Source organism: Phyllobates terribilis, unplaced genomic scaffold (assembly GCF_046119375.1).
Source record: "Phyllobates terribilis strain yellow unplaced genomic scaffold, ASM4611937v1 Scaffold_1__5_contigs__length_1240528914, whole genome shotgun sequence".
NCBI lineage: Eukaryota > Metazoa > Chordata > Amphibia > Anura > Dendrobatidae > Phyllobates > Phyllobates terribilis.
The window spans coordinates 1,146,749,949-1,146,888,790 of NW_027362761.1; the positions used below are offsets into that span (position 1 = coordinate 1,146,749,949).

The 138,842-nt window shown below is 44.9% G+C and overlaps 1 protein-coding gene across 1 annotated transcript; it reads right to left on the bottom strand.

Moving 5' to 3' along the window:
• Positions 1-17,370: 17,370 nt before the first annotated feature.
• On the bottom strand, positions 17,371-64,079 carry LOC141162212 (uncharacterized). Its single transcript, XM_073648069.1, has 5 exons — positions 63,917-64,079; positions 43,494-43,865; positions 22,508-22,603; positions 19,988-20,100; positions 17,371-18,571 (listed from the first exon to the last, which is right to left on the bottom strand). The coding sequence occupies exons 1-5, from the start codon at positions 63,960-63,962 to the stop codon at positions 18,440-18,442; spliced, it is 759 nt and encodes a 252-aa protein (XP_073504170.1). The 5' UTR covers positions 63,963-64,079; the 3' UTR covers positions 17,371-18,439.
• Between the last annotated feature and the right edge of the window lie 74,763 nt (positions 64,080-138,842).

Below are 138,842 nucleotides of genomic sequence, written 5' to 3' on the forward strand. Positions count from 1 at the left end.
ATTCAGCTTGAACTATCCCTTCACTTGAGCCCCCGGGATACTCCGTCCGGCTCTACAGTATTAATAAGACCCGTCCCATTTCCCTCACACGTTTCCCCATTCGGCTTCTGCTTTCGGAAAGAAAATAAGGCATGCTTCCCAGTGCATAGTTCGGTCATAGGCCCCAGACATTACAGGAATGTCTGCTGAAGTTCGCTGCTGACGTCCTCATACTGCCAGAACAGTGCGTACTTCCCATGCCCTCCAGCCCTCTGGCCTTGAACTCTGCTAACAAATTAGATATCTCTCAATGTAATCTCTCTACCCATCTAACCAGGAAGTACCCCCCTTTTTATATGACCTTGACCCCTCCCATGCTTGGCTGGTCCCAAACATTTTAACTGTACACTAACCTGTAAAATCACTTCCTATATCTAATATGCCCGCCACTGCATATTTCCCTTTTCTAATCCAATCTATAAGCCCTATATTACACCTTATCTACTAAAGCTGTCTCTATTCTTTCCCTATAAAACTCAGTGCAATGGACTTTCACATATCACAGCAGTCACAAATATGAAATAAAATCACATATAAGAACACACCCCTTTACCAATGCCGTTTTATGGGGGAGAGACATATGGCAGTACCTGTCACACCTTTACAATGGCTAAGTTTGGAAATTCAATCTGCTTCTTGGTTTGCTCCTCCCCAGGTGTTTTACATTTTCCTCTTTTGGTCTGCCCTACCACATTCTGGGTTGGGTTTTATATGTTCACCATTCACTTCACTTCCTTGATGGCTATACCTCTAGGCGGACTAGGGTTTAGGAGTTCAAACCCTTCAGCTAAAGCTTTTCCTTCCCAGTTCCTGTTTCTTTCACCTCTTTAGGTTTCTGGGAGGTTATTCTTGTTCCATTTATTTTTGGCCTTCCTTAGCTTTTCCTCTCTACCTTTATAAGAGCATGTTTTAATTTTCTCACTCTGGGTTTTCGTATCTACCTGTGTAAAGGACATATTGATATTCATGCTATAGCAACTCCATTTTGTCTGCTTGTTTCAAAATCATGTTATTATCACTCCTTGCATAACATACTTCTTTCCTTCTTTTCTCATGCTTTACATGGAACTTTCTCACACTAACTTTTTCTCACAAGAATATTTTGTTAGATACCCTGCTCCTGTTATCTAACTAGTCTAGGCCAGGATTGACCTTGTAAATTTCCATCGTGCTTCGAACTAACGATGATAAATATGACCATATATGTGTTTCCGTAATAATTGCTCTAACATTTTCTCAAGCCTGTAGTACTGTAGTGTGGCTGTAGGTGATTGGCTATTGATATACTCAAAACAATATACGTAAAATGCTAAGCAAAATAAACGGGATTCGTTGAATCCTCCCATACAGAGCACTGTTTCCGTTTGGTTTTCTGTGGATTGCAATCAACATAATAATTTGACACTCACTTGGTCAACCGTGAAGGGTTATTGCCCTCCCTCAACAGCTTGGTGCCGTGACTCGGATCCCTAACCAGGGACGCCCCACCACCTCTGGACGTCCACAAAGAAAGACTTGCTTTCAGCCTCCCCCACTGGAATTGGGACTGATCATCCCCCACAAAAAGCCACGGTAAGTGCACGAGTTCTTTACTAGTGATACTGACCGTTTGGCATAGTCTCCACGTGGTGTGTGGTAGTTTGCAGTGTCTCCGGACGTCTTGGTTGGATATAGTCAAAGGTGAGACTATAAGGGGTGTAGTCCCATTAGGGGTCTGATATTGATAACTTTCAAAGCACTATCACCTCGGATTGACAAGTGAATATTGTGTGAATCTTCCCTTCTTTAACTTCTGACAAAGATTCTTAGAAGACTGAACTTTGTTAGTTTCAGTCGCGGCAGGTGATCGAAGATTGGGTAGGACACGCACGTAGATATACATATATCGAGTGTCCGGAGGGCTGCAAAAGTCCTCCTCCTTTCATCAGAGCCATGTACGACTCCCCAGACGGGAGAGAGAATTAAAGTCAGTGGAACAGCTGGGAGGTCCGGCCGGACTCGTGCTGTGCACAAAATCAAGAATATTTTGTCAGTTGTCTGTTGGAAGGCAGTAGTGATTAATCAATGTTTCCGTGGAGCAGAAAGAATTTGTCTCCCCCGCAGGAGGGTGAGGACGTGATGACTATCATGATCAGTCGAGAGGGGAAAAGATCATTTAAGAATGCACCAAAAGTGTTTAAGGTGTTAAACTTTCCCGTGCAGGGCAGACTTAAGCCTGCATTGTGGGACGAAGGAATTTGTCAGAATAGGGGAAGATTAGTTGATTGTGGATTGTTGGAAGATGCTGAAAACTTTAGGAAAGTGGCACATGAGATTTGTGATGAAGGATATGTTGAAATAGAGGAGGAGATGAAGCCTGGTTATTTTAATTAATTTTATGTCAAGAAAGGCAAATTATCTAGCACTGTGACAAAAACTGGTTGTTTTGTGCTACAAAATGAAGCTAATGGGGAAAAAGTACAGGAGGAAGTAGGTCCCCCTTCCCAACTTATGTGTCCACAACCCGAATCTAAAGCCCCTAAAGAAGCATCCCCTACTCCCACAAAAATTTAGCAGTACCCCAGCCCCTGAATCTGGAAACTGAGCAATTTTTACCTAAGGAGATTAAATACCCTGCACTTCCCACTGATAGCCAGCCACCAACATATAACCCAGATGGTTGGCTCTGTAATGTGTGTTGGGACACTAATCCAGGATGGCGCAAGACGTACTATAATTGTGGAGCACGCAAACCCGGTGTTGTAGCACCAACCTGCTCATTACTTAACGCTGATGGTGGGTATTATAAACCACTGCCCCCACCATAGTCCATACTCCATTCAGAGAGACCCAGGGTCCTCTGAACTCTACCCTATTCAACCTCTCCCAAACTGGGGAAATAGAACATGGACACGAGTATCAGGAGGTGGCATCTGTTTTACTGAATGGTCCTTCAGAATTCTCCACTATACTGAGAGTAGGCATGTGGAGTATACCACAACAGCAAGTTGGGATCATTGTAAACGCAGCAAATGCAAAGCTGCAGCATGGGTGGGGGCTAGATGCAGAAATATGTCATATTGGGGGACCTACAATACAAACTGCATCCAATGATTACATCCGTGACCACGGTCCGTTAAGAGAAGGAGAGGTGATGGCTACAAGAGCCAGACAGCTATCATATCAGTTTGTTATACATGCGGTGGGACCAAAATATGATCCCCTGGATGTACCCAGGTCACAACACCTGCTTACAGAAACAATTCAAAACACCATAGCATACGCATCACAGCTTCATGCGGCCCCAACCCTAGCCCTGCCATTCATTTCCACTGGTATCTTTGGATACACATGTAAAGCGCCATGGAATAAATGGCGCTATAATAATAAATAATAATAATAATACCCAAAAGAGGATGCGGCCAAAATAATAGTCAGGGCTATAAAGCAGTATATTGCCACGCATCCAACTAAATTGAGAGAGATAAGACTCTTGGCCATCGACAGGGATCTTGTTGATTATGCCGCTCAATTAATCAAACCCACAATCAAACCCGATATCTGGTCTCCCCCAGTGTTCTCCTACCTCCAAGATCTCCCCACAATCAGTACTCATGCTGATTTCCCTCCACCTCCACCTCCACCCCCTCTGGAGGAAGCGGCTCAGAATACAAATACCAGACCACCCAAATATACCCCGTTTACCCCAACACAGACAGATACTCTGTGTAACCGTCTCCCGGATCCCAAACATTCCCCCATGGCTTTTTACAGAGCCATGGCCGCAAATAGAGATATATATTCAACAACAAGGCAAGATCTTTTACACCTGCTCTGTGTAAAAGCCGGTGAAGGATATTATCCGATGATAGAGACTGCTATCCCATATAACAGAGTATTAGACTCCAATACGTATGAGAGTGGGGTTGACTTTTGTAAAGCCCTTAAAATATGAGCTCAGGATAAGTTGACTGATCAATCCACTACCCTCACAGATGTCACTCAAGAGAAGGGAGAGTCGGCTGAGAAGTTTTATGGACGCCTTATGCAGGTCTATAAGGACCTTGGGTTTTCCTTGCATACTAAAACTCATTGCCAGCTGTTAGTATCCGCCTTTATCCAGGGGTTACAGGCTGAAATCAAGGACGTGATATTGACTGTACAACCAGATGTTGAGTCAGCCACCCCAGGAGATGCCCTAAAGGTAGCAAAAAGCTTCCAGAAAAGTGTCGCCCGGAACGCTTCTGCGGTTAAGCCTAAATCCAAACCTGCTGCAATGGCAGTTGCTGCACCCGCAGTACCCATAGCACAGTATCCCCCCTTGCCCCCCCAGTATCCTCCTCCTCCCTTACAGCCCCACTATTACCCCATGGCGGTACCTGATCAGCGAGTAATGTATCCCGAGAGAAGACCAGTAGTGAATTCCCATCTTCAGTGTTGGAGGTGTGGCCAAGCAGGACACTTCCAAAGGGACTGTCACACCCCTGCTGGTCAGTGCACCACACAAGCCCCCGTATCCAGAAATAGGACGCCCGGCCCATGGGACTTGTAACGAGAAAATGTCCCCCAGGACCGCCCATTCTGAAATGAAGGCCAACCAGAGTCTACCATCGTGATGCCCGTAATCACCCCCGGGCTCTGTTCATCTGTAGTTCTCCCAGTAGGAGGGAATCCGGTGAAGTTCATGGTAGACACTGGGACAGCCAACTCCATTTTAAAATCCACTGAACTGACCCAGGGTCTCCCAGTCCAATTTTCTAATGACAATCTGATATTGATCGGTGTAGATGGCAGACCTAACAAACACACTCTCACCAAACCTATTCCGATTGGCCCATTTCCAGAAGTAATGGCACAATTTGTCATATCCCCAACCAGCCCGGTAAATCTTTTATGAGCAGACCTCTTGTCTAAATTCTGATCCCGAATTCAATTCCAAGACAATGGTCAGATGATCCTTACTTTAAAGATCCAAACTCTGATGCACACATAGAGGAGGTCTGCATCTTACGGGCGCTACCCACGGTTATGATTAACATATCAGATACCAATGGAAATCTCCCAAAAGATCCCAGGTTAGCTCCATACACAGAGGAAATCCCTTCTCATCTGTGGTCACAAGGCCCAGACGACATTGGGAGATTGCCGGTAGAACCAATACAGGTGTACCTCAAGCCTGAAGCTCCCTTTCCCAAGGTTCGCCAGTACCCGCTCACACATGCACAAGAACAAGGTCTACACCAGCAAATTCAGACCTTGTTAGAGAAAGGGGCACTAATCCCCTGCGTCTCCCCGTGCAATACGCCGTTGTTCCCCGTAAAGAAAAAATCCCAACCGGGGCAGCCGCCCGCTTATCGATTGGTGCAGGATTTGAGGGCACTAAATGCAGCGACAGTCTTGGAAACTCCTGTGGTGCCTAACCCACATACACTTCTCTCACAGATATCATCTACTGTTGCCTGGTTTACAGTAATTGATTTAGCAAATGCCTTTTTCAGTATTCCACTACACAAAGACTGTCAGTTTCTGTTTGCACTTACATATCAAGGCAGGCAATTGACCTGGACGGTGATGCCGCAGGGAGCGCAGAATAGCCCTAATCAGTTTGCAAAGAACATGTCTAGCTGTCTGCTGCCATGGCAGCTGGACAACTCTGAGGTAGTACTGTTACAATATGTGGATGATCTTCTTTTGTGTGCCCCCACGGAGCAAGTGTCCATCAGGGCCAGTGTTAGCCTCCTCAAGCATCTAGCAAAACTGAATTGTCGAGTCTCAGCCTCGAAACTTCAGTTTTGCCTCAGTCAAGTGGTCTTCTTAGGCCACTGCGTTACTCAGGGTGCCAGACATCTCACAGAAGAAAGGAAGATGGCCATCTACGCACTATCATTCCCAAAAGATCCCATAGAGCTGCAACGGTTCCTCGGACTATGTACATATTGCAGACAATGGATTCCAGACGCCTCACGTCTGATGCAACCCCTATATGATGCATTAAAAGAAGACACACTGGCTGATGTAAACCACAAGGACCACCAAGAACTGCTGCAGCAAGCCTTTGAGCAACTAAAGTCAAGGATAATGACAGCCCCTGCCCATGGAAACCCGGACTATGCTCAACCTTTCCATTTGTATGTCTCTGAGACAGGAGGGCATGCAGCCGGAGTACTCACGCAGAAACACTGTACAAAGCAGTGCCCAGTCGGGTATTACTCAGCGCATCTGGACCTGGTAGCCAGGGCCTCCCCCAGCTGTCTACGAGCGGTTCACGCCACACAACAGTTACTTGAAAAAACGGCGGACATCATCCTTGGACATGAGACTCACATTTATGCTCCGCACAATATTGCGGCTGTTCTGGCTTTACAGCAACCTAAACATCTGTCCACACAGAGACACCTGCGGCTGCAGTCTTCATTGATGTTGCCAGAAAATGTGTAATTACACCGTTGCACCACCATCAACCTGGCCACCCTGCTACCAGCACCTGAAGGAGAGGGGAAAGAGGCTCCACCACATGACTGTCTGGAACAGATCACTGCGGAGTCAACTCCACTTGTTTTAGTGGGGGAAGTACCCTTGGATGAACCAGAACTTACGTTATATACGGATGGATCAAGATATGCTGACACCTCTGGGAGGTTTCATACTGGATATGCTGTCACAACTGAAGATACATTGGTAGAGGCTGCAGCCTTACCCACAGTATGTCAGCACAAGAAGCCGAGCTCAAAGCTCTGATTGCTGCTTGTCAACAGGCTGAAGGAAAACGTGTGAATATATTTACTGACTTGAGATACGCCTTCGGGATTGCACATGACTTTGGGGAAATCTGGGCAAGGAGAGGCTTTGTCACAACTGCAGGTTCTCCAGTGAAAAATGCTGAAAGCGTCAGACAATTGATGGAAGCGGTGCAACTACCGAGACAGTTGGCTGTCGTAAAGGTAAAAGCTCATACCCGACCAGATGCCCCTGAAGCAAGAGGTAATGCACTTGCTGATCTCCATGCTAAGCAAGCAGCTCTTCTTCCGACATCCATGTCCATGGCTGTTACGCGGCAACAGGCCAAACAGCTAAATTCCGTGCCAACTCAGGATCAACCTGCAGAAGAGCATCAACCGGTCCCTCCAATCACAAAGCTACGGTCCACACAGCAAAAAGTCTCTAAAGAAGAATGCCAGTCGTGGAAGGAGGCGGGTGCTAAATTGATAGATGGGCTATGGAAGAAGGAACAACTGTATTGTTTGCCTCGACTCCTATATCCAGCCGCTGCAGTCTGGGCCCATGAACTGGTACATTGAGGGAAGAATCAAGCTTTGCTACTGGTGCAGAAACTCTATTGGGCTCAAGGAATTTCCACCGTGTTGAGTGCACAGAACAAAGGTTGCACAATATGCCAAACCTGCAACCCAGGTAGATTACAGAATGTACCGACAAAACACCTTGCCAAACCAGAGTATCCGTTCCAACGATTGCAAGTTGATCACATCACTCTCCCTAAAGCAGGATGATATGAATACTGCTTAGTGGTAGTGGATATGTTTTCCAGTTGGCCAGAAGCATTCGCTGTTCCAAACATGACTGCCAAGACTACCGCCAAGAAGCTGGTCTCTGAAATTGTTTGCCGGTATGGAGTCCCAGAAGTTATCGAAAGTGATCAAGGACCAGCCTTTTCCTCATGCGTGTATCAAGAAATACTTACCATGATCGGATCAACAGTGGCGCTGCATACTTCTTATCATCCACAGTCAAGCGGCAAGGTGGAGACATTGAATGGCACACTGAAAAGGCAGTTGACCAAAATGATGCAGGAGACTACGGCCCAGTGGCCTGAGCTCCTTCCCATTGCACTATATCACATACGCACCACCACCATAGGGAAACACAAACTGTCACCCTATGAGATACTATTTGGGTCACAACCAGCTATAGCTCGATTTACCCCACAACAATTATCAGAAGAAACAGATCATGTTGTGCAATATGTGATTCAGCTTGCCAAAGCACTAACTAACACCCATGCGTTAGTATCATCTTCTGTTCCAGATCCAGCTGATGCAGAAGGTTGTCATACCCTCATGCCTGGAGATTATGTGTATGTGAAGAAACATGTTCGGAAACACGGACTAGAACCATTGTATGACGGACCATACCAAGTGCTCCTGACAATACCAACAGCAGTAAAACTTGAAGGGAAGTCAACATGGATCCATGCTTCACACTGCAAACGTCAACCATCCAGAGATGTTTTATGATAATATGTATGGTTGGACTAGGCAATACCTGGAATAGCCTACAACAGAGTACTGACCCTTTTAATAACAAGTTCATTACTCACCACCAGATTTTGGTACAAGAATTGAGACAATTAGAGAACAACCAGATCAGTGACTGTTGGATATGTACTCACTCACCAGTTTCAGCCGCTAGTATGCCCTTTCTGGCGGTCCCAGTCACTCTGGAAAAAATACTAAACTGGCCCAATTGTAGCGACGCCCTTGCTAATAACGCTACTTAGTTTAGTAGATTATGGAACACCACTGTAGGTATACCAGTAGTTGGGTGGGTGGATCTCCCCTGGTGGCAAGGAAATCTTACTGCCACCAGTAAATACCTACAATTCCTTGCCCTTAATGGAAACAAATGGGTGCCCAGAAACAAGTCTTCCTTGACTAATTTAGGCTTCATAACAACTGAAGGTCTACAAATCAGTTTTAATGCTACCTCTAGTACGGCAGATGCTTTTAAACCGTTATTGTTGGAAAGATACATTCATACTCACTCATGAGTACATGCAAATCTGTTTATAAAAGGTACCAATGAAATATGTTTTAACCCCTTTACAGCCCATGACGTATTAATACGCGTCTGTGCCCTGGGACTTAAGAGCCTGACCCGTATTAGTATGTCATCGCGATCGCGCGCGCACACAGGCTGTGCGGGCGCGATCGCCGCCGGGTGTCAGCTGATTGTCACAGCTGACATCCGGTACTATGTGCAGGGAGCGGTCCCGCACCGCTCCCGGAACATTAACCCCCGCAATTCTGCGATCGAAGTCGATCGCAGCATTGCGGTGGCAAGGGGAGGTGATCGCAATACTCACCTCCTCTTCCGGCCTCCAGCGCTGTCTGCCGCGGCTTCCCGGGTGTTTCCATGACGACCCGATGTCGTCATGACAACATCCGGGTGACCAGGCAGCAAGATCATTGTTTGGTCATGCGCAGTGCACGACCAAACAATATTCTCACTGTGCAGCGCTGACTGCCTGCATGGCACAGGAATGGTGCTCCATCCCTATGCTATGCAGGCGATCAGAATAAAAAAGTGAAAGTCCCAGAGTGGGACAAAGTAAAAAAGTGTAAAAACTGTCAGAAAGTGAAAAAAAAAAAAAATTGTAAAAATATTTAAAAAAAAATAAAAAAAATAATCCACTTAAAATAAAAATATAATGTACCCATCAATAAATATTATTATGAAAAAAAAGCAAACAAACAATAAAAGTACACATATTTGGTATAGCCGCATCCGGAACTACCTGACCTATAAAACTGTCCCACTAGTTAACCCCTTCAGTGAACACGGTAAAAAATAAAAAAAAAAAGCAAAAAACAATGCTTTATCATCATACTGCCAAACAAAAAATGGAATAACACGCAATCAAAAAGACGAATATAAATAAAAATGGTACCGCTGAAAACGTCATCTTGTCCTGAAAAAAACAAGCCACCATACAGCTCCATCAGCCGAAAAATAAAAAAGTTATAGCTCTCAGAATAAAGCGATGCAAAAAAATAATTTTTTCGATAAAATATCTTTTATTGTGTAAAAGCGCCAAAACATAGAAAAACGATATAAATGTGGTACCACTGTAAATGTACTGACCCAAAGAATAAAGCTGCCTTATCAATTTTACCACACGCGGAACAGAATAAAAAAAAAAAAAAAACAATTCCTGAATTGGTGGTTTTTTTTATTCTGCCTCCCAAAAATCAGAATAGAAAGCGATCAAAAAATGTCACATGCCTGAAAATGGCACCAATAAAAACGTCAACTCATCCCGTAAAAAACAAGCCATCACATGACTCTGTCTGGCAAAGTATGGAAAATTTATAGCTCTCAAAATATGGCGATGCAAAAACTAGATTTTACAAAAAATGCGTCTTTTAGTGTGTGACAGCTGTCAATCATAAAAACCCCATATGATTCTGGTATTGCTGTAATCGCACCGACCTGAAGAATAAAGTCGTCTAATCACTTATACCGCACGAGGAACGGCGTAAAAAATAAACTCTCGGGTTTGGGTTGTGCTAGGGTTAGGGTTGTGCTAGGGTTAGGGTTGGGGTTGGGGTTAGGGTTGGGCTAGGGTTAGGGCTGGGGTTGGGGTTAGGGTTGGGATTAGGGTTGTGATGGGGTTGGGATTTTTTTCAAAAGTAAGAAAAAAAGATGACGATATGGCGACTAGTGTTGAGCGCAAGTGCTCGCTACTTGAGTTTGCATCGAGTGCTCTGGTATGCATTGAGTATCGTGGGTATTTGAGTGACATGCTCGAGTCTCCGCCCCATATGCTTCGCGGCCAAAAAAACTTTGCTGGGATTGCCTGCCATGCACGAACGATCCCCGCATGTTTTTTTTGGGGGTGTCTAATAACCGTGAAACATGCGGGGCAGGGACTCGAGCGTGTCACTCGAGCACGCGCAGTACATGGTGCATACCTGAGTACCCGATGCAAACTCAAGTAGCGAGCACTTGCGCTCAAGACTAATGACAACTTATTCAATATGATGACCTAATGTTATCAAATTCTGTGTCGTACTTCTGGGTTCAAAATGTTCACTATACCCCTTGATAAAATCCTTGCGCGGTCTAGTTTTCAAAATGGGGTCACTTGTGGGGGGTTTCCACTGTTTAGGCACACAGGGGCTCTCCAAACGCGACATGGTGTCCGCTAACAAATTGAATGGAAAATCGGCTCAAATTGTTAGCGGACACCATGTTGCGTTTGGAGAGCCCCTGTGTGCCTAAACATTGGAGCTCCCCCCAAGTGACCCCATTTTGGAAACTAGACCCCCCAAGGCACCTATCTAGATGCATAGTGAGCACTTGGAACCCCCAGGTGCTTCACAAATTGATTCGTAAAAATGAAAAAGTGGAAAAAAAAATACTTTTTCATTTTTAAGAATCAATTTGTGAAGCACCTGGGGGTTCCAAGTGCTCACTATGCATCTAGATAGGTGCCTTGGGGGGTCTAGTTTCCAAAATGGGGTCACTTGTGGGGGAGCTCCAATGTTTAGACACACAGGGCCTCTCCAAACGCGACATGGTTCCAATTTGTTAGCGGACACCATGTCGCGTTTGGAGAGCCCCTGTGTGCCTAAACATTGGAGCTCCCCCACAAGTGACCCCATTTTGGAAACTAGACCCCCCATGGCACCTATCTAGATGCATAGTGAGCGCTTGAAACCCCCAGGTGCTTCACAAATTGATTTGTAAAAATTAAAAAGTGGAAAAGAAAACACTTTTTTATTTTTACGGATTAATTTGTGAAGCACCTGGGGGTTCCAAGTGCTCACTATGCATCTAGATAGGTGCCTTGGGGGGGCTAGTTTTCAAAATGGGGTCATTTGTGGGGAAGCTCCAATGTTTAGGCACACAGGGGCTCTCCAAACGCAACATGGTGTCCGCTAACAATTTGAGCCGATTTTCCATTCAATTTGTTAGCGAACACCATGTCGCGTTTGGAGAGCCCCTGTGTGCCTAAACATTGCAGCTCCCCCACAAGTGACCCTATTTTGGAAACTAGACCCCCCAAGGCACCTATCTAGATGCATAGTGAGCACTTGGAACCCCCAGGTGCTTCACAAATTGATTCGTAAAAATGAAAAAGTAGAAAAAAAATACTTTTTCATTTTTACGGATTAATTTGTGAAGCACCTAGGGGTTCAAAATGCTCACCACCCATCTAGATAAGTTCCCAGGGGGGTCTAGTTTCCAAAATGGTGTCATTTGTGGGGGGTTTCCACTGCTTAGGCATATCAGGGGCTCTCCAAACGCAACATGGCGTCCGCTAATTATTCAAGCAAATTTTACAATCGAAAATTCAAATGGCGCTCCTTCCCTTCCGAGCCCTGCCGTGCTCCCAAATAGTGGTTTTTCCCCACATATGGGGTGTCTGCGTGCCCAGGGGAAATTGCACAACAAATTTTGGGGTCCATTTTTTCCTGTTACCCCTGCAAAAATAAAAAAAATTGGGTCTAAAGTAACATTTATGTGAAAAAAATTAAATGTTCATTTTTTTCTTCCACATTCCAAAAATTCCTGTGAAGCACCTGAAGGGTTAATAAAGTTCTTGAATGTGGTTTTGAGCACCTTGAGGGGTGCAGTTTTTAGAATGGTGTCATTTTTGGGCATTTTCTGTCATAAAGACCCCTCAAAGTGACTTCAAATGTGATGTGGTCCCTAGAAAAATGGTTTTGTAAATTTTGTTGGAAAAATGAGAAATCGCTGGTCAACTTTTAACCCTTATAGCTCCATAACAAAAAAAAAATTTTGTTACAAAATTGTGCTGATGTAAAGTAAACATGTGGGAAATGTTATTTGTTAACTATTTTGTGTGACATATCTCTCTGATTTAAGGGCATAAAAATTCAAATTTTGAAAATTGCTAAATTTTCTAAATTTTTGCCAAATTTCCATTTTTTTCACAAATAAACGCAAGTGATATTGAAGAAATTTCACCATAATCATGAAGTACAATATGTCATGAAAAAACAATCTCAGAATCAGGGGGATCCGTTGAAGCGTTCCAGAGTAATTACCTCATAAAGTGACAGTGGTCAGAATTGTAAAAATTGATCTGGTCATTAACGTGCAAACCACCTTGGGTTGTAAAGGGGTTAAAATATCTGGTAATATCCCTTGTAATGAATCTTCTGAATATAAGCCTAGTGATCCAACATGTGGCTATACGAATGTTGGATATTGTAGCCCCCTGGGACAAATGCCTTCATGGTGTATGTTATCAAATAACACCGTTTTTATCAATTTGGTACATAAGTTAGTATTACAGCACTCTGCTTTATGGGATCTACAATCAGCCACATATTGGGTCTGTGGGAATAATGCATATAAATGGCTCCCAGTCGGAGTAGGGGGGGCTTGTATGTTGGCCCGGCTAACTCCAGCCACTTATCTTATTCCCCATAGTAAAGTAGATATGAGAGCCATCCCTCTTCATACCATCTATAAACGTGCCAAGGACAACACCCCACGCCCATCAGGAAGACCTCCTTTAGTACTGTCTTCCTCTACCCTATGGTAACACAAATGTGGGACAAATTAGTGGAAGTCTGACTACTTAGATGACCAGATTTGGAATATTTTGGAAGTAATTAATACTACTGTTGCAGTGCAGAATCAACTTATTATAGTGGCCAATCAACATACTTTAGTGCTGGACTATTTGACAGCAGCTCAAGGAGGGATGTGTCAGGTTATAGGTCCAGCCTGTTGTCACTATATTGATCCCGACTCTACCATATGGTTAAAGACTAAAATGGAAGACATTAGGAAACTCAGGGAAGAGTATAACAAACATAACAAATTGACCAAAGACAGTTGGTGGTCTGATACATTCTCCTTTTTGAATCCTGCTAATTGGTTTAAAGGGATTGGTGGATGGATTGCTGGAATATTACAAGGAGTGTTGCATATTGCTGTTTGCATCTTGTTAATATATGTCTTACTAAAACTAGTCTTTTATTGTATCCCATTTTGCATGAGAAAAGCCTGCCAGTCATCAGAGAGCAAGGAGGACGCTGTTAACCAACATCCAGTGCTACTGTACACGGACCTCCCAGATGTAACCAGCATTGAGGACCTGGATGACAAGGGAATGATGACCTTTACCCGCATGCCCCAACCAACCTCACGTCTGAAGATCAGAGCTTTATGATTATATCAACGAACAAGGGGGAGTGGACATGCCGCGACAGCCTCGTAACAAGGGCACTAATTGAGTGAAGACCAATGTCCCTCGGGCACAAAGCATGACCCTGGGATAGCACCTCTATTGTTGATAATAACATAATTTTTAGGGGGGAAATGTAAAGGACATATTGATATTCATGCTATAGCAACTCCATTTTGTCTGCTTGTTTCAAAATCATGTTATTATCACTCCTTGCATAACATACTTCTTTCCTTCTTTTCTCATGCTTTACAAGGAACTTTCTCACACTAACTTTTTCTCACAAGAACATTTTGTCAGACACCCTGCTCCTGTTATCTAACTAGTCTAGGCCAGGATTGACCGTGCTTCGAACTAACGATGATAAATATGACCGTAATAATTGCATTAACATTGGCTCAAGCCTGTAGTACTGTAGTATGGCTGTAGGTGATTGGCGATTGATATACTCAAAACAATATAAAACGCTAATATAAAATGCTAAGCAAAATAAACGGGATCAGAGATTCGTTGAATCCTCCCATACAGAGCACTGTTTCCGTTTGGTTTTCTGTGGATTGTAATCAACATAATAATTTGACACTCACTTGGTCAACCGTGAAGGGTTATTGCCCTCCCTCAACACCTGCACATTTTCCTCTCCTCTTGTTGGTTTTGTGTTGTGGCCTTCCCTCTGGTTCCTCAGGAGGTACGAGAAACCCCTTGATTGCCTTTTTTGAGTTGTGCGGTTAGGGTCTTCTAGTCTGTACAGATACCAGTTGAGTGTGGGTGAATCGTCTCCCTGTAGTTTATCTTCCCTTTTTCCATTACCCATGAGTAAGTGTGTGTTACGTTCATAACACTTATATGATTATGTAGGCCGAAAATAAAAAAGTTATGGCTCTCGGAAGAAGGGGAGCAAAAAACAAAAGTGCAAATATGAAAAATGCCCAGTTGGGAAGGGGTTAAAGAGAAGCTGTTTCATATCACGATCTACAGTATAATAAAAAGAAAAGTAAATTAGGAATCTTACAATTTTCACACTTGCCACTGTGGCTATTTTAGACTCATTCTTCCTATTCTTTCTGCATCTATACAGATAGGATCAGAGTCCGTTATTTTTGGATCATGTTCATGTGTTTTTTGCTGAAACCGGACATTAGAGTTTAAAAAATCTTTAGTGGCCAGTGTAAAAAAAAAATATTTTTAAACACAGATTGTGATATGGAAAAAATGTTGCCAAAAATTAAAAAAATGAATGCTTTAAAACAAAAACCTTATTTAAACAGTAGATCATTTTCTGATGTCTGATTCCTTTTAACATCCCTATATATTTAAATACTATAGTACTGTAGCATTGTAATATAAACTACAAGTGATCAAAAGATCATAGGTTCAAATCTCTAGGGTAACTAAAAAATACAGCAATAAATATTAGACCATGTATTTAAAAAAAAACATGTAAGCTTGAATCACTTCCTTCTCCATATTCAAAAATAAATAAAAAAATAAGCATATTTAGTATTGCGGACTCCATGATACTCCGATCTGTAAGAATGTACAATTAATTAACCAATATCTGAACCAGTTCAAAGCCAGGCACACTTTAGTTTTTTTTCATAAATGCGATTTAAAGAACTGTAAAAATTTATTTCATTTGGATATTCAAATAATTTATGTATCTTTTTGTGACACGTGACCTAATTTTTTGTTATTTTTATACTATTTTTATTTTTTCTTACCAATATCATTGGCAACTGATGAGGGATGCATGTCGCCTACTGAAGCCCTTTGAAGAGGCAACAAATTTTGTCAGTATGGACACTTGTGGAATCAATGTTCCCCCTTCATATTTATCCTGGAAAAAACACTCACTAGAATGCAAGAGGTGATGGGGGAAGAACATAAATTTGCCCCTGTTTAATGTTGCTTGGAGTCTGCTAACAAAGGGTCCAGTCCAAAACCAAAAACTGGTTTGTGTTTGGAAAACTTAAAATAGAGGTATCTTCTTACTCATTGCTGCTGTATCACTCCTCCGCAACTCTGTGTATGCTGGGTACCCTCAAGGTCCATCTTACATGCTGCAGGACTTGAAAGAGGAGGTGGAGAAGGAGGAGGAGCAGCAGGTGGAAATGGACTGGGAAATAGACTTGGCACCAGCAGGGGGGTGAGGTTGACAGTCAGAGTTAAATTGATGATGATAACAATCCTGGCCTAGACAACCAACCATGCAATAGGGTGATGAAAATTAAACAAGGGGGCCCTCGGTCATGCTGACAATCTTTGCAAATTGTATGCTGGAATGCTATTGAGATGGCAGACACATTGTTAACTCCAATCAAAGGGCTGACTAAGCAAAATGTTTTTACTAACTTACTAACACAGTAAACTGTGTTACCTTGCCTGCGAAGTTTTTGCTTATTGGAAGCCTGTCGTCTGCCTTTCTGACCATTAGACTATTCAGCAATCTTCACAAATCCATCTTCTTTTAGCAAAGAACAAACAGAAAATGTTTGCACTTCCCGTGTGAAAAAGCCACAGCTTCTTCCATTTTCACAGCCTGTATATAGATACCAGCAAGGCAGGCATCTGCCTCCAATAGCTTAACAGGTCTGAAACTGCAGTGTGTGGTTAAATAGGCTGCTTGTTACTACCACTTGTCATCTGTCTACAGCTTGCCAGTTAGGTTGAGGTCAATTGAATAGTATAAAAGCTGTGTTTGCACTAAAGAACTCGAAATGGGTTGAATACACACTTAGGAAACCTCAGAGTGAAAAATACATGTGTTTTCAAGGCAATTGGAAGCTTTTCAGTGTTGCAATTCACAGTGAATTTATTCACCACAAATCAGTTTTTGGAGAAATTTTGTCAAACACAGCAAATTACAATTTTAAATTACCCATCCAAATCTAGTGATAACTTGTTTCACCGGACAGCCCCTTCAGCATAGGCTTCAAAGTTCAAATATTGACTCCAACAATATTTTGTAATGGTGTAGATCTGTAAAGAATTTACAACTCTTTATCAGGAAAATGGACCTCCGATTACTATAGAGATATATTAAGAAATTAGCAGCATAAAATGTAGGATCAAAAATGGTTAAATGGTAGACATTATTGTTCAATTGTTTCCTGCCATACAAAAACTGGGAAGTAAAGTATGGCAAAAATAATTTGAAATAATTTTCTGTCCTGAAAATACAACACTCCTAAGTAGCTGCCATCTAAATCACTTGATTTCAAAACACTCTCTGCACTTTTCATCAGGCAAATGTAAAATATATTACAGCTACTGTATATACATGTATACATGAATGTTCTTAATTAAATGGTGATGAGCTGTAATAACAAGTAGAACATTCAAAAATTGCTTTTTTTTCTAATCACATACAAACAAAGCATATTCATAGGTGCTGTAATCTATTTTTTCATTTATTTATTTCCTTTAAATAAAAATAATATAACTATATAATATAAAAAATATAAAAAATGGATTGAAAATTTATAGAAAATAAACACCAAACATCATACCGCCATCTGATCCCTCAAATACTCCCCGTCTTTTTCTTCTCCTTCTTTTATTGCTTTTAGAAGTTGATTTTCTTTTTTAACATTTTATCCTCTTTAAATAGTCTTAAATTGGTAATTCACTTTAGGCAGAAGAACAAGAAGTCATATGAGGTAGATCACAGTAGTCCGTCTATGTATTGATGGAAGTCCAACAGACGAAGACTGATTTGTTAGGCTATTATACGATGTATATACTTTTATGTGACATTTTGATGTACCATAGTGATGGTTCAATGTAATTGGGATTGCTTCTGGGATTGGGATAGCTTAATATACTGTTCAGTAAAAGGGCCTTGCAAGCATCACTATAAATCTCCAAGGATCATTGTGGCTCCTGAATCATTGTCTGCTGGTGAAATTTTTCATAACTATATAGAATTCTGAATTTTCCGGAATGGTAAGAATTATATTCACATTCTTAATACATTAAAGTAATTTGGTTTTAATACATGCCTTCAAAAATTGTCCATAAGGATATTGTCCATGTGAATTAATTTTGGTAGTAACCATATGAAGGTCATTTGATACACTCCAGGGGCGGGCATATTGTACGTGCCACCTGTGCAGGTGCATCGGGGAACAGTAGGTAAGGAGCCATTGTCACTGACAGCTTTGGATTACACGTAAGGTGCTCGGCTAGTGCTTTGTGCTGAGCTACCCAACAGCATCAGACCCATATACTGTTCTTGTAAAGGGGTTCCGGTACGTCCCTGATCCACTCCAGTCTATTAAACCTGAAATGTAAAGGATATCCCACGGAGGATGAATTGTTACGCTTATGGTGGTCTTAATCACACCACTAATCTGGAACCTTTACAGCCCCATGCTACCAATTGACCCACTTCTTTATAATGCACTGACGTTACTAATGATCTCTTCACCACAATGAGTGTCCAAATGGAGTAAAGTATCACACAGCATTGAGAGAAAACTCCTCTAATGGCTTTGGCTTGGCTAAATTGGCTGTGGAAGAAGCGGCAGCTTTATCATCCGGATTCCTTATAGCAAAATAATCAAAAGACTCATAGAGCGATGACTCGGCCTAAAATATAAAAGAAAACACTCAGTAGACTTCGTAATAACAGTATTACCTAAATATTATAATACAGTCAGATGATGAGTTACAGTCAGGTGATGAGTTTCCTGTGGACTGACCTCCATGATCAGTTTTGCTTTTTGGTCATCTTTCCTTTTTCCACAGACTATAACGTTATGAGCTGTAGGTTAGGGATGGATTGGCCCACGACAGTACCATAGGATCTGGTGGAACTTAGCTATGACAGAAGAATGAATGATCCAGCAGAAGACAACCCCATTTGGGGTAATCTTGGAGCAATCACTTGTCACTAGGGTTTATTTCTTAATAATCTATTATACAGATGTATAGATGGAAGTAGATGGAAGTATCTAGCTATAAAATTGACCACCATTGCATTCACTTCTATGGGATTGGTAGAGCTCCTATAGGTAATAAATGGAGCAGTGGTCACACATTCACACTTTTGCTCCACTTGCAGCAGTTGGAGCCCCATAATTATACATTTACCACTTATCTAGTCAAGTAGCTTTGCCTATAAGGCTGCTACTGCTTTCACATTGCGCTTTTCTCCAAATTGGTGGCTCCCATCGGGTCTTGTGTCCGAATTCCCCTGCAAAACAGGATTGGGATATAGGCGCAGACAGGGCACTCCCGTCTACTCCCGTCTGAGGGCCGCCTGCAGTAAGCGTGTAAACGTGGAGAACAGCGTAATGTGAAAGCACCCCAAGTATAGAAGGTTTTCTTTCTCACTGGAAACTCTAGCTTCTACAGATATTATGTACTATGGAAAGATTAATGTTTCCAGATTTCTTCTATGACCCCTCAAGTCATATTAAGCAAAACAAATGAATATTCAAAAATTTGTGAAGATAAAGTTACATTAAAAACAGAAAACAGAGCAAGTACCAATTACCTTCCATAATCACCCAAAAATATACAAATTTTACTTATTTATGTACTTTAACATTTTACTTAAAATAAATAATAAATAACCCATATATCACAGGAAAGTGCCAAAAAAGTTTTGATCACTTTTGAGATTAAAAGTGAACCCATCAGGATCCTTTTGCTATTGAAGCTAGAGGAATGGTGGTATAATTCATGGTATAACAATAAATATGACCCTTATCTTGTAATCCGATGTGGCAGTGCTGAGTTTTCGAGCTTTGAACCCACATGCAAATTAGCCTAGAAGTGCATTGGGGGGGTGTCAGTGTCCAGGCTAATTTGCGTGTGGCTTCAAAGCTCAATTTCTCAGCTATGGCACATCATATTACTTCAAGACAGGTATCATTTTTATTGTTGTACTAGGACCTGTTCAGCCGTACCATTAGTTTTAGTAGTAAAATTGTTCTGACAGGTTCCCTTTAATGGCTGTAAACAAACTGACAAAAAAACATTGTAAGGTATAATAATTACCCATTGGACAGAGTTTGCAGAACTGTCTTCTTCTTCTTCACTTTCAGCTGCATCTTGGTGTATTTGGTTAAGCTCCACGTGCTCTTGCCTTCTTTTCTGGGGGATTTTTTCAGCTTCAAATATAAATAATTAGAAATATTGAGTAATTATGTGCACTCCTGAGATCCTCATTGTCTAATGAAGAGATACAATGAAGCAAAGTACTGCCATTGCTGCTGGACTGTGAAGGTGGCCATAACCAAGGACAATGGCTGCAAACCAATAAAGGCAACTCTGGAGGCAGAGGAAGTAAAACTGATAAACAATGCAGTTAATAAAAAAAATATTTTTTTAGCAAAAAATATATTTTCAGCTATCAAATTAGATTGGGTTGCCAAAATAGGAATACACCTTTAGGAGAGCATTTCAATTTCAAAATAAAAAATGTATTAACATTGTATAATAAAAAAAACTTTGGGTAAAAAAAATCTGTACTAGAAATATAGTAGATAGATCATTAGTAGAGATGAGTAATTTTATTTGTGCTACCCTGGTCTGGCATCCAGTCCTGTCCTCCATGGCAGCCAAGCTTCACTGCACCCAGCAGTAGGCTCCGACTGTGCCATAGGGAATCAGTTGAATCCCCAATTGGCCCCTAGGCCAGAGTGGGCTCTGCACCTCCTAAATATGAGTATTAGTTGGCACAATACACTTGGTTCTGTATACGCTCTGGTAAAGCGACTTGCTCGGCTCTCACAGAGGCAGACAAAGGACACACGTCTCGGGTTAACTCCCTGCTAGTTTATTATATGGCATAAACTCCAGCAGCGTTTCCACAAAAATAAACAAGTCCTCTCTGGGATAATGGGAAAGCAAAAGATAAAGTATAAAGATAAAAGTCCATAAGCGAGCGAGGCTTCGCCCGCTCCTGGTAGCACAGTGAAGTCCCACCAAACACCAGTCCTTCGGTGTTGCTATCTGGCTTCACCACACACAGCCTAGAGACTTCACTCTCCAGACCAGACTACAGCAAAAAAAATAGTGACTGAGCATTTAACCTTGCTCAGCCACACCATGAGGGGTGGTAGGGTGGATGACTTCCCACCCGATCTCCATGCCATTCACACAAAACCACTCCCTTCAAAATGGTGATTACAGTCCCAACACAAAACATGCTGGGGAAAACTTGTAGGTTCAGTTCACACAGGCTAGCAGCCATAGTGACACATACCTCCCCTCACGTAAAACACCAGTGACTCTGTCACAATACAGACAATGGTAGCATCTAATAATTTTTTTACTCAGTTTACTATAATATAGAAGCAGAAGTACATTTATGAATGGGGGTAATGTAATATTTGATGTCGCTGACTAGTGGATATCAGGAGTCAATATTAGAGGTCGGCCCTTCACACCCCAGGTCGATACTGCCTAGCACCTCTGACACTTACTAGGCTTGTAAAGTCATGATGGCGCGACACAAGTTAATACATCGTGTTAACCCTAGTAAGTGCCAAAAGTGCCCCAGGATTCCGGGTGAGGATACCAGGCGCAAAGATGAAGACACACCGCCATGGAGGATGGAACTGGATGCCAGAACAGGGAAGCACAAATTGAATTGCTCATTATTGTTACAGTACAGTTGTGCCATGGTCACAAATTTCTGTCAGGATTTAGGCACAGCTTCTAATGAGATTTGACAGTTTATACAAGTAAAAAAACAGTACAGAATATTCAACACTTTGGGGGTGATTCTCTTGCTGGACTTGATTAGGGGACATTTTGGAGCTAATACTCCTAATTTATTAAGAGTTGCGCCCCTCTTAATGAATCAGGCGAGGTGTGTAGTGGCCGCCGTCCTACTCCAGCTCCACCCACTTTGTCAGAACTGGTACGGCTATGGCGTAAACACATCAAAAGTCGCATTTTTTTTGTGCAAATGAGAGGTTGCGAAAAAAAAAATTGATTTTCCAAAGCCCTTTGGGTTTTATGAGGTTGGTTTCTTCTGTCACATGTTCACTCAGGTCCGTCTCCTTACATTATTAATTTTTTCAATATGTTCAAAAGCAGGAAGTGCTGAAATGATACAGTGAACAGGACTGGAGGAGGAATTAGCTAGCTTCTTCTATGTAATGAAAAAATAGCTAGGAAATAGCTTGCTTCTTTCAGGATAGAATAGGAAATAGCTAGCTTCTTCTCCTATGTAATAAAAAAATAACTAGGATATAGCTAGTATCTTCTATGATAGAACAGAAAATAGCTAATTTCATTTCCTATGTAATGAAAAAATAACTAGGAAATAGATAGCTTCTTCTAGGGTAGACCAGGAAATAGCTTCTAGGATAGATTAGGAAATAGCTTCTTCTATGTAATGAAAAAATAACTAGGAAATAGCTAGTTTCTTCTACGATAGACCAGGAAATAGATAGCTTCTTCTAGGATAGACCAGGTAGCTTCTTCTCCCTTGCAACAGAAATCAATACATTGCACATGTATGTTTTTTATGACTTTTTTGAGAATTACACCTTAATATATACATACATTTTTGTTTCTTTCTTCTGCACACACAGTACACTGCAATTGCCAAAAAAGGAAATATGGCAATGACACCAATGGCAGGATTATGATTTTGAAAACCTAAAAGTTTGGAAAAAAATACATTGTTAAAATAGGAGAAATGTTCACTTAAAATATGAAATTCTACTAAGTTTACTTGAATTCACATTAGTGTACACCACTTAAAGTAATAATAGATTAAAGAGAAAAGGGAAGAAGGGAATAGAATGTCAATTCAATTATACTTTAATACTATTCAATGTTAAAACCATAATGTATGTGTATACATTTAAAATAAGTCTCTTTTTTGCACTATGTCCCTGCAGTTTATGCACAGGGCATAATATTAGTTGAACCACTATCTTGCATTATAGCAATTATAATCATGAAGACAGCTATAATTCCACACTAAGTCCTGACATGATGTGGCAGGTAAAATAATTTTGCTGCCACTAGGTATAGTGGCCAATGTCCCCTCTTAGATATTGTAATTTGCTACCAATATAAATTAAATGTAATAAGAGAAGGGGGAGAACATAGGTTTTATTCCCTATTTAAGTCTGCTTTGGTCAAATAAATTAGAATAGAAAACAACAACATTAAAGGAGTTATCGGTCTTCTGGTAGAAGTCTGAAATCACTCGGTGTGACTGGAGATTTTTGAATCCTTTCAGCGTGCGCAAAGCACACTGTTAGGATTCCCCGGTGTTGTGGCTGAGAGCAGGTGGGCAAGTCACCAGAAGTATGCAATTTGCATACTTCTGTCAACATTCCAACTAGACGTTCTCAATACAAATGAATTGAGTGAAGCTGAGAATGTCTAGTTGGCATGTGACTGCATGTATACAAATCGCGGTGAACACTCTGTAAGGATTCAGAAGTCTGTAGTCATATAGAATGTGACAAGCAGACCAAACAACCCCTTTAAGCCACTCAGAGTTTTAATGTGAGGTATGCAAATGAAAAATTATAAAGTGTACTATGAGCATACTTTCACATTTTTTTCATTCATTGTTGAATGCTTGGATATTGTTGCTATATTATTCAGTTATAATTAAATACCTAAAGCCACAATCCTTATGAAAGGCTCTTATGCACTATTAATAATAACCCCCCCAAAAAAAATGCAAGGCGTAAAATAATAAAAAAGGTAATTTTTATTCAATTATGAAACAGAAAAAAAAATGCCCACAAAATGGAATTGAGACGTCACATTCAAGGTACAGTACAAAAACAAGTACATCTGGTATATACAGTGCTGGCCAAAAGTATTGGCACCCCTGCAATTCTGTCAGATAATACTCAGTTTCTTCCTGAAAATGATTGCAATCACAAATTCTTTGGTATTATTCTCTTCATTTAATTTGCTTGCAAGGAAAAAACTCAAAAAAGAATGAAGCAAAAATCAAATCATTAATCATTTCACACAAAACTCCAAAAAAGGGCCAGACAAAAGTATTGGCACCCTCAGCCTAATACTTGGTTGCACAACCTTTAGCCAAAATAACTGCGAACAACCGCTTCCGGTAACCATCAATGAGTTTCTTACAATGCTCTGCTGGAATTGTAGACCATTCTTCTTTGGCAAACTGCTCCAAGTCCCTGATATTTGAAGGGTGCCTTCTCCAAACTGCCATTTTGAGATCTCTCCACAGGTGTTCTATGGGATTTAGGTCTGGACTCATTGCTGGCCACCTTAGAAGTCTCCAGTGCTTTCTCTCAAACCATTTTATAGTGCTTTTGGAAGTGGGTTTGGGTCATTGTCCTGCTGGAAGACCCATGACCTCTGAGGGAGACCCAGCTTTCTCACACTGGGCCCTACATTATGCTGCAAAATTTGTTGGTAGTCTTCAGACTTCATAATGCCATGCACACGGTCAAGCAGTCCAGTGCCAGAGGCAGCAAAGCAACCCCAAAACATCAGGGAACTTACGCCATGTTTGACTGTAGGGACCGTGTTCTTTTCTTTGAATGCCTCTTTTTTTTCCTGTACACTCTATGTTGATGCTTTTTCCCAAAAAGCTCTACTTTTGTCTCATCTGACCAGAGAACATTCTTCCAAAACGTTTTAGGCTTTCTCAGGTAAGTTTTGGCAAACTCCAGCCTGGCTTTTTTATGTCTCGGGGTAAGAAGTGGGGTCTTCCTGGGTATCCTACCATACAGTCCCTTTTCATTCAGACGCCGACGGATAGTACGGGTTGACACTGTTGTACCCTCAGACTGCAGGGCAGCTTGAACTTGTTTGGATGTTAGTCGAGTTTCTTTATCCACCATCCGCACAATCTTGCGTTGAAATCTCTTGTCAATTTTTCTTTTCTGTCCATGACGCGCCCCCTGGGCCATGTTGCGTAGCGTTGCGCGCGTGCGCGCGCGGGGAATACCCGGAGCCGGATCCGATGGGGGTAGTAGTCCTCGTGGCGGTGACCCGGTCCGTGCCCAGGGTGGTCAAACTAAGTGGCAGTTATTGATATGATGGTATTAGTGTCCGACTACGCCACCCGTTGAATGCGGCTATGAAGCCGCCGCTGCAGGGTAGACCGCTGAGGCCGATGGTGTGGTTGTGCAGCGTGGATGGTATAACCCCCGACGGGAGAGGTATAGCCTCAGGGAAGCTGGTGAAGCAGGGAATGATGATAGTGGTAGTAGTGTGACAAGGAAGCTCAGAGACGTGCATTGCAGTTTTCACAGCTTTACTCACAGTTGGTGTTCAGATCACTTCGGCCAAGAGTGACCACCCGAGCCGTGCTGCATCCACCAGGTGCGGGACTCGGCCAACTCCCAGGCAGTTCCAGAGCGTGGTCCTGAGCTCCCCTCTCTTCCTTCCTACTGGCCGTCCCCACCAGGGATCCACCTTTGTCCAGCTCCCTCGGGCCTTCTGGTGGTGAAACCTTTCCCGGCTTCCCTGACCCTATACGTGGTATGCCTTCCTGGTGGATATGGCGAGGGGTCGCGCCAAAACTTATCCACGACCTCCGGTTCCTGGCTGAGGATAATTGGCCTCCACCAGTTTGGGATCCGGTACCCTGTTCTGCCAACCCTTCACCCATTAACTCGTGGGATCTCAGGGTTCCCTCTTCTCTTGCGTCTCTGGGCCTCTCTTGGTGTTTCTGTTCCTCCTTCTTCTCCTTTCTCTCTCTCTCTGATTCAGGCCTCCTCTCCAGGCCTGGCTCTGGAGCTGGGCCCAGACTGAGCCACAGCTCCCTGTCAGCCCTCTCTGGCTGAGCTCCTCTCTGCACAGAGCAGACCAAAAAGACCCTGTCCTAAGATGGTGCCCACCTTATATACTCCCTCTGACACCCGAGCCCAGGTGACAAGCACCCAATGGGCTCCTACCTATGCCCAGAGTCCCTCCCCTGTCTGTTCCTACACCACTGGGATGTTCCTCCCCCCCTCCCCACTCCAGCCAGGGACAGAAGCTGTCGTACCTGCACATCTATCTGGTGGGAGTACCGTTGATCTGTTCCCCGGAAATGGGGTGAGTGTAGTGCATGCAGCTATCTGAGCTCTGTCCCACACTCCATCCTTACCCGGGAGTGGAATACCACACCTCTGGTCTGAGGTGCAATACCCCTGTAGCAGCCGAGTCCTCGGGGTGCTACATTCCCCCCCGGTAAACCACAGCACGTCCTCGGGCTGGAATAGAGCAAAAGCAAATTACAACATACAAAATTTTAAAGTGCACTCATATATAAGTTATTAACTTATGAACTCATCCCTTTATGGGAGGTACTTTTCTCTTCTAACTTTACAGGTATAAAACATTACGAAAACATTATCAGAAAATGCCATTAACTCTTTTAGCATCATAAAAACTTTTTCATATAAAACATTCTTGATCAACACGTTCTTGATCTCTGGTCACCGTGCAACTTGTGACCAGGTAAAGTGCAACAGTCACTAATTCTGTAGTAGGAAAACAGTTCTTCTATAAAACCAGTAGGGGGCGCCTTAGGAAGCGCAACTATTTACAGGGTATGGCCGCTCTCAGTCCTCGGCCAGTGGGAATAGGGGAATGGCTGCTCACAGTCCTCAGCCTGGTAATGGATAGGGGCACACAGGAAACAGTTCTTTAACAGTCCCACACTAGTCCCAACGGGGACCACACTTCACTCAGCAACAGTTTCAGCAACAGTTCTCATACCCTGACGGGTAACTATATACAGTACTTTGTTTATGCTACTTCCTTCAGTAGCTGTATCCTCTCCTTGTCTCCTCCTGAGGGTAGTCTTCAGACCCGTCCGGGTCCTCTTGGCTTTCCTCATATTGTATCTCCTCCTCAGTCAGCCGGTGTACGTGAAGGGCGTACGGTCCTTTAGCACACTGATGCCGGGTGAAGGTGACCTCATCACCCGGGTAGAGGTCACGTCCGCGATGTCCCTCCGGCAGGTGGCTCTCGACATCCCTGCGGGTGACAAAGACGTCACCGGGGGTTCGGTGATCCCGGATAAAGCCCCAGCAATGCTCCAGCTGGAACTTTATTACGGTCCCGGTGGCGCGGGGACAGTGGGCCGCACGGGGGTTTCGTCGGGCTCGGCGTTTCTGCTCCGCGCTCCGGACCTGCAGCTGTTCTTCGCGGATCCGCCTCTCTCGTCGTTCTCTCCCGAAGACCTCTAGCTGCTGACGGCAGCACTCCTCACGCCGGGCTGCGTCCGCCCGGGTCTCCTGGGTAAACCCCATTAGGTTCTCACCGGTGGGGTCCCATGCAAACTGGGCTTCCTCCAACGGGAGCGGGACAATTTTGGCGGGCGCCGGAGCCGGGATTAGAGGCTCACACAGGGGCCGTTCCCTCCGGAGTCGGGGATTGATGTACTCCGGTGGCCAAACGAAGGGCAGCCCGTCCGGGCTAGTATGCTGTGCAAACAGATCTTCACCCAGGGGTGGCACGGTGGAGGTAGAGGGCGCTGTAGGGGCAGCGGCGCCCGGGGGTGCTCGACCTTGTGTCCAGGCCGTAGGCATCCTGTCTGGATTCAAGTATGGCGCCTTCCGGGAGGAGGGCGCTGTTGAGACCGCGGCGCCCGGGGGTACTCGGCCTTGCGACCAGGCAGGGGGCACTTCCTCTTTTGCCGCGCTCAGGGTCAAGGGGCGTGGCGCGGAAGGGGGCGTGACCGCGGCTCCGGCCGCTTGAGGCCTAGTTGGGAGCAGTGGCGGTGCGGCAACGGGCGCGGTGAGTGGGACTTCGGGCTCTGCGACGGGGAGCTGGGGCAGGCTTTCGGCTACTGGGCTCGGGGTGGTGACGTCCCCATTACCTGCTTCCATCCCTGCGGCTCCCTCCGCGGCGTCGTCTCCGGCCTTCGTCCCTCCTGCACCATCCTCAGGGGCAGACATGCCCCACGTTGCGGGTGGCGTCCTCTGCTGGCGGGTTCCAGCCTGCTGGGCCATCTCCCTCCTCCATTCGGCCAGTGCTTCTTGTTGTACTCGGGCCATCTTCCGGGCCAAGGCCTCCAGCGCAGTCTGTGCACGCTCCCGATCTCTGGGGAGCTGTGCCAGGATCTCCACCAGGCCTTCTGGGGTGGAGGCCTGCAGCAGGCCCCGGACCACGGGGTCGGTACCGCTTGTCTCTTCCTCCATCCCCGGGTGCGATCTGTCCAGACTCCTCCAGGCTGCACCCATCTTCTCCATTTTGTTCTCTATCCACCCCCCTTGGGAGTGGTCCCGGGGCAACTTGGTGACAGTCAGTTTCAGGGGCAGACCCCCCACTTTGATGGACATTTCCATGGTGGTAGTCTCGGCTGGTGGGGGCGGTCTCCGCTTTTGGCGCCCTTCTGGGGCCGCGCCCACGATGGGAGGTGGTCTCTTGCCACCCTCTGGCACGCCCATAATGGCGTCCGCTCTGCCAGGGCGGGAAACCGTCTCAGATGGCGGGAATCGTCTCCTGATGGCGGGAAACTTCGCTGATGGCGGGCAAAGGCTGCAGATGGCGGGCAAACGGCGGGAAACGACCCCGGACGGCGTCCGATGGCGGGCACCCTCTGGAATTGGCGGGAGACTCCTTTTTGAGGTAAATGTGAACTTTTCTTCAGGCACGCAGTACCCGGTGGTTGCGGGCACGTAATCCTGCCGACTACGCCAAAGTTGACGCGCCCCCTGGGCCATGTTGCGTAGCGTTGCGCGCGTGCGCGCGCGGGGAATATCCGGAGCCGGATCCGATGGGGGTAGTAGTCCTCGTGGCGGTGACCCGGTCCGTGCCCAGGGTGGTCAAACTAAGTGGCAGTTATTGATATGATGGTATTAGTGTCCGACTACGCCACCCGTTGAATGCGGCTATGAAGCCGCCGCTGCAGGGCAGACCGCTGAGGCCGATGGTGTGGTTGTGCAGCGTGGATGGCATAACCCCCAACGGGAGAGGTATAGCCTCAGGGCAGCTGGTGAAGCAGGGAATGATGATAGTGGTAGTAGTGTGACAAGGAAGCTCAGAGACGTGCATTGCAGTTTTCACAGCTTTACTCACAGTTGGTGTTCAGATCACTTCGGCCAAGAGTGACCACCCGAGCCGTGCTGCGTCCACCAGGTGCGGGACTCGGCCAACTCCCAGGCAGTTCCAGAGCGTGGTCCTGAGCTCCCCTCTCTTCCTTCTTACTGGCCGTCCCCACCAGGGATCCACCTTTGTCCAGCTCCCTCGGGCCTTCTGGTGGTGAAACCTTTCCCGGCTTCCCTGACCCTATACGTGGTATGCCTTCCTGGTGGATATGGCGAGGGGTCACGCCAAAACTTATCCACGGCCTCCGGTTCCTGGCTGAGGATAATTGGCCTCCACCAGTTTGGGATCCGGTACCCTGTTCTGCCAACCCTTCACCCGTTAACTCGTGGGATCTCAGGGTTCCCTCTTCTCTTGCGTCTCTGGGCCTCTCCTGGTGTTTCTGTTCCTCCTTCTTCTCCTTTCTCTCTCTCTCTGCTTCAGGCCTCCTCTCCAGGCCTGGCTCTGGAGCTGGGCCCAGACTGAGCCACAGCTCCCTGTCAGCCCTCTCTGGCTGAGCTCCTCTCTGCACAGAGCAGACCAAAAAGACCCTGTCCTAAGATGGTGCCCACCTTATATACTCCCTCTGACACCCGAGCCTAGGTGACAAGCACCCAATGGGCTCCTACCTATGCCCAGAGTCCCTCCCCTGTCTGCTCCTACACCACTGGGATGTTCCTCCCCCCCTCCCCACTCCAGCCAGGGACAGAAGCTGTCGTACCTGCACATCTATCTGGTGGGAGTACCGTTGATCTGTCCCCCGGAAATGGGGTGAGTGTAGTGCATGCAGCTAACTGAGGCCAGTTCCACACTCCATCCTTACCCGGGAGTGGAATACCACACCTCTGGTCTGAGGTGCAATACCCCTGTAGCAGCCGAGTCCTCGGGGTGCTACATCCACATCTAGTGAGGTTAGCCACAGTGCCATGGGCTTTAAACTTCTTGATGACACTGCGCACGGAAGACACAGGAACATTCAGGTCTTTGGAGATGGACTTGTAGCCTTGAGATTGCTCATGCTTCCTCACAATTTGGTTTCTCAAGTCCTCAGACAGTTCTTTGGTCTTCTTTCTTTTCTCCATGCTCAATGTGATACTCACAAGGACACAGGACAGAGGTTGAGTCAACTTTAATCCATGTTAACTGGCTGCAAGTGTGATTTAGTTATTGCCAACACGTGTTAGGTGCCACAGGTAATTTACAGGTGCTGTTAATTACACGAATTAGAGAAGCATCACATGATTTTTCAAATGGTGCCAATACTTTTGTCCACCCCCTTTTTTAGGTTTGGTGTGGAATTATATCCAATTTGGCTTTAGGACAATTCTTTCTGTGTTTTTTTCATTGAAGACAAATTAAATGAAGAGAATAATACCAAAGAATTTGTGATTGCAATCATTTTCAGGAAGAAACTGAGTATTATCTGACAGAATTGCAGGGGTGCCAATACTTTTGGCCAGCACTGTACACTGCTCAAAAAAATAAAGGGAACACTCAAATAACACATCCTAGATCTGAATGAATGAAATATTCTCATTGAATACTTTGTTCTGTACAAAGTTGAATGTGCTGACAACAAAATCACACAAAAATCATCAATGGAAATCAAATTTATTAACCAATGGAGGCCTGGATTTGGAGTCACCCCAAAAATTAAAGTGGAAAAACACACTACAGGCTGATCCAACTTTGATGTAATGTCCTTAAAACAAGTCAAAATGAGGCTCAGTATTGTGAGTGGCCTCCACGTGCCTGTATGACCTCCCTACAACGCCTGGGCATGCTCCTGATGAGGTTGCGGATGGTCTCCTGTGGGATCTCCTCCCAGACCTGGACTAAAGCATCCGCCAACTCCTCCTGGACAGTCTGTGGTGCAACGTGACGTTGGTGGATGGAGCTAGACATGATGTCCCAGATGTGCTCAATCGGATTCAGGTCTGGGGAACGGACGGGCCAGTCCATAGCTTCAATGCCTTCATCTTGCAGGAACTGCTGACTCACTCCAGCCACATGAGGTCTGGCATTATCCTGCATTAGGGGGAACCCAGGGCCAACCGCACCAGCATATGGGCTCACAAGGGGTCTGAGGATCTCATCTCGGTACCTAATGGCAGTCAGGCTATCTCTGGCGAGCACATGGAGGGCTGTGCGGCCCTCCAAAGAAATGCCACCCCACACCATTACTGACCCACTGCCAAACGGGTCATGCTGAAGGATGTTGCAGGCAGCAGATCGCTCTCCACGGCGTCTCCAGACTCTGTCACGTCTGTCACATGTGCTCAGTGTGAACCTACTTTCATCTTTGAAGAGCACAGGACTTTGCCAATCCTGGTGTTCTATGGCAAATGCCAAGCGTCCTGCACGGTGTTGGGCTGTGAGCACAACCCCCATGTGTGGACATCGGGCCCTCATACCACCCTCATGGAGTTGGTTTCTAACCGTTTGTGCACACATGCACATTTGTGGTCTGCTGAAGTTTGTTTTGCAGGGCTCTGGCAGTGCTCCTCCTGTTCCTCCTTGCACAAAGGCGGAGGTAGGGGTCCTGCTGCTGGGTTGTTTCCCTCCTACGGCCCCCTCCACGTCTCCTGGTGTACTGGCCTGTCTACTAGTAGCGTCTCCAGCCTCTGGACACTACGCTGACAGACACAGCAAACCTTCTTGCCACAGCTCGCATGGATGTGCCATCCTGGATGAGCTGCACTACCTGAGCAACTTCTGTGGGTTGTAGAGTCCGTCTCATGCTACCACGAGTGTGAAAGCACAACCAGCATTCAAAAGTGACCAAAACATCAGCCAGAAAGCATTGGTACTGAGATGTGGTCTGTGGTCCCCACCTGCAGAACCACTCCTTTATTGAGGGTGTCTTGATAATTGCCAATAATTTCCATCTATTGTCTATTCCATTTGCACAACAGCATGTGAAATTGATTGTCAATCAGTGTTGCTTCCTAAGTGGACAGTTTGATTTCACAGAAGTTTGATTTACTTGGAGTTATATTCTGTTGTTTAAGTGGTCCCTTTATTTTTTTGAGCAGTGTATATAACAATACACAAATTATAACCTATTTCTTCTGTTAGATAAACAGATAACCTGGGTATATTAAAAATGTATAAATTTAAGTATTAAAATAGACATATACCTTGTACATGCACATACTTTATGTGAATATTTTGATCAGGAAATATGGCACAAAATAAATAGTCATGGCTAATACAAGTATGCCACGCAAGAAAAATACCACACATGCATGCCAGTGAAGAATTCACTAGTAAGTACACAGAGAAGAAACCATTCTGGATAGAGAGGCAGTGAATAGGTATATGCAATACCCATCTGCTGGAAAGTGTGAATCAGGAGCAGGGTAAGATATCATGGGTACACCGCACCCGACGCACTTTTCGCATAGAAATGCTTCATCCAATCTTCATTCAGCTATATTCAGCGTTCCATATGTTAGTTATATAGAGATCGTAGTGTGCACTTATATATGAAGGCCTCTGAATACGCAACTGAACTACACAGTATTGGTTGTAGAAGACTGACCCTAAAATTCAGGCAGTAGGTAATTGAATAATCTTTCTGTATATGTCCTTAAATTATGTCAGGCCTTAGCAAGACTAATATTATGTCATGTACATAAACTGCCAGGACATTGTGCAAGAAAAAGAAGAGACTTATTTTTAATGTATGCACAAACACTGAATAAAAATGAAGGAAACTTTTATTCACATTCGATTCCCTTCCTTTCCCCTTTCCTTTTAATATAAAATTAAATGCAAGCATATAGTGATCAGCAAGGATTACACATTGTGCAGAGCAGGAGGCAAAAAATGACAGCAATTTTTAATTTCCCATTATCAGGACAGAAGACATGCATCTAACCTTACTCAATCAACATAGTAATAGTTAGTGAGCGCCATCATCATCTAAGAAAACCACACAGACGTGAATGGAAACACCGTTCCACTCTAAATACGTAAATGACCTAATATTTTGTTTCTATATGACCTGTATACCTCACCTTGTGGACTCCTGTGAGAGTTGGCAAATCTTCCAGGCACTCTCTGTTTTCTGTATGTGGCACTATGATATTGCGATATTAGACCACAGAGGCACATTTAGGGATAGGAATGGGGTATGGAAAGGGGTCTGGACCTGGGGAGGGTGAGTATCTGTAGCACCCCGAGGACTCGGCTGCTACAGGGGTATTGCACCTCAGACCAGAGGTGTGGTATTCCACTCCCGGGTAAGGATGGAATGTGGAACTGGGCTCAGTTAGCTGCATGCACTACACTCACCCCATTTCCGGGGGACAGATCAACGGTACTCCCACCAGATAGATGTGCAGGTGCGACAGCTTCTGTCCCTGGCTGGAGTGGGGAGGGGGGAGGAACATCCCAGTGGTGTAGGAGCAGACAGGGGAGGGACTCTGGGCATAGGTAGGAGCCCATTGGTTGCTTGTCACCTGGGCTCGGGTGTCAGAGGGAGTATATAAGGTGGGCACCATCTTAGGACAAGGTCTTTTTGGTCTGCTCTGTGCAGAGAGGAGCTCAGTCAGAGAGGGCTGACAGGGAGCTGTGGCTCCATCTGGGCCCAGCTCCAGAGCCAGGCCTGAAGCAGAGAGAGAGAGAAGGAAAAAGGAGGAAGAAGAGAGACGCAAGGAAAGGCCCAGAGACGAAAGCATAGAGGGAACCCTGAGATCCCACGAGAGAACGGAAACGGGTGAAGGGTTGGCAGAGCAGGGTACCGGATCCCAAACTGGTGGAGGCCAATTATCCTTAGCCAGGAACCGGAGGTCGTGGACAAGTTTTGGCGCGACCCCTCGCCATATCCACCAGGAAGGCATACCACGTATAGGGTCAGGGAAGCCGGGAAAGGTTTCACCACCAGAAGGCCCGAGGGAGCTGGACAAAGGTGGATCCCTGGTGGGGACGGCCAGTAGGAAGGAAGAGAGGGGAGCTCAGGACCACGCTCTGGAACTGCCTGGGAGTTGGCCGAGTCCCTGACCTGGTGGACGCAGCACGACTCGGGTGGTCCTACTGTGCACGGGCGACCTGGTAAAGAACTGTGAGTAAAGCTTTTGAAACTGCACTTCAAGCCTCCGTGTTTCGTCGTCGCACCTGCACCATCAGTACTGGGACACCCGCACCATCACTCCCATTGTCATCTCTAACATAGCTGCCCTGAGGCCATACCCCTCCCGTTGGGGGTTATACCATCCACGCTGCACATCCGTACCACCGGCCTCAGCGGACTGCCCCGCAGCGGCGGCTTCATAGCCGCATTCAACGGGTGGCGCAGTCGGACACTAATACCATCAAATCAATAGCGCCACTTAGTTTGACCACCCTGGGCACGGACCGGGTCACCGCCACGAGGACTACTACCCCTATCTGATCCGGCTCCGGGTATTCCCCGCGTGCGCAACGCTACACAAACATGGCCCAGGGGGCGCGTCAACTTTGGCGTAGTCGGCAGGATTACGTGCCCGCAACCACCGGGTACTGCGTGCCTGAAGAAAAGTGCATATATACCGCAAAAAGGAGTCTCCCGCCAATTCCAGAGGGTTCCCGCCATCGGACGCCGTCCGGAGTCATTTCCCGCCGTTTGCCCGCCATCTGCAGCCTTTGCCCGCCATCCACGAAGTTTCCCGCCATCAGTAGACGATTCCCGCCATCTTGGACAGTTTCCCGCCCTGGCAGAGCGGGCGCCATTGTGGGCATGCCGGAGAGTGGCAAGAGACCACCTCCCATCGTGGGCGTGGTCCCAGAAGGGCGCCAAAAGCGGAGACCGCCCCCACTAGCCGAGACTACCACCATGGAAATGTCCATCAAAGTGGGGGGTCTGCCCCTGAAACTGACTTTCACCAAGTTGCCCCGGGACCACTCCCAAGGGGGGCGGATAGAGAACAAAACGGAGAAGATGGGTGCGGCATGGAGGAGTCTGGACAGATCGCACCCGGGGATGGAGGAAGAGACAAGCGGTACCGACCCCGTGGTCCGGGGCCTGCTGCAGGCCGCCACCCCAGAAGGCCTGGTGGAGATCCTGGCACAGCTCCCCAGAGATCGGGAGCGTGCACAGACTGCGCTGGAGGCCTTGGCCCGGAAGATGGCCCGAGTACAACAAGAAGCACTGGCCGAATGGAGGAGGGAGATGGCCCAGCAGGCTGGAACCCGCCAGCAGAGGACGCCACCCGCAACGTGGAGCATGTCTGCCCCTGAGGATGGTGCAGGAGGGACGAAGGCCGGAGACGACGCCGCGGAGGGAGCCGCAGGGATGGAAGCAGGTAATGGGGACGTCATCACCCCGAGCACAGTAGCCGTAAGCCTGCCCCAGCTCCCCGTCGCAGAGCCCGAAGTCACCCTCATCGCGCCCGTTGCCGCACCGCCACTGCTCCCAACTAGGCCTCAAGCGGCCGGAGCCGCGGTCATGCCCCCTTCTGCGCCACGCCCCTTGACCCTGAGCGCGGCAAAAGAGGAAGTGCCACCGGCCTGGTCGCAAGGCCGAGTACCCTCGGGAGCCGCGGTCTCAACAGCGCCCTCCTCCCGGAAGGCGCCATACTTGAATCCAGACAGGATGCCTACGGCCTGGACGCAAGGCCGAGCACTCCCGGGCGCCGCTGCCCCTACAGCGCCCTCTACCTCCACCGTGCCACCCCTGGGTGAAGATCTGTTTGCACAGCATACTAGCCCGGACGGGCTGCCCTTCGTTTGGCCACCGGAGTACATCAATCCCCGACTCCGGAGGGAACGGCCCCTGTGTGAGCCTCTAATCCCGGCTCCGGCGCCCACCAAAATTGTCCCGCTCCCGTTGGAGGAAGCCCAGTTTGCATGGGACCCCACCGGTGAGAACCTAATGGGGTTTACCCAGGAGACCCGGGCGGACGCAGCCCGGCGTGAGGAGTGCTGCCGTCAGCAGCTAGAGGTCTTCGGGAGAGAACGACGAGAGAGGCGGATCCGCGAAGAACAGCTGCAGGTCCGGAGCGCGGAGCAGAAACGCCGAGCCCGACGAAACCCCCGTGCTGCCCACGGTCCCCGCGCCACCGGGACCGTAATAAAGTTCCAGCTGGAGCATGGCTGGGGCTTTATCCGGGATCACCGAACCCCCGGCGACGTCTTTGTCACCCGCAGGGATGTCGAGAGCCACCTGCCGGAGGGACATCGCGGACGTGACCTCTACCCGGGTGATGAGGTCACCTTCACCCGGCATCAGTGTGCTAAAGGACCGTACGCCCTTCACGTACACCGGCTGACTGAGGAGGAGATACAATATGAGGAAAGCCAAGAGGACCCGGACGGGTCTGAAGACTACCCTCAGGAGGAGACAAGGAGAGGATACCGCTACTGAAGGAAGTAGCATAAACAAAGTACTGTATATAGTTACCCGTCAGGGTATGAGAACTGTTGCTGAAACTGTTGCTGAGTGAAGTGTGGTCCCCGTTGGGACTAGTGTGGAACAGTTAAAGAACTGTTTCCTGTGTGCCCCTATCCATTACCAGGCTGAGGACTGTGAGCAGCCATTCCCCTATTCTCACTGGCCGAGGACTGAGAGAGGTCAACACCCTGTAAATAGTTGCGCTTCTTAAAGCGCCTCCTACTGGTTTTATAAGGAACTGTTTTTTTTTTTCTACTACGGAATTGGTGACTGTTGCACTTTACCTGGTCACAAGTTGCACCGTGGCCAGAAGATAAAGAATGTGTTTTATATGAAAAGGTTATATATTGAAAGTTTATACTGCTAAAATGATAAAGTAAAAAGTTACTTGTAATATTGTAATATTTTATAACGTATAGTATGCTAAAAGAGAAAAGTACCTCCCATAAAGGGATGAGTTCATAAGTTAATATCTTATATGTGAGTGCACTTTAAAAATTTTTGTATGTTTTAATTTGCCTTTGCTCTTTTACAGCCCGAGGACGTGCTGTGGTTTACCAGGGGGGAATGTAGCACCCCGAGGACTCGGCTGCTACAGGGGTATTGCACCTCAGACCAGAGGTGTGGTATTCCACTCCCGAGTAAGGATGGAGTGTGGAACTGGGCTCAGTTAGCTGCATGCACTACACTCACCCCATTTCCGGGGGACAGATCAACGGTACTCCCACCAGATAGATGTGCAGGTACGACAGCTTCTGTCCCTGGCTGGAGTGGGGAGGGGGGAGGAACATCCCAGTGGTGTAGGAGCAGACAGGGGAGGGACTCTGGGCATAGGTAGGAGCCCATTGGTTGCTTGTCACCTGGGCTCGGGTGTCAGAGGGAGTATATAAGGTGGGCACCATCTTAGGACAAGGTCTTTTTGGTCTGCTCTGTGCAGAGAGGAGCTCAGCCAGAGAGGGCTGACAGGGAGCTGTGGCTCCGTCTGGGCCCAGCTCCAGAGCCAGGCCTGAAGCAGAGAGAGAGAGAAGGAAAAAGGAGGAAGAAGAGAGACGCAAGGAAAGGCCCAGAGACGAAAGCATAGAGGGAACCCTGAGATCCCACGAGAGAACGGAAACGGGTGAAGGGTTGGCAGAGCAGGGTACCGGATCCCAAACTGGTGGAGGCCAATTATCCTTAGCCAGGAACCGGAGGTCGTGGACAAGTTTTGGCGCGACCCCTCACCATATCCACCAGGAAGGCATACCACGTATAGGGTCAGGGAAGCCGGGAAAGGTTTCACCACCAGAAGGCCCGAGGGAGCTGGACAAAGGTGGATCCCTGGTGGGGACGGCCAGTAGGAAGGAAGAGAGGGGAGCTCAGGACCACGCTCTGGAACTGCCTGGGAGTTGGCCGAGTCCCTGACCTGGTGGACGCAGCACGACTCGGGTGGTCCTACTGTGCACGGGCGACCTGGTAAAGAACTGTGAGTAAAGCTTTTGAAACTGCACTTCAAGCCTCCGTGTTTCGTCGTCGCACCTGCACCATCAGTACTGGGACACCCGCACCATCACTCCCATTGTCATCTCTAACATAGCTGCCCTGAGGCCATACCCCTCCCGTTGGGGGTTATACCATCCACGCTGCACATCCGTACCACCGGCCTCAGCGGACTGCCCCGCAGCGGCGGCTTCATAGCCGCATTCAACGGGTGGCGTAGTCGGACACTAATACCATCAAATCAATAGCGCCACTTAGTTTGACCACCCTGGGCACGGACCGGGTCACCGCCACGAGGACTACTACCCCTATCTGATCCGGCTCCGGGTATTCCCCGCGTGCGCAACGCTACACAAACATGGCCCAGGGGGCGCGTCATATCTGCTGTTTGTTCTTTTAAAGTAAACCTGACAGCTGATGCATGCTGCTCGATCGAAGGGCAACATGTATCAGATGTCTATGTTTTCAGCTGCAGAGGAGGCTAGATGGACATGCGTTTTTGCATTTTTTTCTGTTTACGGTGTTTGCCAATTGGGTCAATTAGATTTTGATAGATTGGACTTTTCTGAATTCACTAACATAGTAACATAGTAACGTAGGTTGAATAAAGACCTAGGTCCATCAAGTTCAACCTTCCTCCCCCAACTGAGGTAATAACACATATATGTATTTTTTTTTTAAATAATTATCTTTATTTTTAATGGGGGGAAAAAGGGAGTGATTTGAACTTTTATGGGTTTTTTTCATATTTTTCTTTTAAAAAATGTACTTTTCACTGTTCTTGTTAGTCCCCTAAGGGAGCTTGAACATGCAATCGTCTGATCACTTGTGCTATATACAGAGATGCCGCAGAATTGCTGCATATAGTAAGAATCACAGTCTCCTTTAAAGCCCGGCCACAGGCAGGGTTTCAAGGGAACTATGTAGATATTACGATACTGGTGTAGTACTGCTGGAAACCAGTGGCCGAAGGAGCACTAGCAGGAACAGCAAGCTGTAGTAGAAGTTCTTGTAATAGCAAAAGGAGTTGTAGGAAACAAACTTTAGGTAGGTGAGAACAATCTAGGTAAGAATGTTCAGGAGCTTGTAGACTGGAAACTAGGCTAACAGCTAGACACAATACTCAAACAATGAATGAGAGATCCATGCAGCTTTAAGTAGTCCCAAACAGGAAACAAGATGGATCCCACAGGTTCAGAATCGGCTATCTTAGTAAAGGGCAATTGCAGAACACAATAGCAGCCTCCAGTGGTAAGGAGGGGGATTGCAATAGAATTATTAAGGTAAACAGTAGCAGCCACTAGTGCTCAAACTGTAGAAGGACAGCTGGAATTCTGACCGTAGAGCATCCTGACTTGATTGACATCCCACAGGCTGCCTATGTAATTACAGGCCACTTTCAGCAGCATTAAGCGCATTCACAATGGTGGAAGGTGTACCAACAACGGCTTCATCTATGCTCTGCTCATGAGCAAAGTGCTGCTGAAGGTGGTCTGTGATAACATGCACAGCCTTTGGAATGTTAATCAAACTAAAAGATAGAAGATAAAAGTCTCTGAAAAAAAATTGGTGGTGACTTGGGGGCCTAAATCCTGCTGATAGGTTCCTTTTAACTCAATATTTTAAAAAGCTGAGAGGATATTCCAGCAGTGGTGAATCCTCGACAAGGTTTAGGTGTAATACATGCCCTCCTCTAAACACGGCAGGGTATTAACATTTGGACTACTAGACTTCCCAAGTTTTTCCTAGCAAATATGAAAGACAGTTATCAAACAGGTACCCACCATCACCTAAACCCTCTAATTATCCCATGGGATCTTTACAATTTGACTAACATTAATGAACATGCCCCATTAAGCCCTTCAAGACCGGGCGATTTTTGTTATTTTTATTTTTTTTTCTCTTCTTCCAAGAGCCATAACTTTTTTTATTTTTCCGTCCACATACAGGGTTTTTTGCAGGACAAGTCGTAGTTTTTAATGACCATATCCTGTACTGAAAAATTGGAAAAAATTCCAAGTGGGCTGTAATGGTGAAATGCAATTCTACCAGGTTTTATTTTTAGGGCAGTCATTGTATGATACAAGTGACCTGGAAACATCATTCTCCAGCTTAGTATGATTACGACTACAGCAAATTTGCACAGATTGTTTTTTATTATTCAAGTGGTGAAAAATTTTTTTACATTTGTAAAAGAAAAAAATAGGTTGTTTTCCTTTTACGAGACCCTTAACATTTTTATTATTTTTGTGATTGGAACTGTATAAGGCTGTGTGCCCACGATGCGTTTTTAATGCGTTTCCGCAGCGTTTTTGCAGCTGCGGAAACGCATTAAAAACGCATGGTAGAAGGGCAGCAATGTTCCCCAATGATAATCCGCATGTGCTGTGCACATGCTGCAGAAATTTCCGCTGCGGATTATCATTGCGGAAAAAAACGCAGCACTAACAATTATTTTGCGGAAGTGCTGCGTCTTCGCTGTCATTGACTTGCATTAGACCGCATGGATTACGCATCACTGTATATGTACATGCGTAATTCAAGCGTTCTAATGTGCGGATGGTACCCGGGTGTAGATGAGAGGAGACTCTCCTCCACACCCAGGTACCATTAAAAAATCTGTAAAAAAAAGAATAAAATAAAAAATAAATGTATACTTACCTTCTGTCGGCCCGCGCACCGCTCCTGCTTGGTTCCCGGCACTTTGCAGTGAGTTGAAGGACCTGCGCTGACGTCAGAGTCATGTGACGGGTCACGTGACGCTGACGTCGGCAGGTCTTTCAATTCACTGTTGCCGGCAAGGGAGAACGGAGTGAGCGGGACATCGGGGGCCATCGGAGGGTAAGTATACATTTATTTTTTTATTTTTACCACTCTCTCGGGTCACACTATATAAATCCATGCAGTTTGCATGGATTTATATAGTGTGACCTAGTTGTCACAAGCACTTTCCAAGTGATGCTAATTGCTTGGAAAGCGCTTGTCAATCCACATGCGGAAATGTCAGTGGGTAACCGCTCCATTTCCGCATGTTCCTGGCAGGAAAACGCATGTACAATCCGCATGTACAATCCGCATGCGTTTTTTTCTGCCAGGGAGATGCAGAAACGCTCAGGAAAAAATCCTGAGCATTTCTGCATCGTGGACACATAGCCTAAGGCTTGTTTTTGCATCCCGAGCTGATGGTTTTATTGATATCAATTTGGGGTACAAACAATGTTTTACTTGCTCTTTACTGTATTATTTTAGGGAACTGTGGTCAACTGAAAAACACATATTTTTCTCTTTATGGTGTTTATTATACAGGTTGTTATTATATGTCCAAATTAAGAATGCAATGGTACTGCTGATTTCCCGTATCAATCAATGAATATGCACCTCTGGGACAAGCTGCTAGTAGCATACGTGGTGCGCACTGAAAATATAAGTCCATATTCCAATAGGTAACGAAAGATAAGTAGAAATCAGAGCAATCATCATTCCTAAGTTTTCATTTATTTGTTATTAGTTTTTTCATGTAGGAGCATAAGAACGTGGACAAACAATGGTCTACGGTCGTTTCAGGTGATCACAAACAAAATAAAGTAGCACTGACTCAGTAGTGCTATAGCATGTAAACATGAAATATATGCAGTTTAAACTGCATTACTGCTTTAGAAAATAAGAAAAAATGGACATGCTTAGCACATAATTTGGCCAATTCATGCATGCCTAGCAGCCAACGACAAGGCGATCTCCGGTTGCTCGGGACCTACCTAAGGTGAATCCTCTCTTAGGCTGAAGCCTATATTTTTATGGGTAGGTAGGATCTTGCTGCAATTAAAATCACTACGGGCTGATGGGTGAAGTGCTTGGTCAGAGAGCCAATATACAAATAACAAAAGACTGACTGTTACTTCCAAACTGGTGTGTACAGGTGCAAACTAACAGTAGCCATCTGTATACATAACAAACAAATAATGTTGCACTCTGTGTCAGCCTAAGATAGGATTCAACATTAGGTAGGTTTCCAGCAACCAGAGATCGCCTTGTTGTTGGCAGCTGGGAATGCATGAATTGGCCAAATTATATGCCAAGTATCTCCATTTTTTCTTAGTATCTCCATTTTTTCTTATTATCTAGAGCAGTAATACAATTCAAATTTCATATATTTCATGTTTACATGCTATGGCGTTACAGAGTGCTACTTTATTTGTTTTTTCAAGAAGGACAATATAGCATAAATAATGTTGCATAAGGCGTCCGGACCATTTTTTTACATGAATTGACATGGTTTATTGATCGTAGCTAGTGATGAGCGAGTATGTTCTGTTAACCTTTTCAGCAAGCATGATCGGGTGCTCGCCAAGTATCTTTAGCGTGCTCGGGTGTTATGTTTGAGTCACTCGTGTGCATGATTTGCGACTGTTTAACAGTTTTAATGGAATGCCTAACAAACAGGCATTTCTCACATGTATTAAAGCTGTCAAACAGTCGCTAATCATGCACATGGAGTGACTAAACATAACACTCGAGCATGCTGAAGATACTTGGAAAACACCAGAGCATGCTTGTAAATCTCGAGTAACGAGCATGCTCGCTCATCACTAATTGTAGCCTGAAAAACTATATATTGTATATAAATATATACAGTGGGTACGGAAAGCATTCAGACCCCTTTAAATTTTTCACTCTTTGTTTTCATTGCAGCCATTTGGTAAATTCTAAAAAGTTCATTTATTTTCTCATTAAAGTACACTCTGTACTCCATCTTGACTAAAAAAAACAGAAATGTAGAAATTTTTGTAAATTTATTAAAAAAGAAAAATTGAAATATCACATGGTCATAAGTATTCAGACACTCATATTTAAGTCACGTGCTGTCCATTTCCTTGTGATCCTCCTTGAGATGGTTCTACTCCTTCATGGGAGTCCAGCTGTGTTTAATTAAACTGATAGGACTTGATTTGGAAAGGCACACACCTGTCTATATAAGACCTCACAGCTCACAGTGCATGTCAGACCAAATGAGAATCATGACCTCAAAGGAACTGCCCAAGGAGCTCAGAGACAGAATTGTGGCAAGGCACAGATCTGACAAAGGTTACAAAAGAATGTCTGCATTACTCAAGGTTTCTAAGAGCACAGTGGCCTCCATAATCCTTAAATGGAAGTAGTTTGGGACCACCAGAAGTCATCCTAGCCCTGGCCGTCCAGCCAAACTGAGCAATCGTGGGAGAAGAGCCTTGGTGAGAGAGGTAAAGAAGAACCCCAAGATCACTTTAAGGTTGAAGGAAGACTAAGTCCATCTAGTTCAACACATGTTAGGCTATGGGTTGAACTAGATGGACTTAGTCTTCCTTCAACCTTAAAAACTATGCTACTGTGTTACTGTGGTTGAGCTCCAGAGATGTAATAGGGAGATGGGAGAAAGTTTCACAAAGTCAACTATCACTGCAGCCCTCCACCAGGCAGAGTGGCCCAATGGAAGCCTCTCCTCAGTGCAAGACATATGAAAGCCCACATAGAGTTTGCTCAAAAACACATGAAGGACTCCCAGACTATGAGAAATAAGATTCTCTGGTCTGATGAGACGAATATACCATACCCACTGTAAATATTACAAAAATATAATAATAGCAGTCATAGTTGAAATATATAATTTATAGTACAATTATGTCTACTTACCATCATGGATATATAATCGTGTTCCATTTCCTTCTGCTTTATGCAGTGTCGGTATCTCCCATATAAGTTTACAGACATACCGCCCTTCATCATCCTCTGTGACGCCCTCTATGGTCAGCAGTGTCTTATTATTGGTCACGTTACATGTAATTGTATTATTTTTCGCTGATGAACTGCTGTTTTGTTCGGACTTCCGTGTAGAACATAACACGGTCCCGTTGTCTTCTCCAGTACTTGAGATTTGCTTTTTCCATTCAACTCGGACCTGATGATAGTATGTACTCGCCCAGCTGCAGCTTATTCTGCCAGTCTCCGATTTATACAGTTTTAGGATTTCTGGATGTTGAGTAATTGTTTTCCCTACGACCATCTCTGTATAATGATAAAGTAATAAAGAATAAGTGATAACATAGTGACATTTGGGGTAGTCGCTTATTCGGAATATTCACAAACAGTGTCCGTGGTTCCTATGACCAAGGTCAGAAGCATGAGGATGGTCAATGGAGTTCTCTCAGGTGGACAATTCCTTCTGAAAATGAAGCCCCTCCTGTGACCAACTGACTACCAGAAAAAACTGTACATGACCATAGTTTTTTAATTATAGCCCTATAAGAGCCCTTGTGTGGTAGATCCTATCCCCCAGATCTTGAAACTATCCAATATTTAAGGGTTAGTAGCAAAACTTACAAAGTCAACCAGCTCACCGTCTGATGATATCCAGCATGCACGGACAACGCCCTGGCCAGTGAAAGTAGAATGAATTAGAAAAAGAGTGCAGCTTCTGGTAGAAAAGAATCCATAAAAATTTCCTTTATTCCAAAATGATTAAAAATCCGTATACAAACAGTGGGGAGCAGGGAGACACAAGGCGACGCGTTTCGAGCACAAACAGCGCTCTTTCTCAAAGCTTTGAGAAAGAGCGCTGTTTGCGCTTGAAACGTGTCGTGATTTGTTTCCCTGCTCCCCACTGTTTGTATATGGATTTTTGATCATTTTGGAATAAAGGGAATTTTTATGGATTTTTTTCTATCAGTAGCAAAACTATTACCCACTGTACACCTCCAACCACTGGAAAAATTGAGCAATAGTTTCATCAATGTTGGATGTTCTACTCAATAAGCTCTATTCAGAGATTTAAAGGGTTTGTGCCAAATTTGGGTATTCATTCTCAGACAACTGCACCTGGACTCTGAGCCTTTAGGAGACCCAAAAGGTCTCTGCCTCATATAAGGAGACTGGTACTAGAAATGAAGTGTGCTAGATGTGAGGCCCTGTTACAAATCAGCTGGCTGACAACTTGCATAGATGCTTCTCTTATGATTGTCATAAATGCACCAACCACTATAGTGTGATGTATTAGAAAGTAACTAGAAACTCAGCTGCTAGGGGTGTATTTTTTCACTCAAACCAGTGAAATTGTGAATGCAGCTCTGGATTAATCTTTCCCCATACCTTATGGTCCAGAGGGATGGGGATAGGGTTAACTGGAGGTGCTTTTCCTCTGAGAGAAGGTTTGCAATGAACCAGCTCCTTGTACACTTTTTTTGTGTGCAACACTGCATTTTTTGCACTTCTATAGAGAAATCACAATGACTGCTCCAGAAGAATAGTGAGTGCAGCTCTGGAGTATAGTACAGGATATAACACAGGATCAGTACAGGATAAGTAATGTAATGTATGTGTAAGGTGCCCCAGCGAGGTAGTCGTGGGCGAGCTGTAGCCCCCTCTCGCTTTGGCACCCTACAGACAATACATGTCCTCCCTCTGAAGTGTGGCTGTGTATGTGGTGCTCTTCACTTACTTCAAGCCATCCGATCGCGGCTGTCTCCAGGCATTTCTCTTCTGGGACCAGGGCAGCAATAAATTCAGAGGACACGAGGTTCTTAACCAGAACTTGGACTTTACTTGGGGAAGAGGAATATGTACAATATTTACAGGCAGATATAATGGATAAGGCCCGACAGGTTATCATCTCTCTCACAGGCGCTGATAACTCCTTCAGCCCTGGTTCCCTCTTTAAGTGAAGCATCTCTGTGACTCTAATCTCTGGCCCAAGAGCCTATTGTGAAATACCAACAGTGATCTGGATCCGATATCTCTCCCCCACGTCTTAGCCTGGAGTCCTATTTATCTTCCTCTGCTTCCTGCAGACTAGAAGTGCCCCGGGTCCTCACTACCTTTGATGAGTTTCTCCGGCCAGCTAACAGGACTCTTGCTCTTGCATAGGGAGACTTTCACACTGGTGATCCCACTGTCTGAGGGTATGGAGCTCCCGTCTACCCTAGCAGCCACTATAGTCAGGCTGCCTGAACAATTCACTGTCCAATCTCTTACTGAAGAATCACTTCCTGATTCTGGAAACTAAAACAGAGATTTTCCTAATGTGCCCACCCTCAGTGAGCTGTCATCACACAGCATTAACTCATCACTGTCTGTAACACTGCTAGCAGACTCAACCTAACATCTGCACCCAGGACAGTGGCATCTTGTGGCTGTTTAAAGGTACTGCAGCCCACAAGGAATTATGCCAGGAACAAGCTCTATATCACTCAAGGCTTGATCAGGGCACTAAGTTCCCCCTCTACTCTACTGACTGGACCACTAAAGCTAACCCCTTAGCTTGGTCTACCAACAGTTCAGAGAGGCCTGACTTCAGGATCACTTCCTTTAACTATCTCAGTGCCAAGGGAAGGCTACGCCCTTCCCCACTATTACATTCCCCGACACTTTAATTTTGGTCGTCCCCGACCACACTAAACAATCAACACAGATCAGCAGCTATGACATTATATCACATTACTAAATTTTACTAAAACATTTTAGTAAACGACTGGTCCTGAAAAACGTCTTCTTAAATGGGAGACCGGCCCTTCTCGGTTAAGGGCCCTGGAACAGAGTGTCCATGTCCATATTTTTAAGACAGGCCAAAACCTCAATAGCCCACAATCTCCTTCAAGGGCTGCATTCTGAGGCACACAGTCACAGGTAACACCCTGTGAGTCTCTTTCTTCTTGGCCCTAGCGGGGGTCACCTTTTCTTCCCGCTAGGCCGCAAGTCTCTTAGATTTGGAGGATATCCATCCTCAAGCTGTGTCTCAGCATTTTAAATTCCAGCAGAAAAAGGTGCAACAAGTGCAACAAAAGAAAAATGAAAAGTAAAAACAAAAAGAGCAGCTCTCCTGGGCACACAACTTTGGTGCTGCTTAAGGCCTTCCTGGCCTGGGAGGTAGGGGAACAGTCCTCCATTTTTTTTTTTAAACTTAATTCAACATGGAGCACTCCGCCCCCATTGGGAAACAGTCCCAGGAACAGGACCACATTCCGGTGGGTCCTAGTAGGAGAAGAGGTGAAAGGTCAACGGACCTTTTAGCCTACTCACTTCTTCCGGGCCTCCCGTCGCTCCTTCATGAAGGCAGCCCATGCTGCAGACAAAGGTGGCTTCCTCCATTTCCATGGCTGATCGGGGTATCTGCTAGGCCCAGGGTCCTTGTCCGAGGATGTAGCACTGCCACAGCAGACCTGGGTAGGGCCATAGCTGGTAACAGAAAAATGATGGACCTCCTGACTGGCACTAGCCTGAGTCTCTCTGGCAGTCCCTTTCTTAACTGCCTCAGCCCCTCCTGGGTGTTGTGGTGCCGATTCCTTCTCTGGCACCTCACTAAGGAAATCAGCTTCCTTGTCGCTTGCGACATCCTCCTCCTCGTCGCTCACAATATCTCCCCACTGCCGCCTCCTAGGCTCCTCTGCTGGCAGAGTACTGGCCTTAGGTGGGGACAGAAAGCCTTTAGGGGCTTCCCTAGCCCAGCGCTGCTTAGCCTCTCTCTTAGCTCTTCGCTGGAGGACTTGCTTATCCTTCTCAAGGATATCCTCCCACTTGTATGGACGGGTGAGTGCAGCCACGTACCACCCCCTGGAACATTCACACTTGACGAAGTGGACAATGTCCCCCACACGTAGGTTGTGGAGACGGTCGGGCAAGTAGTCACGCTTGATGACCTCACGGGTGACAAATACCTCGTCCCCGATCCACTCTTCCTCCAGGAACCCGTACCCCTCACAGATGTGGAACTCGAGGACTCGCCACCGAGTCTGGGACGCCTCCACCGACTCTCTCCGTGCCGCGTTGGACCCTTCCAGCCAGCCTCTGAGGAAGGTGTCGGTCCATCGCCACTGCTCTCGTGGCGTCATCGGGGGGTTGCGGGTAGTCCACTTCAGACTCCCGAGCTCGGCGTAACGCTTTGCCGAGGGGGTGTTAATGGCCTCCACTGCCAGCTGCCAAAAACTCACTTGCGGGGCCCTCTTCCTGGGAGGCCTCGCCTCCGCCTCCGCACCACGCCCTGTCGCCGTGGAAGCTGTCGCGGCAGGCGCCGCAGGTGAAACCGGCCGCTGGGGTATAGGCTGCTCACCTCTGTCAGGCTCCGCTGCAGCTGTTGCTCCGGCCCCACCAGAATGTTCTCCACCCTCGGCCGAGGGGGACGGATCTCCCGGCATCCGGCTCCAGCACCACACGCGGAACTCATGGATAAGCAGGCCCAGCTCCAGTTCGGGCCTAGTGGACCACTGGACAGCCACTGGGGGTAAAAACTCACGGGAGGCATCCGCGTGCGAGCGACTCTCACCTGCAGCCCCTGGGGTACTCAGCTCCAGCATCTCTTCCTCAGCGCACACTCCGGACAGGTCGTCCGATCCTCCGGTTGCCATTCTCTCGGAGCGTCCACCGCAGCACCTCCTTCCTCTCATGTGCCGGACAGAAAATGGCGCTGGTCGCTTACCAGTGACGCGCGTCCTGCGCGTCCAACTCCTCCTCTTCCTGGGCCGACTTTCTGACGCGACCGCCGCGTCACTCGTCACTCTCGGCAGCTCCGCCTTCAGCCGCGCCCCTTCTCTGTGCGCGCTGATACTCACGGGGCTGGACTTCACTTTACGCCGCGTCCTCTTCCTCACTCGACGTCCCATCCTGGGACGCATCCTCACTGCAGGACACATCCTTCTTCGGGCCGGAACTCGTAGGGACTAGACATCTTTTCGCGCTCTCCGGCGCCGTCCACTCTCATGATAGGCGGTTCTTTTCCCAGATTTTAAATCCATTGTCACCATCTTGGAATCAATGCTTCGGGCCGCCATCTTGGGCCGCATGCCTTCCAACACTTTCTCCTCAGTGTTCTGCGTCGGCTCTTCCCCGCTTTCTTCATGCGAGGAGCTCGCATCCTGCCAACTACGCCAAATGTAAGGTGCCCCAGCGAGGTAGTCGTGGGCGAGCTGTAGCCCCCTCTCGCTCTGGCACCCTACAGACAATACATGTCCTCCCTCTGAAGTGTGGCTGTGTATGTGGTGCTCTTCACTTACTTCAAGCCATCCGATCGCGGCTGTCTCCAGGCATTTCTCTTCTGGGACCAGGGCAGCAATAAATTCAGAGGACACGAAGTTCTTAACCAGAACTTGGACTTTACTTGGGGAAGAGGAATATGTACAATATTTACAGGCAGATATAATGGATAAGGCCCGACAGGTTATCATCTCTCTCACAGGCGCTGATAACTCCTTCAGCCCTGGTTCCCTCTTTAAGTGAAGCATCTCTGTGACTCTAATCTCTGGCCCAAGAGACTCTTCTGAAATACCAACAGTGATCTGGATCCGATATCTCTCCCCCACGTCTTAGCCTGGAGTCCTATTTATCTTCCTCTGCTTCCTGCAGACTAGAAGTGCCCCGGGTCCTCACTACCTTTGATGAGTTTTTCCGACCGGCTAACAGGACTCTTGCTCTTGCGTAGGGAGACTTTCACACTGGTGATCCCACTGTCTGAGGGTATGGAGCTCCCGTCTACCCTAGCAGCCACTATAGTCAGGCTGCCTGAACAATTCACTGTCCAATCTCTTACGGAAGAATCACTTCCTGATTCTGGAAACTAAAACAGAGATTTTCCTAATGTGCCCACCCTCAGTGAGCTGTCATCACACAGCATTAACTCATCACTGTCTGTAACACTGCTAGCAGACTCAACCTAACATCTGCACCCAGGACAGTGGCATCTTGTGGCTGCTTAAAGGTACTGCAGCCCACAAGGAATTATGCCAGGAACAAGCTCTATATCACTCAAGGCTTGATCAGAGCACTAAGTTCCCCCTCTATTCTACTGACTGGACCACTAAAGCTAATCCCTTAGCTTGGTCTACCAACAGTTCAGAGATGCCTGACTTCAGGAACACTTCCTTTAACTATCTCAGTGCCAAGGGAAGGCAACACCCTTCCCCACTCTTACATATGTACTCAGTAACTGCATCAGCAGAATAGTGAGTGCAGCTCTGGAGTATAATTCATGATGTAATGTAGGATAGGTACAGGATAAGTAATGTAATGTATGTATGTTGCGCCCCTGAAGGGTTCAGTCGCCACAGAGGTACTGCATCTCATAAAGAGGTGTGGTATCTCCTCTCCCAGGTAAGGATGGAGCATCCCACAGAACACCACCTTGGCACCCAATACTACACCACTCTAGTTCTGTAGGGGGCCATATAGCACTAGGGTGCTGCCCCGGGCCGGGATAGTAGAGACGGGGGAACCTAAGGATAGAGGGAACCATGTAGTGGGTGAGAAGGAGGAAGCATTTACAGTAGCTCATTAGCATATTCATATACAACTCCCAGCCATCTTTGGTTCTTGGTTCTTTGATTGTGTAGTCTTCAGCCAGGGCCCAGCAAGTGTCTGTAGCTGTCTGAAGAAACACGGTCCTCGCTCTCAGGCCTTGAGGCGAGGAGCAGGCAGAGGTAACTAGAGCACACTGTCCTGGTCAAGGTCCCTGAACTAAGAAGGCCTTGGAGGGGAGCAGAGGAGAGAGGCTCCACAGGCGAAAGGATCCCAGGGGGATACGGACGGAGCGCCACCTGTATTCTTCATTCTGGCCTAGTCAGAGGGACTCCTGCCCCAAAAGGGGTGACCGGCCCCCGATATCTGACTTTGTACTTCACGCCACTGTTAGAGAAGCCCGGAGGCTTAGTGGATCCCAGGGGGACACGTAAAGAGGGAGAAGGAAGGAAGGAGAGGAACACACTGACGGGACCCTGACGGATGCTCTTGATCTACCTGGGGAGTGCTGAAACCCTTCCTGGTGGCCGCAGTGCGCCGCGTGTAGCAGAGAGAAGCTTTGCGGCTGAAGTGCACCTAAAATGAGTAAAGATCTGGTGGACTTCATCTTCTGCCTCAGTCTGTCTTTATTGTGCGGCACTGCAGCCACCATACCTCCACATCACACATTTGTCTCTGCCCTGAGGCCTAGCTCCACCTGTGGGGAGCTATACCAACACAGCTGCCATAACACCGGCCTCGGAGGACTGCAGCAGCGCTGGTGGCTTTCACCAGACACCACAGGTGGCGTAGTCGAACTTTACCACTCAAATAAGCCCATATTTTTATGTGACAGCCCTGGACACGGACCGGGTCACTGCCACGACGACACATCACCACACTCCAGAAACATTGGCCCGGCTCCGGGTGAATACTGCGATCCTCCACGAGTCAGTCTGAAGCTCAGGGAGGGCGTCACATGTACACAGTAACTGCATCAGCAGAATAGTGAGTGCAGCTCTGGAGTATAATACTGTTAGAACTCTCCTGTTAGGTTTTTTTTAGTTTGCTGGTCACATGACCATTTTTGCCTATTTAATCCAGCTCCGCCCTCCTGGCCTTGCTGGACTTCATTGTATTTACTACTCTTGAGCTAGCTTGGTGCTCTGTTGCCGTTCTCTGTTAGTTTTGCTAGGTCTTCTGACCTCTATGCTTTTTGTTGTGTGTTTGTCTTTGACTGCTACTATTTCTGCTAGGAGGTGTCCAAACTTATCCCAGTCCCTAGTTCTCGTAGGGATCCCTCCCTCACATCTATAGGTCTTCGTACAGACTAGCCGAGGACTTTAGCGGGTCTGATCGCAGGATCAGGTTCCCCGTTACATCGTAGGGATCTAGTTTAGTTCTATTGTAGGGACAGATCTCCTGTCTTTCCTTAGTCCCTGTAGCAGATCATAACAGTAAGTCCAGCCAGAAAAATTTCTCTAAGGAAAGACCTCCAGTTTCCATCATGGTCTCGGTTCAAGATTTGGCTCAACGCTTGCACGGACTCTCTCTGGAGGTGGCCAAGCTCCAACAACACGTGAGTAGCTGTTCTGGAGCACATTTTGTGGAACCAAAGGTACGTCTGCCTGATTTATTTTTTGGCGAACAACAAGATTTTTTTTCTTTTAAAAATGCTTGTTTATTGTATTTTCGTTTGAGACCCGGATCCTCTGGTGATGAATCACAGCACATAGGGTTCATAATGTCACTTTTGCGCAAAGATCCTCAGGGATGGGCCTTCTCTCTCCAACCTAGTGATCCATGCTTTAGATCAGTGGATAGTTTTTTTTCTGCTTTGGGTTTGTTGTACGATGATCCTGATCGTGTCTCATCTGCTGAGTCTGAATTGAGACGTTTGAGGCAGGGATCAGGTAATGTGGAAAAATATTGTTCTCACTTCCGTCGGTGGTCTGCCCAGGTGGGGTGGAACGATTCAGCTTTGAAAAGCTTGTTTCTTGCAGGGCTAGGTGAAAGGGTTAAGGATTTACTGATTGCTTATCCCACACCTGGAAACTTGCAGGAGGCAATGCAATTAGCTATACGGGTGGACAGGAGACTGCGTGCAAGGGTTAATGAGAGCAAATCCTCTGCTATGTCAGCTCCGAGTCCTGAGAAGGTCTGTGCTGACAATGGAGAGCCGATGGAGATTGGAGCGATGGCACCCCGCTCTCAGGAAAAAGACCGCAGGCTTTCTGAAGGCTTGTGCTTCTATTGCAGAAATTCTGGTCATTTTATTAAGAACTGTGTGCTTCGTATGAAGAAAGAAAAAAAAATGGTCAGTCAAGCACGTATTGCCTGTTTAAATTCTAAGGGAGTATTCCTATCTGCTACTACCGCTGCTCAGGATGAATTAATTGAATTTCGGGTATTTGTGGATTGTGGTTCTACTCTGAATGTGATTGATGGGGGATTCTTGGAAAAACTTAGATTAGAACCTAAAACTTTGTCATCCCATATTGCTGTGGTTTCTGTTGATGGCTCTCCCTTGAAGAGTGTTACTCATAAGGTCTGTGAATTTCCCCTCACTATTAATGGTATTCATCAAGAGAATTTGGATTTGGTGGTATTGGATAATTTGCCTTCTCCAGTAATATTTGGGTTACCCTGGTTAAAATTGCACAATCCTGTACTGGATTGGTCTACCAATGAAATTAAGCCCTGGAGCCCTAAGTGTTATGACAAGTGTTGTAATGGACGTATTGCTGCGGTGGAAAAAGGGGAATTACCTGTACCTATTAAGGATTTTTGGAGAGTTTTTTCTGAGGAGGAGTCACAAATTTTGCCTCCCCATAGAGACTATGATTGTACCATTGAATTTGTCCCTGGAGCGACTCTTCCTAAAAGTCGTTTATTTAATCTTACTATTCCTGAGAGAAAGGCTTTGGAGGAATACATACAGACAAGCTTGGCCGCCGGTCACATTAGGCCTTCCAAGTCTCCTGTGGCTGTTGGATTTTTTTTTGTAAAAAAAAAGATGGTGGTTTACGTCCTTGTCTGGACTTTCGTGAGATTAATAAAATTACTGTACGCAATCCTTACCCACTGCCATTGATTCCTGATTTATTTAACCAGTTAGTGGGGGCCAAGTGGTTCTCTAAAATTGATCTCTGGGGGGCATACAATTTGTTGCGCATGAAGGAGGGTGATGAATGGAAGACTGCTTTTAACACTCCTGTGGGTCATTTTGAGAATCTGGTTATGCCTTTTGGTCTTACCAATGCTCCAGCATTTTTTCAGAATCTTATTAATGACATCCTGAGACCTTTAATCGGCAAAAATGTGGTTGTGTATTTGGATGACATTCTGATTTATTCGCCTGATCTGGAGTCTCATTGGCGGAGCGTATGACGCGCCCCCTGGGACATATTCCTTTTTGAGGGGAATACCCGGCACCGGATCAGATGGGGGGTTGTAGTCTCCGAGCGGCTGTGACCCGGCCCGTGCCCAGGGCGTCAAGCTCAGTGTTATGTGGCAGTCCTACAGATGTTATTAAGAGTTCTTTTGTGTCGACTACGCCACCCGTTGTGATGCGGTCACTGTGGCCGCCGCTGCAGCAGGGTCCGCTGAGGCTGATGGTGGGTGCGCAGCTTGGTGAGATAACCCCCAACGGGAGGGGTATAGCCTCAGGGGGGACAGGTGCAGAGGATGGGGGTTGTGGTGGTGCAGTGCAGACGGCAATGAAGACAGAGTCGGGTTGTGCAGTTAAGGGTGTTTACTTACTGCAGATGTTGTACTGGTCACTCCAGCTTCGAGTGACCACCCGAGCCGTGCTGCGTCCACCAGGTTCTGGATCCAGCCAACCCCCAAACAAGTCCGGAGCGTGGCCCTGAGCTCTCCTTCTGTCCCGTTCTCTGGCCGTCCCCACCAGTGATCCACCTAGGTCCAGCTCCCTCGGGCCTTCTGTTGGGACACCCTTGGCCCTGGGTTCCCTGACCCTTCATGTGGTGTGCCTTCGGGGTGGATGTGATGGGTGACCGTGGCAAACGCTGCCCACGGTCTCCGGTCTCTGGCTAGGGTGTGTTTTCTGCCCCCGCCAGTTTGGGATCCGGTACCCTGTGCCGACTCTTCACCCGGGGATTTAAGTTGGGATCTTGGAGTCCTTTTCTGCTGTTTCCCCCCCTCTGGGTCTCTCTTTCTCTTCTCCTCTCTCACTCTGGGTCTCTCTTCTCCTCTGCTTGCTGACTTGTTCTCTGCATCTGACCCTGTTCTTAGTTGGTGCCCACCTTATATACACCCTCTATGTGTGAGCTCAGGTGACCAGCACCCAATGAGCTCCTATCTTTACCCAGGCTGCTCCCCCTATCTGCCCCTACACTACTTGGGATGTACCACCCCCCTCCCACTCCAGCCAGGAACAGACTCGGTCGTACCTGCACATTTCTAAGTGGGAGTACCGTCGGTCTGCTCCTCGGAAATGGGATGTGTGTAGTGCATGCAGCCTACCGAGCTCAGTTCCACACTCCTTCCTTACCCGGGAGTGGAATATCACACCTCTGGGTTGAGGTGCAATACCCCTGTAGCAGCCGAATCCTCAGGGTGCTACACGTACGTGAGGTATTACAGTTATTAATGGACAATTCGCTTTTTGCTAAGCTGGAGAAATGTGAGTTCGCTGTACAGAGAATTAGTTTTTTGGGCTACATTATCTCCACTGAAGGTTTTGAGATGGACCCGGTTAAAGTTCAAGCTGTGCAGGAATGGCCTAGGCCTATTGGTTTGAAATCGATACAGAGGTTTTTGGGTTTCGCCAATTATTACAGAAAATTCATAAAAAAAAATTCTATTATTGTCAAACCGCTGACCGATCTCACCAGGAAAGGTGCTAATTCGGTTCAGTGGACTTCTGAGGCCATTGAAGCTTTTGTGTTTCTAAAGGAGAGGTTCACCTCTGCTCCCATCCTTATGCAGCCTGATGTGACTAAGCCGTTTTTGGTTGAGGTTGATGCTTCTTCGGTGGGGGTCGGTGTGGTGTTGTCTCAGGAAAGCAAGGATGGAGTACATCCCTGTGCTTTTTTTTCAAAAAAAATTTCTGAGACTGAACTTAATTACGATATTGGTAATCGGGAATTGCTGGCGATTAAACTCGCATTTGAACACTGGCGTCATCTCTTGGAAGGTGCTGAATTTCCCATTCAGGTTTTCACTGATCATAAAAATCTGATCTATCTTGATGCTGCCAAGCGCTTGAATGCCCGTCAGGCTAGGTGGGCACTTTTTTTCTCGCGGTTTAATTTTTCCGTTACTTACATCCCGGGTACCAAGAATGTTAAAGCGGATGCTTTGTCTCGCAGCTTTTCTCCCATGGTCGGTGTTGAGGAGGAAGAGGAGAGCATTTTACAAGAAGGTGTTGTGATTGCTGCTTTGGACTCCGTTTTGGAGGATGAGATTCTTAAAGCTCAGGAGAATGCCCCATCTAACACTCCCCATGGGAGGTTGTTTGTGCCTAGGACCTTTAGGAGAGATTTGTTTGTTGAGTGTCATGAGTCTCGGTTGGCAGGTCATCCAGGAATTTCTGAGACCAAGAGACTTGTGGGTCGAAGTTTTTGGTGGCCTGGATGGCAGAAGGAAGTCATTAAGTGGGTGCGCCAATGTACTGTGTGTGCTAGATCCAAGTCTTCGCATGCTCCTGCTGCGGGGTTGCTTTGCCCTCTGGAGGTTCCTAGTGCACCTTGGACACATCTGGCTATGGACTTTATTACTGACCTTCCCCCCTCTGAAGGTTTCACGGTCATCTGGGTGGTCGTGGACCGTTTTAGCAAGATGTGTCACTTGGTTCCCTTCATCAAACTGCCTTGCGCTAAGACACTCGCTAAGGCCTTTGTCAAGGAAATTGTCAGACTACATGGTGTTCCTACTGACATTGTTTCTGATAGGGGACCTCAGTTCGTGGCTCGTTTTTGGCGTGCCTTATGTGACAGGTTGGGAGTTCATTTGTCGTTTTCATCCGGATATCATCCTAAGTCTAATGGCCAGACAGAAAGGAAGAACCAGGATGTTGAGCAGTTCTTGCGTTGTTTTGTGGCAGACAATCAAGAGGGGTGGTCTGAGTTTCTGCCACTTGCTGAATTTGCTCTTAATAACCATACATCCTCTTCTGCTGGGTGTTCGCCTTTTTTTTGTTGTTCTGGGAGACATCCGTCTTTTGGGTCATTCTCCAAATTGGTTTCGGCTGTGCCTGAGGAGGAGAGTTTTTCCGGTGATTTGGAGAGAGTTTGGACGGATGTGCGTGGTAATCTTCAGGAGGCTAACAAAAAATCTAAGAGGTACTTTGATAGGAAACGGCAAGAGGTTTTGTTTGCTGTTGGTGACATGGTTTGGTTGTCCTCTAAGAATCTGCGATTGAGGATTCCTTCTAAAAAATTGGGTCCCAAGTTCGTAGGGCCCTTTAAGGTGCTTCAGATAGTTAACCAATCTGCTGTTAGGTTGGAGGTTCCTACGTCCTGGAAGATTAACCCGGTGTTTCATGTTTCTCTGTTGAAAAAAGCTGATGTGTCGGATGGTGACGCCTCTGCCACTGTTCCTCCGGTGGTGGAGGACGGGGAATATGAAATTTCCCGCATCCTAAATTCTAGACGGTATAGAGGGAGTTTGCAGTATCTCGTCGCTTGGAAGGGTTTCGGACCTGAGGATAACTCATGGGTGAGGGCGGATGATGTTTCTGCTTCCAGACTTGTCAGAGCTTTTCACAGGAGGTTTCCTGGTAAGCCTGGGCCTAGGGGATCCGGAGGATCCTCTTAGAAGAGGGGGTACTGTTAGAACTCTCCTGTTAGGTTTTTTTTAGTTTGCTGGTCACATGACCATTTTTGCCTATTTAATCCGGCTCCGCCCTCCTGGCCTTGCTGGACTTCATTGTATTTACTACTCTTGAGCTAGCTTGGTGCTCTGTTGCCGTTCTCTGTTAGTTTTGCTAGGTCTTCTGACCTCTATGCTTTTTGTTGTGTGTTTGTCTTTGACTGCTACTATTTCTGCTAGGAGGTGTCCAAACTTATCCCAGTCTCTAGTTCTTGTAGGGATCTCTCCCTCACATCTATAGGTCTTCGTACAGACTAGCCGAGGACTTTAGCGGGTCTGATCGCAGGATCAGGTTCCCCGTTACATCGTAGGGATCTAGTTTAGTTCTATTGTAGGGACAGATCTCCTGTCTTTCCTTAGTCCCTGTAGCAGATCATAACAAATACAGGATGTAACACAGAATGGGTACAGGATAAGTAATGTAATGTATGTACACAGTGACTGCACCAGCAGAATAGTGAGTGCAGCTCTGGAGTATAATACAGGATGTAACTCAGGATCACTACAGGATCAGTAATGTAATGTATGTACACAGTGACTGCACCAGCAGAATAGTGAGTGCAGCTCTGGAGTATAATACAGGATGTAACTCAGTATCAGTAATGTAATGTATGTACACAGTGACTGCACCAGCAGAATAGTGAGTGCTGCTCTGGAGGATAATACAGGATGTAACTCAGGATCAGTACAGGATCAGTAATGTAATGTATGTACAGTGTGACTGCATCAGCAGAATAGTGAGTGCAGCTCTGGAGTATAATACAGGATGTAACTCAGGATCAGTAATGTAATGTATGTACACAGTGACTCCTCCAGCTGAATAGTGAGTGCAGCTCTGGAGTATAATACAGGGTGTAACTCAGGATCAGTAATGTAATGTATGTACACAGTGACTGCACCAGCAGAATAGTGAGTGCAGATCTGGAGTATAATACAGGAGGTAACTCAGGATCAGTACAGGATAAGTAATGTAATGTATGTACACAGTAATTGCATCAGCAGAATAGTGAGTGCAGCTCTGGAGTATGATACAGGATATAACTCAGGGTCAGTACAGGATCAGTAATGTAAAAATTCTTATATAGGGACAAAAGGCTGTGACTTGCAAACTGGAGTGGCTTGGACAAATTCTTGACATCTTCAAATTTTACAACTTGTCTGAGTTCCTATAATGCAGTGTCCTGATTCGTTTTTTATAATACATCAGATTACTGCACTCTGATAAAGGCAGCACTTCCAAGAATACAAATTACTCAAAGAAGCTCTTTGCAGAGCCAACAGAGAATGTTGCTACATTTGAAACGTGCAGAATTGTAATTGTAGCTCTGGAGTATAATAGAGGCCGTAATTCAGAAGCAGTACATAATAAGTGATGGAATATAGTTACACAATTGCTCAACTTTTTACATAAAATGATTCTATAGGAAAACTGTAAAATTGTGAACAAATATGGAAGTATTAAAGGAGTTATCCCTTTTTTTTTCTTTTTTTAACTAAAACCAGTTCGCTGATCAGTTGATTACCTAGGTAAGTTTTTGCTGATCATACATCAGATGAGTCCATAGATCTCAACAAAATAAATATATTCTAACACTAAGGACATTTTTATTAAATATACAATAGCATCATTCTGAGAAGGGTATAAACCAGAGAAATAAGTAAAGCACAGATATGAAAATAATACCTAATTATATTTTTTTACATTGGTCCCCAAATATCTATGACAGCTTAGAATTACACAGAGGGAAAAAATAGATTAAAAATAATATAATTAATTCCTTTTGTCCTGCACACAATAATGCGCCAATATTATTTATATAGAACTTCTAAATATTCTGAATTTCAAAACTGAGCAGAGATTACCGGATATGAGACTTCAAAATGACAGCATGCAGCCCAGTAAGGGACACATTGCTGGAATCAGGGTCTCTGTCTCTACATTATTCTACTCTCAGATGGGGTAGCAAAAATCTGGTGGCAGATTCCCTTTAAACATTCTCAACCTTCACATATGCATTGTATATACTTTTGTATGAACAACAAAATAATGATCCAAAATATTTGGTAATCTGAGATTTGTAGATGAAAATATTTCAAATTTTCAGGCCACAATGCCAAAAGATAAATTTCACTAATATTTTTTTTAGGGCTCGCTTATTATTTAACCCTTTCCTGCAGCAACCAATTTTTTCTCATGTATTTTAGTTTTTTCTCCCCTTCTTCCAAAAGCCATAACTTTTTTATTTTTCTGTCAACATAGCTTATTTTTTGTGGGACAAGTTGTATTTTTTACAAGACACTATTTTTAATACCATATAGTTTACTGAAAAATTTAAAAAAAAATTCCAAGTGTGGTGAAATGATGAATAAAAAAAACACAATTACATCATTGTTTTTTGGGGGTTTAATTTTACAATGTTCATTGTGCAATAAAATAAAAATGACCCAGAAACATGATTCTCCGGGTCAGTATCATTACAGCAATATCAACTTGTATAATTTTTTTTTATTAAATAGTGAAAAAAAAATTGGATTTATAAAAAAAAATGCAATTGGTTTGTGTTGTCATATTATTTTTTAATATTTATTTAATATTTTTGTCTGCAGATCTTTGAGACCCCGACTGATTGCTCAATAGACCCCCAGGCAGCTCAGCAGAAAGGAGCATACAGCTCCTGCCTGAGCGCACACACAGAGCAGAGTAAGGATTCAATAGAAAGTATAGGCTAATAAGCAAGAGTTGAATTGAATTCTACTTGAATTTTATATAAATCCGCAGTATTTTCTTTGTAATTTGCTTCCTTATGGATCCAGCAAAGTGATCGCCATTTCTCTGGATCATAAAGGATCTTCAAATGGGTAAAAAAAAATCCCTATACTCATCTCTCTGGCCTCTCCACTCTTCAACATCACCTATCTGGTGCTCTTTGCATTTTCTGATCGCAGCTGCTCGTACCGAAGTCCTTGGGCCTCTAGGACAGAGCCGGGACTTCCGACGCGCACAAGATTATGGCACGTGTCATAATGTTGTGACCTGTCGAGAACTTCCTTAGAACTATCCTGTGTCCTATCAGAACCGGAAGTCCTGGCTCAGTGTGAGAGGCCTGGGGATTTCACTGATCAGAAGATGTGAAGAGGACCAGATCGATGATGATGATGAGGAACGGAGGGGCCAGAGAGTTGAGCGGTGAGGTGAGTATAAGGATTTTTTTTAATTTTTTACTTATTATGTTTAATATGTTCTGGAGTCTGAATCGAAGTTCTGAGGAAAGAATACGTGAATAGGTGAATTCAAATTTTGCCTGATCTTCTCATCTCTACACAAGACGTATCATCAATAAGATCCAATATGTCATTTCTGAGTTTTCCCATAAGAAATAGACCCTTGTGCCAAGTGATTGGCGCCCAAGTCACCTTTGAAATTGGGTTTTCTTTTGGTTGACCTTTGGAGATTATTATGGTTAAGTCTGAACTTACCAAAGAAACTTCTTTTTGGGCAGTCTGACCACACATGAACACATAACTACACATGTACTCTCACATACAGACGATACATACATAGAATTACATTCACACACGTACAAAACAGAGAAAAATAAAAGGAGCCTACAGAGACAGACAAGTAGGAAAGAAAAGAAAGTAAATGTACATCTGACAATAAAAGAAATGAATATGCCAATGATCCTTTTGGCATTTTAGTTATGGGGCCAGAAGATCACATTTAGTAGTAAATTTCATTGCAACTACTACAGTGGTATTTCTGCCAATATATACTGGCATGAGAGGGACGCCAACTCATATCTTTAACCAAAATAAATTGAATAATTTCTTTCAATTCTAATAATTATTGGTTCTGTTAAAAAACAGATTTGATATAACTTTATCCGGTATATTAGCATTAGTGTATGTTAATCAATATTATTATTATTCTTTATTTAGTTTTACTAGCCGTAAGGGCTAATTGTGAGAAAAACTCTACACGCCATCAAATTCTTACATCTTCAATGTAAAGTTAATCCTCCACAAATAATGCCATATCATCTTGCACCAAGAAATATGTAACAAATAAATAGAACAAAAATCTTGTAGCAAAAAAATAACTATAAGTGTGTGTATGTATAAGTACATTACTGTGCAAAAATTGTAGGAAGGTGTGGAAAAAATGCTGAAAAGTAAGAATGATTTTAAAAATAGAAGTGTTAAAAGTTTAAATTTAATCTATAAATGAACAAAGCGCAAAAAGAATGAAAAAAAGAGAAATCTAAATTGTATCAATATTCGCCTTCAAAACAGAATGAATTCTTCTAGGTACACTTTTACACCATTATTGAAGGAACTCTGAAGGAAGCTTGTTCTGAACATCTTGGAGAACTAACCACAGATCTTATGTGGAAGTCGCTTGCGCAAATCCTTCTGTCTCTTCATGTAATCCCACATAGACTCAATGAGCTCAGGGCTCTATGGGGCCATCTCATCACTTCCAGGATTCCTTCTTCCTTTCTTTGATGGTAGTTCTTAATAACATTGACTGTATGTTTGGGTCATTGTACTGCTGAAGCATAAAATTGGAGCCAATCAGACATATCCCTGATGGTATCGAATGATGGATAAGCATCTCCCTGTATTTTTCAGCATTGAGGACTCAATTAATCTTAACCAAATCACCAACTCAATTTTCTTAAATGTAGCTACAAACTTACAAGTGACCTCCACCATGCTTCACTGCTGCCTGCAGACACTCATTGCAGTGCCGCTCTCCGACTCTTCGGCAAACAAAGTGCCTTTTGTTACAAGCAAATATTTCACACTTTGACTCAACAGTTCAGGGCACCTGCTACCGCTTTTTCTGCATCCCATTTTCTATGTTTTTGTGCATAGTTGAGTCGCTTGAACTTATTCCAAGGTTGTTTTGGCTCTAATTCTTTAATGATGACTACTCCTGTCCAGAGTTCTCCAAACAGTAAATGTAGCAGTGGACATATCATTGGTGCATTGTGTGCAGCTGCACAGGGGCCCAAAAGGCAAGGAGGCCACTACCACCCCAAAGCAGCAAGCAGGTTCTCTCATAGATATAATTATTGGACATCTAGGAGACAATATACTTGCACAAGGACCCTTTTCTGTCTGTGTCCGACACTGAATAGATGGGTGTAGCTAGGACTCACTGGCTGCTGCCAGTTCTTATTTTATTCCTTATTATTCATATATTGCAGAATTTTTTTCCAGACCTGCCTAAAAAATTTGTATGGGGGCATTAAGGCCATTCGGCTAATCATCCCAAATCAGCAGCTTTAGGCGACTTTTAACTGAGGGACAACCTAAATATATTTTAATCCTTTTTTGGGATGTCACTACAGGTTTCAGTTGGAATTAATTGGCAGCAAAAACAACATGTATATGTCTTTTTTATTCTCTTCCAATATATATATTCATATAAATATATGTATGTGTGTGTACTTATACATATATAGCTATATAAATATTAACATCTACAGCTTTGGCAAAAATTAAGAGACCACTGAATATTTTTGTATTGGAAAGCATGCCAAGACGCATGAAAGCTGTGATTAAAAATCATGGCTATTCCGCCAAATATTGATTTCTAAACTCTTCCTGAGTTAAAACATGAGTAATTTGAGGTCTGAAAGCACTGTTTCTTTTTTAGTATTTTGACGCTTTATCATTTGCTGCAAATAAATACAACATTTTTAGCTTTGAATTTCAGAGACATGTTGTCAGTAGTTTATAGACTAAGACAACAATGTACATTTTACTCAAAAATATAACTATAAAGAGAAAAATCAGAGAAACTGAAAATTTTGCAGTGGTCTCTTAATTTTTGCCAGAGCTGTATAGGTGTGTGTTTTCGTGTGTGCTAGTATTGAAGAAGTGAACACAAAAAAAGAACAGAAAAGCGGGATATAGATAAGCACCCTAAAAAAGGAAAAAAAAAGAACAAAATGCACCAAAATTTCTGTAGTAAGTGCAATTAAACATATTGACTTGCTAACCAGATTTCCTACCATAGTTTTTCACTCTATAACTGACGCCCTCTGTTATCAATCACTGCATTTTTAAATATTTTACTTACTCTGATTTGGAAATTGAAAAATGTATTTTATATATTTTATAGATACTACAGGTGTAGGATTAGAAAGTGATATTTTAATATTTTTGTCTGCCACCAAAACCTGTGGTTTCCCACAAAAAGGCTAAAAAATTATTTAGGTTGTCCATCAGTTAAGATAAAAGTCGCCTAAAGTTGCTGATTAGCAGAATAGCCTTAATGCCCCCATACAAATTAGATAGCTGTCAGCCAAATGATCTCTCAGCTGACAGCTATCTCTCCCAATTTCCCGAAAAACAGGAACTCTGCACTCGGCCGATCGCTGCTGTGGTTTTTATGAGAGACTTGCAGCCAGACTCCTCTGGTGACGTCATATCTCCATGGAAAACAGAAGGATTGTCTACTGAAGTTTAAGACACTAGATACTTCTCATGTCAGGAGGCCCCCATACATAATAGACGGTGAGTCAATCTCACCAATATTGGCAGGTTTGGATGACTTTTCTCTAATGCCTTTCGACTGCCCATTGACAGTCGCTGTTGTATTTCATCTGCTCCTTTGTTACTGTGTCCGAGCATGCATGCCTATGAGCTAGTAGATCACGTATATGGCTAGCTTTACACATGGCAATATTTCTTAGGCTTTTACTAGAAATTACATATTGTAGTGATGCGCATGTTTTCCTGAATACATTCATGCTCTTTACAGGTATATAGACAGTACTATCACCAGAAATATCACTGAAATCCTCGTAGGAGCACTGCTGAATAATAAAATGCAATTTAATACTGAGAATGCATTTAAAAAGAATATGTAAAGCAACTAGTTCTGGCAGGAATCATTGTGGATAATTTCACACATCGATCTATCTATCTATCTATCTATCTATCTATCTATTTATCTATCTATCTATCTATCTATCTATCTATCTATATTATAGACAAAAAAAGTAATAACTTACCAGACAAATGAAGAAATGCAAGTAAAATAAATGGCATTCTTGACATTATAGTAAGATGATCATGTTCAGTGTCACATACTGTGAATGCAGGAAATACACGGGAGAATATACATTACACTTATCTCTGCGCTAAGACTTCCTCTTCTCATTCGTCACATCTCATCAGTGTCGGTATTCATTGCTTCCCTTACACTAAATCTTCTCTTACAATCTTTTTTTGTACTATATATTGGGATACACAGTTGTAATAAAAAAAAATTCAATCCCCATTACAAATTAGGTTTATTACCAAAATTTACAATCTTTCTGCTGTTTTCAATAAACCAATGAAACAAGACCAATGTAAATAGCGCAAAACAACCAATATAGCAAGTGGTTTCTCAAAATTCATCACAAAATACCACTTTCACTGACTACTGCAGTCTCAGAATTATTCACCCCCTTGATGACTAACGTCTTTAGTACTTAGTAGAGCCCCTTTGGCTGTTAGGATCTGCTGTAAACGTGATGAATAGCCAGACACCAGCTTCTGGCAGCGCTCTTGAGGAATCTTAGTCCAGTTCTCATAGTCAGTGGCTTCCACTTCACGAATATTCTTGGATTGTCAAAAGAGTAATCCAAAAAGTTAGGAGAAGAGATCATTGCTTTGCACAAACAAGGAAAAGTATACAAAAATATACAAACATATTGATTGTTCCTAGTGATACAGATGGAAATATAGTTCACACATTCAAATATATCCAGTTCAGGACAATTTTCCCCCTTCTGATAAGGAAACATTTTAGGGATTTTTGCACATGAGGTTTTAACGGCTCTAAAAATGTTCTTTATCAAATATGCAAATAATTTTTGCCTTTTTCACTATGGATGGTGCTTAATTTTTATGTCATTTTTCTTTTCTTTTTTTTTACGAACAAAGGAAATGCTTGGCTGTTGTTCACATTTTTTATATATTTTTTGTATGCCTACACAAGTCCATGAGAAAATCTTTTAAATTGCACTCCCCTTTCTAAAGAGATTATTTTTGCATATTAGACAGATTTTGTTTTCTGTCTTCAAAGACCTCTGGGGGGTGCATATTAAGGCCATGTTCACACGCTCAGTATTTGGTTAGTTTTCACATCAGTATTTCTAAGTCAAAACCAGGACTGGGTGAAAAATGCAGAAGTGGTGACGTGTTTCTATCATACTTTTCCCTAATTGTTCCACTCCTGATTTTGACTTTTAAACACTGATGTGAAATACTGATCAAATACTGAACGTGTGAACGTGGCCTAATACGTTCTTTTTATTGTTAATTTTACCTGAGGCTGAAATATTAGCCCCAGTTACAGGGGAAATTCAGTCTACTGGCTTGGCTACAGAGCTATCTAGATCTCCTAAGACCCAGCAGCTCCTGCTATCTCCTTATACCCTGAGATCACATGATAGTTAGTGCTTCCTATACTGAATGTAGAGCACATTTTCAGCACTGTATATACAGTGATAAGGCAGAGATGTAAATAAGTCACCTCTGTGTTCTCTGTGGGGAGTCTGGCCATCTCTTATAGTGGTTCCTCCCAGCTCCTGGAGTTGCTTGATTTCATACAAGGAGCAGCAGAGTAAAGTGCGGACCACCCAGATGGTTAAAGTCTATCAGCAATCTGGAAGCAGTTAAAAGAGCACTCACTACACTACATGGATATGGCAAATAGAGGAGTAGTGATGAGAGAGCGTGCTCATTTAACTCTGTCGCCGAGCACGCTTGGGTGCTTTCCGAGTATCTTTGGCGTGCTCGTATATTCTCTGCTTCTGCATGATTTATGACTGTTAGTTAGCCTCAACACATGCAGAAATTGCCTGTTTGTTAGGAAATCCTCACATATGTTGAGGCTGACTAATAGGCTGACTAACAGTCATAAATCATGCAGACGCAGGGACTCAAACTTAATATATGAAGATACTCGGAAAGCACCCGAGCATGCTCGGCGAAAGGATTAAACGCGCACGCTTGCTCATCACTAAGAGGAAGTTGTCATTGGCTGTCACTGGGTTACTGAGAAGGCAGGTGATCAAAAACCCAAGAGTGACTGCAAAAGACCTGCAGAAAGATTTGGAGGCAGCAGGCACTGAGATTTCAGTTCGCAAAATAAACACTTAAGGTCTTTTTTCCTGAACTCTATGATATACTTCCCATCAAAAGCACAAGAAAAGCTGGCTACACCTTGCTCAAAACCATATAAATAAATAGCTGAAGTCTTGGGATTTTGTTCTGTGTAGCAATGAGACAAGATTCAAACTTTTCAGGCCTATGGATGGCTCAGTGATGCCTGCAGTGAGGCATGGCAGTGGCTCTGTGATGCCTACTGGGAAGTATGGCGGGGGTTCGGTGATGCCTATTGTGAAGTTTGGCAGAGGCTTGGTGATGCCTGCAGTGAGGCATGGCAGTGGCTCGGTGATGCCTAATGGGAAGTATGGCGGGGGTTCGGTGATGCCTATTGTGAAGCTTGTCAGAGGCTTGGTGATGCCTACAGTGAAGCATTGCAGGGGCTTGTTGATGATCTAGGACTCCTTTGTATGGAAAACAAGATGAATTCAATCTTCTGTCAAGAAATCTGAGGAGAAAATATCATGCCTTCTGTAAGGAAGCAAAAGCTTAGATCCTAGACCTTCAAAGGACAGTTATTTAAAGCATAAAAGTCCACCAAAGCTTTGTTTTGGAGGAAGTCTTGGAATATTTAGGAGTGGTCGTCACAGTCACCTGACTTGAACCACTTAGAAAATTCTTGTGTGGAATTTAAAGAAGGGCTTGCAAAAAAAATGAATTAAAAAAATCACAAAAAAAAAAAAATCACAAAAAAATAAACAGCCTTACAAACACCAGATCAGATTACCAATGCATTAGCAGGATGCAGTACGGGGTGGTTGCCTAGTATTAAAAATGCACAAAGATGAGGCTTCCATAGAGCACCAGTCACACAGGCATGTGTGATGCACAGTGTCTGTGTGATGCTAGCTAGTCACTTCTCACAAACAAGCCGTGAGACAGGGGAGTCAAGGAGCCTGGGGATAAATACCAGGAGTGTATGTAAAAGACAAAGGGGCAAAACAAACAAATAGTCAAATGGCAAAGTCTGAGGTCAGGCAAGGAAGATCAAAGTAAATCAATGGCAAAGGGGCAATACAAATAGTGAAAAGGCAAATTCCAAGGCCAGGCAACAAAGATCAGAACACAGAGCACAAGGAACACACACCACCGAGCAAAGCTACAACTGACAATGCTTTGACCACTGTCAGCTATCTAAATAGCCAGGCAATCACCTGGATGAAATGTAGCAGACCTTGATTGTGCTGCTGGACAATCTGTAATTTGCATGGAAAATTGTTAGGTTTGTGAGTGGCGGTCTTCATCAGTATTTTGCACGAATGCTGCCCCCGCCTTTATCATGGGGGTCTGCTGCATCCTGATAGTGCATTGGTAATCTGACCTTGAGCTGGTAAGGCAGCATCTTTTTTTGTTATGTTTTTTTTGGAATTTAAAGAAGGAGCACATAAACTAAGAATATTAGTGAACTAGAGGCCATTGTCCATGAGGAATGAGCTAAGATTCCTCAGCAATGCTTCCAGAACCTGCTGTCTGACTATGTGTCACGTTTTCAGCAGCTCAAAACAGTCAAAGAGGCTCTTCTAAGTGCTAAAGATGCTTGTCATGAAGGGGTGAGTAATTATGAGACTGCAGTATTCAGTAAAAGTGGAATTTTATGTAGAATTTGGAGAAACTACTTGTTACAGTAGTTGCGTTGAGCGATTTACATTGCTCTTTTTTGATTTAATTATTGCAAACACCAGGTTAATATGTAATCTCTCTCAAACACGCACACACACAAGACAAAGGAAGAATGCTCGACCTGCATGTTTTCTGCATCTTGTGATCTTCCTTATTGCTATCTACCTCTGCATCTGGGGCACATGCCATGCTGGCCCACCACAATCTATGCTCTTGAGGGGCAACTGAAAGTACACATTCAAATATAAGGAGCTACTTATTCCAATCTATAATTTCCAGTGGACTGACAGACCAGTGAGGGATTCTCCTAAGAATCATGAAAGAAGTGGTCTTTGGCTAGCCATGTCGATGGCATATATAGCGTCTTTATATAGGAGCCCTCTGTTGTTGGTTTCCATCTCTGCACAGATCAGCCTGTAATCAGGAATCTGTGCGGTATCAGTGAGTTATAGTTCATGGTATGATTAAAAGCAGAAAGGATCATAGGCTAAAACTGTACTTAGTCTCGTGTATGAAGGTGACGATCTGCACGTAAGTAGTCATACCCCTAAACTTGGTTCAGCATTTCATTATGTTCTGTGAACGGTCAAGGAGGAAGCCATAGAAACTACACTAAATTAATTGACGTTCAGAACAATTTAGGTTAAAGAAAAAAGTTCACCTTCACACGACAAGATATTTGCGAACATTGTGGGTAGAGGTGAGAAATACAGTGGTGTGAAAAAGTGTTTGCCCCCTTCCTGATTTCTTATTCTTTTGCATGTTTCTCACACTTGTTTCTCACACAATGTTTCAGATCACAAAACAAATTTAAGTAATAGACAAAGATAACACAAGTAAACACAAAATGCAGTTTTTAAATAAAAGTCTATATTAGTAAGGGAAAAAGAAATCCAAACCTACAGGGCCCTGTGTGAAAAAGTGATTGCCCCCTAAACCTAATAACTGGTTGGGCCGTCCTTAGCAGCAACAACTGCAATCAAGCATTTACAATAACTGGCAATGAGTCTTTTACAATGCTCTGGAGGAATTTTGGCGGCCCACTCGTCTTTGTTGTAATTCAGACACAATGGAGTGTTTCCGAGCATGAACTGCCTTTTTAAGGTCATGCCACCGCATCTCAATTGGATTAAGGTCAGGACTTTGACTATTCCACTCCAAAGTCTTACTTTTGTTTTTCTTGAGCAATTCAGAGGTGGACCTGCTGGTGTGTTTTGGATCATTTGCCTGCTGCATAACCCAAGTGTGTTTCAGCTTGAGGGCACAAACAGATGGCCGGACATTCTCCTTCAAGATTTTTTGGCAAACAGAAGAATTCATGGTTCCATTTACCACAGTAAGTCTTACAGGTCCTGAAGCAGCAAAACAGCCCCAGACCATCACACTACCACCACCATATTTTACAGTTGATATGATGTTCCTTTTCAGAAATGCTGTGTTACTTCTATGCCAGATGTAATGGGACATACACCTTCCAAAAAGTTCAAGAAAATGCCAAGAGTGTGCAAAGCAGTCATCAAAGCAAAAGGTGGCTACTTTGAAGAACCTAGAATATAAGACATATTTTCAGTTGTTTCACACTTTTTTGTTAAGTATATAATTCCACATGTGTTACGGTAATTCATAGTTTTGATGCCTTCAGTGTGAATGTAAAATTTTCATAGTCATGAAAATACAGAAAAATCTTTAAATGAGAAGGTGTGTCCAAACTGAGCCTATGGACTGCTGCCTAGGTAGACGGTGTTCCTATTATGCTTATCCAGCCTGCAGCGTGGACTGTCGACCCAGGGAGGTCTGGTGACCTTAATCAGAGCTCCCCTTTCCTACCAGTTGATCCTTTCCAAAACTGTGGGCGTTCGGTGCATCCAAGGCGACTCCAAGGACTATCCCGTGGCCACAGTGACAGTGGGAACAGACTGTGGTGCCCAGTCCCACAAGGTCAGGGTGGTTAAGGAGTAGGACCTGATACATCCCATCATACTGGCCCATGATTTTTCTTTATTTTGGGACTTGTGGGGGAAGGGAACCGGACTAAGTAGCGTGGGGAAAAGCCATGTCCCTGGAGAAGAACCCCCGACGAAGTCTCAAGTGGTTTAGTTCCCACTGTGTGTCCTTGACGGCGATGAGAGCAAGACGGTGACCGAGGAGGGTGACCTCCCTGAGTTAGATGTGTCCGTAGAGAACTTTGGAACTGCTCAAGTTCGGGACATAACCTTAAAGGGGGCATTTGGCCAGGTTACTGTATGTAATGGGGTTGCCCAGGTTCCCCCACTTTGCAGTTCAAGGGGGGTTGCTATATTGGGTGGCTAAACTAAGGAGCGGTGAGACAGTGGAACAGCTGTTAGCGCCGGGGCCATACAGACGGAGGGTACTGGATATGGTCCACTCTCCTATTTTGGGGGGACACCTAGGGGTTGAAAAAACCAAGGAGAAAATAATGAGGAGGTTTTATTGGCCAGGATTTACCGTGAGATCTTAAACTATTATAGGTCTTGTCCCACCTGCCAGATAACAGCGCCCATCTCCCACTTCCGTAGTCCCTTAGTTCCACTACCTGTGATAGAAGTTCCCTTTGAGAGGATTGCCATGGACCTCATGGGCCCTTTAGTTAAATCGGCCCGGGGCCATTAATATATCTTGGTCATCATGGACTATGCGACTCGGTACCCTGAAGCAGTACCCTTAAGGAACTCGTCCAGTAGGAGCATATGCCAGGAATTTGTCCACATCTTTGCCAGGACTGGCCTGCTGAAGGAAATCCTGACAGACCAAGGAACCCCATTCATGAGCAAGGTGATGAAGGAGCTGTGTAAAGTGCTTCAAATTACCCAGCTGCGAACCTCCGTTTACCATCCGCAGACCGATGGCCTGGTGTAGCGCTTTAATAAGACTCTGAAAGCGATGCTCAAAAAGGTCGTTGAGAAGGATGGTCGAGACTGGGACTACCTGCGTCCGTTTCTATTTTTTTCCATCAGGGAAGTTCCCCAAGCTTCTACTGGCTTCTCTTTCTGTTCGAGCTTCTATATGGCCGGCATCCAAGTGGTCTCCTAGACATCGACAAGGAAACCTGGGAGGCCGAGGTAACACCCCACTGGAGCATCATTGAACATTACAGGAGAGAATGGCAAAAGTGATGCCCATCGTGAAGGAACATCTCCTCCGTGTGCAGGAAGCCCAGGCAAGGGTGTACAACCGGTGGGCAAGGCTGAGACAGTGCCAACCTGGGGATCGCGTTCTGGTTCTCATTGCCACTGTTGAAAGTAAGTTCCTGGCCAAGTGGCAAGGCCCGTATGAGGTGGTGGAGAAACTCAGTGAAGTGAACTACCGAGTCCACCAGCCTGGCCGATGAAAGCCGCACCAAGTATACCATGTGAACTTTCTCAAGCCGTGGCAGGACCGGGAACCTGTGGAAACATCTTGCCTGGGAGCTGCTCCCAAAGGCAAGGTGGAAGAGGTCACTATAGCAGAGACTCTATCGCCAGCCCAGAAGCAACAGTGTAAGGAACTATTACAGCAAAATTGGGAGTTGTTCTCAGAGTTGCCGGGGCACACTCAGGTGGTAAAGCATGACGTACTGACAGAGCCACATATAAGAGTGAATCTGAAGCCATACCGGATACCGGAAGCATGCCGGGAGGTGATCTTTGACGAGGTGAAGAGGATGCTAGACCTCGGGGTGATAGAGGAGTCAATGAGTGGGTGGTCGAGCCCAATCGTCCACGTGCCAAAACTCAACAGAGAGTGGAGGTTTTGTAATGACTATCGCCGGCTGAATGAGGTGTCCAAGTGTGACACGTACCCGATGCACCGCGTCGACAAATTAATTTTGAGGCTTGAACCGGCAAGGTACATCACCACTCTTGAACTGACAAAGGGCTACTGGCAGATCCCCATGTCCCAGAAGGCAAAGGAGAAGACGGCTTTCTCGACACCTGATGGGCGCTTTCAATCTACTCGGATGCTGTTCGGACTACAGGGGGCCCCAGCCACCTTCCAGAGGGCTATGGATCGAATCTTAGTGTTACACGCACGCCGCCTAAGTTCAGATAAGGGCAAGACCGGTTACATGAATTCGTTGAAATCCTGGGGGAACCATTACTCAGGGCGACCATAGGCTGCAGCTTCTCTCAGGCACACAATAGATTCAGTTGCTGACCAGACACATCTGACAAGAGTCTTCATAAACGGTAGAACAGTAACATTTAATGAGGCATGGCCAGTGCAATGCAAATGTCTCTTTGTGCAACAGGATCCAGTAATAACAGTACAGTCTCCATTGCAGCACAGCAGTACACAGTCTATTATTCGGTAGCTCAGTACAGCACAGTTTTAATGCCGACACAACCACAGACTTTTTCTTCACAAGGACTCAATAGTACACAGCATTCTTTATCCTGCATTGAGATGGAGGGTGGGAGGGGGTGATGAGGGAGATGAGCTCTATGACAGGCTTCCTTCCAGTCCTTATCTTCTTTGCTGATAATACTCCACACTGTTAGTTCAGGGAGTCTAACTGACCTTTGTTTAGCTTTCCTCCTAACCTGAATTCTGTTCCCTTGCATTCTGTGAGATACAGATCATAAGCCACCTTTCTCTTTGGCTCCAGCCAGACATTAAACAACTTCTCCACAATCCTCCTGGGGCTCTGCTAAAACACTCCCCTTCTCCTGTAACTGTGTTAACCCATCTAGTTGCTGGATGCTTCTGGAGCACAATACTTCCTGTCTCCTGTGCTTGTGTTACTTCTAATAGTTGCTGAATGCTTTTAAAGAAACAGCACTACTTCAGCATGTCACACTCTGCAACAGCACTACTTCTGCATGTCACACTCTTCAATCAATCTGACTAATTCTGAGACAGTGGTGAAAGATGGATAACTATACAGTATATACAAATTGGCATTGTGAAATTGGTATAACATTCATAAACATTGATAACAATCTAATTTTACAACCTTTTTCTTGTAGGATGCCTGTAAGAAATAAACAATTAACACAATTAAAACAATCAGCATCTCTTCAGCTGGAGCTTTTCATACGTCTTCAACCAGCTCTCTCTTTTTATGCTTTAACAGTTCTTTGTTTCTCCAAAGTCTTTTAAGGAAAATCAAAGCATGAAAACAAGTCTTTCCACCAGGCAACATCTTCCATACTGCCTCTCGGTGGTGAATACCACTCAAGTGGGCTTACCTGGTCCGCAGGCAGAGATACCTGTTTCCAGTCGACAGTCCTTGGCGCTTGACTCGGTTCACCAAGTGTCTCATACGTCAGCATCACGGGCCTCCTCACTTCTCAAGTCAACATCCTTCTGGTGGATTGTTCCTCAGATACCACGGGTTCTTCGGTTACAGGAGTTTCTTCTGACGCACTCATTTCTCGTACTTACTCAGATGATCTTGGAACTGCCTCTGTAAGTTCCTGTACTTCTATTGAATCATCCTCTTCCACCTGGTCTGGTAATTCTGCTACTCCTAAGTGTCGATCGGTCTCTTCAGTGACCGGTGTTCGACCATCAGAGCTGAACTGGACTTCATCTGTACTCCTTGGTATAAACTCTGGAGACTTAGTTCACTCTCTTGAGGATGGCACGTCCTTATCCTTGCCTGTCTGAGAAATACAACGGTATGCTCTTCCTCATTGGAACTTTCAAGGTCACTATCCACTTCCAGAGCTTCAGTCTGTGGTGTTTCCTTGATCTCGGTCAATGTCGGTGTTACGTATCCGGGTGGTGGAACCTCTGTGCTGCGGTGCAAGGAGGGACCAGAGGAGCGTAACTAGGTATCAACTCGGACTGACCAAGGTTGCACGGTGGCTCAATCGACTCCGTGAACCAGGGAAGGACCGAGCAGAGGGACCAGGTGCTACTCTGGGCCAGTCCTTGTATGAGAGCAGGTGACTCCCACGGGTCAGAAGGCAGGGACTGACCGGTACAGCAGATGAGCACGGCAGGCAGGCTGACGGGTGATCCGGGTAGACGGACTGGCAGACACCACGGGTAACTGGCAGGAGCCTCCAGGTAGGCTGGCTAGTAGGCACGGCAGGTAATTGGTACGTTCTCCAGGTAGGCAGGCAAGCCTGGCCCATAGACAGACTGGCGGGTTTGGACCGTAGGCAGACCGTCGGGCTGGAGAGTGTACTTGGCTGGCAGAGACCGGTAGTCAGGCTGGCAGACTGGACTGATAGTCAGGCTGGCGGACTGGACTGGTAGTCAGGCTGGCGTACTGGACTGGTAGTCAGACTAGCAGCGGGACCTGAGTGCTGCAGCTTAGAACACAAAGCTACAACCTTGCACGGGCACCTCCATTTTGGAGGAGGTGCATTTTATATGAGAAGTCCTCCAGCCAATGGACGAGGACTCCTTAGGACGGCGTGCGCTGCCCCTTTAAGAGGGAGAGAGCGCGCGCCCTAAGCTCAGTGCCCGGGAAGCTGTGCGCACCGGCCGCAGCAGCAGGAGAGCCGGAAGACGTCGGGCTAGGAGCGCGGCGGTAAGGAGGACGGCGTCTCTGCCTGTCAGGGGGCAGAGACGCCGATGCTACAGTCGGTCTGCTTCTGGGAAGTCTTGTTGTGGTGGGAGATAATCACAGGGTAGTAATAAATTCCGATGGACTATTCTGGTTTTCTTGTCCCCTGTTTCCAATCGGATTTCATACACTGGGCTGTCATGAGCTTTCCCCCTTACGACCACATACACCTTGTCTTCCCAGTACGAACAAAGTTTTCCTGGACCGCCTTTGTCACTTACGTTCTTGACTAGCACCCGGCTTCCCGGGGTCAATTCTGCTCCATAACATTTTCGATCATAGTACTCCTTACTCTTTCTCTGTCCTTGTGTAACCACTTTGGACGCTATGTTGTATGCCTCTGCCATCCGTTCCTTCCATTTCCGAACGTACTCCGTATACGTTCTGTAAGTCTCTGACACCGGAGTATCGAACATGATGACTTTACTAACTCCCATCTACCACTCTCTGACCACAAACTTCTTTCCTTTTTGTCAAGAACGGTCTCCCCACCCAAGACACCCCCACTTACCATGCACAGAAATCTACGTGCCATTAATACCCAGCAGCTTATGAACAATTTACAGTCATCTTTAGCTCCCATCCTCTCCCTCTCCTGTCCAGACTCAGCATTGTCACACTATAATAACACATTGCCCTGGATGAAGCTGCACCTGCTACGCGCAGAATGACCCAGCATAGACGACAGCCCTGGCACACGATGCAAACATGTTTTCTCCAGCGCTGCTCAAGGTGTGCTGAGCATCTGTGGAGAGAATCACTTTTGGCAGAAGACTCATCCACTATAAGTTCAAGCTCAAAACTCTGCTCTCCATCTGCCTAAACAAGCCTACTTTACCACTCTCATCACATCTCTAGCCAACAATCCTAAATGACTCTTTGAAACCTTCCACTACCTCCTGAGTCCTAAAGTACAGACTCACGTCACCAACCTAAGCGCTGACGATCTGGCCGCTTATTTCCTACAAAAAATCAATCATATCCATCAAGACATTTTTGCACAATCCCCTCAGAGTCTGGATCCCCTTCCCTCTCGCACCCCAAGTTCACTTTCCATCTTCGAGACGGTTACAGAAGAAGAAGAAGTGACCAGACTCCTTGCTTCTTGTCACCCTACTACCTGCAAGAGTGACCCTATTCCCTCACATCTCCTTCAGTCCCTTTCCCCTGCTGTCACTACCTACCTAACTAAAATATTTAACCTCTCTCTTTCTTCGGGTATCTTTCCCCATTCATTCAAACATGCAATCATTTATTTATGCACCCCTTAACTTTTACTCATGCACCCCTTTACTTAAAAAGCCATCCCTGGACCAGAACTGCACTGCTAACTACAGAACTACAGACCGGTCTCTAATCTTCCCTTCATCTCTAAACTCCTGGAACGCTTGGTCCACTCCCATCTAATCCGCTATCTCTCAGATAACTCTCTTCTCGACCCTTTACAATGCAGTTTCCACTCCTCATACTCTACTGAAACTGCCCTCACTAAAGCCTCTAATAATCTACTAACAGCTAAATCTAATGATCACTACTCCCTGCTGTTTCTCCTGGATCTCTCTGCAGCTTTTGACACTGTGGATCACCAGCGCCTCCTCACTATGCTCCTCTCTATAGGCCTCAAGGACACCGGTCTCTCCTGGTTTTCCTCCTACCTCTCTGACTGCTCCTTCACAGTATCTTTTGCAGGCTCTTCTTCCTCTAATCTTCCCCTCATTATAGGGGTTCCACAAGGATCAGTCCTTGGTCCCCTCCTCTTCTCTTTGTATACTGCCACTATTGGACAAAGCATCAACAGATTTGGTTTCCAGTAACATCTCTATGCTGATGACACCCAACTATACACCTCTTCACCTAACATCACCTCCACTCTAATACAAAATACCAGTGATTGTCTTTCTGCTGTCTCTAACATCATGTCCTCCCTCTGTCTGAAACTGAATCTCTCCAAAACTGAACTCCTTGTTTTTCTTCCCTCTACTAACCTACCTATATCTGCAAGGAGTTTGTATGTTCTCCCCGTGTCACCTGCACCTTAAAAACATCTCAAGAATCGGACCTTTTCCCACCTTTTGATACTGTAAAAACTGTTACTGTTACTTATTCACTCTCATCTGGACTAGTGCAACTCTCTTCTAATCAGTCTCCCTCTCAACAAACTGTCTCCTCTCCAATCCATTATGAATTCATCAGTCAGGGTCGTATTTCTATCAGACCGCTTCACCGACGCCCCTACCCTGTGCCAGTCATTGCACTGGTTATCCATCCATTACAGAATACAATACAAACTCATTTCTCTCACCCACAAAGCTTTCCACAGTTCGAAAACGCCCTATATCTCATCCCTCATTTCTGTCTATCACCCCTCCCATGCCCTCCTTTCTGCTACTGATCTAAGACTAACATCCTCCTTAATCTGAACCTCACACCTCCGTCTCCAAGACTTCTCTCGTGCCGCACCAGTTTTCTGGAATGCACTGCCCCAAACAGTCCGTCTAATATCTAGCCCCCAAGTCTTCAAACGTGCTTTAAAAACACATCTGTTTAGACAAGCCTAGCACCTCAACTCACCAGCCTAATTCTCCCCTGTTCCCTCCTAAATCTAAATCTTAATCTGCTCCCTCCTATTCATCTGTCTCCACATCATCACTGCACCAAATAGCACACGGTAATTTCTCTTAGACAGATACTGGCTGATGACCATGTTCTACCTATTGTGTCCCATTTCCATATAGATTGTAAGCTTGCGAGCAGGGACCTCACTCCTCCTGTAACTGAAATGTGATACATTGTATTGTTTATATTGTCTGTATGTGTTGGTGGTGGCATGTGTAGGCATCTTGCATGTGGGAATTATTTTCCTCGTTGTCAACAGATGAATGTTTGGCAGTTTGCAGGCTCAGCAGAAGGGAAAAAAAGCCATGGATGTCCAGGCTTGAATAGACTGTCAAGCGACATCACCTGCTCATTTGGCAAAAGCAAGTTAACCAGCAATCTGAGCATGGCCTCTTCTCTTCATGCTCGTCTTTCTGTCAGTCATGCTGCATCGTCATGTAGCATCTGGTCAATGTCATCATCACTATCATCGTCATTTAGCACTAAAGCTTGGCATACTTTAAATACTCCTTCTCGCTCAGCCAGATATCTATCCCTGTTTATGTGTCGAGAAAAACAGGAGTAGATTTCCACCTGGTCAAGTTGTTGTTCATGCAATTACTACCATACCATCTAGTGGACTAGACTACAGGAAATTGTGGGCTGCACCATAGACACCTGGAGCCATAGGTTATGTTCACACTAGGCGTTTCTTCAACGTTTTTTTTCCTGCAGCAAAACCTGATCTCTTGGCAGGAAAGAAGCTGCATCAAAAATGCAGGCTTTGGTGCATTTTTTGCTGCGTATTTGTTGCGTTTTTCAGGATCCCAAAGTTCAGCTTTGCTTCCACCACAGAAGCATGAACACAGGTCACCAATGCAAGACATATGTGAAACCATATTAACCAGAATTACAAATGTAACAGTGGAGGGAGGTGAATTGTTCAGGAATAGTTTTTCTAAGACACTGGCAGTTCATTGAGTTTGTAGGACACTATTTATTTATTTTCACACTATGGTCTGCCATTGAGTTGCTCAGACATTGTTCAATTTCATACCTCCTTTGGCCACAGGTATTGTTCAATTTCACACCCAGCTCAGCCAATGTTTAGATTTTACACATCACTAATTTAATTAAACTGTACTATCCAAACTGCCATCTCAGGTGACAAAGACAAGATGGTAAAATCACAAAAATAAACAAGTTTCACATACTGCTGTACTTGCTTTTTTTTCACTAAAAACGCATCAAAACCTGATAGGTATGTTCACACTAGGCGTTTTTTCAGCATTTTTTCACCAACCTTCACTTTCAATGGGTGAAAAATGCACAAAAAAAACGCTGAAAGAAGTGACATACCATGCAAACCACAAAATACTGATCAAACAAAAACCAATGTGTGTGCGCATGAGATTTCTGAAATCTCATAGACATTGCTGGTACTGTAAAACGCAGCTGAAAATTTGCATTAAAAAAAAAAAAAAAAAAAAAAAAAAATCGCTGAAAAAACGCCTAGTGTTAACATAGCCATACAGTGCTGCTCACCATTATTGGCACACCTTTATTTTTTTCATAGACTGTACAGTATCTTCAGAAATAAATGGAAATGTACCAAAGTGGTATCCTCAGGATTTTTTAATTAGTTGTCCAAAGTACCGTATTTTGCAGATTATAAGACGCACTTTTTTCCCTCCAAATTTGGGTGGAAAAAGGCCGTGTGTCTTATAATGCGAACTTACAGTATTTTACCTGGGAGCGGGACGGCATCGGATCGGGGTCCCAGATACAGGCTGCGGCGGTAGCAGGGTGATGCTGCGCGCCCCGGTGGTGGTGGAGCAATGGTGTGGCACCGGTGGTGGCGGGGCGATGCTGCGGCCCCATCCTCGGAAGGGCGGAGGCAAGGTTCCCTATCCCGTACATAGCGCTGTGCTTCGGCAAAATGGCCGCCTTTGTATGCAGAGATTGAGATCTTGGGAGATGAGGTCTCAATCTGCGCATGCTCCAGTGGCCATTTTACCAAAGCACAGCGCAGGGCTATGTATGGGATAGGGAACCTTGCCTCCGCTAGCCACCGACTTCTGAGGACGGGGCCGCAGCATCTCCCCCCGCCACCACCGGGGCCGCAGCAGCGCCCCGACACCACCAAGGCCGCAGCATCGCCCCGCCACCACTGCCTTGAATAAGCAACACTTCTTATAAGGACGGGGCCTGCAGCATCGCCAATCTCCGGTATGTGTGACCCCCGCTCCACCACCACTGCCCCCTGGTAGAAAGGATTATAATGCGCACCATTTTATTTTAAAAAAAACATTTTTTCCTATTTTGCACCCCAAAATTTGGGGTGCGTTTTATAATCCCATGCGTCTTATAATCAGAAAAATACGGTAATAAAATAATCAAACATTGTTTTTCAACTTCCATGTTGCAATTTCAAAGAAAAAAACTGAATAAACAGCATGTGCAGCACTAAAGGCACTCCTAATTAATACTTGGTTGCACACCTTTTGGCATTGATTACAGCCTCCAAATATTTCTTGTAGCCATCTATAAGCTTCTTGCACTTCTCAGCTGAAATTTTCTCCCACTTTTCCTTTGCAGTTTGTTCAAGCTCTTGAATGTTTGCAGGGTTCTTTTTCCCAATGGCAGATTTCTGCTCACCCCAAAGATTTTTAATGGGATTGAGGTTAGGACTCATTGCTGGCTATTTTAAAACAATCAATTTTTTCTTTTTCAACCATTCCTGTGTACTTTTGGATGTGTGCTTTGGGTCATTGTCTTGCTAGAGGACCCATGATCTTTGACTCAAATCAAGTTTTCTTACACTGGGTAGAACATTTCGCTCTAAAATCTCTTGATAATTCTCTGATTTCATGATTCCTGTGATACGGTCAAGGCCTCCAGTACCAGACGCAGCAAAGCAACCCTGAGATTTAGATGGAGTGCTCAGGGTAGCGCACAGGATAAATGTGATCAAAAATGTTATGTAAAATGTTCCCAATAAAAGTTTTAACTCAATCCACAAAAAAAAGAATGTCCCCACTCAGCTTCATCATCTGTTAACGGAAATATAGGGGTCTTCGACGTTACTGGTAGCACGAAGGCTCAGGAAATGTGAAATGGCTCCTCACCCCCCAAAATAAATACAGCAAATTCTGCTGTCTCAAAGTCAAATGCCCCATCCCTTCTGAGCCACACAGTATGCCTAAATCACATTTAGCGTCCACATGTTTGGCATTTCTGTATCAATGAGAGCCTGCCTAATTTACAGGTGCATGTCTCCAAATGCAAGAGCTGGGCATAATGTACTGGGCATTTCAATGTACTGTGCACTGCAATGGCAGACTTGCAATTTTAACTCAGCAACATCCATTTCTGTTTGCTTTTGGAAAGTCAAATCATCATCATCATGGAGTCAAATCATCACTGCACCTGTAGAAGAATTTGCAAAGGGGTATAATTTCTAACATGGGGTCACTTGAGGGGGGATGGAAATTCTGCTCTTCTAGCATGTAGGAGCTTTGTATATGGAGTCCGCAAACTATTCTAGAAAATCTGCGCTCCAGGAGGCAAATAGCGCTCCGTCCCTCCCGAGTCTCGCCATGTGGCTAAAGAATACTGTACAGTCACATATGGGGTATTTACACATTCAGCAGTAATTGTGTGACAAATTTTGGTGCCATTTTTACCCATTTCCCTGTGTGAAAATGTAAAATATGGGGCTAAAACAACGTTTTTGTGGAAAAATGTAATTATTTTCTTCTTCACCTCACAATAGTATAAAATTCTGTGACACACCCGTTGTGTCAATATGATTACTACATCCCTTAGAATTAATTGAGAGAAGTGTAGTTTGTAAAATGCAGTCACTTATGGGGGATTATGCAGTCTGGCACCTCAGGGGCTCTTCCAATGGGTCTTGGCACCAGCAAACCTTAACAGTAAAATCTGAGCTATAATATAGTGCTACTTCCCTTCTTAGCTTTGCACTGTGCCTGAAATTATTTCCCAAATACATGTAGGGTATTGGACCACTCAAGATAAATTGCACAACAAACTGTGAGGTCCATTTTTTTATTATAAGCCCTTATAAATATTAAAAATTTTGGTCTAAAACAATATTAAAGTGGTAAAAATATAATTATTCTTTCTTCACCGCCCAATAATATAAAATTCTGTGAGGCACATGTGGTGTCAACATGTTCACTGCACCCCTAGATGAATTCATTTGGGGTGTAGTTTCTAAAATGGGGTCACTCTGCCAATGTGACATGGCACCCTCAAACCATTCCAGCAAAATCTGAACTCCAAAACGGCGCTCCTTCCCTTCTGAGCTTTGCACTGTGCCTCAAAAGTAGTTTTTGACCACATATGGGGAAATGGCATACTCAGGAGAAATTGCATAACAAATTGTACCCTTCATTTTCTCCTATTATCCCTTTTGAAAATTAAAAACTTGGGGACCAAGCAACATTTTAGTAGAAAAATGGTAATTTTCCATTTACTCAGCCTAATGTTATACAATTCTGTGAATCACGTGAGAGTTAGAATTGCTTACTACACCCCTAGATGAATTCCTCAAGAAGTGTAGTTTTCAAAATGGGGTCACTTGTGGGGGCTTTCCACAATTTTAGGGGCTCTGCAAATGCAACATGGTGTCCGCTATCCATTCCGAGCCCTGTCGTGTGAGCCAAAGCAGTTTTTTTCCACTACATATAGGATATTGGCGTACTCAGGAGAAATTGCACAAAAATTGTATAGTCTAATTTCTCCTGATACCCTTGAGAAAATGAAAATGTTGGAGTAAAACCAACATTTTTGCAGGAAAAATTTATTTTTTCATTTTCACAGCTCAACATTTAAAATTCAAGTGAAGCACCTATGGATTCAAGGTGTTTACCACACCTCTAGACAAGTTCCTTGTAGGGTGTAGTTTCCAAAATGTGGTCTCTTCTGGGGTGTTTCCACTATTTAGGCACATCAGGGGCTCTACAAAAGCGACATGACGTCCGCTAACTATTCTAGCCATTTTTGCTCTCCAAAAGTCAAATGGCGCTCCTTCCCATTCAAGCCCTACCATGTGCCCAAACAATACTTTTCCACCACATATGGGGCATTGGCATACTCAGGAGAAATTGCACAACAAATTGTATGGTCCATTTTCCTGTTATCCTTGTGAAAATGCAAAATTTGGGGCTAAATTGCCATTTTTTGAGGGAAAAAGTAACATTTTCATTTTTTCCTTCCACATTGCATTAATTCCTGTGAAGCACATGAAGGGTTAATAAACTTTGTGAATATGGTATTGATTATTTTGTGGAGTTCAATTTTTAAAATGGTGTCACTTTTGGCTATTTTCTGTCATATAGGCCCCTCAAAGTCACTTCAAATGTGATGTGGTCCCTACAAAAATTGGTTTTATAAATTTCATTGGAAAATTGAGAAATTGCTGATTAGAAATTAAATTTATTTGAAAAACTTGTCTGAGCAGGCAAATTTGAATTTTATAACATTTGATCATCTCTAGTTTTCACTAGTTTTCCACCTCTGAATGTCATAAAGGATGTTTTCATTTACTGAAATAAAACTAACTTTGAAAATGGAAAGGAATTTAAATGCAAATATACTGAAAAAAAAAAGTTTTTATTCTACATCAAATCAGCATCATATACAGTTATGGCCGAGAGTGTTGGCACCCTTGAAATTGTTCCAAAAAATGAAGTATTTCTCCCAGAAAATTATTGCAATTACACATGTTTTTTATACACATGTTCCAATGCACAAAGGAAATAACAAGAGAAAAAAAACTGAGAAAAAAAAGGCAAATTGGACATCATTTCCCTAAAACCCCCAAAAATGGGCCTTACAAAACTGTAACCATCCACGTAATATTTGGTGGCACACCCTTTGGAATAAATAAGTGCAATCAATCACTTCATATAACCATCTACAAGCTTCTTACACATCTCAACTGGAAGTTTGGACCCCTCTTCTTTTGCAAACTGCTCCAGGTCTCTCATATTTGAAGGCGCCTTCTCTCAGCAGCAATTTTAAGATTTCTCCACAGGTGATCAATGGGATTTAGATCCGGACTCATTGCTGGCAACTTCAGAACTCTCCAGCGCTTCGTTGCCATCTATTTCTGTGGCTTCTTGGAGTATGTTTGGGGATATTGTCCTGCTAGAAGACCCATGACCTAGGACATGAACCCAGCTTTCTGACACTGAGCACTACATTGCAACCCAAAATCCTTTGGTAATCTTCAGATTTATTGATGCCTTGCACACAGTCAAGGCACCAAGTGCTAGAGGCAGCAAAAAAATCCCAAAACATCTTTGAACTGCCACCTTATTTAACTGTAGGTGCTGTGTTCTTTTCTTCGTAAGCCTCATTCCGTTTTCGGTAAACAGTAAAATGCTTTCCCAGAAGGATTTTGGCTTACTCACATACATTTTGTCAAATTGCAGTCTAGATTTTTTATGTCTCTGTGTCAGCAGTGGGGTCCTCCTGGGTCTCCTGCCATAGTGTTTAATTTCATTCAAATGTGTTGACACATAGTTCGCACTGACACTGTTGCACCCTGAGCCTACGGGACAGCTTGAATTTCTTTAGAACTTGATTGGGGCTGCTAATCCACCATCCAGACTTTCCTGCATTGCAACCTTTCATCACTTTTTCTCTGCCATTCACATCCAAGGAGATTAGCTACATTGCCATGGGTTGTAAACTTCTTGATTGTGTTTCACATATTGGACAAATCAACATCAAGATCTCTGGAGATGGACTTGTAACCTAGAGATTGTTGATCATTTTCAACAATTTTGGTTCTCAAGTCCTCAGACAGTTCTCTTTTCCTCTTTCTGTTCTCCATGCTTAATGTGACACATACATATATACAATGCAAAGATTGAGTCAGCTTCTCTTTTTATCTGGTTTCAGGTGTGATTTAAATATTGCCCACACCTGTTACTTGCCACAGGTGAGTTTAAATGAACATCACATGCTTGAAACAAAGTTATTTATCCACATTTTTGCAAAGGTGCCAACAATTTTATCCAGCCCATTTTGGGGGTTTTGTGTGAAATTATGTTCAATTTGCCTTTTTCTCTCTGTTTTTTTTTGTGTTGTTCCAATACACACAAGGGAAAAAACACGTGTTTAACAAAACTATTGTAATTGTCATAATTTTCTGGGAGAAATACTTAATTTTCTGAAACAATTTCAAGGATACTGTCAAGGGTGTATCAAGGTTGACAGACAGTCATTCTTAATCTGGCTGTAGAAGGTCGCTGTGCTTGGCTTTGCAGACACCTTTTTGATCCTTTCATCTCTGTAGTGTAGTGGTATACTTCTCTCCCTAGGACCCAGCAGTGATGTCCATCTTCTGCTGCTAATTGACACACCTTTGCATGATATATAAAAACTCTCAGAGTCTTTAGAGAGTCGCCGGTGATAGAACTATTTTCCCCTGCTCAAGCCTAGAGTACTAGCAGTTGGCTAGTTTATTCTTGGAGCTTCTTGGTGGACTATTGTCATTTTCTTTCTGGTGTCTTCTCAAGCTAAGTGTATCCCCTTGTATGTTTTCCTTATTTGTCTTTAGTTGCAGTGGGGGCTGACTAGTGCTCACCCCTTCCCCTCCCTACCTAGGGCCTTGCTCTAGGGACAGTTAGGGATTAGGTATCCTGCTCAACGATAGGCATGGAACCTATTTAGGGACGTTACGGGAGTCAGGGTGTTGTCAGGTCTGCCTAGGGGTCTCTACTCTCCCTTTCCCTAGTTGTTAGGCTTCCCCCCTTTTCCCATCGTCATACACTTGTTTCTTCGCTTACCTAGCGTGACAGGTGCCAACACTTTCGGCCATGACTGTACATCAAATTTTCAGAAAACTCAACAACCATTTTGGGCACTTGGCCACTTTCAAAATACATAGTACTAGTTTGGCTCCAAGCTCAATAATAGCCATCCATTATTCAATGTCAGTGTTGGTTTTAAAACTAAGTATGATTTGATTTTAAACTAAATATGATCTTTGTGTCTTTCTGAATGAAGTGAAAGCTGTATTTGCTTTGGTAATGTCTATCTGGTAAGACCTATAATTGATTGCTTCCATTGCAATCTGTTAGGAGATATTGAGTTATATACATTTTGTACAGATTCTTAGCAAATATATCATGAAGAATATATCACGGCAAGTAGATTAACTGAAAATTTTAATTTGTTGGGAAAGCAGTATTGAAGCATAATTATTAGAAAATATAGCTACCATATGTCCTTTTTGAGGATATGGCAACTTGCGGTGAATGATAGTTTAAGGTCGAATTTAGACGTCTATGTAACACAGTCTGTGAAGCAAGGACTGGCCACAGATCTCCTGTACTAAACTTTACAACCTCATATATTGCTATGAAACTTTGGATCAGAAGACACAAGTCAAGTCCATGCATCAAAGTCATGACTCCACTTTCCTTGTCTTCTTACTATAGAGGAGACCTTGTGTTGAGCAAGACAGAGTTGAACTGTTTTGCTAAAGTATATGACAATTTCAGGTGGCAGGACGGAGAAGAAATGGCTTATAAGTGGAGAAAAGCAGAATTCTTCAATAAGATACAGTGGGTGCAGAAAGTATTCAGACCCCTTTAATTTTTTCACTCTTTCTTTCATTGCAGCCATTTGGTAAATTTTAAAAACTTCATTTTTTTTTCTCATTATAGTACATTCTGCACCCCATCTTGACTGAAAAAAAAACAGATATGTGGAAACCTTGGCAAATTTATTAAAAAAGAAAAACTGAAATATCACATGGTCATAAGTATTCAGACCCTTTGCTCAGTATTGAGTAGAAGCACCCTTTTGCACTAGTACAGCCATGAGTCTTCTTGGGAATGATGCAACAAGTTTTTCACACCTGGATTTGGGGATCCTCTGCCATTCTTCCTTGCAGATCCTCTCCAGTTCCGTCAGGTTGGAGGGTGAACGTTGGTGGACAGCCATTTTCAGGTGTCTCCAGAGATGCTCAATTGGGTTTAGGTCAGGGCTCTGGCTGGGCCAGTCAAGAATGGTCACAGAGTTGTTCTGAAGCCACTCCTTTGTTTTTTTAGCTGTGTGCGTAGGGTCATTGTCGTGTTGGAAGGTGAACCTTCGGCCAAGTCTGAGGTCCAGAGCACTCTGGAAGAGGTTTTCATCCAGGATATCTCTGTACTTGGCCGCATTCATGTTTCCTTCAATTGCAAACAGTCATCCTGTCCCTGCAGCTGAAAAACACCCCATAGCATAATGTTGCCACCACCATGTTTCACTGTTGGGATTGTATTGGGCAGGTGATGAGCAGTGCCTGGTTTTCACCACACATACCGCTTAGAATTATCACCAAAAAGTTCTATCTTCATCTCATCAGACCAGAGAATCTTATGTCTCATAGTCTGGGAGTCCTTCATGTGTTTTTGAGCAAACTCTATGCGGGCTTTCATATGTCTTGCACTGAGGAGAGGTTTACGTCAGGCCACTCTGCCATAAAGGCCCAACTGGTGGAGGGCTGCAGTGATAGTTGACTTTGTGGAACCTTCTCCCATCTCCCTACTGCATCAAAGCCACAGTGATCTTGTGGTTCTTCTTTACCTCTCTCACCAAGGCTCTTCACCCACGAGTGCTCAGTTTGGCTGGATGGCCAGGTCTAGGAAGACTTCTGGTGGTCCCACACTTCTTCCATTTAAGGATTATGGAGGCCCATGTGCTCTTAGGAGCCTTGAGTAATGCAGAAATTCTTTTGTAGCCTTGGCCAGATCTGGGCCTTGCCACAATTCTGACTCTGAGCTCCTTGGGCAGTTCCTTTGAGCTCATGATTCTCATTTGGTCTGATATGCACTGTGAGCTGTGTGGTCTTATATAGATAGGTGTGTGCCTTTCCAAATCAAGTCCTATCAGTTTAATTAAACACAGCTGGACTCTAATGAAGGAGTAGAACAATCTCAAGGAGGATCACAAGGAAATGGACAGCATGTGACTTAAATATGAATGTCTGAGCAACGGGTCTGAATACTTATGACCATGTGATATTTCAGTTTTTCTTTTTTAATAAATTTGCAAAAATTTCTACATTTCTGTTTTTTTCAGTCAAGATGGGGTGCAGAGTGTACTTTAATGAGAAAAAAATGAACTTTTTAGAATTTACCAAATGGCTGCAATGAAACAAAGAGTGAAAAATTTAAAGGGGTTTGAATACTTTCCGTACCCACTGTATATTACAAAGTTTCTCATATGCGCATGTACTATTAATTTATACAAAGTTTGCTGAAAATACAGTTCAATTGAAACTGTGTGTGGTTATATAGAGCTGACTTCCGATCGTTGCTGTCAATTAACCGCTTTAATGCCCCTGTCAATCTCTGCCAGTGGCAGATTGACAGCAGCATGTATGGTGTGCGGCGCCTATCGGAGGCCCCCATGGATGCCATATTGGTATTCTTGTGAAGCCCGCCTAAACTTTACCAATATACTGTTCCAATATATAGGACAATCTATCAGACAATCATAGGTGCAAGTTCTGGTAAGAGTCACACAGTATTCCTAAAGTCTGGAAGATTGTATCTGACTAATTGTGTAACAGGTGATACCTAGATAGATTTGTCACACAGGAGTTTGGGAAAGTCACATGGCTGTTGGAGCCATAACATATTGATTGTCTTAAATTTTTTGTTTGATACAGCTATAACTGAAAATGGACTGAATATAATTATTTTTATCAGAATTTTTACTAAAATATCATATTCTGTAAATATCAGTTTTAGTGAAATATTTTTAATTTTGTTTAATTTGATTTAAACTAAGAATGGGATGTTTTGATATTTCATAGTAAAACATGAGATATGTTTTTTTTCTTTATTATGTGACTTGACTTATAGCACCACCTGCTGACTATTGGGGAAAACGGAAGGCCCTATAGATTACGACTACACATAACAAATTCCTATCATATTGAAATGACATGTCATAATTGCCTGGTAGGTAAAATCTCACCTCTGAGAGCCACTCCCGACAAAAGAATGGGGGTCCCAATAAAGCAATAAACCCTTTCACTGATTGAAAGCACCAGCTTTGAGAATCAATGAAGAGTGGGCTATGCTTTCACGTGGCTCTCTTTGAAAAAAAAAATAATAATAATAATAATAATCTTTATTTATATAGCGCCAACATATTCCGCACCGCTTAACAATTCACAGGTTCATGTACAACAGTTATAAGTAACATAGCTAAAGATAATACAATAATTACAGCAAAAATAATGACGACCCTGCTCGTAAGAGCTTACAATCTACAATGAGGTGGGGGTGACACAAAGTACAATGGCTTATTTACAAGGATGGTCCAGCCATCTTGAGGGGATGAGGGATAGATAAAGGCAGCATGAGCTCATCACCAGCCAGTATCTGTAGTGCTTTTTGGTTCGGTGCAGACTTATGTTTGGAGAAATAAGGGATGGGCTATAAGAATATTAAAGGACTTTGATTAGGGAACGTGATAGGCCGCCCTAAACAGATGTGTTTTTAGGGAGCGCCTAAAACTGTGTAAGTTGTGGTTCATCCTAATTTCTTGGGGTAGAGCATTCCAAAGAATAGGTGCAGCTCGGGAGAAGTCTTGAAGCCCGGAGTGGGAGGTACGGATTAGTGCGGATGTTAGTCCAAAGTCGCTTGCAGAGCGTAGAAAACGGGTAGGCCGATAAACAGAGATGAGGGAAGAGATGTAGGGAGGTGCCACACTGTGGAGAGCTTTGTGGGTGAGAACAAGCAATTTAAATCGGATCCTATAATTCATGGGCAGCCAGTGCAATGACTGGCACAGAGCGGAGGAGTCAGAGTAACGGTTAGCCAAGTAGATGACCCTGGCTGCAGCATTAAGGATGGACTGGAGGGGGAAAGTCGAGTGAGGGGGAGGCCAATTAATAGAGAGTTATAGTAGTCAAGGCGGGAGTGGATCAGGGCAACAGTGAGGGTTTTTGTTGTTTCCAAGGTGAGAAAGGGGCGGATTCTAGAGATGTTCTTCAGGTGCAAGCGACAAGAGCGGGCAAGAGATTGTATATGGAAGGTGAAGGAGAGATTGGTGTCAAACACAACGCCCAGGCAACGCGCCTGTTTGCTCGGCATTATTGTGGTGCCACACACGGAGAGAGAGATGTCAGATTTAGAGAGGAAAAAACCAGGCAATGTGAACTGAGGTCTAAGATGGTAGACATGCAAGAAATAGAGGCATGTTCACACTAGCAAAAAAGAAACAAAACCTACAAAAGACAAAAGACAAAAATATATCTCATACCCTACCATCATTATATATAAATGTAAAGCAAAGTTGCATAATAAATATAGGGTACTTAGTGAACTATTTTTGATCAAAAAAAGTATACAAGCCGTCCCACCAGCGGCAAGGTGACCCTAAATTGGGACGGTACCTATACTGCCTATATTAAAAACCTTACTGTATATCAAAGTTGAAGTAATGCATATAAAAGGGTAGACAAATAGGACCGGGTCCCAACTCCAGACCACCCAGGCCCGTGGTAAGCTACATATATACCAGTCAGCTCAACAAAGGGGATGCCACACCCTTAAATTGCACAGAATGCAAACAAGACAAAAAACCAGGCAATGTGAACTGAGGTCTAAGATGGTAGACATGCAAGAAATAGAGGCATGTTCACACTAGCAAAAAAGAAACAAAACCTACAAAAGACAAAAGACAAAAATATATCTCATACCCTACCATCATTATATATAAATGTAAAGCAAAGTTGCATAATAAATATAGGGTACTTAGTGAACTATTTTTGATCAAAAAAAGTATACAAGCCGTCCCACCAGCGGCAAGGTGACCCTAAATTGGGACGGTACCTATACTGCCTATATTAAAAACCTTACTGTATATCAAAGTTGAAGTAATGCATATAAAAGGGTAGACAAATAGGACCGGGTCCCAACTCCAGACCACCCAGGCCCGTGGTAAGCTACATATATACCAGTCAGCTCAACAAAGGGGATGCCACACCCTTAAATTGCACAGAATGCAAACAAGACAAAAAACCAGGCAATGTGAACTGAGGTCTAAGATGGTAGACATGCAAGAAATAGAGGCATGTTCACACTAGCAAAAAAGAAACAAAACCTACAAAAGACAAAAGACAAAAATATATCTCATACCCTACCAAAACCTTACTGTATATCAAAGTTGAAGTAATGCCCTTTTATATGCATTACTTCAACTTTGATATACAGTAAGGTTTTTAATATAGGCAGTATAGGTACCGTCCCAATTTAGGGTCACCTTGCCGCTGGTGGGACGGCTTGTATACTTTTTTTGATCAAAAATAGTTCACTAAGTACCCTATATTTATTATGCAACTTTGCTTTACATTTATATATAATGATGGTAGGGTATGAGATATATTTTTGTCTTTTGTCTTTTGTAGGTTTTGTTTCTTTTTTGCTAGTGTGAACATGCCTCTATTTCTTGCATGTCTACCATCTTAGACCTCAGTTCACATTGCCTGGTTTTTTGTCTTGTTTGCATTCTGTGCAATTTAAGGGTGTGGCATCCCCTTTGTTGAGCTGACTGGTATATATGTAGCTTACCACGGGCCTGGGTGGTCTGGAGTTGGGACCCGGTCCTATTTGTCTACCCTTTTATATGCATTACTTCAACTTTGATATACAGTAAGGTTTTTAATATAGGCAGTATAGGTACCGTCCCAATTTAGGGTCACCTTGCCGCTGGTGGGACGGCTTGTATACTTTTTTTGATCAAAAATAGTTCACTAAGTACCCTATATTTATTATGCAACTTTGCTTTACATTTATATATAATGATGGTAGGGTATGAGATATATTTTTGTCTTTTGTCTTTTGTAGATTTAGAGAGGAGCAGAAGAAGTTCAGTTTTGGAGAGGTTGAGTTTCAGATAGAGAGCGGACATGATTTTAGAAACTGCGGCCAGTCAGCCACTGGTGTTCTGTAGTACAGCGGGGGTAAGGTCAGGGGATGAGGTGTATAGTTGTGTGTCATTAGCATTAGAGATGAGCGGTGTTCGACTAGAACTGTTCGCCAATCTCAAATTCGAGCTGTTTTGGGCGGTGTTCGAGTTGTTCGACGAACCCGAACGATTTGCAAAAAATTCGGCTGTTCGAGGTTATGTTCGATAACTGTTCGTGCACCAAAAGCGTGTCCTGCATGTCTGGTGCTATTTAGAGCACCAATCATGCAGGGATTGTCTGCCACTCACTGTAATGCCACAGCCATGGTGGTTGTGGCATTACAGTGATTGCCCAAATCGATGGGAACTGTGCTCACAGTGAAACACGAAAAGCCGGCAATTCAGCAGCGGCATACACCGGTACCCGACAATTTAGAACCGAAAGAATAGAGCTTCACACATAGATTAGATAGATATAAACATGTCAGTCACATATATACGAAGTACAGTGAAAGTGCTGCTTACTGTACTTGTCATTTAGCGTAAAGGATTTATCAAAAAAAATAATAGTGTTTTCATGCACCGTCTCTTTAAGAAAGCCGGCCGGCAATTCAGCATCTGTACCCGACAATTTATAACAGACAGAATAGAGCTTCACACATAGATTAGATAGATAGAAACATGTCAGTCACATATATATGAAGTACAGTGATAGTGTTGGTTACTGTACTTGTCATTTAGTATTAAAATAAAGGATTTATTATTAAAAAAATTGGCGTGGGGTTCCCCTTAATTTTAGGCTCTAGCGGAGGTTAAGCAGACAGCTGGGGCAGATGTTTGAAGCCTGGGAAGGGGGTAATACCCACGGAGCTTCCCAGGCTACTAATATCAGCCCCCCGCTGAATACATAGCCTTTACTAGCTATTAAAATGGGGGACCCCCCCAAAAAAATGACGTGGGGTCCCCCCTAATTTAATAGCTAGCAAAGGCTAGGCAGACAGCTGGGGGCTGATATTAATAGCCCAGGAAGGGAGCCATGAATATTGGCCCCCTCCCAGGCTAGAAACACCAGCCGTCAGCCGCCCCAGAAATGGCGCATTCATAGGATGCGCCAATTCTGGCACTTAGGCTCGCTCTTCCACGCTGCCCTGTAGCGGTGGCAGGGGGTAATAGGGCTGGGGTTGATGTCAGCTTATAATGCCAGCTGACATCAAGCCCAGGTTAGTAATGGAGAGGCGTCTATAAGACACCCCCATTACTAACCCCATAGTCAAAGTTAAAAAAACACAAACACCCAGAATAAAGTCCTTTAATTGAAATAAAGACACAATTCTTTATTGTTCTAAATTAAACCATACTTACCATCACGCCCATTCCAGCTGAAGCCAACGATCTCCTGCAATAAAAGTAAAATAATAAAGCAACCTCATCCTTACCTTTCCATGGTTCCCACGACAGCTTCAGCTCTGCTACATCGAGATGACAGGCTGGACCGCAGCAGAACGCTGCCATCCAGCCTGTCATGCCGCAGACACTGAGAAGAGCAGGCATGCTTGCGCTCCTCAGTGTCTCGCTGTGACGGCATCCAGATGAGCCGAGGTCATGTCCAATGAACTCGGCTCACCTCATGCACGTCACTGACAGCGTGGGAAAATTCTCACGCTGAAGTGCTGAGTGCAGGAGAATTCTCCCACGCTGTCAGTGACGTGCATGAGGTGAGCTGAGTTCATTGGACATGAGCTCACCTCATGCACGTCACTGACAGCGTGGGAGAATTCTCCTGCACTCAGCACTTCAGCGTGAGAATTTTCCCACGCTGTCAGTGACGTGCATGAGGTGAGCCGAGTTCATTGGACATGACCTCGGCTCATCTGGATGCCGTCACAGCGAGACACTGAGGAGCGCAAGCATGCCTGCTCTTCTCAGTGTCTGCGGCATGACAGGCTGGATGGCAGCGTTCTGCTGCGGTCCAGCCTGTCATCTCGATGTAGCAGAGCTGAAGCTGTCGTGGGAACCATGGAAAGGTAAGGATGAGGTTGGTTTATTATTTTTCTTTTATTGCAGGAGATCGTTGGCTTCAGCTGGAATGGGCGTGATGGTAAGTATGGTTTAATTTAGAACAATAAAGAATTGTGTGTTTATTTCAATTAAAGGACTTTATTCTGGGTGTTGTGTTTTTTTTAAATACTTTACTAGAAATTCATGGCGGTCATGTCTAATACTGGCGTGACCCCATGAATTTTGGGCTTGGGGCCAGCTGATAATACCAAGCTGGCCCTAACCCCTTTATTACCCAGTGAGCCACCGCACCAGGGCCCTGGATGAGTTGGGTACAGCGCCAGAAGATGGCGCTTCTATGAACGCGCCATTTTCCGGGGTGGCTGCGGACTGCAATTTGCAGCGGGGGGGGCCCAGAAAGCTTGGGCCTCTCTGCGCTGCAGATTCCAGCCCCCAGCTGCCTAGTTGTACCTGGCTGGACACAAAAATAGGGCGAAGCCCCACATATTTTTTTTTTAATTATTTCATGAAATTCATGAAATAATTAAGAAAAAAAAGCCTTCCCTATATTGTTGTGTCCGGCCAGGTACAAATAGTCAGCTGGTGGTTGGGGGCAGCCCGTTCCTGCCTGCTGTACCTGGCTGGACACAAATATAGTGCGAAGCCCCACTTCAATTTTTTTTAATTATTTCATGAAATTCATGAAATAATTAAAAAAAAATTGACGTGGGGCTTCGCACTATATTTGTGTCCAGTCAGGTGCAGCAGGCAGGAACGGGCTGCCCCCAACCACCAGCTGCCTATTTGTACCTGGCCGGACACAACAATATAGGGAAGCCCTTTTTTTCTTAATTATTTCATGAAATAATTTAAAGAAAATTGACGTGGGGCTTCGCCCTGTTTTTGTGTCCAGCCAGGTACAACTATGCAGCTGGGGGCTGGAATCCGCAGCGCAGGGAGGCCCAAGCTTTCTGGGCCACCCCCGCTGCAAATTGCAGTCCGCAGCCACCCCGGAAAATGGCGCGTTCATAGAAGCGCCATCTTCTGGCGCTGTACCCAACTCATCCAGGGCCCTGATGCGGTGGCTCACTGGGTAATAAAGGGGTTAGGGCCAGCTTGGCATTATCAGCTGGCCCTAAGCCCAAAATTCATGGGGTCACGCCAATATTAGACATGACCACCATGAATTTCTAGTAAAGTATTTAAAAAAAACACAAACACCCAGAAAAAAGTCCTTTAATTGAAATAAACACACAATTCTTTATTGTTCTAAATTAAACCATACTTACCGTCACGCCCATTCCAGCTGAAGCCAACGATCTCCTGAAATAAAAGAAAAATAATAAAGCAACATCATCCTTACCTTTCCATGGTTCCCATGACAGCTTCAGCTCTGCTACATCGAGATGACAGGCTGGACCGCAGCAGAACGCTGCCATCCAGCCTGTCATCCCGCAGACACTGAGAAGCGCAGGCTTGCTTGCGCTCCACAGTGTCTCTCTGTGAGGGCATCCAGATGAGCCGAGTTAATGTCCAATGAACTCGGCTCACCTCATGCACGTCACTGACAGCGTGGGAAAATTCTCCTGCACTCAGCGCTTCAGCGTGGGAGAATTCTCACGCTGAAGCGCTGAGTGCAGGAGAATTCTCCCACGCTGTCAGTGACGTGCAGGAGGTGAGCTGAGTTCATTGGACATGAGCTCACCTTATGCACATCACTGACAGCGTGGGAGAATTCTCCTGCACTCAGCGCTTCAGCGTGAGAATTTTCCCACGCTGTCAGTGACGTGCATGAGGTGCGCCGAGTTCATTGGACATGAACTCGTCTCATCTTTATGCCGTCACAGCCAGACACTGCAGAGCGCAAGCATGCCTGCGCTTCTCAGTGTCTGCGGGATGACAGGCTGGATGGCAGCGTTCTGCTGCGGTCCAGCCTGTCATCTCGATGTAGCAGAGCTGAAGCTGTCGTGGGAACCATGGAAAGGTAAGGATGATGTTGCTTTATTATTTTTCTTTTATTGCAGGAGATCGTTGGCTTCAGCTGGAATGGGCGTGATGGTAAGTATGGTTTAATTTAGAACAATAAAGGATTGTGTCTTTATTTCAATTAAAGGACTTTATTCTGGGTGTTTGTGTTTTCTTTTAACTTTGACTATGGGGTTAGTAATGGGGGTGTCTTATAGACGCCTCTCCATTACTAACCTGGGCTTGATGTCAGCTGGCATTATAAGCTGACATCAACCCCAGCCCTATTACCCCCTGCCACCCCTACAGGGCAGCGTGGAAGAGCGAGCCTAAGTGCCAGAATTGGCGCATCCTATGAATGCGCCATTTCTGGGGCGGCTGACGGCTGGTGTTTCTAGCCTGGGAGGGGGCCAATATTCATGGCTCCCTTCCTGGGCTATTAATATCAGCCCCCAGCTGTCTGCCTAGCCTTTGCTAGCTATTAAATTAGGGGGGACCCCACGTCATTTTTTTGGGGGGGTCCCCCATTTTAATAGCTAGTAAAGGCTATGTATTCAGCTGGGGGCTCATATTAGTAGCCTGGGAAGCTCCGTGGGTATTACCCCCTTCCCAGGCTTCAAACATCTGCCCCAGCTGTCTGCTTAACCTCCGCTAGAGACTAAAATTAAGGGGAACCCCACGCCAATTTTTTTTAATAATAAATCCTTTATTTTAATACTAAATGACAAGTACAGTAACCAACACTATCACTGTACTTCATATATATGTGACTGACATGTTTCTATCTATCTAATCTATGTGTGAAGCTCTATTCTGTCTGTTATAAATTGTCGGGTACCGCTGCTGAATTGCCGGCCGGCTTTTTTAAAGAGACGGTGCATGAAAACACTATTATTTTTTTTAATAAATCCTTTACACTAAATGACAAGTACAGTAAGCAACACTGTCACTGTACTTCATATATATGTGACTGACATGTTTCTATCTATCTAATCTATGTGTGAAGCTCTATTCTTTCTGTTATAAATTGTCGGGTACCGCTGCTGAATTGCCGGCCGGCTTTTTTAAAGAGACAGTGCATGAAAACACTATTATATTTTTTTAATAAATCCTTTACACTAAATGACAAGTACAGTAAGCAACACTGTCACTGTACTTCATATATATGTGACTGACATGTTTCTATCTATCTAATCTATGTGTGAGGCTCTATTCCTTCTTGTCTAAATTGTCGGGTACCGGTGTATGCCGCTGCTGAATTGCCGGCCGGCTTTTTTAAAGAAAGCGTCTTCTGAGCAGTTTGTCAGCTTTTGGACACCTTTGAAGGTGTTTCTATGTGTTTTTGTTTGCCTGCCATTGGTTTTAACGGTGTTCGACGGTGTTCTAAGGTGTTCGACGAACAGTTCGACGAACAGTTCCTCGAACATCCCGGTGTTCGACGAACCGAACCGAACCCGAACACTACGGGGGTGGCTCAACACTAATTAGCATAAAGATGATACTGCAAACCAAATTTGCTGATGGTCTGTCCAATTGGGGCTGTGTAGAGAGAGAAGAGAAGAGGGCCAAGGACTGAACACTGAGGAACCTCAATAGTGAGAGGAAGGGGGGAAGAAGTGGAGCCAGCGAACCATACACTGAAAAAGTGGTCAGATAGGTAGGAGGAGAACCAGGAGAGAGCAGTGTCCTTTATGCCGATTGAGTGGAGCATAGAGAGTAGGAGGTGGTGGTCAACAGTGTCAAAGGCTGCAGAGATAAATAATACTAAGCGCTTTCTTCATGTTAATGGTTTAATAGGACCCCTGTTATTCTGTTATCATAGAGGTGGATATAAGAAAGATATATGGGCCCATGATTTCTTTTCTTTTTATGCCTTTTATTTAGTAAAAGTTTGGATTTTAGACATTTATTTTTGCACTAAATTTATTGGCTTTTGTGCTATTTATATGCTAGTTTTGCAGTCCTTTTGATTTTTTGGGGATTATTCAACAATGTGTGAATGCTTTTAATTATCCAGACATTTTTTGCTAATTGATCATTTGAGACTTTTGTAAATGTTGCAAAATTTTTGCACATTGGTAACTCAAGTACCCTAGTAGAGTACAAATTCTGTAAAAAAAAAAATTCCGCACTTGAAGACTAACCTGTGACATGTGAAAGAATTGGGGGACATTTTATATTAAAATTTTAATTTGTGTTAAATTCATTAAACATGATGCAGCATTTTGATGGATTTGGAGCACAGTCCACGAGCAAAAACACGTAAGAAAAGACAGAAAGTTACTTAAAAAATGCAAAGTTTACAGTTTATTTACTTAGTTATATGCAAAATAAAAGCAAGTTCCCACGTAGGTCCGTCATCTGCCAATGGAAACATAGGGCGTCCCACGTTACTGGTAGAACAAAGACTCTCTCGAAAAGCGCTATGGCACCTTTCTCCCCATAAGAAATCCAGCAAATTCTACTCACCCAAATCCAAGTGCTCCCCTCCCTTCTGAGCCCCACAGTGTGCCTAAACCACATTTAGGGTCCACACGATTGGCATTTCTGTAGTGTTGAGAGTCCACTTAATTTGCGCTTGCGTGTGTCCAGACACATGAGCTGGGCACAATGTATGGGCACTATAACGTACTGGGCACTACAATGTACGGGCACTATAATGTACTGGGCACTACAATGTACGGGCACTACAATAGCAAATTTTCACTCAGCAACATCCACTTCTGCTTGTTTCTGGAAAACACCCATGGAGTCAAAATCATCACTACACCTGTTGATAAATTCCCAGAGGGTGTAATTTCCAAAATATGGTCTCTTGAGGGGGGGGATTCTGCTCTTCTAGCTCTTAGGGGCTTTGTATATAGAGTCCGCAATCTATTCTAGTAAAATCTCTGCTCCAGGAGTCAAAAAGTGCTCCTTCCCTCGCCATGAGGCTAAGCAGTACTGTGCAGCCACATATTGGGTATTTCCACATTCAGCATAAATTGTGACAAATTTTGGTGTAATTTTTACCCAAAATCTGAGGCGAAAACAAAATTTTTGTGATAAAAATGTAAATATTTTTTCTTCAGTGCCCAATGGTTTAAAATTCTGTGACACAGCAGTGGTCTCAATATGATCACTGCACTAGGGGCGTAATGATCACGGTCACCGTGCGGGCGAGGGGGCCGCTGACACCAGTGCAAACTTCAACTGGATGTGCACTGGTGTGTGTTGAGGCACAAAGACCCACTGGGTCCATGCGCCACAATACGTGAGAGGATGACAGCTGACGTCGGCGCGCACGTGACTGGTGGCGTATAGCAGTGACATCATGTGATCCTCGTCGCTTGGATGCTGAAGTCAGCTGCTGGCTTCAGAAGAGGACACCGGGCGGCGGGGGGAGCGAAGTGTATAATTATTTTTTTTTTATGCATTAAGGAACAACGGCAAAAAAGGGACATATACCAGGATAAGGGACATATATACAAGGATGGGGCCCAGGATAAGGGACATATATACCAGGATGGTGGAGATATATATATATACCAGGATGGGGCCCAGGATAAGGGACTTATATACCAGGCTGAGCCCAGTATAGGGGACATATATACCGGGATGGGGGATATATATACCAGGATGGGGCCCAGGATAAGGGACATACAGGTGCTTCTCACAAAATTAGAATATCATCAAAAAGTTAATTTATTTCAGTTCTTCAATACAAAAAGTGTAACTCATATATTATATAGAGTCATTACAAACAGAGTGATCTATTTCAAGTGTTTATTTCTGTTAATATTGATGATTATGGCTTACAGCCAATGAAAACATAAAAGTCATTATCTCAGTAAATTAGAATACTTTATAACACCAGCTTGAAAAATGATTTTAAAATCTGAAATGTATGTTCAGTAAATGCCCTCAATACTTGCTCGGACTCCTTTTGCATCAATTACTGCATCAATGCGGCGTGGCATGGAGGCGATCAGCCTGTGGCACTGCTGAGGTGTTATGGAAGCCCAGGTTGCTTTGATAGCAGCCTTCAGCTCGTCTGCATTGTTGAATCTGATGTCTCTCATCTTCCTCTTGACAATACCCCATAGATTCTCTATGGGGTTAAGGTCAGGCGAGTTTGCTGGCCAATCAAGCACAGTGATACTGTTGTTTGTAAACCAGGTATTGGTACTTTTGGCAGTGTGGACAGGGGCCAAGTCCTGCTGGAGAATGACATTTCCATCTCCAAAAAGCTTGTCGGCAGAGGGAAGCATGAAGTGCTCTAAAATTTCCTGGTAGACGGCTGCGCTGACTTTGGTCTTGATAAAGCACAGTGGACATACACAAGCAGATGACATGGCTCCCCAAACCATCACTGATTGTGGAATCTTCACACTAGACCTCAAGCAGCTTGGATTGTGGCCTCTCCGCTCTTCCTCCAGACTCTGGGACCTTGAGTTCCAAATGAAAAGTGGAATTCTGGGACCTTGTGGACTGTGTCAATGACTGCCTTCTGGACATCTGTCAAGTCAGCAGTCTTCCCCATGATTGTGGAGCCTACTGAAACAGACTAAGGGGCCTTTTTAAATGCTTATGAAGCCTTAGCAGGTGTTTTTTGTAAATTATTTTAATTTACTGAGATAATGACTTGTGTTTCCATTGGCTGTACGCCATATTCATCAACATTAACAGAAATAAACACTTGAAATAGATCACTCTGTTTGTAATGACTCTATATAATATATGAGTTTCACTTTTTGTATTGAAGAACTGAAATAAATTAACTTTTTTGATGATATTCTAATTTAGTGAGATGCACCTGTATATACCAGGATGATTAACATATATACCAGGATGGGACCCAGTATGGGGAACATATAAACGAGGATGGGACCCAGGATGGGGAATGTGTATACCAGGATGGGGAACATATATACCAGGATGGGTTCAGAATGGGGAACATGTATACCAGAATGGCCCCAGGATAGGGAACATATAAACCAGGATGGGGGAAACATAAATACCAGGATAGAGGTCATATATACCAGGATGGGGAACGTATACACCAGGATGGAGGTCATATTTACCAGGATGGGTCCTGGATGGGGACATTACTACATAACAGGGGAGGGGAGGCAACTCGTATGTCTTTATATGTTTTAGAATGCTACAAAGGCCCATACATCTTACATACATGCGGGGGGAGGTATTGTGTGTGTGGGGGGGGGGGGGTGCAAATTTTGCACCAGGGTCCATCGGACTCTAGTTACGTCACTGCACTGCACACTTAGATGAATTCTGAATTCATTGAGAGGTATAGTTTGTAAAAATTAGGTCACTTATAAGGTCCTGTTGTTCTGGCACCTCAGGGGCTCTTCCAGGGGATCATGGCACCCGCAAACCTAACAGCAAAATTTGCACTACAATATGGCGCTCCTTCACTTCTGAGCTTTCCACTGTGCCTGAAAAGTATTTCCCAATTACATGTAGGATACTGGCGCACTCAGGATAAATTGCACAACAAACTATGCTGTCCATTATTTCCTATTAGCCCTTATAAAAATTAAAAACTTTGGCCTAAAAGAACATTTTAGTGGTAAAAATGTATTTATTCTTTCTTCACAATGGTATAAAATTCTGTGAGGCACATGTGGTGTCAATATGCTCACTGCACCCCTAGATTAATTAATTGAGAAGTGTAGTTTGTAAAATGGGGTCACTTAGGGATTCAGCTGTTCTGACATCTCAGGGCTTTGCCAATGTGACATGGCACCCTCAAACCATTCCAGCAAAATCTGAACTCCAATATGGTGCTTCTTCCCTTCTGAGTTTTGCACTGTGCTTCAAAAAACCAAGCAATGTGAACTGAGGTCTAAGATGGTAGACATGCAAGAAATAGGAGCATGTTCACACTAGCAAAAAGAAGCAAAACCTACAAAAGACAAAAATATATCTCATACCCTACCATCATTATATATAAATGTAAAGCAAAGTTGCATAATAAATATAGGGTACTTAGTGAACTATTTTTGATCAAAAAAAGTATACAAGCCGTCCCACCAGCGGCAAGGTGACCCTAAATTGGGACGGTACCTATACTGCCTATATTAAAAACCTTACTGTATATCAAAGTTGAAGTAATGCATATAAAAGGGTAGACAAATAGGACCGGGTCCCAACTCCAGACCACCTAGGCCCGTGGTAAGCTACACATATACTAATCAGCTCAACAAAGGGGATGCCACACCCTTAAATTGCACAGAATGCAAACAAGACAAAAAACCAAGCAATGTGAACTGAGGTCTAAGATGGTAGACATGCAAGAAATAGGAGCATGTTCACACTAGCAAAAAGAAGCAAAACCTACAAAAGACAAAAATATATCTCATACCCTACCATCATTATATATAAATGTAAAGCAAAGTTGCATAATAAATATAGGGTACTTAGTGAACTATTTTTGATCAAAAAAAGTATACAAGCCGTCCCACCAGCGGCAAGGTGACCCTAAATTGGGACGGTACCTATACTGCCTATATTAAAAACCTTACTGTATATCAAAGTTGAAGTAATGCATATAAAAGGGTAGACAAATAGGACCGGGTCCCAACTCCAGACCACCTAGGCCCGTGGTAAGCTACACATATACTAATCAGCTCAACAAAGGGGATGCCACACCCTTAAATTGCACAGAATGCAAACAAGACAAAAAACCAAGCAATGTGAACTGAGGTCTAAGATGGTAGACATGCAAGAAATAGGAGCATGTTCACACTAGCAAAAAGAAGCAAAACCTACAAAAGACAAAAATATATCTCATACCCTACCATCATTATATATAAATGTAAAGCAAAGTTGCATAATAAATATAGGGTACTTAGTGAACTATTTTTGATCAAAAAAAGTATACAAGCCGTCCCACCAGCGGCAAGGTGACCCTAAATTGGGACGGTACCTATACTGCCTATATTAAAAACCTTACTGTATATCAAAGTTGAAGTAATGCATATAAAAGGGTAGACAAATAGGACCGGGTCCCAACTCCAGACCACCTAGGCCCGTGGTAAGCTACACATATACTAATCAGCTCAACAAAGGGGATGCCACACCCTTAAATTGCACAGAATGCAAACAAGACAAAAAACCAAGCAATGTGAACTGAGGTCTAACATGGTAGACATGCAAGAAATAGGAGCATGTTCACACTAGCAAAAAGAAGCAAAACCTACAAAAGACAAAAATATATCTCATACCCTACCATCATTATATATAAATGTAAAGCAAAGTTGCATAATAAATATAGGGTACTTAGTGAACTATTTTTGATCAAAAAAAGTATACAAGCCGTCCCACCAGCGGCAAGGTGACCCTAAATTGGGACGGTACCTATACTGCCTATATTAAAAACCTTACTGTATATCAAAGTTGAAGTAATGCATATAAAAGGGTAGACAAATAGGACTGGGTCCCAACTCCAGACCACCTAGGCCCGTGGTAAGCTACACATATACTAATCAGCTCAACAAAGGGGATGCCACACCCTTAAATTGCACAGAATGCAAACAAGACAAAAAACCAAGCAATGTGAACTGAGGTCTAAGATGGTAGACATGCAAGAAATAGGAGCATGTTCACACTAGCAAAAAGAAGCAAAACCTACAAAAGACAAAAATATATCTCATACCCTACCATCATTATATATAAATGTAAAGCAAAGTTGCATAATAAATATAGTGTACTTAGTGAACTATTTTTGATCAAAAAAAGTATACAAGCCGTCCCACCAGCGGCAAGGTGACCCTAAATTGGGACGGTACCTATACTGCCTATATTAAAAACCTTACTGTATATCAAAGTTGAAGTAATGCATATAAAAGGGTAGACAAATAGGACCGGGTCCCAACTCCAGACCACCTAGGCCCGTGGTAAGCTACACATATACTAATCAGCTCAACAAAGGGGATGTCACACCCTTAAATTGCACAGAATGCAAACAAGACAAAAACCAAGCAATGTGAACTGAGGTCTAAGATGGTAGACATGCAAGAAATAGGAGCATGTTCACACTAGCAAAAAGAAGCAAAACCTACAAAAGACAAAAATATATCTCATACCCTACCATCATTATATATAAATGTAAAGCAAAGTTGCATAATAAATATAGGGTACTTAGTGAACTATTTTTGATCAAAAAAAGTATACAAGCCGTCCCACCAGCGGCAAGGTGACCCTAAATTGGGACGGTACCTATACTGCCTATATTAAAAACCTTACTGTATATCAAAGTTGAAGTAATGCATATAAAAGGGTAGACAAATAGGACCGGGTCCCAACTCCAGACCACCTAGGCCCGTGGTAAGCTACACATATACTAATCAGCTCAACAAAGGGGATGCCACACCCTTAAATTGCACAGAATGCAAACAAGACAAAAAACCAAGCAATGTGAACTGAGGTCTAAGATGGTAGACATGCAAGAAATAGGAGCATGTTCACACTAGCAAAAAGAAGCAAAACCTACAAAAGACAAAAATATATCTCATACCCTACCATCATTATATATAAATGTAAAGCAAAGTTGCATAATAAATATAGTGTACTTAGTGAACTATTTTTGATCAAAAAAAGTTTACAAGCCGTCCCACCAGCGGCAAGGTGACCCTAAATTGGGACGGTACCTATACTGCCTATATTAAAAACCTTACTGTATATCAAAGTTGAAGTAATGCATATAAAAGGGTAGACAAATAGGACCGGGTCCCAACTCCAGACCACCTAGGCCCGTGGTAAGCTACACATATACTAATCAGCTCAACAAAGGGGATGTCACACCCTTAAATTGCGCAGAATGCAAACAAGACAAAAACCAAGCAATGTGAACTGAGGTCTAAGATGGTAGACATGCAAGAAATAGGAGCATGTTCACACTAGCAAAAAGAAGCAAAACCTACAAAAGACAAAAATATATCTCATACCCTACCATCATTATATATAAATGTAAAGCAAAGTTGCATAATAAATATAGGGTACTTAGTGAACTATTTTTGATCAAAAAAAGTATACAAGCCGTCCCACCAGCGGCAAGGTGACCCTAAATTGGGACGGTACCTATACTGCCTATATTAAAAACCTTACTGTATATCAAAGTTGAAGTAATGCATATAAAAGGGTAGACAAATAGGACCGGGTCCCAACTCCAGACCACCTAGGCCCGTGGTAAGCTACACATATACTAATCAGCTCAACAAAGGGGATCCCACACCCTTAAATTGCACAGAATGCAAACAAGACAAAAAACTAAGCAATGTGAACTGAGGTCTAAGATGGTAGACATGCAAGAAATAGGAGCATGTTCACACTAGCAAAAAGAAGCAAAACCTACAAAAGACAAAAATATATCTCATACCCTACCATCATTATATATAAATGTAAAGCAAAGTTGCATAATAAATATAGGGTACTTAGTGAACTATTTTTGATCAAAAAAAGTATACAAGCCGTCCCACCAGCGGCAAGGTGACCCTAAATTGGGACGGTACCTATACTGCCTATATTAAAAACCTTACTGTATATCAAAGTTGAAGTAATGCATATAAAAGGGTAGACAAATAGGACCGGGTCCCAATTCCAGACCACCTAGGCCCGTGGTAAGCTACACATATACTAATCAGCTCAACAAAGGGGATGCCACACCCTTAAATTGCACAGAATGCAAACAAGACAAAAAACCAAGCAATGTGAACTGAGGTCTAAGATGGTAGACATGCAAGAAATAGGAGCATGTTCACACTAGCAAAAAGAAGCAAAACCTACAAAAGACAAAAATATATCTCATACCCTACCATCATTATATATAAATGTAAAGCAAAGTTGCATAATAAATATAGGGTACTTAGTGAACTATTTTTGATCAAAAAAAGTATACAAGCCGTCCCACCAGCGGCAAGGTGACCCTAAATTGGGACGGTACCTATACTGCCTATATTAAAAACCTTACTGTATATGACGCGCCCCCTGGGCCATATTCTTTAGGGGAATATCCGGAGCCGGATCAGATGGGGGTTGTAGTCTTCCGAGTGGCTGTGACCCGGTCCGTGCCCAGGGTGTCAAGCTCAGAGTATGTGGCAGTCCTACAGATGTTATAAAGTTCTTAATGTCGACTACGCCACCCGTTGTATTGCGGTCACTATGGCCGCCGCTGCAGCAGGGTCCGCTGAGGCTGATGGTGTTGGTGCAGCTTTTGGTAGTATAACCCCCAACGGGTGGGGTATAGCCTCAGGGGGTCAGGTGCAGAGGATGGGGGTTGTGGTGGTGCAGCATAGATGTTAAGTGAAGACAGAGTCGGGTTGTGCAGTTTAGGGTATTTACTCACTGCTGATGTTCCGGTCACTCCAGCTTCAAGTGACCACCCGAGCCGTGCTGCGTCCACCAGGTCCTGGATTCAGCAAACCCCCAAACAAGTCCGGAGCGTGACCCTGAGCTCTCCTTCTGTCCTTTCCTCTGGCCGTCCCCACTAGTGATCCACCTAGGTCCAGCTCCCTCGGGCCTTCTGTTGGGAGACCCTTGGCCTTGGGTTCCCTGACCCTCCACGTGGTTTGCCTTCGGGGTGGATGTGGTGGGTGGCCGTGGCAGACGCTGCCCACGGCCTCCGGTCTCTGGCTAGGGTGTACTTTTGCCCCCACCAGTTTGGGATCCGGTACCCTATTGCCGACTCTTCACCCGGGGATCGAATTTGGGTTCTCAGAGTCCTTTCTTTTTCCCTCTCTGGGTCTTTCCTTCTCTGCTCCACTCTCTCTCTGCAGGCTCATCTGGACCTCTGCTTCTTACTGACTCTGACAGACTGACCCTGATCTTTGATGGTGCCCACCTTAAATACTCCCTCTATGTGTGAGCTCAGGTGACCAGCACCCAATGAGCTCCTAGCACTACCCAGACTGCTCCCCCTATCTGCCCCTACACTACTGGGATGGTCCACCCCCCTCCCACTCCAGCCAGGAACAGACTCGGTCGTACCTGCACATTTCTAAGTGGGAGTACCGTTTTCTGTTCCTCGGAAATGGGATGTATGTAGTGCATGCAGCCTTCTGAGCTCAGTTCCACACTCCATCCTTACCCGGGAGTGGAATATCACACCTCTGGGTTGAGGTGCAATACCCCTGTAGCAGCCGAATCCTCAGGGTGCTACATATATCAAAGTTGAAGTAATGCATATAAAAGGGTAGACAAATAGGACCGGGTCCCAACTCCAGACCACCTAGGCCCGTGGTAAGCTACACATATACTAATCAGCTCAACAAAGGGGATGCCACACCCTTAAATTGCACAGAATGCAAACAAGACAAAAAACCAAGCAATGTGAACTGAGGTCTAAGATGGTAGACATGCAAGAAATAGGAGCATGTTCACACTAGCAAAAAGAAGCAAAACCTACAAAAGACAAAAATATATCTCATACCCTACCATCATTATATATAAATGTAAAGCAAAGTTGCATAATAAATATAGGGTACTTAGTGAACTGTGCTTCAAAAGTAGTTTTTGACCACATATGGGTTATTGGCGTGCTCAAGAGAAATTACATAACAAATTGTACAGTTCATTTTCTACTATAATCTTTTGAAAATTGAAAACTTGCGGCAAAGTAATATTTTAGTGGAAAAAATTGTAACTTTCCATTAATTCAGCCCATAAACTTGTGGGAGTTTCTGCTGTTTTGGTATGTCAGGGGCTCTTCAAATGTGACATGGCATCCACAATCTATTCCAGTCAAAATTGAGCTTCAGAATTCAATTGAGGATTCTTCCTTTCCAAGCACTGCCATGTGCCCAAATAGTAGTTTTCCACCACTTATGGGGTATCAGTGTACTCAGGAGAAATCGCACAACAGATTTTGTGGTTCATTTTCTCCTGTTACCCCTGTGAAAAAGGAAAATTTGGAGGTAAAGCAATATTTTTGTGGGAAAAATGTATTTTTTCTTTTTTACAGCTCAACATTATAAAATTCAATGAAGCACCTGTGGGTTCAAGATGCTTATCATACCTGTAGGTAAGTTCCTTGAGGAATTTAGTTTCCAAAATGGGGTCACTTGTGGGGGGTTTCCATTGTTTACGCACATCAGGGGCTCTGCAAACGCGTCATAGCTTCCTTTATCTATACAAGCCAATTTTGCTCTTCAAAAGTCAAATGGTGCTACTTCCACTCCAGCTCTGCTATGTGCCCAAACAGTAACATCTGACACCAGCAAAAAGATATTCCAGCCCCAGCTGAGGGGACTAAATTACACAGTTCGTTTGCATTCTTAGGTCTTATATCAAAAACTGCATATTTTCAACCACTGAGGACTCTCAAATTTAATATTATTCTATCTACTGGCTTAAATGGAACAAAGATATATTTTTCCTGCATTTTTTATGTCACTCAACAAATTCTCAATCAAATTGAGGTCTGGGGATTGGGCTGGCAACTTCATAACATCAATCTTGTTGGTATGAAAGTAGGATGTTGCCCGTTGCTGGTGTATTTGGGGTCATTGTCCTGCTGAAACACCCATTTAACAGCATTTTTTCTTCAGCATAAGGAAACCTCTTCCAGTATTTTGATATATTCAAACTGGTCCATGGTGCCTGATATGTGATAAATGGGCCCAACTCCATAGTATGAGAAACATCCCCAAATCATTATGCTTGCACCTCCATGTTTTACAGTCTTCACAGTGTACTGTGGCTTGAATTATGTGTTTATGGGTTGAATCACAAACTGTCTGCGGTCTTTAGACCCAATGAGAAAAATCTTGCTCTCATCTGTCCATAGAATGTCCCGCCACTTCTCTTTAGGCCAGTTAATGTGTTCTGTGGCAAACTGTAACCTTTTCAAGACATCTGTTTTTCAGCAATGGTACCTTTCGAGAATTTCTTGCAAATAGTTTGGCTCCACGTGGGCATCTTCTGATGGTTATGCAAGAATAGCTAGAATTTAGCATGAAAAGAAGGACCTTGGTCCTGAATGTGGGGAACTCCCAATACAACTGTTGCAATAAAGAAAGAGCATAACGAGCATATATACTCCAAAAATTAATAGAAAAATCGTCAAGAAACCAGCACGGTGGCTCAGTGGTTAGCATGGCAGCCTTGCAGCGCTGGGGTCCTGGGTTCAAATCCCACCAAGCACAACATCTGCAAGGAGTTTGTATGTTCTCGCCATGTTTGCATGGGTTTCCTCCAGGTTCTCTGGTTTCCTCCCACATCCAAAGACATACTGATCGGGAATGTAGATTGTGAGCCCCGATGGGGACAGTGCCAATAATGTCTGTAAAGAGCTGTGGAATTAATGGCACTATATAACTGAATAAAATAAATAAAAAATATCATAAAATGTTGACATTTTATTGAGATAGTCTTATATGTAAAAATAGGTTTTAATAATACAAAAATCACAAATAGTGAACAATCACGCCAGTGAAGACACAATTGTGAGGATAACGACATAGGCCATAAATGGATGTTAGTATAAATACAGTTCATTGTATGTATGCATGTACGATCATAACATGAATAATAATTAACAATTATGAACATGCCCAAAGAGAAAAGAAGCAAATAGAGGTAGAAAAAGAATATAAAAAACTGAGTAAAATGAGAAAAATGTACATACATAGACCAATGTGTAGCATCGGCGTCTCTGCCCCCTGCCAGGCAGAGACGCAGTCCCCCTTACCGCCGCGGTCCTGCTCCGGCGTCTTCCGGCCTCCCTGCTGCTGCTGCTGGTGCTCGCAGCTTCCCTGGCACTGTACTTAGGGAGAGGGCGCGTGCGCACGCTCCCTCCCTCTTGAAGGGGCTGTGCGCGCCGTCCTAAAAAGTCCCCGGCCAATGGCCGGAGGACTTTCTCTATAAAAGGCACCTCTTCCAATATGGAGGTGCCCGTGCAAGGTTGTTGCTCTGTTATACTTACTTTGCTTCAGCCCTCAGGTCCTCTGCAAGTCAGTCCTGTCCGCCAGTCTGTTCCTCCGTGCAGTCCGCCAGTCTGACTACTATCCAGCCTGACAGTCTGCCTACAGTCCAGTCCGCCAGTCTGTCTATGGGCTCTGCCCGCCCGCTTACCTGGAAGCACCTGTCTGTTACCTGCCATGCCCGCTAGCCTGCTTACCTGGAAGCACCTGCCTGTTACCTGCCGTATCCGTCTGTCTGCTTACCTGGAAGCACCTGCCAGTTACCTGTTGTGCCCGCTAGCTTGCCTACCCGGAGCACCCGTCTGGCTATCAGCCAAATCAGTCTGCTTGTCTACCCAGACCACCTGTCAGCCTGCCTGCCGTGCTCATCCGCTGTACCGGTCAGTTCCTGCCTTCTGACCTGTGGGAGTCACCTGCTCTCATACAAGGTCGGTCCCAGAGTGGCACCTGGTCCCCCTGCTCGGTCCCTCCCTGGTTCATGGAGTCGACTGAGCCGCCGTGCGACCTTGGTCAGGCCAAGTAGATACTTAGTCACGCCCCTCTGGTCACTCCTTGCACCGCAGCACAGAGGTTCTGTGGAACCCCAGGGGTCTGGTTACCACAGTAATAGCAATATTACGTCTGAGAGCAGGTGGGAGGTCTCCTGGTCAGGTGCCCTAAGCATGCCACACCTCCTGCCCAGTCCTGGGAGGGGAAGAACTTCCCCTATATAAACTGGGGGCTGAGGCAGGGTTAGAGAGAAAAAAGAAGGAAGAAGAGGAGTCCCAGACAGAGACACAGTCTGGTCTGGAGTGGAGCAGATACAGGGAGAGCAAGATCAGGAGCTCTGTGGGAGCAGTGATAAAAGGGGTCAGAGACTGGAAGCTGTAGAGCTCGTCCTGACTGAAGAGATCTCACCGGACACGGAGTCCGAGGCAGTGGGGACTGATCCATACCCAGCAGCAGAAACCGACCAGCAGGGGATTTCAGGTCCTCTGGCCAAGAAACCCGAAGGCACGGTCACACGCAAGGGACCAGCACCGCCGGCGTGGAGCGGAGGCTACCAGAAGGCCCCGAGTCACCGGCCATACGGGTGAGCACCACACGGTACACTCAGGGACGTGGGCTACTTCTACCCGCTTCTAGCAAGGTAGCCAGGAAGAGTACAATAGTTGGGGAGGCCTACAACTCCGCCTGGCCAGGGGAGATCCTATCTGCTCACAGACTGACCAGCCCCCGATCGCTAGCCAGTACTCCCGGGAGGGTCTACCTTTGCCACCAGTAAAGACCCTGAATTACACCGCACCGTCTCTGAGTGGTTCCTGGTGCCCGCGTGCAATTCTGCTATCCCCATCATCCACGTCCGCTGCCCTGAGGCCATACCCCTCCCGTTGGGGGTTATACTCTCCACGCTGCACAACCGTACCACCGGCCTCAGCGGTCTGCCCTGCAGCGGCGGTTTCATAACCGCATTCAACGGGTGGCGTAGTCGAACTCTATAACATCTTATTCTAAGTTCTGCCACTTGGCTTGACACCCTGGGCACGGACCGGGTCACCGCCACGAGGACTACTACCCCTATCAGATCCGGCTCCGGGTATTCCCCCTGCACAGCAGCAGCACAGGCCCAGGGGGCGCGTCAACTTTGGCGTAGTCGGCAGGATATCGTGCCCGCAACCACCGGGTACTGCGTGCCTGAAAAAGACTGTTAAACTTACCTGTGGTGAAGATTCCCGCCATCCGACGCCATCTTCTGCCTTCTTCCCGCCATCCGTGGAGTTTTCCCGCCATCCGACGCCATCTTCTGCCTTCTTCCCGCCATCCGTGGAGTTTTCCCGCCATCCGACGCCATCTTCTGCCTTCTTCCCGCCATCCGTGGAGTTTTCCCGCCATTGGACGCCATCTTGAGGACGCCGCGCGGGAAGAAGAGGGGCGTGGACTCCGAAAGCGCGCGAGAACTGAAGCTCCGCCTCACGTCCGGACGTTGCGTAAGGTCCTGGAAGGAGCCCAGCAGACGCCGACGTCACAGGAGCGCGACGGAAGGTCCTCGACCCTGACGATCCACTGCGGAGCCGCGGCCTACGGAAGAGGATCATCGCAAGGTAGGCCACGGTCCACTAGGGGGGAGGAGGATGTCGGATACAGAGGAGAGCTTCACTGCCACAGCCACCGCCAGCGCCACCGCTGCTGCGGTCATGCCTTTCACTATGCCCTATATCCCGGGGGCAGCCTGGCTACCCCAGTACTCAGGGGAGTCACATACCCTAACTGACTTCAGGGAAAGGCTGGATAGCCTCTTCCAGGTGTACCCCCTCACAGAGGAGCAAAAAGTGAGCATCCTGGTGGCTCAATTAACAGGGGCAGCCCAAAGGGAGGTAAAGTCCTGGCCACTCGGGAGGAGGAGGACTGTCGCAGAGATACTAGCCCGGCTGAAGGACACCTTTGATACCCGTACCTCAGCCGAGATCAAGCTTAGATTCTACGGGTGCAAGCAGCGAGCACATGAGAATATAAGGGACTATGCACTAAACTTACAAGAGGCCCTGAGAGCCATTAAGCAGGCCGACCCTGACGGCGTGGGAAACGAAGACAAGTTGTTGACTGAACAATTTATAGAGGGTCTACATTGCAATGCCCACCGAACCCAGTTGCGGGCAATGGCCTTACAGGACCCTCATCTGGACTTTGCACAGTTCAAGGACAGAGCCATCCGGGTGCTCCGAGAACCGGCACCAGGTGGCGCTGTGACCCACAGACGCCCTACTACCACTTACCACCAGGAGACGGCGCCCTTGTCGGCAGGGCCTGTGGGAGCTGATGCGCAGGCTTTAAACAATGACCCAGATACAGACCTGCACCATCAGGTCCAAGAGCTAACTAAAAGCGTTGCTGCGCTAACCCGAACTGTGCAGTCTTTACAGGTTTCTACTCCAGGGAAGATTCAGCTGGCATCCGGACCGGAGGATATCCCGTGGCGACGACCAAGGAGGACCCCACCGGCCAGAGGAAGACCCAGCGACCGATACAACGAGGACGGACAACCCATCTGCCGCCGCTGCAATCAACCCGGACATATGGCAAGGTACTGTCCTTTAAACTGGCACAACCTGGGGTAGAGGGCCAACCCCTAGGAATAAGATCACCAGGCCCATCGAACTGGCGTGACAAATATGTGGGAGGACGTCCAGTCTTGCCTGTGGTACTGGATGGCATTCCTATGAGTGCCCTACTGGACACCGGGTCACAGGTCACCACCATCCCGTACGTGCTCTTCAAGCAGTACTGGAATGACTCGGATATAACTCGCTACCCTGACGACGACTTGAGTATCATCGCCAGCAATAGTCAGCCCGTGCCACAGATCGGATTTAAAGAGGTGACCATTAAAATCGGTAAAGTCGAACTGGCAGCACAGGGACTGATCATTGTGGACATTGACAAGCGCGAGAGTCACCCAAAGATAACTCTAGGAACTAATGTGATTGAAAATTGTCTTGCAGAGGTGATTCTCATTTTACAGCAGGTTGCCAAGAACGCCAGTTCCGGCCAGCAGCGAGTGCTCCAAAAAGAGATCCGGGCACTGATGCGACGGCAACAGGTGGAACTATCTGGTGGTGAGATAGGTAGCGTGAGAATGTGTGACCCGTTCCCTATTGCCATGCCCCCAAAAAGTGAGATGATGATTTGGTGCCGGGCAGCTATTGGTCTAAGAGGTAGAGACTACCAAGCAATGGTAGAACCCGTCTACTCAGACAGTAGGCCCACCATTTTGACAGCACGGGGGGTGGTCGATGTACGCCATGGGAGGGTGCCCGTTCGCATCATAAATATCGGGGAGAGAGAAGTACACCTGCCCCGGTATGCCACGCTAGCCAAATTGTTCACCATAAACCAGAATTCTGTACAGGCCGTGGAACCCTTGCCTCCATCTCAACCAGAGGAAGGTAACGGCTCTAAGCAACAAATGGAGGACTGGTGTCAGCAACTACATTTGGGTACTGACTCCACTCCCTCACACCAGAAACAGGGAGTCTATCGGGTGGTTCAAGAGTACGAGAGAGTGTTTAGTAAACACCCGTTAGACTTCGGGCGAGTAAAGGGGGTAGAACACCACATCCCCACGGGAGACCATCCTCCCATAAAGGAGAGATACCGACCCGTACCCCCTGCACACTACCAACACGCCAAGGGGATGCTTAGAGACATGAAGGAGGCTGGGGTAATCAGGGATAGCTGTAGCCCCTGGGCAGCTCCACTAGTCTTGGTTAAAAAGAAAGACAACACCATGAGAATGTGTGTAGATTACCGGAAAATCAACCGTATCACACACAAAGATGCGTACCCCTTACCAAGGATAGAGGAGTCTTTGGCTGCTTTAAAATCTGCTAACTTCTTCTCCACTTTGGATCTCACTAGCGGGTACTGGCAGGTTCCTGTAGCAGAGGCGGACCGGGAGAAGACCGCATTCACCACCCCGATGGGACTTAGCGAGTTTACCTGCATGCCGTTCGGACTCTGCAACGCACCAGGAACCTTCCAACGATTGATGGAATGCTGTCTGGGACACCGGAACTTTGAGACGGTCCTGCTGTACCTGGACGATGTTATAGTTTATTCCAAAACCTACGAGGACCACCTGAAACACCTGGCGGAAGTGTTTGAAGCCCTGGCAAACTACGGTCTGAAGGTGAAACCGTCGAAGTGTCACCTGCTAAAACCAAAAGTGCAGTACCTGGGACACGTGGTGAGTGCTGACGGAGTGGCTCCCGACCCTGATAAGATCACCGCGATTAAGGAATGGCCAAGACCCTCCAGCGTAAAGGAAGTGCGGCAGTTCCTCGGGTTGGTAGGCTACTACCGAAGGTTCATTCCCGGTTTCACCAAAAAGGCAGCTCCTATGCAGGACCTCCTGATAGGCCAGTCCAGGAAGGCCAAGAACCAGAAGCCGCCCTTCAGATGGGAGAAGCTGGAGGAAGAGTCCTTCCGCCAGCTGAAGATGGCCCTCACGGGGGATGAAATCCTGGCGTACCCTGATTACAGCCAGCCCTTTATCCTCTACACCGACGCAAGTAACATCGGGCTAGGAGCCGTACTGTCCCAGATCCAGCATGGGAGAGAACGGGTAATTGCTTACGCCAGCCGAAAACTGCGACCCACCGAAAGAAACCCTGAGAATTACAGCTCATTCAAGCTAGAGTTCCTGGCAGTGGTGTGGGCAGTCACCGAACGCTTTAAGCACTACCTCGCCTCTTCCCGGTTCACCGTGTACACGGATAACAACCCGTTGACACACCTGGACACTGCAAGACTCGGTGCCCTGGAGCAGAGATGGATGGCCCGCCTGTCCAACTATGAATTCACGATCAAATACCGGGCAGGACGCTCCAATACCAACGCGGATGCCTTGTCCAGAATGCCAAACCTACCGGACGTAGGGGAAGATCCAGAGGAACTGGAAGAAGTTGAACTCCCCGCGTTCCACCGTCATGGGACTACCCAGTATTCCCACCGTGTAAGGGGTAAGCAATCCGCTACGTTCAACCCCTTACCTCATTACAACTGGGCGGAAACGCAAGACAGTGACCCCGCCGTCTGACTGGTGAAGGAGATGCTGACTCAGCCAGATGCTCGCTGTCACGCTGTCTCTGTATACTGGAGGTAGGAGGCCTAAGCTGACCCTAAGCTGGGGCCCTGACTAATCCCTCAACCTGGAGGTACTGTTAAAGGTACAGAGGTCCAGGCCGCCAGCGTAACCCCTACCTCCTGAAGATCCCTGTACCTCAGTAATCTAGTCCTGAGAAGGACCCCGATCACAACCAAAGGGAACAAGAAATAATATGCCCAAACACAGTATTTAGACGAACGAGACAGTACAAGGGAAAAACCAAAACCACCTTGCATACAAACAACTTCTCAACTACAACAGAGGGAAAACCAACGGGAAAGGAGATAAATGATAAAGCGAGGAAAGGGAAAAAACACTTCCAAATACACTTATCTCAGCAACTCCAAACACCACAATCCGCTCTGTCAGTCTGAATGAAATGCTTTCACCGACACCTCCCAAACAGACCAGCAGGTATATGAAGGAGTCTAACTACAGAAGTATTGATTGCAGCTGGGCGAGGCTGGACCTCATCTAGCCCAGAGAGAGAGAGAGAGAATTAACTCCCTCACTGCCGAGAAACACAAAGCACCAACAAGTCAGCTGCGAGAAGTCAGGCTGTGTACTCGTGACGATCTTCGTGGCAACACACCCGTGACAGTACCCCCCCTTCTACGAGGGGCCTCCGGACCCTCAGGGCCAGGTTTATCCGGGTGAGTCGTGTGGAAGGCCCGAACTAATCGGTCAGCGTTAATATCCGACGCAGGAACCCACATCCTCTCCTCAGGACCATACCCCTTCCAATGAACCAGGTACTGAAGGGACCGGCGATTAAAGCGTGAATCAATGACCCTCGATACCTGGAACTCCAAGTTACCATTGACAACCACTGGAGGGGGAGGTAAAAGTGACGGTACCACCGGCGCCACATACCTCTTAAGTAATGATCTGTGAAACACGTTGTGAATTTTAAACGTAGGGGGGAGGTCAAGACGGAATGCCACCGGATTAATAATAGAACTGATTCTGTACGGCCCGATGAACCTGGGACCCAGTTTCCAGGAGGGAACCTTAAGTTTTATATTCCTGGTAGACAACCATACCCGATCGTTCACACTTAGGTCCGGACCAGACACTCTCCTCCTATCAGCCATACGTTTGTATCGGTTCCCCATAGTATTCAGACTCTTCAGCACCCCTCTCCATACTGAAGCGAGTGATGAGGAAAATCGTTCCTCCTCAGGAACCCCCGAAGAGCCCCCCCCACTGAAAGTACAAAACTGGGGGTGAAAACCATATGCCCCAAAAAACGGGGACTTACCAGTGGACTCGCTCCGCCTATTATTAAGAGCAAACTCTGCCAGAGGTAAGAAAGAAGCCCAGTCCTCCTGGTTCTCTGACACAAAACACCGGAGATATGTCTCCAAGCTCTGGTTCATACGTTCCGTCTGACCATTGGTCTGAGGATGAAAAGCCGATGAGAATGACAACTGCATCCCCCGCCGTGCACAAAACGCCTTCCAGAACTTAGACACAAACTGAGACCCCCGATCAGACACCACCTCGGAGGGTACCCCGTGAAGCCTCACAATCTCCCCAATGAACACCTGCGCAAGAGTTTTAGCATTAGGGAGAGCCGGAAGAGCGATAAAATGTGCCATCTTGCTGAACCTGTCCACTACAACAAGTATGACCGTTTTACCCGAAGACGGAGGGAGGTCCGTAATAAAGTCCATAGACAGATGAGTCCAAGGACGCCCCGGGATCTTCAAAGGTAAGAGGGCCCCAGACGGACGGGTATGTGAGGTCTTAGAGCGCGCACAAACCCCACAGGACGCGACAAAAGTTACCACCTCCTTATGTAAGTTAGGCCACCAAAACCGACGCGAGAGGAGATCCACAGTTGCTTTACTCCCCGGGTGTCCTGCAAAAACTGAGTTATGGTGTGCCTCGATCACCTTCTGTCGCAACTGATCTGGAACAAACAGTCTCCCTGGAGGTCCAACAGGGGCGTCCCCCTGAGCCTCCAATACCTCCTCCTCCAGCTCAGAGCATACTGCCGAGACCACCACCCCCTCCTGAAGGATAGGAATCGGGTCGTCCGTATTCCCGGCCCCAGGGAAACTACGAGATAAGGCATCCGCCTTTACATTTTTTGACCCAGGACGATATGTAACGACAAAATTAAACCTGGTAAAAAACAATGACCACCTAGCTTGTCTGGGATTCAGACGTTTCGCGGACTCCAGATATAGCAGGTTCTTGTGATCGGTGATGACGGTGACCGGATGAACTGCCCCCTCCAAAAAATGGCGCCACTCCTCAAAAGCTAACTTAATGGCCAAGAGTTCCCTATTGCCGACATCGTAATTCCTCTCAGCGGACGACAATTTTTTAGAGAAAAAGGCACACGGATGCCACTTACCAGGGGACGAACCCTGTGACAATACTGCTCCCACCCCTACCTCGGAAGCGTCTACCTCTACAATGAATGGCTGAGACGCATCAGGTTGAATGAGTATGGGCGCCGAGGCAAAACATTTTTTCAAAGAGGAGAATGCTTGACAAGCCTTGTCAGACCACCTAGAAAAATCCGTACCCTTTTTAGTCATGTCAGTGAGAGGCTTAACCATGGACGAGAAATTACGAATGAACTTTCGGTAATAATTAGCAAACCCCAGGAAACGTTGTAGTGCCTTAAGATTCTCTGGCCGATCCCACTCAAGAACTGCCCGCACTTTCCCAGGGTCCATACGAAAACCGGACGCTGAAACCAGGAAGCCTAAAAACTGGAGTTCCTGTACGGCGAACACACACTTTTCCCACTTGGCATACAGTTTATTATCCCGCAAAATCTGTAACACCTGCCTAACGTGCTCCTGATGAGACACCAGATCCGGCGAGTAAATTAGGATATCATCCAGATATATGACAACAAACTGTCCCACCAAGCGGCGAAAAATGTCATTAACAAAGTGTTGGAACACCGCCGGGGCATTAGTCAGACCGAATGGCATGACAAGGTTCTCATAATGCCCCTCCGGAGTGTTAAACGCCGTCTTCCACTCATCCCCCTCCTTCATCCTAATCAGATTGTACGCCCCCCAGAGATCCAACTTAGAGAACCATTTGGCGCCCACGATCTGATTAAAGAGATCGGGAATAAGTGGGAGCGGATACGGATCTCGGACCGTAATCCGATTAAGTTCACGGAAATCCAGGCAAGGGCGTAGGCCTCCATCTTTCTTCTTAACAAAGAAGAACCCCGCAGCCACCGGTGAAGATGAAGGTCTAATATGCCCCTTAGCCAGACTTTCTGAGATATAATCCTTCATGGCCTGCCTCTCAGGACCAGAAAGGTTATACAACCTAGCTTTAGGTAACTTGGCCTCAGGGAGCAGTTTTACAGAACAGTCATACACGCGATGAGGAGGTAGTTCCTGACACCCATTCTCCGAGAATACATCCTCAAAGTCCGCCAGAAATGGAGGTAAAACCCAAGGAGTAACCGCACCAATGACCGTGTTCATGCAGTTTTTATTACAGAATTTACTCCATTGGCTTATCTCCCTGGTTTGCCAATTAATAACCGGGTTATGCTTAGCTAACCAAGGAAGGCCCAACACAATAGGAGTGGGAAGACCCTCCAACACGTAGCAAGACAACAGTTCTTTATGTATTGCCCCCACTTGAAGTTTTACGTCATGCACAGCTTGCAAAAAACTTCCCTGCCCGAGAGGCCTGGCATCGATCGAGAATATGGGAATGGGTTTAGCCAACTCACTCAACCGCATACCTTGAACCCGGGCAAACCGAGCATCAACCAGATTAGCCCCGGCCCCACTATCCAGAAGAACAGATATCCTCTCAGTTCTCGTACCCACCACCACCTCCGCCGGTACGAGAAACTGAGACGAACCTAGGGACGAAATACCTACTCCCAGATTGCCGTCCACCACACAACCTGGGATCAACAGTTTTCCGACGACTCTTCACTCTGCAAGGGACGGGATGGACACCCCCCAATAAAATGTCCCTTTCTCCCGCAGAAGAAACACCTTCCTGCCTTATGGCGCACCACCGGTCCCCTCCCCCGAAATGATGTCCCTCCTAATTGCATAGGCTCCTCAGGACTGACCAGGGGAACCACCATATGAGGGGACCTTGTAGGAGGTGGAGTCATCACAGGGGGTAGAGTTATCCCGCACCTCTCCCGAAGCCGTCTGTCCACGCGAATAGCAAGGGCCATAGCGGCTTCCAGAGACACGGGAGAGTCATACTGTGCCAACACATCCTGCAATTTGTCGGATAAACCATGACAAAACTGGCTCCTAAGAGCCGGGTCATTCCACTGGGTGTCCGTGGCCCACCTACGGAACTCCGAACAGAATTCCTCCGCCGGACGATCTCCCTGCTGGATCCTACGTAACTTAGACTCAGCAAGGGAGATCCGATCTGGGTCATCATATACGAGTCCCAGGGCAGCGAAAAACCTATCCACTGACTGGAGAGCCGGGGAACCCGGGGGAAGAGAGAACGCCCAAGATTGTGGGTCCCCTTGTAGGAGCGAGATGACAATTCCCACCCTTTGTTCTTCACTCCCCGATGACCGAGGCCGCAGCCGAAAGTACAATTTACATGCCTCCCGGAAAACAAAAAACTTGTCCCGCCCCCCAGTGAACCTATCAGGGAGAGCTACTTTAGGTTCTGGTCCGGCTTGCTCCTGAGGATGCCAAACCTTGGACCTAACGTCCGCCAGCTCCATGGACAAACTCTGCAATTGCCGAGCTAGACCGGCTACTGGATCCATGGTAGCTGGAGAAAAACTAAGCGGGTCGGTGAAAATGTCACGCTGTCTCTGTATACTGGAGGTAGGAGGCCTAAGCTGACCCTAAGCTGGGGCCCTGACTAATCCCTCAACCTGGAGGTACTGTTAAAGGTACAGAGGTCCAGGCCGCCAGCGTAACCCCTACCTCCTGAAGATCCCTGTACCTCAGTAATCTAGTCCTGAGAAGGACCCCGATCACAACCAAAGGGAACAAGAAATAATATGCCCAAACACAGTATTTAGACGAACGAGACAGTACAAGGGAAAAACCAAAACCACCTTGCATACAAACAACTTCTCAACTACAACAGAGGGAAAACCAACGGGAAAGGAGATAAATGATAAAGCGAGGAAAGGGAAAAAACACTTCCAAATACACTTATCTCAGCAACTCCAAACACCACGATCCGCTCTGTCAGTCTGAATGAAATGCTTTCACCGACACCTCCCAAACAGACCAGCAGGTATATGAAGGAGTCTAACTACAGAAGTATTGATTGCAGCTGGGCGAGGCTGGACCTCATCTAGCCCAGAGAGAGAGAGAGAGAATTAACTCCCTCACTGCCGAGAAACACGAAGCACCAACAAGTCAGCTGCGAGAAGTCAGGCTGTGTACTCGTGACGATCTTCGTGGCAACACACCCGTGACACTCGCCTTGACCCAGACGCTCCGGAGGAAACCAAGCAACTGTGGGCTGAGAAGAGTCGACTGTTCCTTTACAAGGGGAAGTTGTGCCGTAGAATGGTTAACTCCCGGACGCATGAACTGATCTGGCAAGTAGTGGTGCCAAGAAGAGACACGGCTATGGTACTGGAGGCATACCACGACGGAGCTGGGCACTTCGGATGGAAGAAGCTGGAGTTCCTGCTGCGCGGGCGGTTCCACTGGGTAGGCATGAGAGGAACCATCGAGAGGTGGTGCAGAGACTGTGGCCCATGCAACCTAAGAAGGAAGGACCGTGCCAGTCAGAAGACTCCCCTGCAGTCCATCGTCACCAGGCAGCCGTTGGAACTGGTAGCCTTGGATCATGTAAAACTGACCCCCAGCAGAAGTGGCTACGTCTATGCGTTAACCATCGTGGATCACTACTCCCGGTTCTTGGTTGTAGTCCCCGTCAAGGACTTAACGGCTCAAACAGCAGCTAGAGCCTTCCAGCAGCACTTCTGCCGTCCACACGGATACCCAGAGCAGGTGCTGACGGACCAGGGGCCTGCCTTTGAAGCGGATGTCTTCCAGGAGTTCTGCACTCTGTATGGCTGCCGGAAGATAAGAACAACACCCTATCATCCGCAAACCAATGGGCTCTGCGAGAAGATGAACCAGGTGGTGATAGACCTTCTGAAAACATTGCCCCTGGAAGAACGCAGTCTGTGGCCTGAGAAACTGCCTGATCTGGTGGACCTATACAACCACATCCCTGTAGGTTCCACCAACTGTACCCCGGCTTACCTAATGAGAGCAAGACCTGGTAAGCTGCCTGTTGATCTGGATATGGGAGTCCTGACACCCGAGGACACTTCACCGGAAGCAGACTGGGACACAGAGAGGCAGCAGCAGTACCGGAAAGTACAGGAGAGCGTTGAGCGAAGTCTCTGTCAAGCAAGAGAAAGACAGGAGAAGACTTACAACCAGTATGCTCCCGCTGTTCCCCTGGTACCTGGAGAGCAGGTCTTGAAAAGGAAGAGACGGCTCCACAAGTTGGACGACCAGTGGGAGAAGGACCCGTACACCGTACTGCCATCAAGCCATGAAAACCCAAAAATCTGCACAATCAGTAAGGATGGAGGAGAAACCACAGCCATTGTCTCCCGAGATCACCTGAAGAAGTGTCCCGAGCAGCTACGAAACCCTGAAGAAGATCAAGAAAACCCTCGACCCGCAGAGGAAAGGGAAGAAATGGTCAGTACTGTACTCGGAGACTTCCCTCGGTCTTGGACACAAGTAAATGGCGCTGTTGTGGTACCCGTCCTCACCTTCCTCCAGCCAGCATCCCAAGTGCCTACGGAAAAACAGGTAGAGCTGGAAGAGCAGCCGGTCCAGGAGGCAGAAGACCCCACACAAGCAGACCAGGAGAATCGACCCTCTGCTTATAGTGAGACTGCCGTGCCCCTAGTGAGCCAAAGAACCCGTAGACAGCTGCCCAGCTTACCTTTGACAGCTCCTACACCCTGTAGCTTAGGACCGGTCAGTAAGCTCCGTAGGTCTACTAGGGCCACTAAAGGCCAGTTGCCAGTACGTTTGAGGATCTAAAGTGTTCAGACTGTTTTATTGGTATTTACCTGTTTACTGTTGCTTGTAAATAATTATGTTTTTCCAGTTATTTTATAGGTGTCTTTTGTAGATTAACCGGAATTCTTTGTAAATATGTTTGGAGCGTAACCCAGGAACGGACTAAAGACTGTTAAAGACTCGGGGCAGGACAGACCCCTACCTGGTTACGGCTCCCTGTTCTTTGGTGAAATGGACACCCTTATTGCTTCAAAAAATGCACCCGGTTGCGGACACGCCGTGACCACCCTAACGTGTTTTTCCTTATTGTATTGTTCCTGTTTATACCCTGTTATGTTTTCAAAAAATATGTTTAGTCCCGGAGTACTAAATTTTACTAGGGGGGAATGTGGAACCCCAGGGGTCTGGTTACCACAGTAATAGCAATATTACGTCTGAGAGCAGGTGGGAGGTCTCCTGGTCAGGTGCCCTAAGCATGCCACACCTCCTGCCCAGTCCTGGGAGGGGAAGAACTTCCCCTATATAAACTGGGGGCTGAGGCAGGGTTAGAGAGAAAAAAGAAGGAAGAAGAGGAGTCCCAGACAGAGACACAGTCTGGTCTGGAGTGGAGCAGATACAGGGAGAGCAAGATCAGGAGCTCTGTGGGAGCAGTGATAAAAGGGGTCAGAGACTGGAAGCTGTAGAGCTCGTCCTGACTGAAGAGATCTCACCGGACACGGAGTCCGAGGCAGTGGGGACTGATCCATACCCAGCAGCAGAAACCGACCGGCAGGGGATTTCAGGTCCTCTGGCCAAGAAACCCGAAGGCACGGTCACACGCAAGGGATCAGCACCGCCGGCGTGGAGCGGAGGTTACCAGAAGGCCCCGAGTCACCGGCCATACGGGTGAGCACCACACGGTACACTCAGGGACGTGGGCTACTTCTACCCGCTTCTAGCAAGGTAGCCAGGAAGAGTACAATAGTTGGGGAGGCCTACAACTCCGCCTGGCCAGGGGAGATCCTATCTGCTCACAGACTGACCAGGCCCCGATCGCTAGCTAGTACTCCCGGGAGGGTCTACCTTTGCCACCAGTAAAGACCCTGAATTACACCGCACCGTCTCTGAGTGGTTCCTGGTGCCCGCGTGCAATTCTGCTATCCCCATCATCCACGTCCGCTGCCCTGAGGCCATACCCCTCCCGTTGGGGGTTATACTATCCACGCTGCACAACCGTACCACCGGCCTCAGCGGTCTGCCCTGCAGCGGCGGTTTCATAACCGCATTCAACGGGTGGCGTAGTCGAACTCTATAACATCTTATTCTAAGTTCTGCCACTTGGTTTGACACCCTGGGCACGGACCGGGTCACCGCCACGAGGACTACTACCCCTATCAGATCCCGCTCCGGGTATTCCCCCTGCACAGCAGCAGCAGCACAGGCCCAGGGGGCGCGTCAGTTCCACCACCCAGATCCGTAACACAATGCAATGTAGCCAAAAGTAAGATGAACAGTACAGCAGCGTGTCACACGAATAGTACACCAAGGTAATGGTGAAGACAAGTAGATACCCATATAATAGGTTTGCTAGACGTGTACCACAAATGTGCTATATGTTTCACCCAAAATAATAGAGGAGCACAGGTCAAAAGAGGACAAATGATGGTTCTTACCCATAAAGTGCAGATGTGCCTGTGTGCGTCAGCAGAAGCTGGTTACAGTACTCACAGTTAACTGAAGATCTTCTTTGATTTCCCTGGTGTTCATCATTGCATGCTTCTCTCCTTTAGATTTTTTCCCCTCTCTAATCTACTTCTTGATCAAAGTTCTTTCTCCTTCAGTACACTACCTGGAACCACCCATTTTATTCATTCAGCAAGGGCTAAAACCAGAAGGTACAACATTTCTTACCCTCCATCTTTAAATAAGGGCCATAATTGACTCCTGTTTCTTCACAGAATGAATTACCTGACTAATTGAACTCTGCTCTGCTATTAATTATAATCCCACCCTTTCATTAAAAAAATCAATTACACCCAATTAGCAGCCTGCATGTCATGTTGATTCTGTTGCTTGCCAATTACTCGCCTCCACCTAGTCATGAATTCTTTCCCATGTTGTATGATCTTGCATGTGAATTGGGCAGTCCTTCAGTGCAGTGCTGTAAACTACATTTCCCACAACCCCCCGAATCTTCTCCAGCTGCTCTATTATCTGCCCGTGCCCACAGAGGAGGAGACGTAGTGCTGTGCATAATTTTGAGTATCAAATGTACAGTAAATCTTTTCTATCCCTTCCATCCTGTATAAATGGATAGAATCCATTTTCCTCCAATTCTTTATGTGTTTTAGATATATTGTATCCTCTCCTATCTGCGAAACCCGTCTTTGTTACCCAAAGCAATCAATCACAGTGTAGATTTCATTTTACCAGAGTGGTTTAAAAAATGAAAGCTGAGCTCTGATTGGTTGATGTGGGCAACATAGACAGCTTCTCCATCAGACAGTATAGTTAAAGGTCCAGATGTATTTATATTGTAATTATAGGTTGTAAGTGGCCATTATAGTAAATATTAATGAGAAAACCATTGGGGAGTTAGTGGCTTGTATCTCTCTGCCTACACAGTTGCATCTATCACACAACAGAGATGCACAGTCGGAGCGGAGGATAGCTGCTCCTCCTCTGACAGGAGCGGAAGTACAGTGCTGATGTCTATCTTGTGCAGTGGAAATGGACATTTGTCAACTCCCTACAAAATAAAGAGAGGACACTAGAGATGAGCAGATCTTCCAAGATTAGAATTCACTAAATTGTGAGGATTTTACCAGGAAATTCGATTTAAAGTGAATTTATTCTCCACAAACTGAATTTCCTTTATTACGTTCTAGGGTGTGGAGAGATCTCAGGGTATAATAAGTGCAAGATGTGGAAAAGAACACTACAACTACTAATACCTCCGCTGCTTGCTCTCCATTGTACAGTCCTCCGCATGTTGCATCTTCGCACTAGGCCTGGACTTCTGTCCACGACTAGGCCCAGAGCGACACTGCACATGCGGAGGGTCATCCCGGGTCACAGCCGGAAGGCTCAGGTTAGAGCATGCATCGTAAGGTCATGCATGCGCCGAGACGTCCTGGGTCCAGCTACGAGCGCCAGGCCAGGGCTTCCAGCTACAATGAGTCTGGGTCCTCTCTGCGCGATGTACTCCATAAAGAGGGCACAGGTAGGACAGCTGTGTGCACGATGCCACTGATGGTGTGCGAATAGGGCTGGACTCATGCAATGTCAGTGTGCACACACACAAAAGTGGGCTGCATTCAATCAATGCTCGCTCTGGGAAGTGAACACCGTCAATCAAAAGTAAGGAAGGCCATTTATATGCAAAATGAGGGGTTGTAATGGTGCACCAATACCCCTTAATTTCTATGCGAATTAAAAGTATTTTTCCCAGGCAATGTACCGCTAACAGTTGAAGTACTAATATGATTTCGCTAGGGGCTTAGTTCCCAGTATCACTGTGTAGATCATTTAATATTGATTTGGGGTATTAAAGATCCCTTTAATATTTTTCTGACCACAGATCCTAGACCAGAAAATTAAATCCCAAAATTAATTCAGACACTAGGCCAAACCCAAAAATAATTTCAGACCAGAACTCAAAATTTTTTACCAAACACCAGATCCTAAAACGAACTCATACTCCAGACATTAAATAGGTTTATTACTTATACTCTTTACTTAAGTCTATTTCCAGGCCCATCTTACCTTACCTCCATTCACTGCCGCACTGGGCCCTGACTCAGTGTTAGTGTTCATTATTCAATGTGTAAGAGCCTTTAAAAGAGTCAAATGTGTGGTGGAGTGATTTTAGCCATAATCTATCAGATTTAATTAGCATCATTCATAAGTCTGTTTCATACATTAAAGCCTGCTGTCTTCACAGTTGTTGTCTTTCTTTACCATAGTCTCTCCTCTCCTCAGGCATGTGGCATTGGACTTGGAGCAAGCTGAAACCATTCCACTACCAATATGTCTTTGTAAAACCTGCAAGAAGCAAAATGAACAAAAACCCTGCTGTAAAGTAAATAAAAAGCAAGTGCATTTAAATAGAATAGGTTTCTTAGTAACACTGTTTTTGATCAAAAATAGTATATTAGCCATCCGACCATCGACAAGGTGAACCTGTTCGGGACGGTCCTACACTGTCTAATATTAAAAACCTTACCATGTGTCAAGTTGACCTCAATGTGTGAAATAGGACTGAGTCCCAAACTGTGAACATCAGCTTAGGGTAGCTTTAGATGTATTATCCAGCTCTAGGAAGGGAGACCACACCCAGGTTTGCACATAATGCAAAAAATACAAATAAAAAAACACAAAATTTAGCCTGGCTTTCACAGTTTGGAACTCAGTCCTTTGTCTGCCCTTGTTCACACAGAGGTCAACTTGACACATGGTAAGGTTTTTAATATTAGACAGTGTAGGACTGTCCCGAACAGGTTCACCTTGTCGATGGTGGGATGGCTTATATACTATTTTTGATCAAAAACAGTGTTACTAAGAACCCTATTCTATTTAAATGCACTTGCTTTTTATTTATTTACAGCAGGGTTTTTGTTCATTTTGCTTTTTGTAGGTTTTTCTGATTCATGGCCATTGTGAAACATGCATTTATGTGCTGTATGTATACCAACTTAAACCAAGCACAAATTTTGTGTTTTTTCTTTGTATTTTTTGCAATCTGTACAAACCTGGGTGTGGCCACCCTTCCTATAGCTGGATAATACATTTAAAGTTTCCCTAGGCTGGTGTTCCCAGTTTGGGACTCAGTCCTTTGTCTGCCCTTATTCACACACTGAGGTCAACTCTGACACATGGTAAGGTTTTTAATATTAGACAGTGTAGAACCGTCCCAAACGGATTCACCTTGTCAATGGTGGGATGGCTAATAACCTATTTTTGATCAAAAACAGTGTTACTAAGAAACCTATTTTATTTAAATGCACTTGCTTTTTATTTATTTACAGCAGGGTTTTTGTTCATTTTGCTTCTTGTAGGTTTTTCTGATTCATGGCCATTGTGAAACAATATGTCTTTGTGTAGCTTCAGCCCTATTTGCAGTCTCCTCTGAAGCTCCTCATTAGTCAGGTCCATTTTTTGAGTATACAGTAATACCTTGACTTACGAGTATAATTTGTTCTGTGACCGAATTCTTAACTCATTTTGCTCGTATATCAAATTCAATTTCCCCATTAAAATGCTATCAATCTGTTCCAACCCCCCAAAACCCACACCAGCTTTGTTAGGTGTTTTTAAATAAGAAACATTAACTTTATTAGTAACAAATATAGTAATGTAAAGTATGAAAAACTATTAAACATGTAATAAACGATTGTACTGTACTTTTTTTTATTTTTATTTTTTTAATTTATTTTCACTTGACTTAATCATCTTTCTTCGCTTTCACTTGCAGGGAATTTCAATATAAAACCTGTCCAGGGAGGTATAAAACCTGTCCAGGGAGGTTTGCTTGTTCCTCCCTTTCAAAATGTTTCAAAAATGAGTGAGGCAAGTGTCATTACACAGCGCCAACGCACATCCTGTTGCAACTTTTTCAGGGAGTTTCTTTCCAATAAGTCTGAAATTTTCTCCCACGTTCCCAACATTTCCTTAATCTCACTTGTTTGGATTACCTCTTCTACCTCTGGCTCCTCCACGTTAATTTCATGCAAAACCTTCTTATGCTGCTGCTGTTGTAGCTTCTTTCATTCTTCCATTGTTAGTTTCACGTTGTGCTTCTCTACGAGTTTGTCAACGCTTTCTTCATCCACTTCCAGGCCCATGGACATTCCGAGGGACACAATCTCCTCCACCACTAACACTTTAGGTTTGAATCCTTCAATGTCTTCTTCTGACACAATATCATGCCACAGCTTCTTCCATGCAGAGTTTAAGGTTCCTGTACCATGTTGATAATTCTGAGGCAGGACACAATATTGTAGTGATCCTTCCAGATCTCTTGAAGGGTAAGGTTTGTGCTCTTCGTGAGCTCAAAGCAGTGTCAGAACAGGTGCTTGGTGTAGAGCTTTTTGAAATTTGAAATCACCTGCTAGTCCATGGGCTGCAGGATAGTGGTGGTGTTGGAAGATAGAGGGCCTTAATAAACTTAAATTCTTTAAGGATGTCGTCTGCGAGGTTTGGTGGGTGCACAGAGCCTTGTCAAGGATGAGAAGGGTTTGCAGGGGTAGGTTATTTTCTGAAAGGTACTTCTTGACTGAAGGACCAAAGACCAGGTTTACCCACTGCTGACAGAACTCCCTTGTGACCCATGCCTTTGGGTTTGTCCTCCACATATCCTGAAGTTTTCCTTTAAGGATCTTATGAGACTTAAAGGCTCTGGGGTTTTCAGAGTGGTATACGAGTAGAGCTTAATATTGCAGTCACCACCCTCATTTGCGCACAGTGTAAGGGTTAACCTATCCTTCATAGATTTGTGGCCTGGCATGCTCTTCTCCTCTGCCGTTATGTACGTCCTCCTCGGCAGCTTTTTCCAGAACAGGCTTGTCTCGTCACAGTTGAAGACTTGCTGGGGGTTGTATCTTTCGGTTTCTCTCAGTTCGGAAAAAGTGATAATAAAATCATCAGCTGCCTTCACATCCGAGCTTGGCTGGTGTTATAGCCTTTATCGACTGCTTTTGCTTCAGTATATACTGTAGAAGTACTAAGATCGTACTGCCTCACCAAGTTGACAACTCGCACACCTCGCTCATGTTTTTTGATGATTTCTTGCTTTATATCCAAGGACACCATCCTTTTCTTCTCAGCGCTGGCACTCACTTTCTTAGGACTCGTGGTCGAAGAACAAAGCAACAGCAACGACAGAGATGATTGCCAGGCAGGATAACCACGTGGTTAGTGGCATAAGCTCGCTTGCTCTTATCTCTGCTCGCATCATAAAACTATACTCCTCCTTCTAGACCTGTCCTCTGCCTTTTACACAGTTGACCACTGCCTCTTACTAGAGATCCTCTCTTCCTTCGGCGTCAAAGACCTTTCCCTATCCTGGATCTCCTCATACCTTTCCAACCACACATTTAGCGTCTCCCACTCCCACACTACCTCCTCATCCCGCCATCTCTCTGTTGGAGTCCCTCAAGGCTCTGTCCTAGGACCCCTACTCTTCTCAATCTATACCCTTGGCCTGGGACAACTCATAAATTCCCATGGCTTCCAGTATCACCTATACGCTGATGACACTCAGATCTACCTCTCTGGCTCAGACGTCACCTCTCTGCTTTCCAGAGTCCCAGAGTGTCTATCAGCCATATCCTCCTTCTTCTCCTCTCACTTCCTCAAGCTCAATGTGGACAAAACTGAACTTATCATCTTTCCTCCATCTCACGTATCTTCCCTACCTGATCTATCTATCACAATAAATGACATAACGCTTTCCCCTGTACCGGACATCCGCTGCCTTGGAGTAACCCTTGACTCTGCCTTGTCCTTCAAACTACACATCCAAGCTCTTTCCACCTCTTGTCGCCTCCAGCTCAAAAATATTTCCAGAATCCGTCCCTTCCTCAACCCTCAATCTACTAAAATGCTTGTGCATGTCCTCATCCTCTCCCGCCTGGACTACTGCAACATCCTCCTCTGTGGCCTACGTGCTAACACTCTCGCACCTCTCCAATCTGTTCTTAACTCTGCTGCCCGACTAATTCATCTCTATCCTCGTTGCTCCTCCGCTTCTCCCCTCTACAAATCCCTTCACTCCCATTTCCCCAGCATATCCAATTGAAGCTACTAACACTGACCTACAAAGCCATCCATAACCTTTCTTCTCCGTACATCTCTGAACTAATCTCCCGATATTTTCCCTCACGTAATCTCCGATCCTCCCAAGACCTCCTTCTCTCCTCCACACTTATTCGTTCCTCACCCAATTGCCTCCAAGACTTCTCCAGAATATCCCCCATCCTCTGGAATTCTGTGCCCCAACACGTCCAACTATCCACCACACTCGGATCCTTCAGGCAGAACCTGAAAACCCATCTCTTCAAGAAAGCTTACAGCCTGCCATGACCCCGCTGCCTCCTCAACACCACTGGAGCTGCTGCCTTACCAACACCGGACCTGTGCCTCATCAACACCGAAGCTGCTGCAACCCCCAACCTACTGTCTCCTTCCCCACCACCCTGTAGAATGTAAGCCCGCAAGGGCAGGGTCCTCTTCCCTCTGTACCAGTCTGTCATTGTTTATTTGTTACTGTAAGTGATATCTGTATTTTGTATGTAACCCTTTCTCATGTACAGCACCATGGAATCAATGGTGCTATATAAATAAATAATAATAATAAAACAAATAAACGACCAAGCGACGACTTGTATCTCAGATATCTTGTATCTTACATATGTAAGTAGATGCACTTGTTAGTCAAGGTATTACTGTAGTGCTTTCTTCTGCTCAGTAACAGAGAACTTCTTTGTGCCATGAGGCCCAGCGACACATTGCTTCACTACACCTGGAACAGCCCTGTATAAAGTGAAACAATTTTCAGAGAACCACACAAAACTGTTTTGCAAATGGGAGGAGGGGAGATAGACTTCTTAAAATATATGGCCAGTATGTATAATACATGGTGGAACAAAAAAATTGTCACAGAATAAAGTGGGTCTTTTTCATAAAGAGGTTCTTTCAATATAGTGTTTTAGCATTGCACCACTTCTCTGCTGTTGGGTTTCCTTTTTGCCATGGCCTGTTGTGCTCCTGATGAATGTCAGTTTGGAAGAGGGTAGTGCCTTGAAAATGTCTGGATCCAGAGACCTAGCCAGCTTCGGATAAGGGATTACAAATATTTCATCAAAGGGCTTGTTAGCACAGAACTCATTGCCTAGGACACCAACCATAATGGACTGCGGAGGTGGCTAGTTACCAGTCCTAGCTGGCCCTCTAACACACAATGACCTTCATATATGCTCATTACACTGTGTTCCAAATTATTATGCAAATAATATTTTCTCAGATTTTCCGAAATTACCTATATGAATTGCAGTCATTGTAATTTTCCAGTCAAATAACTATTAGAGTACAATTGAAAGGTTTTTGTACAAACTGCCTATGATAACAGTATATTTTTAAAAAAATAAAAAACTCAAACTGCACTCAAAATGCATGTTCCAAATTATTATGCACAGCAGAGTTTTCAACCTTTTCATTTTAATAAAGAACAAAAAAATGGTCATTTTTTAAATTATAAGCATTAGCAGGTTATTACAAACTGAAATCAAACAGTTTTCAACTCAAAACTTTATTCTAGGTGATGTTACATTTGCACATAGGACCCCTTGTTCAAAAGGAGCTTCTGAACTCTCTCGTCCATTGAATTTGTCAGGTTTTGGATGGTTTCTGCTTCAATTGTTTTGCATGAGGACAGAATACCCTCCCAGAGCTGTTGCTTAGATGTGAACTGCCTCCCGCCATCATAGACACTCCTTTTGATGATGCTCCAGAGATTCTCAATGGGGTTGAGGTCAGGGGAGCATGGGTGCCACACCATAAGTTTGTCCCCTTTTATGCCCATAGCAGCCAGAGATGCAGATGTGTTATGTGCAGCATGAGACGGGGCATTATGGACCAGAGGGGTGTAACTAGGTATCAACTCGGACTGACCAAGGTCGTACGGCGGCTCAATCAACTCCGTGACCAGGAAAGGACCGAGCAGAGGGACCAGGTGCTACTCTGGGCCAGACCTTGTATGAGAGCAGGTGACTACCATGGATCAGAAGGCAGGAACTGACCGGTACAGCAGATGAGCATGGCAGGCAGGCTGACGGGTGATCCGGGTAGGCGGACTGGCAGACACGGCAGGTAACAAGCAGCAGCCTCCAGGTAGGCTGGCTGGTAGGCACGGCAGGTAACAGGCAGGTGCTTCCAGGTAAGTGGACTGGCAGGCACGGCAGGTAAAGGCAGGTGCTTCCAGGTAAGCAGGCGGGCAGGGCCCATAGACAGACTGGCGGACTGGACTGTAGACAGACTGTCAGGCTGGAGAGTAGACAAGCTGGCGGACTGGACTGGTAGTCAGGCTGGCATACTGGATTGTAGGCAGGCTGGTGGGCTGGACTGGTAGTCAGGCTGGCGGGCTGGACTGGTAGTCAGGCTGGCGGGCAGGACTGGTAGTCAGGCTAGCAGCGGGACCTGAAGGCTGAAGCAGAGTTTAACACACAAAGCTACAACCTTGCATGGGCACCTCCATTTTGGAGGAGTTGCCTTTTATATGAGAGGTCCTCCAGCCATTGGCCGGGGACTCCTTAGGACGGCGCGCGTGGCCCCTTTAAGAGGGAGGGAGCGCGCGCGCGCCCTAAGCACAGTGACCGGGAAGCTGCGCGTGTCGGCAGCAGCAGAAGCAGAAGCACCGGAGGACGCCAGGTGGGGAGCGCGGCGGTAAGAGGAACGTCGTCTCTGCCTATCAGGGGGCAGAGACGCCGATACTACATCAACTGTTATTCCAGCCCAGGATGCTTTGACTACATCCCACAATTTTTTGGCATTTGTTGCCTTTGCCTCAGAAACGGCATTTTTGATATCACCCCACAAGTGTTCTATTGGATTAAGGTCCGGGGATTGGGCTGGCCACTTCATAACCTCAATTTTGTTGAACTGGAATCAAGATTTTGCTCGTTTACTGGTGTGTTTATGGTCGTTGTCTTGTTGAAACACCCATTTCAAGGGCATATTGTTTTCAGCATAAGACAATATGACCTCTTCAAGTATTTTAATATATGCAAACCACTCCATGATCCCTGGTATGCAGTAAATAGGTCTGGCACCATAGTAAGAGAAACATGCCCATATCATGATGCTTGCACCACCATGCTTCACTGTCTTCAGAGTATATTGTGGCTTGAATGCAGAGTTTGGGGGTCGTCTAACGAACTATCTGCGGTCGTTGGACCCAAAAATAACAATTTTACTTTCATTACAAAATGTTTACCAAATGTTTCTCCATTTCTCTTTAGGCCAGTTGATGTGTTCTTTGGCAAATTGTATCCACTTCAGTACAAGTCTTTTTTTTAACAGTGGGACTTTGAGGCGACTTCTTGCTAAGAGATTAGCTTCACACAGGTGTCTTCTAACTGTCACAGTCCTCACGGGTAACTTGAGACTGTCTTTGATCATCCTGGAGCTGATCATTGGCTGAGCCTTTGCTATTCTGGCTATTCTTCTATCCATTTGAATGCTAACTCCGTTTTCTTCCATGTCTCTCTGGTTTTGCTTTCCATCTTAAAGCATTGGAGATTATTTTAGCTGAACAGCCTATCATTGTCTCCACTTCTTTATAAGTTTTACCCTCTGCAATCAATTTTTTAATCAAAGTACGCTGTTCTTCTGAACAATGTCTAAAAGGACCTATATTTCTCAGGCTTTCAAGGAGAAATGCATGTACAACATGTGCTGGCTTCACCCTTAAATAAGGGCCACCTGATTCACACCTGTTTCTTCAAAGAATGATTGACCTCACTAATTGAACTTCACACTGCTATTATTTTGAACACATCCCCTTTCAATTAATTATTCAAATACACAGACTCAAAAACATACAGATCATGAATGCGGAGTCTGATGGTTATCTTACAATCTACTGCACCAACTGGTAAATTGTTTGACCTGTGGTAATATAATGTATATCAAAAACAGTGATTAATCTGGTTAGTCATATTGTACTGCTATTATTTTTTAACACTACTGTACATGTGGATTTCCTGAAACAATAGGAAGTGTGGGTCTAAAATAGCCACAGTGTCAAAAGTGAAAATTTCAAGATTTCTAGTTTTGATTTTTAATACAGTCCTGATATGGAAAAAAAATCATTGCGAAAATTAAAAAAAAAAATACATTTAACACAAGAACCTTATTTAAAGAAACAGTCATTATCTGATGACACATTCCATTTAAAGAGGTTGCCTTTTAGAGAAACTTCATTTTATACTCCAATTTCAGCTACAATTGTGACATCTAGAGACAGCAGTTTACAGTATATAACAGAATATATCATTATAAATCGAATTACATACACACGATTACAGAGTTATCAGTAAACACATTTATTGCTCAGTTTCACTGGCAAAGGATAGTAAAGTTTGACCCCTTATTAGTGATGAGCAAGCATGCTCGCCACTGCTTGTTACTTGTTTGAGTATCATGGGTGATCAAGCGCCATGCATGAGTCTCCACCCCGTATATTTCTCTACTGGCATTACTGTGATTGGCCCAGCCACATCGGGTCATCGAGTTTTATATAAGACCCGGTGATGCGATGCTCCGCACTCTCTTCTCTGAAAGCAGTTTAGGGAGAGTTGTTATAGGCGGGAGAGCTTATTTTACAGAAGGCATATAGGAACTTTTCAATATTGCTATTGCAGTACTTGTATACTGCTGTTCCACCATTAAAAGAAAAGTCTTTTTCAGGGCTACATACTGTCATTACTCTAGTAAAAACGCTGTTACTTGCATTCAGTGTAGGGATAGCTGGTGGAGGAGGGATAGTTATGAATTAGAGGCATATAGGCAGGGTTTAATATTGATATTGCAGTACTTGTATACTACTGCTGCACCATCAAAAGAAAACTCCTTTTCAGGGCTACATATTTTCTTTTCTCTATTAATACCGGAAAGTTTACAGGCATACATTACACTGGTATATAGTGATTTTGGTGCCAACGACATCTAAACGGTTTTATATTAAGTTTATGGTGCTGATTAACAATATGAATTTGGTTTTGCCAGATTGGCTCTAGTTTTTGAGATACTTAATAGTAATTAAATAATGTAATTATTAATTACAATAGAAATTTGGCTTAAAAAAAGTTGCTTTTATAGCATTGTAAGCCTTCAAATTGAAATACAAAATAATTATATGGGATATTTAATTACCTAAGACACTGTTAAATAGTCAAAAAACAGACCAAAAGCTATTACATTTGATATCACACACAAGTCACATTAGGGGAATGCATTATTTTCATGGATGAATTATCTCAAAAACTATTTCGAATTCAGCAGAAGTAATGAGATTTTTTAATTCAGCACCCTCAAAATACCTTAAATCCATTCAAAAAGCTTAACACCTGAATAATTTTTTTCTGTAGACCTGTGTTATATACAGTACAGACCAAAAGTTTGGACACACCTTCTCGTTTAAAGATTTTTCTGTATTTTCATGACTATGAAAATTGTACATTCACACTGAAGGCATGAAAACTATGAATTAACACATGTGGAATTATATACTTAAAAAAGCAGTCATCACAGCAAAAGGTGGCTACTTTGAAGAACCTAGAATATAAGACATATTTTCAGTTGTTTCACACTTTTTTGTTAAGTATATAATTCCACATGTGTTAATTCATAGTTTTGATGCCTTCAGTGTGAATGTACAATTTTCATAGTCATGAAATACAGAAAAATCGTTAAATGAGAAGGTGTGTCCAAACTTTTGGTCTGTAGTGTACCTAATTTAAAACGAGCAAGTCGTGCAGTAAGGGACGGGGAAGTGGACATGCTGCTGAAGGTGAACGCTGAGGCCGAGGTCGTGGGCTGGGTGAAACTGTGCTTGCTGCGAGAGTACAACAAACACGCTCATCCACAAAACCAAGCTTCCTGTCCCACTTTGCATGGGAGCGTGGGACTCCACTCTTCCACTCGTGAAGCCAGAACAGTGCAACAGGTGATCGGTTGGATGGCAGATATTGCTTCCAGTATGTTTCCCAGCACCACCCTGTCTTCCACACAGTCCAGCATTGCTTGCCAAAATTCTGGACCACATAATCCTCATCCTGATCCTTCTTCCTCTCACCATGGTGAGTCCCAGAAGACATTTACATTTATTGATTCTGGCCTCTCACACTGAATGATTCAAGAGGCACATGAGGTGATCGTGTGTAGTGATGCCCAAATATTTGAGCAGCTATGGTCAGCAGAAGGTGAAGGAGGGGATGGCAATTAGTGTCTCAAGAGGGGGTCAACAGGCAGCCCTCATTCATAACTTTTAAAGGGTCATCATGTGACCCTCGCTCTTAATTTTTCCAGGGTGTGTATGATGCACTCCTTCATATTTTTTACAGGATGTGTATAAGGTCTACCTTTACAATTCTTCACACACATATATATGTATATATATATATATATATATATATATATATATATATATATATATGTTGAGGCAGATCAGCTCACTCGGCGGCAAATAGAGATAGACACAGAAACACTGTCTCTTTAAATCTTCCACTGGTTTATTAAAATTCTCCACGAGTTTACTAAGAGGACTGCATAAACCAGTGCAATGTTAGAAAAGCAAACACAGCCTTCCCGGCCTAACAGGAAAACAAAAACAATGTATGGCACAGTCCTTGCTGCTATGGGAATCCACCCACTTCGGGAACAAACAACACAAGGTCCAGCTTTCCTTAACATGAGAACACAGCTCCAGAGTGTGCACCTCCAGACCCAACCATGCCTCTAGAAGGCTGGGTATTTATCCTCTGGACTCTTCCCACTCTAATGCTATTCAATCAGCCTAGCACTAAACATGGCTGATTAACCCCTCTCACCACTTAGTGTGCTGGAGTATTTTCCTAGGTTCATATCACTGAAACTAACATATTCACTGAAACATATCTCCCTGCCAGTACTTGACTTTGTCACATTTTCCACTCTGTCCAAAGCCAGGGGTTTTGGCACCTTCAGTCTCCTAACAGGAAAGTCTAGACAGGACATCGACGTTACCACGCAGCTTCCCGGGCCTGTGTTCCACATGAAAGTTGATGTCCTGTAGCCCTGAGTTTCAACTGTTGGAATGCCATCTCTGCTTCAAGAGATCATTTGCCCATCAACGTCTTTGTGCCCTTAAGAAGGTTGGTCAGGGGTGCAGCTATAATGGTGAAATTTGGGTTAAACTGCCAATAGTATCCGACCATTCTCAGAAATGCCAGAACCTGTTTCATGGAGACCGATTCCGGACAATTTTGAATTGCCGACCCCTTATTCACTTGTGGCTTTATTTCGCCTTTTCCAACCATGTCTCCCAACAGGAAAGTCTAGACAGGGCATTGGCGTTACAACACAGCTTCCCGGGCCTGTGTTCCACATGAAAGTTGAAGTCCTGTAGCCATGAGTTTCAACTCTTGGAGCGCCATCTCTGCTTCAAGAGACCATTTGCCCATCAACGTCTTTGTGCCCTTAAGAAGGTTGGTCAGGGGTGCAGCTATAATGCTGAAATTTGGGATAAACTGCCGATAGTATCTGACCATTCTCAGAAATGCCAGAACCTGTTTCATGGAGACCGATTGCGAACAATTTTGAATTGCTGACCCCTTATTCACTTGCGGCTCTATTTCGCCTTTTCCAACCATGTAGCCCAAATATTTTGCCTTCTCTTTCCCCATGCCACACTTCTTTGAATTTATGGTAAACCCCCCTCCTCAGCGCATCCAGAACATCTGAGTGTCCGACCTGCTCGATTTGAGTACCGAGCACTCGATCATTTTAGTGGTGGATCATCACCACCCCTTATAAGTCTTCATAGTAGAATAGCAAAAAACATTTATTATTGTCTTAGCTATGAGATATAATCAAAGAAATGTGTTAAATGAAGCAATACACATAACACTGGTTTCCTGTTACAGGAAATCCAGAAGGACATTGACCACACGTAGAGTGACTATCTACATATATTGTGTAGCAGCACAAATTAGAATACACTTGTGAAGTCATGCATTGTGGTTTGTGCTGGGGGACTTGTAACAAGTCCAGTATGTAAAAAGACAAAAGCAAGTAGTCAGCTCACCCTGATAGCAGATCCACGCACAGAACCAGCAGTGCAGTAGGGGTCCAATATAGGGAAAAAGGATGTTCCAGCGTCAGGATAAGGTTAAAACTTGAAAAATGTATTGTAAACAAATAGATTAAAACATAACCCTAGCTCACAGCAAGACAAAATGTGGTTATTATCAAACGCGTTTCAGATCTGTGTCATTAATCATTGCTTTTTTTTATCTATTTGTTTGCAATAAATTTTTCAAGTTCTAACCTTATCCTGATGCCGGAACATCCTTTGTCTCTATATTGAAGCCCAGTATGTATTTTAGGTTCAGACTCATATAATTTCTAATAACATACTAACAGTCTAAAATTGTCATGGATTACTGTTGGATCTAAAAAATTTCACAATTTGCTCCTGCGGCTGTTAACATGTTAAATGCCACTGTCAATCTCTGACAGCGGCATTTAACAGCACCGCGCCAGAAGCGCGTCACTTACCCCGTCCATCGGTGACCCCGTCACGTGATCGCGGGTCACTGATGGGTGGGCATGACAACCCTGGGTCTGCAGCAGACTCCAGTGGTTGTCATGTACTGCTCGCTATGAGCGTCACCTAGTGGTGGGCGCTCATAGCACAGGAGGATTTCTGCTACATAGAGGTGATCTGATCACCTCTATGTAGCAGAGGCGATCGGACAGTTGCTTCTTCTAGTCTCCTATAGAGACTATAGAAGCATGCAAAAAGTGAAAAAAAAATGTTTTTAAAAATATTTAAAAAATATAAAAGTTGAAATCACCCCTTTCGCCCCATTCAAAATAAAATAATAATAAAAAAAAACACATACACATATTTGGTATCGCCAAGTTCAGAATCGCCCAATCTATCAATATAAAAAAAGAATTAATCCGATTGGTAAACGGCGTAAAAAGAAAAAAATTCTAAACGCCAAAATTACATTTTTTGGTCGCTGCAACATTGCAATAAAATGCAATAACGGGAGATCAAAACATCGGATCTACCCCAAAATGGTATCAATAAAAACTTCAGCTCGGCGCGCAAAAAAAAAGCCCTCACACGGCCATATTGACCAAAAAATAAAACCGCTATGGCTCTGGGAACAAGGACACAAATAAGTACAGGGAGGAAAACTTACTAACTCTGCAGCTCTAAAAGAGCTCCTTATCTCACCTCATGGTTCATTCAAGAATGTGCATGCTATGGTGGCACTATCAATATTAACAGAGTGGCAGTATTATGGCGATATTATTTAATCATAAGCTATTGCTGCACTATTTATGTGTACAGTATGGAAGCCTTATTCATTTGTATTTTCAGTTTTACGTTGAAATACACCATGGCGGCATTACTTTTATGGGGTATCATGAGAACTTGTAGAGACATTACAGAAAATACAGGAAGGAAAATAAAGCAGTGTAAGAAAAAAAGAAATTCAACTACAAATATATCAAACAGAAGGGAACATATCATCAGAAAAGTATTTGGGGTTGAAATTAAGTTTTTAAGATGAACTTATTTAAAAAATGGGAGAATTTTATTGATGTATTTAAAATAATCATGAAATAATACAGTCCGTATACTGATCACCGAGACTTCAAAAGTTCAAAAGTCTGAAACAATCTGTTCTGTAACAATCACTTCTCAAAACTAATCTCATTATCATCACAGGTAGAATTACAATGAAAGGCCACATCTATATCTAGATAATGCGGTATCCACCAGTGACAAAATGTGACGGCCACAGCTCACCTTCT

Excerpts from the sequence above, each read along its gene's own strand:
- LOC141162212 (XM_073648069.1), bottom strand. The coding sequence starts at position 63,962 with ATGTCAAGAATGCCATTTATTTTACTTGCATTTCTTCATTTGTCTG. Across the intron at positions 20,101-22,507 it reads CAGAAGAAAGAAACAAAAAT|CTGAAAAAATCCCCCAGAAA; the intron begins GTATGTATATAT and ends TTATATTTGAAG. Across the intron at positions 18,572-19,987 it reads CTGCAAACTCTGTCCAATGG|GCCGAGTCATCGCTCTATGA; the intron begins GTAATTATTATA and ends TTTATATTTTAG.